Below are 144179 nucleotides of genomic sequence, written 5' to 3'. Positions count from 1 at the left end.
GCAATCCTCTCTCCCTACCCTACTCTCCCATCTACCACCTGACAGCCCTAGGCAAACACTAGTCTAATTTCTTTCTCTATACATTCACCTATTCTGGACCTTTCATATAAATGAATTCATATAACATGTAGTCTTTTGTGACTGCCTTCTTGTACCTATAGTAATGTTTTCCAAGTTCATCTAGTTTGTAGTGTATATGAATACTTTATTCCTTTATATTGAAAAAAAAATACTCCATTGTATGCATGTACACTTCATCTACCAATTCATCAGTTTACTGAAATTTATTTCCAGTTTGCAGTTACTCTAATGCTTTTCTGAATATTTACTACATGCTCACCAACATTTTTTGATTCTTGCCATCTTAGTGGGAATGAAGGGTTATCTCATTGTGGTTTTGATTTGCATTTCCATGATAGATACTGAGGTAGAGCATTTTCATTTTCTTATTAGCCACCTATGTATCTTCTTCAGGGAAATATCTATTTGGATCTTTCACCCTTTTTTTTACTTGGGTTGTCTTTTACTATTGAGTTGTAAGAGTCCTTTATATAGTCTAGATATCAAACCAGATGCACAAAAGCAACAAAAGAAAGCCAACAGCTCTTATGAATATAGAGGCCAAAATTCTTAATAAAAGTCTAGCAAACCATACCTAGGAATAAACAATTACACATCAAGACAAAGTGGGATTTATCTTATGAAAGATGGGCTTAACATCTGAAGGTCAAATATATATAACATGTTACATCAATCAAATAAAGGACAAATCACATGATCCTACACAAAAAGAATTTGACAAGATCCAATATTCCTTTGTGATGAAAACACTCAAAGTAGGAATCTAAGGAAACTTCCTCAACCTGATAAAGAACATCTACAAACAAAACAAAAGCCAACAATGCAATACAACAACAAAAACCCTCCACAACTAATCTAATACTTAATGGTGAAAGACTGAACGATTTATTCCTAATATTAGGAACAAGACAAAGATATCCATTTTTGCTACTTCTATTCAACCTTGTACTAGAAGTTCTGGCAAGGGTCATAAGATCAGAAAATGAAATAAAAGACATCTAGTTTGGAAAGAAAGAAGTAAAACTCTCTGCCTTTGCAGATGATACAATCTTTTTTTTTAAAGATTTATTTTTATTTATTCATGATAGACATAGAGAGAGAGAGAGGCAGAGACACAGGCAGAGGGAGAAGCAGGCTCTATGCCGGGAGCCCGACGCGGGACTCGATCCCGGGACTCTAGGATCGCGCCCTGGGCCAAAGGCAGGTGTGAAACTGCTGAGCCACCCAGGGATCCCCCAGATGATACAATCTTAAACGTAGAAAAATCTTAAGGAATTCACTAAAAACCTACTGTATTGAATAAATGAGTTCAGCAAGATTGCAAAGTAAAAAAACACATACATACCACAAAATCAACTGTATTTGTATATACTAGCAATGTACAATTCAAAAATAAAATTAAGAAAATATTTACAGGGATCTTTGGGTGGCACAGTGGTTTGGCGCCTGCCTTTGGCCCAGGGCGTGATCCTGGAGACCCGGGATCAAATCCCACATTGGGCTCCCGGTGCATGGAGCCTGCTTCTCCCTCTGCCTGTGTCTCTGCCTCTATCTCTCTCTCTGTGACTATCATAAATAAATAAAAAAAAAATTTTTAAAAATTTTTAAAAAGAAAGAAAATATTTACAGTAGCATTGTAAAGAATAAAGCACATAGGAATAAATATAACAAAAAGAGACATAAAACATTCTGAAGACAGCAAAAAATTGTTGAAAGAAATTCAGAGACTTAAATAGAAAGACATCTCATGTTCATGATTTGGAAGACTTCATATTGTTAAGATGTCAATACTCCTCAAATTGGTGTGGAAAATCAACACAATCCATATCAAAATCCCAGTTGACTTCTCGGCAGAAATTGACAAGCTGATTCTAGGATTCATATGGAAATGCGACAGACCCAGAATAAACAAATACATCTTGGAAAAATTTCCAGATTTTAAAAACTACTATGAAGCTACAGGATCCCAAAGTAGTATGGTGCTGGTACAAGGACAAACATATAGATCGACGGAATAGAATGGAGGGTTCAGAAATACACTCTTAAATTGAGGGCCAATTGATCTTTTGACAAAAGTGCCCAAACAATTCAAAGGGGTAAAGAGTATTCTGTCCAACAAATTGTACTGAGACAACTGGTTATTTGCACACAAAGTGTGAAGTTGGAGCAAGTCACACATCATACACAAAAAATCATTTAAAAATTGACAACAGCCCAAAATGTAAGAACTACAGCTATAAAATTCTTAGACCCAAATGAGCTCTTCCAACTTTGTTCCACTCTCAGCTACTTTGCCCGTACCACTTGCTTTCTTCATCTTCTTCAGGTAAGTTTATCTTCTACTAACTTGATGCTAGGTGTCTTAAGGTCAGGGATCATGATATTCTTCATGGTGATTTACTCAGCCCTGGGCTTAGCACTCAGCAGACAGTCTGAATGACTGACTGAATGAATGTATATGCAGAATTTGAAATAAACTCTTTGTCATGGGAATACCAAATCCCATCTATTTCATTGATAGGCGGACTCACAAGGTTTATTCAGTTAGAGTTGAAAGATGGGCCCAAGCCCTGTTTTGCCACATTCAACACCACTTGTCCCCAATACAGCAGCCTGGTCCCAAAGTGAGAAGAGGGATTCTATTTCTAGTGCTGTCATTTCAGAGAATCATAAGCAATACACCACACAGCTTTTTTTTTTGGTTGAGAAATAGTTATTTGTGGTATGTTCACAAGTTACTTAGCTCATTTCAATGTTCATTTCAGTCATTTAGAGGCCATTTTTCCACTACTTTCCATAAGACTTCTATTAAAATCCCCAGATTAACCTGGCTTCTTGGGAGGACATTTTGAGAACTATTGATTTTTCTTTTCATGACAAACATTCTTCTGTTTATCTTTTCCCTGTCTTCCCTAAACAGTTTAATAACATCATTTGCTTAATGGAAGCCCATATTTACCTCATTAAAAAACAAGCTTCAGATCACTCCCAGAGATTTTATATCTCTGCCAAGACTTGGACCTTTCCGACATTCTCAGAAATCCACCAAAGCCTTACACATTCAAGCAGTCCTTGAAGGATGATACAGGTTGGGGCCCATTTCTCCCTCGGGAAATTAATTATAACTGAGAACACTATTAGCTTTTTGGCATATTTAAATTCTTACTCAAGCATGTGAACTGAATCACCAGGTCAGTGAGGCTCCCTAGCTTACACCTCTGAAGACATCAAATACTCCCCTACCTGTGAGTTCTTCCTCAGGACGATGCAAGTCACCTTGTGGTGGTGACAAGGTGAAGATTTATGACCCACACAGTGACACAGTCAATAGGCAGCCGGTTGGCCAGGCAGCTGACTCAATCCTGGCAAGCTTTCCTGTAGTTATTCCTTTGACAGTTTATGATTTGGCACATTTGCTTGCTTTTGGCAGCAGTGCCAAGGGCATATTGATCTCCAAAAGTTACTTGGGCTGTTGAAGAAGGAAAAAAGTCAGTCTCCCGTACCCTACTCTTCACGCATTACCTCTTCATCCTGGATGTATTCAGGGCTCATTTTTTTTTTCCTGCAATGAACTTTTAAAAAGAAAAATTCTCTTCAATTCACACTGAAGTGGTTTATTGAAGGGAAATACCTGAAGGGATGGTAGAGTAAGGCAGGTAACTTCTTTAGCAGGGTGGGCTGTTGTTAGCAGCCTGAGGTTGCCATCTGGTTTGGGCTGAGGCACGTGGGGCTTATTGATTACTTCAAAGGTGAAGGCATTTCTCTTTCAAAGAGTAATTTGTGCTCCTGGATTGATTCTCAGAGATTGTCAATCAACGTTAACTGGGCACACCAGCATGGAAAATATACAGGCCTCCATTCCAACGTGCATATAGAAAATTATTTCTAAATTATTAATTATTAATCTGGTGTCATTGACAAGCCAGCCTCCTCTACTGGACTGTGATTTCTTTGCAGTCAAGATCATTTCTGCAAGTTCAGGGCTTCTCCTGGTGCCTGGCACATAAGCAGAGGGCACTCGAATCGTTGCAGAATAAATAAACTTCTAAAAATTACTTAGAATTTAGCAACAAAGTATTCAAAAATTTGGGGGACCAGCAACCCTTCACAAGAGTAACTTCTAAAATAACCACAAATGAACTGATGGACATTACTGTAAATCTGATGCATCTGCCAGCATTTAAACATGAAACTCTTGTAAGAAGCCTGGACTCATTCTCCCCAGGGAGTATAAGCACCAGAAGAAAATTCTGGGATTTCTCCCTCCTGGACCCTAGTTTAAAAAAACAAAAAAGCAAAGCACTGTAAAGTCACCAACTAGCATATAAACTAAATTATGTGTCCATTTTACATATTTTTCAAGGATTTAATGGATTTTAACTTTATTTTAGAAAATGCAACAATTGAAGCAAGAGAAGAGAATCTAACAAAATGTACTGCTTAGGCCTAATTCTGAAATCATTCGTTTAAATAAGCTCCCCTGCATTTCTTAGTCCCTTAACAAAGCTTCTTGGTACAGTAGAAGGGGAGATGTGCATGATTACCTCCACCTGCCCGCCCCCAAGTGGAAAAGAGTAAATAAACACAGTAAGCAAGAAGCTGCCTTGCCCTAGCTATTATTAGAAATAATTTGTCGATAGATCATTTTCTTTGAAAGTTTATGTTTGCTGCACCTAGAAAAAGTAGAATGAATAGTAGCCAGGTGAAATAAGCTATTGCCTGTGCATGACATATGCTAAAATTCAACACCATTCTTTGTATTCATTGTCACCAGCTTAAACATATATTGCCAAAGAGCCATTCTTTGAGAATAAGCCAGCTGACAGCTATAAGGTGTGTTTGCAAGGGCTTTAATGACTTACTTGCAACATGTGCTGAATACACATCATTTTCCCCCCTTCCCCACATTTCCTGGAGTTTAATGCAAGAAAAAGGAACTCCACTAAAATGAAAAATCAATCATTTTAGAGGCAAAAAGTAACTTTCTTTGAGTATAAATAAGTGCTGCTCAGCACTCAAATGTGATGAAAAATCATTGTTCAGAATCAATGGCCATCTTTGTGGAGAATTATAGAAGCTTTGTAACTTGTTAATAGACCTGAAAGTCTACAGAAGTTTAAACTCCCCCTAATCACCATTCCCATAAGCCTATGGAAATTACTAGCATGCCATTGCTTTTCTCAGGTGTTCCTGGACTTCTTTAGGATCACGCATACACATTTTTTCAGCTTGTACAGATTTCAACCCTTCTGGAACATCAGAAATACTTATGAGATTTACTGAAAATGTAACATGTGCAGGTCCCACAGGAAGAAACGAATTCAGTAGGTCTGGTTTGAGGCCCTGTCTATAATCCGTATTTTTTAAAATAATTGTGTGTGCCCCAAAGGTTCAGAATCCTGATAAACAGTGTGATCAGAAGTTCAGCAACATTTACCCTGAAAGATTCCAACATTCAATAAAAAAATATAAGCACCATTCCTTGAACTATTAATGGTAACTATGATTTATCATGTCAGAAGTATAGTCAGTGAGTAAATCCAAGTTCACCCAGACAACACCACGTTGCAGGTCTTCTGAGTACAACCAGGCTCTTTCCCTTCCTTTAAAGCCATCTCAGTATGTTTCTCCATCCAAACAAATGCAACTCCCAAGCCTCTTTAATTAAGTTTTATTGAGAAAAAGGAGGTTACAGCAAACTTGATTTAAAAAAATTTTTTAATATTTTCTTTCTAAATGTACACTCCAAAACAATCGCCAAAATAATCTCAAACTCTTGATCTCTCTCTCTCTCCTTCTCTCTCCCTTTTGACAGTTTTTTGTTGGGATTGACTCACTAATCCTTTGAAACTGTGACTTCTGAAAGCATTCCCGCCATAGGAAACCTCAGACTATGGTGATGGTTATGGCAGCATGGTCACCGTCTAACCTGGACCCAGGCCTCTTTGGCATTTTGCATACCCTATATGGTATGTCTTCCACGAAAATACAAGTCAGGCCCATCAGAGGCAGGAAGTTTAAGAGAGCATGGATAACTAAGCAGTAGGCAGCTATGAGGTCCACAAGAGAACAATTAAGAAACATCAAAAGTACAAAAGGTACAAACTTGCATTTATAAGATAAACAGGACCTGGGGATGTAACATACAGTACGGTGACTGTCATTAACAATACTGCACTGTATATTTGAAAGCAAAGGGAGGAGATCTTAAAAGTTCTCATCACAAGTAAAAAGCAGATTATAGGCATGTGAGGAGATGGATGTTAACTAGATTTATTACAATCACTTCACAATATACACATATATTAAATCATTACATTGTACAACTAAAATTAATATAATGAGGGATGCCTGGGTGGCTCAGTGGTTGAGCATCTGCCTTTGGCTCATCATCCTGGATGTATTCAGGGCTCATTTAAATAAATAAAATCTTTATTTTTTTACTCATGAGAAACAGAGAGACAGAGAGGCAGAGACACAGGTGGAGGGAGAAGCAAGCTCCATGCAGGGAGCCTGACGTGAGACTCGATCCGGGTCTCCAGGATCAGGCCCTGGGCTGAAGGCAGCGCTAAATCGCTGAGCCACCTGGGCTGCCCTAAACAAAATCTTTAAAAAAATAAAACAAAACTAATATAATGTTACTTGTCAATTATATCTCATTTTTAACAAAGAAATGGTAGAGATAAATAACTGAATTAATGAATTAAAATAATAAGAAAAAAAGAGTAAAACTAAGAAGAGGCTTGATTACCTATAAGGAAATGTGTCTAGAGAAATTGGTAAGAAGTTATGACTTCAGGAAAGGAATATAAAACATTAAACAAAAAATTAGAGCTATGATAAAGCATTAAGTCAAAGGATCAAACTACATAATAATATAAAAATAAGCTAAGCCAAATGTCCTAAGGAAATATTTATTGCTGAACTGATTAAACAATATTTCTGTCTTGAATGTATACTTGTCAATAGCAAAGACTAAGTTTCATTTATAGAAAAAAAAAAAGAATCTTGTGTAGAGCCTAGTATAGAGCCTTATCCATAAGTTGGTGGATGGATAGATGTGCAAACAAATGAATGAATTACTGATAGAGGACTCAGTTGTACTGCTTTTTAATATACAGACTTCTTGCTGACATGACTTCAATGATTTGTTTTATTTTTTTTTAAAGATTTTATTTATTTATTCATGAGAAACACAGGAAGAGAGAGGCAGAGATATAGGCAGAGGGAGAAACAGGCTCCATGTAGGAAGCCTGACATGGGACTCGACCCCAGGTCTCTAGGATCACGCCCTGGGCTAAAGGCGGTATTAAACCGCTGAGCCACCAGGGCTGCCCAGTGATTTGTTTTAAAGGATATGGCATCACTCAAAATTACTTGCCATCTTGATTCCTACTCTGTCAACCCTTTCTTTGTATCTTTGAAACAGAAAAATTGTGTGTGTGTGTGTGTGTGTGTGTGTGTGTGCTTTACTGGGAAGCCATGTATTCCTTATCATCTACCAAAAAAAATCACATTTATGTTCACGAATACAACCTCAAAATTCTCAGCCCTTACGAATGTTTGTACAAAGGCTAGGAAAATAAGATATTAGCAATATCATAAATAAAATCCTAGCCATTCAAATATAGTCAAATCTATATCATTTTCACAAATGGATTCAAATTACTAATACATGTTTGCATGTGGTCTTTCAAGCACACAATAAAATGTTAGTGTAAATACCATGGTAATGCTAATAACTATTTGTTTAGATTCTGGATTATGTTATAAAATCAAGAAAAATTTGTTGAACTAATTAGAATTATAAAATAGAAATGCATGCACTAAAATTATCAATGCAAAAGTGTTAATATCTGCTTTTAACAGAAAGTGAAATCTGAAGATATATCATCAAATATAATTTGAGTAGAGATTCAATGCTTTGTGCATCATGTTGACTGACTATTCTAGGAGTCAAAGTACTAATTTTAGTTTTAATGTCCCTATGATTCAGGAACCATGTCCTCGAACAAATAAATAAATACATGAGAATATTATTGCTATAGTCCCCTATGAAGTTAGGGTTATCATTGACTTAAAAGATATTTTTGACTTTACTCTAAAATCATAATAAGCTCACCCCATTTGGAGCCTCTGTTTCTATTACTACCAATGTTCATGTTTGAAAATCTCCTTGTTCTGAACCTTTACCCACCAAGCACTCTTTGGATAAGATTTGGCTTTTCTTATACATCAATCTACTCTCTAACAAATTTTAACGCATAAGTTACAATAACAATTGTAACTGTCATACAGACCAGAATCTCTGCACAACTCTCACTGACACACACTTTAGTAGGTGTGACAGTTATAGTTCTAATTGTCCATTAGTGAATTGGCATTCTGCTTTTCAAAAAATAAATTACTTTCTCATTTGCCTTTGTTCATCTTGCCCTGAAACCACCTGGAGTGAGGATCATCTTGCAGCAAGTGATACTGACCTTGTTCCTTGTGGGCTGACACATATGGTGCCAGTGGCAGGAGCAATTAAGGACACGGATAAAAATTAGGTGGCTTGGGGAAAGCAAAATAGAAGCAATTAAGTTGTTGGAAGACACTCCCATCAGGAAACAATGAAAAACAGTATGGTGCTCCATTAATTCTCTCACCATTTTGAAGAACCCAGGAGAGCTGACTCCAAATCGAATTCCAAAATCAAACAATCCTCAAAAACAAAATAAAACTGATTCTCCAACACTTCTCAATGACTCCTTTTCACAGTAATTTCTCTATTTGGTTTGTCCATAGCAAATCTTGCTTTCAAGTTTATGATAGCAGTGCAGGGACGGACAAATTCTCCTCTACCCTCTCAGGGTCTCTAGTTGGGCCTAGGAATCAAACTGACAAATGACAGATTAACAGGAGGAAAGCATATAAATTTATTAAATTTTTACATGTTCATGAGAGCTTTCATAAGCGAATGAGGACCTGAAGAACTGACCAGAGCAGGAAGTATTTACCTTTTAGAGGAAGAAACAATACATTTGTGAAGAAATGACAAGACAAAGGGTTGGGGTGAGGACAGTAAGTGGCAGAGAAGTGACTAGAAGACCATGTGGGGATAGGGACTACTAGTGAGAACCGAGCTTATTTTAGTATACAGATCTATTTCAGAATCCATTCCCAGTCTCTGGTGATAAAGAAATTCTCTTCCTGAAATGCAGCGGTACCTTTTTCATGGGAAAATTTATGGTCTCTTTCTAGGTAGAGAAGGGTAGGTCAGAAAGTGCCTCCTGCATCTGCTGCTCCTAAACATCTGTGTTTCAGCTCAAAATAATCAACATGCCAAACTGGCATGTTTTGAGGTGGCATGTCCTGAACTTCAGTAGCTGCAGATATGTTATTTGGATTGATTGACAGTTCCTCTAGCTCTAGTTTACATACTCTCAAATCCCTACAGAAACATAATCACCACCCCTATTTAAAGAAAGACTAGAAAAAAGTTCTTTACATCAGTCAAATAGGGCCATCTCTTTTCAGGATGGAGGAAGATGGAGTGACTTTGCAGAAATACTGGCCAGCTTTTCCATTCACCAGAATCCATTTTTGATCATTTGAAATGAATTCTTAATATTTCAAACACTGTCCCACTCAAATTTAACTGCATTATCAAAACAATTGCCTGGGCCAAAAACACTTTAAATTGTTATTCATGCTTCTGATCTTCTCTCTTAAGAAAACAACCAATGATACTCTTCCCACATAGCCTCTTGTATAGTTTGCTAGACTGAGGCATGGCTAGGGAGCAGAAAGAATGGGCTATTGATCATAATCATAACTCTAGAAGCTAACATTTATTAAATATCTATGATTTACCAGAATTATTCTAATTACCATACGTGGATCCTTTTGTTCTTATGCCACCTAACAAGATGTGTTTTATTATTATTTCCTCCATTTTACAAAAGAAGAAACAGAGGAAAAAGAAAGGTTATACGACTTGTGCCAGGTAAGTCCTTCACAATAAGGTAAGTGGTGAAGGTAGGATCTGAACGTAGGCTGTTTACAAGTTTGCACTGTTTACAAGTTTGTGCTCTTAATTATTGTGCCACACGTACTGAAGATTTTTTTTTTTAAAGAAAGGGGAGTTGGGAGGGAAAGAAAGGGACAGAAATTCTAATCCTCATTCTTCCAGCTTCTGTGACTTTGGGCAAATACTTCAATTCTCTAGGCTCTTGCTATTCAATGTATGGTTCTGCCAACAGCAGTATGCATCACCTGAGAGCTTGTTAGAAGCACAGAATCATAATCTGCATGTTAACAAGATCTCAAGGTGATTTATATGCGTGCTAAATTTTGAGAAACATGTCTCTAGGCCTTATCAGTAAAATTTGAAAGCTGGCCTGGATGATATTAGCTGTCTCTTTCAACTTAAAACTCTATGTACATGTACATGTGACTTCAAATACATGGGTGTTTAACGTGTTTATACATGCTCAAAATCAAATGCTGGATGCTATCCATAGTCAGGAGAAACAATTTGCAAATCCATCAGAGTTTCTTGATTCATAGTTTATCAGGATTGGATTACATGGTCTGTACTGATTGAAACTATTAATTTTAAAACAAGCGAAAAGGTATCTGAAGTTGGAAGTTTAAATTTTATGTTGATGGTTTTTCACTGAGATTTAGGTTCAACCAACATTTCAAAGTTGACTACCGTAATTCACTCATAAGTAGAACTTAAATAATCATCTCCAAATGGAGTGTTAGCAAAATGTTGACTCATTTCTGAATTATTTTTTTCTAAAGAAGACCTTAATTGGTATTCCCGTCTTTCAGTAAAATATACAATCAATGCCCCATTTTTTCTTTCTTCAACCCATTAATCACATATGTTTTTCCATTTTGCACTAATGACAATTAACTTCTGGAAGTTATTGAATTTTAAAAATGACCATGAGGAAATAAACAAGTAGGCGATAACATCACTAACCATTCTGATATTTTAATAAGTAGATGTATTTTAATTATTTATGCTACTTTGTAACATGCCAGTAAATGCTTTCTAATGCTTTTTGTAAAGGCAGTGAAGTCTTGATAATTTTATATCCGACTATCATTCTTTACTATTAGATTGTTCACTGGAAATGTAAGGTGATACTGCTGATAGGATTATAAAAATTAGATTTGGGGATTAGGGAAGTTTGAGCCATTGCATGGCTACAATTTCTGTAATTAATTATCCCAGAAAGAACTTCCTTTTGTTATATGCTGATGTCACTGCTTTTGCATTGCTCCTTGGAAGGACTTTTGTGAACATGGTGATAATTAAAAAAAAAAAAAAACAAATGCCTATTTTTATATCTGTCCAATAACTGGTTCATTTGGAAGAAGGACTAACTCTTGATCTACCAGTATGACCACTCGTATGACTTTGGACAGATAATTTCAATTTCCTAGGCTCTTACTAATCAAAGTATTCTCCAGTTCTCAGTTCTTGCTGGTTGTCTGGGACTGAGTCCCCACCTTAGAACAGCTGGCCTTCCTAATTCCCAGTTTACCCTCAAAAGCCCTGTGATTAGGGAGTTCCTCTGCATTCATCCTGGTATCCCTGGCTTGTACTCCTGGATTCATCACTGGACTCTGTCTCTCTGGATTAATGTGCTTCCATGACCTACCTCTTGTTATATTCATTTTCTTCCCTGGACACTGCCTACCTAATCAGCCTTTTCCATCCCATAAACTCTCCTGGACTCCTGCTTTGTGTGAGGAAGAAGGACCAGATGAAAAATAATCTATGAATTATATTTTATTTTTCCTCTGCTGTTTTAGTCCCTTTGGCCTGCTATCGCAGAATACCATATACTGTATGGCTTATAAGCAACAGAAATCTATTTCTCACATTTCTGGAGGCTGCCAAGTCTAAGATCAAAGAACCATGACATTTGGTAGGCTCTTTCTCTAGAGAGAGCCCACTTCCTGGTTCATGACAGTAGTTTCCTCACTGTGTCCTCACTTGATGGAAAGGGTGAGGGATCTCTCTCTGGGGTCTCTAAGAACACCAATCTCATTCATGAAGGCCCCACTCTCATGACCTAATCACCACCCACCTGCGTCCTAAGACCTTGACATTGCAAATTAGATTTAACATACGAATTTGGAGGGGGAATGCCATAGACTTTCAGTCTATAGCATTTATATTCAAGTATAAGACTTCTAAAACTATGTACTAATAAATAAAAATAAGATACAAAAGGACCACAAAAATGAGACTTACAACTAATTTTTAAACAGCCAGTATTTTAAATTTAAATTAATTAAAATGAAATTTAAAATTCAGTTTCTTGGTTGCACTAGCAACATTTCAAGTGCTTAATAACCATATGTTGTCTGCCATTTTGGTCAGAACAAATAGAACGTTTGCATCATTTTTTGTTCAGGATTTTATTTATTTATTCATGAGAGACAGAGAGAGAGAGAGAGAGGCAAAGACACAGGCAGAGGGAGGAGAAAGCAGCCGGCTCCATGCAGGGAACACGATGTGGGACTCGATCCCAGGACCCCAGGATCACGATCCGAGCCGAAAGCAGCTGCTTAACCGCTGAGCCACCCAGGTGTCCCAGAACATTTGCATCATTGAATAGAGTTCTACACTAAACACTGAACAATAGTGCTCTAGATATTTTATGCAACTTTTTCATTTATTCCTAATAGCAACCTTGTGAGGTAGGACATTATCTGACATTTACCAATGAGGACTCAGAGATGCCGAGGGACTCAGGAGGCTTAACCACCTCTCAAGTGAAAGAGCCAAAGGAAGAAATCAGAATTTAAGTCATTCATACTCAAGATTTAAATACAGATCAGCTGGAGACCTGGGATCGAATCCCACGTCGGGCTCCCTGTGCATGGAGCCTGCTTCTCCCTCTGCCTGTGTCTCTGCCTCTCTCTTCTCTCACTGTGTGACTATCATAAATAAATAAATAAATAAATAAATAAATAAATAAATATTAAAAAAAAGATTTAAATACAGATCGGTTTGACTCTAGCATTCCACTATACTAGATTCTAGATTCCTGACTGCTAATTATATGAACATGCATCTTAGAATATAATTTGTAGTTAATTATTCTATGTTTCAATCTCCTGGGTTGATACATGAGACCAGAAAACTATTTCAAAGCCCAAATACTAGTAAATGAGAAAGTACTATATTGTTTCTCTTAGTGCTACATCTCCTCTTAGTTGGACCTAGTTTGATGATAAAGTGGTAGGGAAAATAAGGTAAAAAGAATTAATGTTTATAGAGTCATAACTTATGTTAAACCCTGTGTTGGTTTTGGAATGCCATAAAGTACGTATTACCCTCATTTTGTAAATAAGGAAACGAGCATAGGGATTATGTCATAGGTTGATTCCCTTGAGCCTCTCCTATATTTTGAACAGTTATTTGTCTTGTCATCAGAATCAGTTATTTTGGATTTGATTCTACTTCCTTTGTCATCATTTTCCTCTGTGTATTTGCTGAATCCCTTATATTCTGCCTTGATATCTCACATAGTGTGACAGTGGACTGGCTACTCCCTATGATGTCTACAGTCTTAACATTTTCATTGTTATCCAAAAGAATATGGCTTTTTATAAAGGTGACATTGACTTCTTGATTTAGCTGTAGTGATAACACGTGGCAATACCAGGATGCCATCTTGAGAGATGCAACATATACACACTCTATCTAGGCCTGCAGCCTAAACGTACTGCCATTTCTTTAATGGTTAGAATATAAGGAATCTGGAAAGTCATCCGGGCAAGTGGAGATGGTGCTTCTCTTGAATACATGTAATGAGTCATTTGCGAAGTCATTATTTTCTGGCTAAGATTTTAAACTCTATTGATTTAAGACTTTAGCGCCCAGAGAGGATTGCTTCTTTCTAGAAGACAAATAATGATCCCATTCCTTAGGGGAAGTGAGGAGAGGCAGATGATGGTTTTTGCTGGGTTATTTCTTATAGGATGGGAGAAATAAGGTTGCTGCTTTCCCATGCAATGTAGGAGGAATAGACGTAGGATATAGAAGCTGAGGAACCTTGATAGGACATCTCCATGTCCATGATGCCAATGGTAAAGATTCAGAAGGCCACAATTATATTACATATGCAGAATCACAAGGGCTTTTGGGGAATGGACTTTCCTGTGGTTCCAATCTCCTCTTCCATAAACTGAGGGGGCTGAAATGGGCCAGGGAGGGAGGAGAGAGGTTGCAGTAGACCAGTAGTTCTCAAATTTAGGCAATCATCAGAATCACCTGAAGACATCCTTAAAGCACAGATTGTTGACCCCTATCACAGTTCCTGATTCCTGAAATCTAGACTAGGTCTGATCATTTGCATTTCCAAGTTCCCAGGTGATACTGATTACTGCTGATCTTGGGACCATACTTCAAGAACCACTGCTTTAGGATCAAAAATCCCAAATATGGGGCAGCCCAGGTGGCTCAGCGGTTTAGCACCGCCTTCAGCCCAGAGCCTGATCCTGGAGACCCCGAATCCAGTCCCACGTCAGGCTCCCTGCATGGAGCCTGCTTCTGCCTCCGCCTCTCTCTCTCTCTCTCTCTCTCTCTGTGTGTGTGTTTCTCATGAATAAATAAAATCTTTTTTAAAAATCCAAAATATGAAGATAAAATCCATTCTTCCCTTATAATCCCTATCAACTGATATGATGTCTCCTTTTTCTCTAGATTTTGGTCCAAGAGAAGGAAAACCAGGCAGCTTATGTTTCACCCTTGCTTTCTTCAGATATGTTTGTCTCCTCATGACACCTATGGCCAGAAAGAGCATTTAAATCCCCCAGCTGTCTTAGGCTCCTCCTCTATATTATAGAAGAAATTCTACAGCTAAGAGGCTACTATGCTACTGATATGCTAATGATAGATAAAGGAATCTAAATTCTCTACTCTTTCTCTATAGTGCCTAGCCTCTAGATTAGTATCTAGATGGACAGGGCAATAACACCAGTTTTCTGATGCAAATCCAATCTCTGATTCTGGTCAGTATCCAATTATCCTCAACTATGAGTGATTAGGTTCTGCTTGGCCTTGGTTTAAGATTTAAGAGAGAAGGTAGAAAAGTCAGCTTAATTTTAACAAAGTATCATGCCATCTATCTTGAAGATAGGAAAATGCAGAGTGTGCTTGTCACAGGCAAGTGCAGATGTACCAGGAGCTAAGGGGTGGAGAGTAATGAAGAGTTCACTGCCTGGCATTTCCTCTGGGTATAAACCCCATATTATACATATAGTGGGGCTCTTGTAGCTATATCTTCGGTATGTATTTGACCTCCTAGGTCAAATCTTATTGACCTACATCTGACCCAAGATAAGCTCATGAGAGTCTTCCTCCCTTGGGAATTTAAACATAGCACACAGAGAATTGCTGAAGCTCAGGGCCATTAATTTAGCCTTTTAAAGAAAAGAGTCATGGAATCCTGCTGCTGAGAACCCCAACATTGCCTTGGTATGTTCTCAGGCCAACATTTAGTAACACTTTCAACTCTGAAGGAGACAGAGAAACCATAAAAAGCGGATTTTATCTAAAGCTAGTCAGATTTAGTTTATTTTCTTACAACCAAATATATATATATATATATATATATATATATATATATATATATATATATTAACCAATATGCAAGCCCAATGCGAAATTCTTTAGAAAAGTTATCACACTGGATCTTGACTTAACAACTCCCTGTGATGCAGGGAGTTTCCTCTTTTCATAATTGAGGAAATAAATGAAGTTCCTATATTTACACAGCTAGAGAGTAAGTGGCCAACCAGAGATTTGGTCTCAGGTCTGATTGACTTCAAAGTTCATATTTTTTCTACAGCCTTACTCCTGAAGGAAGTGGAGCTAGGACTATAATGCCAACTAGATTTCTAATGTGAAGACACCTGATTTCTAGGTAAAATCAGTGTACACACAGGTCAGTCAGAATATTAGAACAGATTCCAAAGGATCTTTAAGATTCAGTGCCTCTTCTTGGAGCTTAAAGTATGATGGCGAAATGATTTTTTTTTAAAGGAAAAAAAGCAAGAAAAAACTCCCACTGACACCAAAGTAGTATCTCACAGTGTATAAGAAGCTGATGAATTTATGTAATTTCTGAATTACAAATTTTTTAATGAAATGTGATATCACTTCTAAGTACATAACAGAATTTGAATGAGGCCAAGAAACAATGCCTAGAAAAGCTCACAGTCTACTACTGAGTAGAAAAAATTATAATTACCATATCAAAAGAGTATTTAAAAGGAAAGTCTCTGATTACATGTAATTATTCTATAAAAAAGTAAAGTACATGCTTCTAAAATTGTTTAAAATAGTTTGTTCTCTTACATAATTAAGGAACTTATAACTTCATTTACGAAGTCCTTTCTAAGTCCTTTCAAATACTTAACATACTGGTAACCATTCACCAAGAGCTTGATCAAATTTTTATAAATTCCAAGTTAATCGGATTTAAGGCAATTTTATTATAAATTCAGCTTCTCATTAGCTAGCTCTTCATAGACATCTCTGAACTCAAACACTTGAAGTCCTTGAGATTTATCAACACATTGCAACATTTGATTAGGCTACCTTCTGATCTTTAGCCAAGTTAATTCTGAAATGAACACAAAGAAACCAAGAAAACAAAATCATCCTCAAAATGTGTAAGAAATTGTGTGCCAGGACACAGAGATGTTCTCTAAGTGTGATCCAAATGCCCTGTGTTGTTGATAAATTGAAGAAATGAACAGACAAAATTTGGAACTACTAGATCAGAATAAACAAAACATTATTACTGCTATTTGGTTAAATATATGCCAGATGATTAAAATATTTCCCTCTTCTAATTACAATTCATTTTAAATTTAATTTTGAAGCCTTACGCTGCTCTCTAATTGTTTCATCTGTTTTTGGTTTTCCTTAAGTAGATTATAAATTCTTTAAAGAATTATGTTTTATACTCAAGTTTCTCTATAATACCTTGCGCAGTGCTGAGTAAATAACAGATTAGGAATGACAAATAAGTCTTATTTCCTACCTCCACATTAGTGGCTGTGTCTGCCTGGGGAAGTACACTGAGGAAGATTATGAAATCACAACTAGACTCCACCAAGAGAGACTGCAGATGATTGATTAGTAATGTCTTCTCTGAGCTTAAGAGGAGGAAGTAGCAGCACGCATGCCATCTATTTTTCCAACCCACTAGTAGACATTCATTTCATACTTGTTAAATGAATTAAAATGTGAACAGGAAGAAAAATATGATGCCAGTTAAATTTTCCCATTGAGTGTTCATTCACATTTAATAAAAATTATACCATATGTAAGTTCATTATGAAGCATGGGATCAAAAAACTTCAAAATTCAAAGGAAAAACAACTAGCATAAGAGATCATGAAACATACTTTGTGTTTTCTTTCAGATCTTTAAAGTTAACTCACTTAAAAGTTTAAAGTTAACTCACTTAAAATCTTCACACCTTTATCTAGAAAATGGCAAAACCAAGGATTCTCAGAGCCAAATATGTATGCAGAAGTGTACACACTGAGGTTGGATCAAGGGTAAACACTTGTGCATATGGGCATAGGGTAGCATCACCATAACCAAAGACTATCCCAATGGTACTGCTTCGAAAGGGCAGAGGTTATGATTAAATTAATGTTTACTAGCCCCAAATAACCTTTGGAGTCTTTCTTGCCTCAGTAGCTGGTAGCAGTTCTAGTAACTACTTATGCCCCCACATACACACATGCATACCATGCACACATTTACCCTGGCTTGTATACCTCTAAGCCACAGCTATGTGAGCTGCCTATCTCTGTAAAGAAGAGATGTATAGAAGTTTCTTTCTTTTTTTTTTTTTGTATAGAAGTTTCAAGGAAAGTCAAGTTTCCCATTTTTAGTAGCTCTTTGAAAGGCCTATTTAATGATAAGATAAAGGTGGCACGAGATTGTTGTATTATTGTTTATATTTTGCATTATGGAGGAGGAGAATACAGGACTTAGAACGTGAGGCAACTTTTCACTAAAGATAGCTTGGCAAAAATATTTATTCATCCAGTAGCATATTTCAAACAAAGGAAATTTTTAGATCATAATTCTACATTTCAGTCCACTTTAACATCTGGCATTTCAGTCCACTTCCATATCTCACAAAACTGTAATACTTATACAAGTGGTAAAGGATTCTATCTAGTAGGATGTATTTAAATTCAGATAGTAGGTAGAAGCAAGTAGGGGCTAATTATCCTAGTGATAGTGGTAAACTCTGTGAGAAGCTAAGAAATGGTGCAAGTTAAAGAAAAAAGCATGGATATGTCTTACAGAAAATGATTTAAAAACATGAGTTTGGTTCTAGCTGCCCATCCATAGCACCTGCTACCTGACACTGTGAAGTCGACCCTAAGCGAGGTGGGTGGCCAAAAGAATCCATGGGGCCATTGGGTTTGACCCCAATTATCTTTTATTGTAAATAGGCCATATGTCAAATTCCAAAATAAATTGGAAACATTTGATCTATCTCCTGCTTCTAGATTAATTTTAAAGATTCATTTTCTATTCTTACAGATCCTTTATTTGAGCTGCTTTGCTCTTATGTTTTAAAGAAAAGACACTTTATATTTGCTTTTGTAGACTCAAGAGGATTCTGTCTTTAAGAATATTTTTGGAAGAAGAGAATTCAACAGTCATAACATAACTGAGAGAAAAATGACAGGAAATGAGTATACTCAAAATTTAAGATGTGACCAATACCATCTACTGAATTTCTTCATAGGAATTTATGTTTACTAAGGAGAAAAAGACAACTAAGAAAACATTCATTACCATGCTTAACAGAGATGAATGCTTTAACAAATCTCCTCATTTCCCCATGCAAATCATTGCTATATCCATGCAAACCAACACAAATAAATAAATCACACATGAAAAATAATAGTCCTATGAGCCTTTGAGGTATATATGAAACAATGCTTCCTTAAGACAGACTATTAAACCACTGAAAAGATCTTGATTTATTCAAAAATGAAAATAATATCAATGTAAACCAACATGACCTACAACCAAATAGATTCTGCATGAGTGAGTCAAGACAATGTGATTTTCATAAAACAATTTGGCATTAAAACTAAACAGCATAGCAAAATAGAATCCATATTGCCCACTCCCCCTCCCAAATACTCACAGTCCTGAACAACCTAATATATATTTCTGAATTTTCCAAACAAATAATCTGTTGGAGAAAGAAGTACTGTAGAAATGAGTTAAAGTTATTTCCTCAAATTGATTAGAACAAAATGAGAATTTTTTTAAAGTCTAATTTTTACCAGCTTTTGTCTGCTTAGTAAAACACCCCTGAAGTTAGAGAATTTATTAGTACAAAATTCTTTATTCTGCTTTTCCCCCCCTTTTCTTTCTATTTTCTTCTTTTGAAAGACTATTCCATGGTGTTTGCCTGCCAGATTAATTGCCCTCGAAACCAGGAATATAGCCACTTCTGTGCTCACTCGTATATGACCAGGACTCCGGTTCTAAAATCAGAGTCATTGTTTCCACCCCACAGACAACACAAACAATAGCTTCAAGCAAATGGAAAGATGAAACAGAGCTGAAAAGGGGAAGAGCAAGAAAAGCAATAAAGGGCTGAGTGAAGGAAAGAAGATCTTCCTGTAATGGAAAGAAAACAGCATCCTGCTCTAGTCCTGTTTGACCTTGCTTGCTACTTAATTTTGAATTTTTTGTAATGATACTGAAGAAGTGATGAGAGGTAACTGGTGAGGTAATGACCTCAAATGTCCCTTGGGTTGCTCTCCGGTCTCACCCTCATATCCAATGAGTTTCCCTTCTCACTGTCCCCTGCCCCTTTCCCTCGCACGACCCCAAGGCTCCCTTCCTGCAACCCAGTTCCTCCCTCCAACACCATCCTTTATTCTTTCTAAATCTATAAAAGAACACATTGTGCGTTGAGGAAACAACTAAGAAAGGAAATGTAGAAACATTTAGCTTTTCCTAAAAACAAATACACACACATACACACATACATATACATATGGTCTAATGAACTTTCCACCTTTCCACAATAAAGCATTAATAAGAACAGAGTGAGATCCTCACAGTATCAATGATCATGAATGATGTATTCATTACCAATAAGTGTTAGTATCACATCGATGATGCATCTATCCATACACCTAATTACAATATTAAATAGTCAGTGTGTATGATTAATTTATTTTCCTAAGAAGTACACATTTTTATTAAGAACTTGTTTCAATTTTTATTAAGAGTCTCCGGTTACATTAATAGACAGACTTTAGCTAGATGAGTTCATCACACTCCTTTGACTAATCCTTAAAAAAGAAAAAAACATTCAAAATATTTACTGTTCCTAGGATAATGAACTGACCATCCTCAGGAGATAGAAAAAGACAAAAGATCTCTAGACTTCTATTTATTTCTTCAGCCAAACTTCAGTTTTTAAATAATCTGAATTATATATTGTATGAAAAGTGGTCCTCTGGAACTTCAGAGGGATCACCAGCTCTGGTGACAAAGTCACTACAGTCTCTGCCTCCATCATCAATGCATGAACTCAGAGAAGAGAATAAAAATGTGGGCATTCAGGGTGATCTAAAATGGGCAGCAGTATGATGCATATCATGATCGTTGATGAGCTCCCTCCACATCCAGGGCCCAAACCAGACTATTCAGGGGAACTTCATGTGAAGGCTGACTCTAAATTAGAAATTACTACTCACCCAGGTACCTCGTCTGTGACACTCCAGCAATGCCACCAGATAAATATGGGATAAAGTCACTCTACTTTCTGGGTCATTTTTTATGCAGCCATGAAATGGAGATCCCTAATATTCCCAAATTCTAAAGAAATATTCCTCAATGGAAATGAGGAAAATTAGTCAAAACATTTTCCTAAATGGAAACTAGTATTTATAATCAACTTGATCAATATCTGAATACCCAATTTTTATAATAGTTATGATCTTTGTTTCTGACATTATTTTTAATTTTCTTTTCTAATTGTATATTTACTTCACCATAAGGGGAAAAGAGGTTAAAATATGAAACATGTTTATAGTAGAACTCTTTCAATGTTTAGTGTGGAAGAAAAGTTGAAGCTAAATATCCCAAAATGAGGTCTGGAGATTTAGTATTCCCCTTATCTGTATTTTTACCTCATCTATCTGAGGATACTTAAAATTCTATTTGTACATATTGCATTTCTTAAGTAATCAAAGCACATATAGGGCATGATCTAATTAATAATTTTTACTTCTTAAAAAAAGAAAGAGTAGATTTCTATATATTTACAGTTTAAAAAAGAAGAAAAGAATATTGTATGATTAGAATAACAAATAATAGATTCCAGAGTAATACATTCCTTTAGCTGCCCATGTTTCCTACAAACAAGTGTGTTCAAATCTATAAAACTATTAATAAACAAAGAAAATGACTAGTACTTGAGGGTTCTACTCTATTTTAATTCAAGCTTCAAGGTGAAACCTTTCCTTCACTCTGATGAGGGACATATATCCTCATAGTAGCTTTCAAAACCTATTTTTAAATGCTAACGAGACTGTAAAAAGAAATTCTAAATCTTTTCTCTTTTTCATTGCTGTTTTTTTTTCACCTCTAAAAACAAAAAAAGACTAAGTCAACCATCCACTATGACACAGCTATTTTTACCTTTGTTCAAAACACAAATGCACTTTCTGAGTGCCTGTGGCGCTCTGAGCAATGATCCAGGTATCACATCGGTTCCAGAGGTAAACCATTTAATCAGAGAGAAAAACAGCCAGGAGTTCATTCGGAGTGGAGCATTGGGACAGAAAATATCATGGCAGAAGAAGAGAGGGAAAAGTAGGCTGGAGCCAAAGAGTGAAAGAATACAGAGGCTGTGAAAATAAGTCAGAAAATTTATGAGACAAAAGAGAATTATCAAAGGGTGTGTGTGTGTGTGTGTGTGTGTGTGTGTTTCCATTATGAATGTTTGCCTAGAAGAAGCATGATTAGATTTGAAAGTTGGAAAAATGTGTTGGGCATCCACATGTAGGTGGAAATTAAAGTAGGAGAGCATAGTGGTAGCGAGGACAGTTGAGACATAGTGAAGGCACAGACTAAGACAATAGTGGCATAAATGGGGAAGAAGGGAACCAGAGGGAAACCAGTCATGGAAATATAGTTATCTGAACTTGGCTATAGTTTGGATATGAAGGTGATGGAGGAAGTACTGAAACTAACTAACACCTTGGCTTTGAATCCTAGGGAGCAGGTAAAGGAGGATACCTTAGCCGACATAGGGGTTTTGGGTGGGGCAATGGATTTAGGAACAATCGCAGGTTTTCAATTTAATATATCGAACTTCAGGTCTCCCGGGGCATTCTGGTGTAGATGTGCAGCAGGAACCTGGAATTGCAAATCTAGAGCTCAGAAGAGAGATTGAAACTAGAAATTCCAGCCAAAGTTCTACAAATGACTGTAGTGAGTTAATGCTGAAATATTAGAGAAATGGGCATTGGGAAGTTAAAGATAGCCTGGATTTCCTGTTAATCGGATGCTTTGAAATCAATCTATGCCAAAGCCCACTGATCCATCTTTCTTCTTCCTCACCAATTTAATTATCCTCTTCACCCCCAAATGTATCCTTCCTTTCACCATCTCTTATGTTGGCCTCATTATTTATACTCTCAGCCAAGAAAGAACTCTTTTAAGTTACCCTTGGGTTTCCTTGTTCCTCAAATCCAATAGATCCTACTCCTTGGAAGTTTCTTCCATCTAGCACCCTTTTTTGCCAATCAGTTCATGAGTTTGAGTTAGGAGAGGTCCTTATGCCTGACCTAACTCCTTCCCTGTTCTTGTCCATTCTCCAAATTACCTCTGAAAAGTTTCTCTCTAAGAGATTTAATTGATCATATCATTAACATTAACCCTATGTTAAAACCTCTGATGGCCAACTTCACACAGAATGACATAAGTATCTGGTTATGGCTTAAAATGCCCATGTCTACCTATGGAAATGCTGATGGACAGGGGTGTTTGGGTGACTCAGTGGGTTAAGCATCCAACTCTTGGCTCAGGTCATGATCTCATGGTCGTAAGATTGAGCCTCAGTTCCACCCAACACAGAACCTGCTAGAGGTTCTCTTCTTCTCCCTCTGCCCCCCTCCCTCCTCAAATAAAATAAACAAATAAAATCTTAAAAAAAAAAAAAAGATGTTGATGGACAAATGTCAGCTCTTCTGTGAAGCTTTTCCTATTTCCTTCCTTAGCACCCTCCTCAGGATTCTGTATGAAACAGATGAACGATTTTTGTGCTCTCTGCTATATTCCTAGCAGCTGTGAAGGAGGAATGTGAGGCTAAGGAATCATAAGGCCAATGCTCAAAAACAATCAACAAAAGGGATGTTGGGCCCTTGAGAATAATGGTGAGAGATGAAAGAGACTAGACCATGGTAACTCAAGATGATAAAGGCCAAAGTCCTCAATGTGGCTCCAAAACCTTGATGACCCACCCTCAGCCCACCTCTTCAGACTCATCTCAAACCATGCCTTTTGCTCTCTGCAGTCAGGTTTTGTGGGCCTTCTTGCATGATAGCCAGTGTCCCTTTTTATGTGCCGCTGTCTTTGGCAGAATCACTTTTGCTTGCCTCTAACCTGCTGACCTAGAGCCAGTCTCTAGCTGCGTCACTCACACAGAGACCAGGGCCTGACTCCCAGACTAGGTCATCTCCCCTGCATTTGTTCTTTTGGAGCTCTGGAATCTTCCTTCACATACACATACACACACCATTCTGGCAGGTCTTAATAGTTAATAAAGTATTATCACATCTAGTCTGTTTCTGTATGTTATTAAAAACATAACTAACAATTTTATTCTGAAATGCAACCCTTAAAAAGCCCAAAGATGGACAGAATAATGTTACCTATGACCAAGTACAACTTTCAGAAGGTAAAAGCAGATTCTCAAATGTGTGCTCCTTTCTAGACTCAAAAATCTGTGAAATTCTGTTATAAACAGAATAGAAACAGAATAGAAATTCTGTTTATAAACAGTCAAGACTTGTCACTCAATGTCAACATTTAGAAATTACGTATGTTTTTTATGACCATGTAACACTTGTATGCACATAAGTTGGGTGATCATGTGAAAATCATGACCAGTGAATCCAAGAGGACACAAATAATGAGTGAACAATCTCGACTGTCAAATCACTATAGCAGGGGGCATAACCACCATCTTTTCTCTGGCCTTATCACAGCAGACTTGCTACAAATATTTGTTAAATGGAAGAAGGGGCTCCTTGAAAATGAGCACTATTTAGTCTTTAGTAGAAGAGAAGCATGGGGAAAATTGTGATATGACTGAGTAGTGTAGACTTCTCACTATTGTGGCCGAAAAATAGTCTAGAAACAAGAGTGGAGAGGAGGGTTTCGATAGTAGGGAGCAACACTGCTGAGCCAGTTAAGAATAAGACAGGAAAAAACTCGAACTTTGTTTAAGTGAGAAACTGAGGTTAAATTTGGAGTGTGGGTTTATGCGTCTCCTTGCCCCCTTTGCTAACCCAGATGCAGACAGAGGCTTCCAGTTTTCCGCAGTGAAATGAGTAGGCTGTACACATGCCCCTAACATTGGGAGATCTTCAAGATACTCTACGCAGCAGTTAATTCATTTTCACCCCAGAGAATAGCTAATGAAATGAAGGATTGCCAAGATTACTTGGCAGACCTATTACCACCAAAATCTTCCAATGTAACCAGTTGAGCATGGCTTATTTTCTGAAAAGTGCCATTGAGTTGGTGTCTAGCAGGAGCTTAACATCTATTAGGTCTTTAGACATGCCTGAGTGAAAGGTGCTATATACTAAAATTATTGAGTTTCACCATATGCTCCCAGTTGATCACAGAGGTGAGAAACAGCTGGTTCATCATTGAAAGGCAAAAACTCAAGTCCCTTGAACTAACAGCTTTCAAAAATTATATTCACCAGTTGTAGAATTCATTTCTGATTCTTATTCATAGCAGCCATTCATTCTAAGATATTTATTTATCCACACATACCTATTTCATTCTCTAATTGCATTTAAATTCTTCTGGGGGGAAACTGTTATAAAACACGTCCTTGTTACATAAGGGAGCCATATACATACAGTTTGATGGCATACTAATTTATCAATATCCAGAATTATTATAAAGAAGCTGTTTGAAAGTACCAGAAGAGTACCAAAGTTTCATTCATTCATGAAATGATTGATTGCATATACTCCGTAGAAATGGATTCATATTTCTGAATACATGTTACTTTATATCCCTCAAAGAGAAAAATACATTTGCACTCAATATGCATTTATAGGATAATATGACACAGGTGTGGTGATATTAGAAAAGAGAAAGCCAACTATAAAGAAGAAAAATAAAAGCTTTACTAGGGAAGAAACTCAGATTTCAGAATGGAGCTGTGGATTTGGAAGTAGGAAAATCGCCAAACGCAAAAGATGTTTTTCATATTACGGGGAAGCTCAGTCAACCAAAAATCTCACCAGCAAAGGTCTTGGTAGGGCACGTTATAAGACAAAATCAAGTTTAGGACAACTGAGATGTTGATTTAAGCAAGCGAGGCCCCCAAGACAGGCTGCACAGGACCTGCTACCCAGCATGGAGCTAACATGAAAAAGACGTGCAGAGGAGGCCACGCAAAGTATTCCGACATCCACCTCCCGCAGAGCTCTGTGTTGCTGCTGTGTTAGGGGACATGCTGCTGTTGTTGGAGAAGCATTCAGCACTGACACACCATTTTAAATGTGTCAATCTTGACGGCAGGCCCTTCTTTTGTGTACCATCACATTTATGCACATTCTTATTCCTGATACTACTCCACATAAACTTTTAAAACTGATTTCATAAGTCCTTAAGATCTCTTCATTCCCAATCCACTTCAGGAATTTATGAGATGAAAAACTAAGTTGTGCTAGACATTAAATCTTAAAAATTGACCAGAGTAGATTTTTCGGGACACAGCTTAGAAATGATACATAGCAAACTACCTGTTACTGAAAAGCATCGCGGTTGGGAATGCCAGGAAGAAATTTTTTTATTAGAAACCACTGCCTACTTTGGAATGGACCTTCTGAGGATTTAAAGCAAGAGACAATCGGGAATCTGCAAATTTTAAATATACCCCAACAGCCACGTTAAAAGCTAAATAAGGATAACAGTGATGATAATAATAATTCAACTAGTATTTATTGAACACTTGCATGCCAGGCTCAAGGGACAGTCTCATTTGCATGGATTTTCTATTTAATCATCATCACAAACCCACCAGGTAGATGCCCTACAATATTTGTTTGGAGAGTTTAGTGAGTGGTAAGACAGGAAAGAGAGTGAACACAGGAGACAGCCTCTGCTGGTATCGGGTTCAGCCCTAACTAACTGCACAACCTCAAGCAAGTTACTAATTCTCTGTGATTTTGTGATTCTCATCACTAAAAATAGGAATATTCATGAAAATTAATTGCAATAATGTATGTGAAACATTTTACAGAGTCCTGATACATATTAAATGCCCCCAAAGGGTAACTGCTATGATTATCTCCCATTTTTTAAAAGATTTTATTTATTTATTTGAGAGAGAGAGAGAGAGAGAGCAAGCAGAAGGCAGGGAGAGGAGAGGCAGTCTTCCCACTGATCAGGGAGCCTGGTGCTGGGCCTGATCCCAGGACCCTGGCATCATGACCTGAGCTGAAGGCAGATGCTTAACCTACTGAGCTACCCAGGTGCCCCTGATTATTCCCATTTTAAAGATGAGTAAGCTGAGGCCAAGAAGCTTGGAAACTTGCAAAAGCCACACAGCTAATAAGTGGCAGATCTAGGATTTGAATTCCAGCAGTATGACTTCAGAGCCCAAACTCTTAGCCATATGCCATCATGGACACACAATTTTGAATATCATTTACAAAGAAAGAATTTGCCATTTGGGTTTTATAGAAGGTACATGTGTTATAATTATTTCTAAATTCCTACCCATATTTACATATGGATATATAATTATGATCCATATTTAGGATGGAGTCATTGCTTTGATTCGATTAGTCATAGAGCCTACTTAGAATTTTAACCCATTCTTAGTACACACTGCAACTTTCCATCATCTCATAGTTAAGTCCTTTAGTTTAAAAACACATTGCTTTTGGGGCACCAAAATGCTCCAAACTGGTGGCTTAGTCGGTTAAGCATCTGCTTTAGGCTCGGGTCATGATCCCAGTGTCCTGAGATCTAGCCACCTGCTCAGTGGAGACTCTGCTTCTCCCTTTCCCTCTGTCCCTTTTCCTCCCCTCCCCCTGCTCTCTCTAATAAATAAATAAAATTTTCTTTTAAAAAATCACATTTTTTCCCTAAGACAAAATTAATAACATACCGTGCAAAATAATATGAATTTTGGAAATCATGAAAAACAGATTTCTAAGTGTTTTAAAGATAAAACTTTAAAAGCATAAATCTAATTCAAATCTGCATCCTTTTAAAATTTTAAATCTTACCAATTATTGAAAATTTCATGAAAACTAATATAAAAGATATTTAAGGAATTTAGTAAGGATAGCATGAATTTTCAAACACTTTCTTTGTTTTTTTGACCTATTTTTTTTTAAATCACCATATGCGACAGAGTCACAAAATGAACTCAAAATCATTACAATTTACTTGGTATCTTTTTAACATATCCAAAGACCACTGGCCTTTAGATATTTGGATGTTTTTCAATATACCACGAGGCAAAAACATTATGGCTTCCCTACCATTTGAGAACTTTAATTGTAAGAAAATAACTTACAAATAAAATGAAGAGCCACTACTCAGGGCTAACTAGATACCTGATAGAAGTACAAGTCATCCCAAGTAGGCACAAGCTGGCTAATGAATGATTTCTAGACTGGCCAACCACAGATTTGCTCCCTCTTGGGGCAACTGCTTGTTCCCCTCTAGACCACTGATTCCTACGTCATCCACGTAGTCAAAAATAGGTTCGACCTAGGTGAATCTCCAGGGAATTATGCTGGGTGGGGGGAGTGGGGGGGGAATCTGGAAAGGTTAAATATTGAATCATTCCATTTATGTAACATTTTGAAATGACAAAATTTTATTAACAGGGAACAGATTAGTGATTAAAGGTGTTCCTCCTCTTAGGGAAGTGGTGTGGATATAAAAGAATGACAGTGGGGATCCTTGATGATGGAAATGTTCAGTATCTTGCTGGTGATGTTGAATATGCAAACCTACATATGTGATAAATTACAGGGAACAAAACACACACACACCACCACCACCACCACCAGCACCACAAACACATGAGTATAAGTAAATGGGACATCTGAATAAGATTGGTAGAGCATTTCAGTGTTAATAGCCTGGGTGGGATACTACATTATGGTTTTGCAAAATGTTACCACTGGGGGAAACAGGGTAAAGTATTCATGAGATCTCTGTTTTATTTCTTACAACTGCAGGTAAATCTGCACTAACTCATAACAAATTCATTGAATTTTTTTAAAAAAACCAAGTCTGCTATGGCAGAAAATTAAAGTGAGGGGTGCCTGTGTAGCACAGTTGGTTAAGTGTCTGACTCTTGATTTCGGTTCAGGTCATGATCTCAGGGTCATGAGTTCGAACCCCACATTGGGCTCTGTGCTGGGCAAGGGGCCTGCTCAAGATTCTCTCTCCCTCTCCCTCTGCCCCTTCTCACCTTGCTTGTTCATTCTCTCTCTCTCTCTCTCTCCTTCAAATAAATACATAAATCTTAAAAGAGAAAATTGAAGTAAAAATGAAGGGAAAAAGCATGAAGAAAAGGAAAGCCCAAGGCCATCTGTCTCTTTCATGCCCCCTCCCCAACAGCTCCTATCCCCCACCACCCCACTGAGCCCAGTTTGCTCAGCATGGAGACATTTTACTCTCTGTTCTGCCTTCCAATCCCCACAAGTCCCCCCTGTTTTTAATCCACAGATTCCTTTCCTCCCTGCCCTACCTCAGGTGAGGGGCAACCACAAGTCCTCCAGTCCTTGGCACCCGAGCAAGGAGTAGAACTTCCTTCTTGGTCCTTCTCCAAACATCTGGTCCTGAACTAGGGATTGAATCCCCAGCAGCCTAAGAGAAGCCTTCCTCATCTCTAAGATGTGGATACTCATTACCTTCAGGGCTTGGTGGGGATTAACAATAGGTCTAAAGCACCTAAAAGCAGCAGTTCTATGGTTCCTCAGCAATAAGCACACATGTCCACATCCATGTACAAAGACTCTACTTCTCCTGTGGGTCTTCATGGAAAAGAACAACATTCAGGCAGCACAGAGGCTTTATTGGGCCCTGGGTTGGTAACTCAAGAAGAAACCCTAAGAAGGTCTGCAAGTCTGTTCCAGGATGAGGCAGTAGTAGAGGCATGGGATGCATGCTATAGAAGGTGGGCCAAAGTGGAGGGAGAACAGAAAAAAGGCAGGGCTCATAAATGGAGAATGGAGTCATTATTCAGACAGTGTGCTGGTGTATGAAGTAACAGTGAGGACTGAGGATATGAAATCAGGTAAGAAACTCCCTGCTGTTTTCAGAAGAGCTTGGAGTTTAAGGTTTGGGCGTGGGACGGAGTAAGGGTAGAAAATCTACAAATGCTACTGTCGGTTTGAAAGGGCTGAGATGGAGGCATATGGCACATGTAAAAGGAGCATATAAACACAGCTGAATCAGACCAGAGAGAGGTTGGAAGACTTCCTGGAAGAGGTGGTATTTGAACTGAGTTCTAAAGGACTAAGAGGGTGGCGAAGTTGAGGGTGGGAGGAAGCAGGAAGAGGTAATAGCACAACATGTAGAGGTGTGAAATGTCCTGCCGTGTGGGACCTGCAGTTGTTTCACATGGTGGAGGCGACCTTGTAGAGTGGTGGGAAGGTGAGAGATGCTAGAGGTGAGGTCACAGTGGATCCTAAGGCACTCTGGGGGCGTGCTGAACCTCATCCCAAAGGACAAAAGGAGCCATCAGAGGATAAGTAGGGGGATTCATCATCCAATCCGTGTTTTAGAAAGATCAGCAGACTGCTGAGAAATGAGAACAAACTGATGGTCAATATAATCTTTTTAGTTGAGTTTGCTCCATTTTTTAAATTCTGCAGTTTTGAAAACCTGTGTGCTTTGAGAAATGCAATCACAGAAGAGGGGAGGGGGCCTGAGACAGTTTTAGGAAAGTCTGCGTGGGGATGCCACAGAATCCCAGTCTTCCAGGCGCTTCCTGAACTGCATCTGAGCCTCTTTCCCATGGCCCCTTGGCAGAGCTCAGTGCCCACAAGCTCTGCTGATGGCACGTCCCTCAGGGACCATGTCTGACATGTCCCAAACACATTCCTCATACTCCATCCCCTTCTAGTGGCTTGGGGGACTCTCTCAGCTGGGCCTAGAGCCTGAGGGGGGAGGCTCTAGGGGAGCATGCCTGCGGGGACGTGGCTTCCTATGGCTCCCCAAGGGGAGGGACTGAGGGAACTAGCTGGCTTGCTGGCCAGGGGATAGCGAACAAGGAGCTACAGGGTGGACAGTGCCACTTTCAGCATTCCCTGCCTGGGCTAGTGCTGGGTTCTGGGCTGTTCAGGGTTAGGTCACCCCTTGTCCAAGCCTTTGCAATTAGCTCATCTGTTTACTCTTCTATCCTCTCCCGATCTCCAAGGTCACAGAGTGGGACACAGTGGCCAAATTTGGCCCACAGCAGACCTCTGTTGTTTGGCAAGCAGAGATTCTAATATAAAAGAACTGATTGCCAATATTTAACCTTCAGGGGACTTGACAAAATATTTCAAGATCCTTTTGCAGGGGGACGAGAATGGGAGATCTGGCAACACTTGACTCCCAGTGAGGCAATAATTTTGACTCTTGCCCAGTAACTTGTAAGGATACTGACATTGGAGACATAGATTTAGAATATCTATTTTCTAAAACACAGGGTTTTGGTGGAAAACAGAGTGGTTGGTCATTCTCAGCAGGGACTTGAAGGCTCTCTTTGTGTGGGAGGCTCTATCTCTCATGCACTGTCTCTAGCTGCACATATTGCCAATAGCAGCTCCCACGGGCAGGACAGTTGGCTCCCTCCAAAGCACTCTGGGTTGCCACCAACACACTGACCTCCCATTATAGAAAATCAGAAGTGCATGTGAAGATGGCTCTCCCACTAGACGGAGCTTGCTGAGCATAAATACCATTTTCTATTCATTATTGTATCTAGAGCATCTTACATGGTGCTTGGTAGAGAGTAGATACAAAAGATGATGATGATGACAATGATGTAATATAAAGAAAAGAGCAGCATATAGGTTTTGAAGTTAGACTCTCTTTCAAATTTCAGCTCTTTGGGGCACCTGGAGATGCCTTTGGCTCAGGTTGTGATCTCAGGGTCCTGGGATCAAGTCCTGCATCAGGCTCCCTGCAGAGAGCCTGATTTCCCCTCTGCCTGTGTCTCTGTCTCTCTCTCTGTCTCTCATGAATAAATAAATAAAATCTTTAAAATAATTTTTCAGCTCTTCTTCACTATTGCAGGCTAATTAATCTCTCTGATTCTTGCTCTCTTCTTCCTATAAAATGGGCATAGCTGGTTACTGTGAGAATTAAATCACGCAGTGAAATCATTCTAATGTAATATCTAGATTAAATGAGGCCAATAAATGTGAGTTACTTCACCTTTTGCATGCTCGTGGGATAAATATCTATGTCCATAGACAGTGATCCATTGTATTTATTGCCAGCAGATTTTTATGAAGACTCGACCCAGGAGCATTTTTCTGAGGAGTATGGATATCTGGGGAAGAGCATTTCAAGTAGAGATTACAGTGAATCCAAGGCCCAGAGGCTGGATGGTCCCTGGCATGTCTGAGGAAATACAAGGGAAGAAGGGAAGAAGTAATATGAGATGGGGAGAAAAATAAGTGTATGAACAGGCAGGTCATGGGACCTGTGGGTGAGACCTTTGCCTCTTTATCTCTGAAAACCTAAAAATGAGGGAGAAAATCACTGAAGAGTTTTGAGCAGAGGATCGAGAAGATCTGACACTGTATAGCAGGATGCTGAGCTGAAGAACAGACTGGAAGCGGGATCTGGGCTGAAGCAGATGAACAGGGGACCTCCAGGGAAGGAGGGAGGTAGCTTGGACCTGGTAGTAACAGAGGAGGTGGGGAAAAGTGGTCAGATTCTGGATTATCGAGAAAGCAGAGCCAACATAATTTGCTAATGGATCAGATTTATGGCATGGGGAAAAGAGGAGTCGACAATGTCTACAAAGTTTGTAACTTCAGTGATTGGAAGAAGGAAATTGCCATATCCTAAGAGTATCAGCACGGGGTTGGCAAACTCTCTCCAGGCCCCCTGGAAACCACTAGCAAGCTGCATAAGTGGAGAAAAATTCAAATTGTCCAATGCAAAAATAAGGCCTCTCTCCCGTTTGTCCTGCTATGTCCATTACAATATGTTGCAGAGGTCAGAGTGGACAGTTCAGTCTGGAGTATTAAGACAGGCTTCAGGAGAGGTGTGGTGTCTGAGCAGGGGACAGAGCAGGGAGATGACAGGGACCTTTTGACATGAACAATAGAAAGAGTGAAGATCGGGGGAACTGCAGATGCTCACTGTGTATTCTGGTGTGTGCTCAACTGCACATAAGGCACATATAGGCTATAATGTGGGAGAGAAACCTAGAAGGATCTATCACATACTGCAAGCTACTGAATGCCGTGTGAGAGCTAAAATTTAATCACTGGGACAATGAGAAGCTGTTGAAAGCAAGCAGTAAGAAGTGATGTGGCTTGGATTGTATTTTAAGAAGATAGTTTTAGAATCAGTAAAAATGATGACTTGGGGAAGCAAGAGATTAGAAGCCAGGAGACTAATGGAATCATCCAAACCCTCATTATAGTAATGCTGTCAAAACAGAAAAGGTACAATTTAAGAAACACTGGTAGTGACATAGGCAGTACTTTGGATTAAATGAGAGTAAGAGTGGGGAGTATGTCAAAGGAATCCAGTTTATCTCATTTTAAGATCAATGGAATTAACAAAGATGAGGAATGCAGGGAAAGAAGCAAGTTTAGATGGGAAAATAAATTGGAAGGATAAATTGGATGGAGGTGCCGCTGAGTTTAAGGAGCCTGAATGCATAACTACATGCAGATTTTTTCAACAGCCTAAATCAATAATCAGTAGAGAAATTAGGGCTACAAATCCAGCTTTGGGAGTCATTAGCATAGACGTGATAACAGAAAACTTAAATGAGATGACCCAGGAGACAATGTTGTCTAACAGTAAGATCAGGGTTGGAACCTTGAGACACACTTGCCTTTGAGGGAAATAGGAGAGGAGGAGCCAGGAGAATCTTGAAAGGACAGGAGGACCAGGGGTAGGAGGAGGGTGCCAACAGTGTCAGGCTTTATATAAAGTCAATTAGCATGAGAGAGACGAAATCCCAACAGCATTTGATCATAGGAAGCCCCTGGTAGCCTTTGAGAGAGCGGTTTTCCTAGAGTGCTTGGAGAAGAAAGCAGAATTTCATTGGAAGAGGTAACAACTTAGAAATACAGCCTTGTCTCATAAGGAGTCTGGATATCCAAGAAATCAGAAATGACTGTAGCATGCCCAGGAAAGTGTTTCTTATTTGCTCTTTGTTTGTTGTGTTTGTTTTGAATCTCTGTTTTTATTAAAACTTAAAGAAACAAGATGTTTATAAACAAAAGGAAAGCATAAGGCAGGGGGAGAGGGAAGGACTGCTGATACAAAAGAGAAAAGGGAAATGTGATGGGGCTGGGGACTAGAGGACATCTGGAAAAGTCAAGGTGAAGAGTAGGGTCACCAGCCCCCTAGGCAGCAAGTCGGGTTTCAGGGAGAATGGGGAGCAGAAGGAGTGGAGGAAAGGCATCATGGGAGAAACGCAGAGGGGAGGAAGGATGGAGGTGGGTCCATTCAGTGTTAACCCCAAAAGACTATTTAAGTGCTAATCCTCTGGGGGAGGTCCCTGGCGGATGATGAGTAATTGGGGTAACATGGGAAGCCATTGGAGGGAACAGTCACAAAATCACTTTGTATCTAGATCCACTCCCACAGATCAAGAACAGGAGCAGCTGAGATTGCTTCCCACGGTGAGGTTCCTGGCAAAACAGGACCTGCACATCTGCTTTGACTCCCTTCAAACGCAGCATGATTTAAAATGAAAAGTTACACAGTATTTACTGGAAGGGCCAAAGTCAGATGGAAATCTTTCCAATTATCAAATTCCAGCCAAGCCAGAAGAAATCAAAGCCCTGAGGAGAATCAGAAAGGCCAGTCCAGGCCCACGATGAAACTGGGATACAATGGGGATGTGGTTCCTAGTGTAATTTGAATGCCCATGTTTCTGCAACAAATAATTTGAGAAGGAAAAAGTAGGTCTTGTCTTAAAAGAAAGTATAAAAGGTGTTCCTTTTCAGCTGGTCAAGACCAGGTCCAGGTGTCTATAAAACCAGATTTGCTTTATTTTAGTGTTGAACGCGTTACAAGCTAAACACGGAATGGTAGCTTTTGGATTTATCGACACTAGTAACATGTCCAGGAAAATATCCATTTTTCCTTCCAGAGAGACACACTGGTCTTCAGAAACCTGTGCACTCACATGTGTGGGGTTTTGTTTTGTTTTGTTTATTGAAGTACAGTTGACACATTACATTAGTTTCAAGCATACAACATAATCTCTACCTTATGCTGTGCTCAAGTGTAGCTACCATCTGTGACCATACAACACCATTACAGTACCATTGACGGTAGGCCCTGTGCCATGGCTTTTGTCCTCATGACCTCCTCGTTCCATAACTGGAAGCCTGTATCTCCCACTCCTCTTCAGTCATTTTGCCCACCCCCACTCCCCTTCCCTCTGGCAACCATCCACTTGTTCTCTGTTTCTGCTTCTTATTTGTTCATTTGATTGTTCACTGGGTTTGGCTTTTAGATTCCATGCGTTCAGTAAATAAGCTGTGAACTTCATGCCTTCGAAATCCCATTTTGCCTCCTGGAACAAAGGCTGTGGTGGTTTTCCTGGGGAATCCTAGTTCACTGTTTTCTGTTCAGTTACATCTAAAGTGATTGAGAGGTAGGTGAGTCCCGGATTGTTTTTGCAATGGCAGAATATGGTTTTATTTAAGACCTACTTGCCTCTGACCCGTTTTACTGATACCTAACACTTTATCTTCTAACCACAAGGAAGGCATTGTTCCTCATGAAACTTTCTCAACTCACCATCCCTGGATTTAGCATTGCCTTCTTTAAAAAATCCGTGGCACTTGGCTGTTCTGTCTCTTAAGCCATTTCTCTCCCAATGCTTTGTACAGTAGTTATTTGTACCCTTGGGGTGTGCCCCTCAGCCTGCAAGTATGGCTTGCGGGCAATTGGATGTGCCTTTATTCTGGAACTGGAGTCATCTCATCCACGAAACGACATCCAGGGATAGACAGGCAGTGTGCTAATAATTTCATACTTACTGCCAATCATACCTCCAAGGATTTTTCTGCCTGCTTTTCTAAATATGAAATAGAAGGTCCTGGACAAAACAGGTCTAGAATGCCAGTCTATATAGCCCAAATGTGTACAGTAATGAGATCCTGTAAAACCCTGCTTCATCTGGTGCCAAGACATCTGACCAGCTCGCACCATTATTAAAAGGCCTCTCGCCATCCTCAGTCACAATTCAGAGACTTAAATTTCACAAGTAGAACTGCAGCCGGGAGAAGGCATTCTTTACTGCTAAGGCAACCAATTGCAGCTCCACTTGGGAGAGTCTTAGATGGCATGGGAGGTTGTTGTGTGTTGAGCTTCTTTTTTTTTTTTAATGGGCGTTTATAGTAGTTTTTTGGGGTTTGTTTGTTTGTTTTTAGCCTATATCACAGCAATGAAAAGAGTAGCTTCTGAAATATATTCTCTCCATGACCCAGGTAGAGTGGACTCACCCGGAGGATCATAGAAATAAGGGAAAGGTATTCTTTGACACATCTGTAACTCAGTTTGGACAGCTGAACTATAGAGGATTATACCAAAGCCCTGCCAGCAGATCAAGGAAATTAATAGATATAATAATTTCTCCAGTGCCTGCTCTTGGTTAGACATTGTGTTAGATGCCTCATAAACGCTATTGTTAATCTTCACTGTATCCCTACAAGGTAAGCATTAAGTAGGGATGCTTAACCCAAACGAAGAAGAAGCAAAGGCTTAATGAGGTTCAGTAACTTGCCCCAAATTTACAGCCGTCACTGGGATTTGAAGAAAAATTTTGAAATCCACTTGACTCCAAAGCCTCTACTCTTTACATTTCATCAAATCTCCCTTATGAAACACAGATTCTAAAACAGGAAGAGTCATCTTGAGAAAATATGACATTCGTTCATTAAAACAAAGTTCAGAAAATGTAAGCATACACAATTACGTGACGTTGGGTGATCATAACTATTCATGGAGCAGAGAAGACCCAAAATGCCCTCCAGCCATATAATACAATACGTAGGAATTGGAATTCCAAGTCAGGCTGAACTCAAATCACAGTACCACCATTTATTTATTAGCTATGCAATGTAAGCAGGTAAGTTAAGTCTATTCCTCAACTCACATCACTCTAAGAACTGAATGATGTAATCCATATAAAGCAGTGGCCTGGTTTTTGGTGCAAAATAAGTTCTTAATTATTTTATTATTCCTATCCACCCACCAAATGACTGCTACTTCTTTTATCCCCAGGAAAATCACGTTCCCTGCCTGGTGAGCAAAATCCTTCAGGATTAAGTCTCTGGGCCTTCAGCAGCCACATTTATTAACTCTTTAAATGTACCTAAAACTACCTGAAACAACCTCCTATCTTTTTCCACCTCAACATCCTAAATCCATGCAACTCCTTGGTGAAAGGACCTCAAATTTCACTTCTTTCCAGAGGTGGCTCTGTTTAGGCATCTGCACTTGTATGCTATGGATAGCCTCCTGTGGATACATTTATCAAGGGTTATCCTTCAGCCAAAAAAAAGATTTGGACATTTTTATGAGTATTGGTTCAGGCTGCTCTGTCTCACTCTCCATAGCAAGTCACTCTAAATTCTCATGTCACCAATGTGCCATGGTATAATCCTCCATAGGTAAACTTAATGTTAGTTGCCTCAAGTGGCAGCACAGGACAGCCTATTTGAGACTTCCGTTCCTGCCCTACTCCACCTACCATTTCCTGGTACAAAAGGAACATATCTGTTTATAAGTAAATTAGTGCAATAGCTAACTGGATCCAAATGGTTCTTCAGAGAATAACTGGGGGGGGGGGGGGGGGAATTCTGTTGCTTTTCTTTTTTTTTTTAATAATAAATTTATTTTTTATTGCTGTTCAATTTGCCAACATACAGAATAACACCCAGTGCTCATCCCATCAAGTGCCCCCCTCAGTGCCCATCACCATTCACCCCCACCAACCGACCTCCTCCCCTTCCACCACCCCTAGTTCGTTTCCCAGAGTTAGGAGTCTTTATGTTCTGTCTGTTGCTTTTCTTAATAGTCAGAAGTTCTGCTTCTCAGAAGGCAAAGTTCCTTCTTTCTAGCCTCATCAGCTGTGGGAAGATAGAGGGTATGGTGTGAGACAGACATAGGACTGTCTCACAGACTTTTATGTGAGAAGGTCAGCAAGGCGGCCATACCAGAGAGTCAACAATCGCATTGAATGTTAAAACATGAGTAGTAGCACGAGAAAATAATTTGCAGAGAGATTTTACTCAGTTCCAAACTGCTTTGCTATATTAAATATGGACAGTTAGGAAAGATATAAGATGAGTTCACGATCTTTGGTTATCATCTCTTCAAGGCTGGTGTCATTGTGTTATTCACTCCTTTGGAATGAGCCACATGAGAAAAGCAAGAGTAGACTAACCTATCTTGATGTTGGTCAACCTGCATTGTAACTTAAATCCCACAAAGATCCCAGGTTAGTGAATATTGAGGATTCATTTTTGTTGTTGTTGTTGTTACCTCTCAGCATCTAGCACAGGGTCCCTGGAACGGATCAGGTGTTTACGAAGTTTGAGCTGAATTGATCTGGACCATTGCTGAGTCACCTCAGGAATCCTAAGGCACCTTGAGGCCACTCTCCAAAATACCAAACAGATATTATCAGATTTCGATTAATGCAAACCACTGCTTCTTAACATTTTACCCTATGGTGCCAGAAGGCATCAATTTCTCACAAACACTCTAACTTTTATACATACCCAAACTTGAGTTTTACTAATTCTAAATGGGATTAGCTCAGAGAAGTTTACCTTAGCAATTCCATAACCACTTCTAAGCTCATAGCCTTACAGTGGTAGCAGTAATAAGCATATTATAAGCCTCTTCCCTGAGGATAAGAGAGTGTTCTTAATTAGGTCACTGTGCCAGCAGCACTGGAATACTTTAATGGGTATTAATAACTACACATTTGCATAGTAAGAGCAAAGAAAAAGAGAGTATCCAGGTTACATGTGCAGACTGATCAAATCACAAATTAATTTATTTCATGGGATCCCCAACAGCAGATGTCCCTAAATATGGTGATGAAGAGATAGCCACAAAAGCAACCACATAAGGATGTTCAAGCTGTTCATAAGCTATTCGTCCATTGAATCATCTGTAAAGCACCCTGCTCAGAGAAATAGGATCATCATTTCAGACAGTAGTTATGCTTCCCAGAGCACATTCAGGAGGTAGCTACATGAACACTCTGGCTGGAAGCCATGTCTGGGACCTAAATTAGCTCTGATATTGGAAAGGGAAATTAGCAATGCCTGGATATTGGGCAAACAGAAGCAAAATCACCTAAGAGAATGAACCAAGAAGCTGTGGTTAAGAAGCCCTATATATTATAGAACTACTCTAGAAGGTAAACCTGTCAATCCTGGGAAGCTCTTCTTGAAAACAACTTAACTTACAATACACTGAAATAGATGATCACATTGACCAAAAAGATTCATCACTTTTTTTGTTTGTTTCTTTTAGGTTTTATATGCTCTCAAAGAATATTTTTTCTAAGTCTGACCTCCCAGTTAGAGTATCCATGCCCACCAAAGCTCATACGTTCTCTTTGCAGCACTTAAAGAACTTTAGGGGAAAAAAATAAAATAAAATAAAGAACTTTAGGGATGCCTGGGTGGCTCAGCAGTTGAGCGTCTGCCTTTGGCTCAGGGCATGATCTCAGGCCCAGGGATCAAGTCCTGCATCAGGCTCCATGTGAGGAGCCTACTTCTCCCTCTGTCTATGTCTCTGCCTCTCTCTATGTGTCTCTCATGAATAAATAAATAAAATTTTCATTTAAAAAAGAACTTTTAGCTTGTAGTGAACTTTATAATTAGAATGTCAACCCCATAAGGGCAAGGACCAGGTCTATTTTGTTCATCATATCCCTAGGACCCAAATGCCTGCCCAGAGTCAGATTCTCAGTAGAAATTTGTTGAAGGGAAAAAAAAGAGAAATTTGTTGAAGGAGTGTGTGCATGTATGAACACTCAAAAAGCATTCATTGACTACATGGCATGCACTGAGAGCTGTGCTAAGGGCGGATTAGGCAAATGAATCGAATCAGACACTATCAGAGCCATGCTTGCTAAATCAATTAATAGCAATATCTATAAACTTGATTAAAGAGCTGAAAAACTGTACAACACACAAGAGCTAATTCTGGATTCCTCTTTTCCCTCCTCCCCCACCAAGCCACAATCCATATCACGGTTATGGTCTTGCCTTGATAGAGTTATGCCAATGTAGTTATTGTCACAGAGGCCCAAGTGGTATGAAGTGAAGAGGGTAGTTGGTAAGGCATGTGATGTTGTCATGCCAAGGAACTTCAGTAGAGTTGCCTCTACTGAATGAGCACCAGCTCAATAAAATACATTCTTTACTACCACCAGGCATTGGCTCTTTAGCTGCAACTCCTGAAGATCATCATAATCCCAAAGCCAAGAGTATATGGTAACTACGGAAGTCCAGCGGGGAATCCATTATTTTTCACAGTGCTCTGATTTTTAATACATTCAATTTGAGTATTAAGGTCTCTAATGGTTTTGAATGGGACTAGCCTAGAGAAATTTCTCTAGCAATAAGAGCATGTGTTATAGAGGGTCTGCTCATTCCTTGTTCATGCTACTTTGGCCTAAGAAGCATGACTACAAAAGTTTGAAAAACAAATAAGAAGCTGGGGAGTGTGGGTTAGAGAAAAAAGGAGGGTATCTTCATCTAGCAATCAAACAGTAAAAAGAAGTGCAGATCTATAGAAAAAAACAGGTCACATTATTTAAAAAAATAGAGCACCTCATAAATTCAGCCTCTGAATTCAGCACTTTTAAGTTTAAAACTTGTACTATTTACCATAATTATTAATTTTTAAAATATTTTAAATTCAATTTGCCAACATATAGTATAACACCCAGTGCTCATCTCATCGTGTGTCCTCCTTAATGTATTAATTTAATTCTTTATAGATGATCTTACTTCTTATAGTAGCCCCCAAATTAAAATTCTTAAAACATCCAGATCTAATTAGGACATGGAGAATTGGGTGCTCACATACACTTTTAGGGGGTAACAAAAATTGGAGTAGCCTTTTTGAAGAAGAACTTGCTAATAATCACCAAATAAAAAATTCACTCTCCTTTTGACTCTGTAATTTCACTACTAAGCATTAACCCTGAAGATATACTACACCTGCCAATATATGTCAATAGTATGGGTACCACTAAAATACTGTCTACTAAGAAACTTTGTTGCTCTTATCTAACTTACTTGCTGTTAGATCTTTATAAATTTAGTGTACTAATTATTTAATATAATACTAATACTGTAATACATGTAATAATATAATATCAACAGCATGGAAAAGGCAATTAACACTTAATGAGTCCCTACTGTGCCAAGCATTTTGCTGGGTCTTTGACACAACCTCTTCAGCCAGCCTGCAACTTAGATATGATTTTCCCCAATTTTTTCCGAAAACTAAAGCTCAAAGAGGGTATGCAACTGGTAAAAGGTCATGGATGATAAACACAGAATCAAACTTCAAGACTTTTCCCCAAAACCAGTCCCTTTTAAACTTCACCACCAGGATAAAGAACATTCAAGAGGGTTAACACTTGCAGAAACATCAGCACCAGAGAGTTTCTGAATAAACTTCCCTTCCTTCAATATCACACTTTCAAAAGTCAAGAAAAAACAGGAACCATTATGTTGACAGGTTATGTAGGAGGAGCCATTTGAACAACAACAACAAAAAATCACTTTCAGTATTTGAGGTCAATTTTAATGACCTAAAAGGGTGGAAAAACACTCAGGATGCTTTTTCGAGCTCTTTTCAGCTGCTTTCCTCTTGGCTCACAAAACTTTCATCACTGTCTCATAGCAGTGGAAGAATTATTTTTATCCCACAGAGGACTTGGAGATTTCTTCCTAATAGCTCTGTTCAGTTCTTGGGTAAATAGGAATAATTCCACTACCTCTTTAAAACTTTGTCGCTTGTATGCATTATACGTGATGCTGGGGAATGTGTGGAAATGTGCGGCTGAGCTCAGATTCACAGCCTGAGGTTACAAGGCTCCACGCCAAGTTTTCACCTACATGGAATCATTCGGCAGGCTTAACCACTCTGCCTCTACCCCAAGGAAAATACTAACATGATTTAACTGCAGTTAAGAATTCCAGTAGGTACTTACTAAATGTGGCATAATCTTTTCCATGCGTAGAGAAAAGGAAATCATTTTGCTAATCTTTGCCTCACTCAAAACAATCACGTTTCAGAGCTCAGTTCTCCATCAAAGCTGGAACAATTTAATAAACTTTAAATGTATTTGGTATAAAAGATGTAATTATGGGAACTATAACAAATTTGTGGATACAAGAGCTGGATCTTTTTTTTAAAGTTTTACATGTTTAAAGTACATCAAAAACATTAAATGGTTTTCTTCAATAAAATCATTTTCACACTTTGCTCATAACTACTCTTAGTATTATTTTCTTCATTATTTAAAATAATTTCAGTAACATGCTGTGGGTGAAGGGGAACAAGCTAATCACGTGGAGGGAAGGGAGAAATTCACAATGCAAATGATAGAAGAGTGAAACCTCCCAGAGAAGAGAACTACATGAAAGGGGATAGCGTCTGGAAGAGAAAGTATTTCTGGCCAAACCTGTGGGACCGCAGGCAATGTGGTTATACCCGTGTTTGTAGTTTCCCTGTGATCTCTTGCCAAGGGCAGATAATTTAGCAACGGTAAGAATGAAGGAATGATTTACCTTATAGCTGATGTGGCAGGAAAAACACTTTATAGCATTTTTTAAAAATTTTTTTGCAGGCAGTGAGATAGTAAAGACAACAGCCCAGGGTTTACAATGAAAAGGTAGCACCGTTTATCATGAAAAACTAGTTCAGAGAATATCTAAGGAGCTAAGACCACAATTTTGTTGTTGTTGTTGTTGTTGTTGTTGTTGTTGTTGTTGTTAAGACCACAAATTTGAATTGAGGAAAATCAAGGTCCCAAACCAGGTCAGTGTTAAAATACATTAATGTAGAAATCCACAGGCAAATATTCCAGTTAAAAGGACAAACGTGGCTGTTGATGCTTCTACCAGGATGGCTTAGCAATGTATGACTTTCAAGTGGGCACAGCAGTGGTTGAGAGGCTGATGGTGCGTGTTTCTTCCTAAGGGTGGGATGGGGGGGGGGGTGAGGGAACAGGTGGCTATGATCAATTTGATTGCCTCTTGGGGAGGGCGGTGTAAACCATGTTGCAAGCTAAAGAGTAAATTATATGAGTAATTTTAAGGAGGTGCTGAATGCCCAAGATTGTTAGATATTTCGCCAGTAGGAAAGAGTTTAAATATGAATGGCTCCAGTGATGAGAAATGCCTCAGAAATAGCTGGGGATAAATAAAACTGGAGTTTACTGTAAGACTTCCCAACCCCATAAAAACATGTTCTGCACTGCAGAGAGACAGAAGAAACAGCAAATGGAAAAGTCCTTACTGAATTTTAGGAGCTGATTTGATTCTATAAGGTATTTTGCTAATTGGGATATTTATATACTTGTTATGATAGATAAAGACAGTACCAGCTGCTCATATCCCTACAACAGGCAATTTATTCTCCCCTTCTTCCCTTCCAGTAGAACCCCATTTTTTTCAGGGTTGCAATGTGCTCTTTGACAAAGAACTAAAGAATCTACTGCATTTTCTAGCCTCCTAGAGTTCGAGGTGCTCACAAGCTATAGTTCAGGAAGTGATGTAGAAGCAAAAGAGACTGGACAGGCTTCAAAAAAAATCTTTAAAGGCAATTGATGCAATTTGGACATGTTCCTTTTGCCATTTTCCTCCTTCTACCTGATACGGGCACAGGTTGGCTTGGGCTCAGATACCATCTTAGGAGCATGAGGATAAGAGACACATGCAGAAGATGGCAAAGTAGAACTCCAAATTCTTGATTTGTCATGAAGTTGCCATGCTAGCCTGGAACTACCTGACTCCATTCTCCCTTTGGATGAGATAAAAATGACCCCTGGTTTATTTAAGCCATTGGGATTTTTGAGGGGGAGAGGGTGAGGGGTGGGGGTCCCTTTTACAAGAATGTCACTCCTCATTTGTGTAGAGACTGAGGTGCCTATAAGACATTTCCTGTCCCAGCCTACTGCTAGAGATCCATTCCTTTGGCTTATCAAGCTCAAATGTTTAAAATGTAAAATTTCCTGGCAGGAAATTTATTTGAAGTTCCTAGAAGTAAATATTATCTGATCCCTTTACTTCCAACACTAACCATTTATCCAAAGGAAGGAATGAAAATACTAATTTTAAGAGCACTGTGGAGGGCATCCCCCAGTTGAGACCAGATAGGGGTGAGGTGGCATGCTGGAGCATGCACTACTCAGAAATTTCTACTAACTGTTATGATTACTGCTCAAAAATTCATCCAATGTTTTGGAAAAATCAACTAAATAAGATTTGAAATCTTTCCAATAATTCTACCTTTCATATTATTAGATCTAGAAAAAATCATTTAAAAACAGCTATGGGTAGACATAACTGAAGAGTTTACTCCCAACCCCCCAGAACCATGTTCTGTAATGGGAATACATAGAAGGAGAGACAAAGGGACAAAATTTTTGTTGGGATTTTACGAGTGTTTGTAAGCTTTAAGGTTTATTTTAAAGGAATATTTAAAGCATGAATTTCCATGCAGACTTTATATAAAATAAGAGAAATTAAAAAGACAAATGATTGTAAAGTGGTTAAACGATTTTTTTTCTTATTCTCCAAGTTTCCATTAGGATAATCATTTATCTCTAGAAATAAGGAAGATGATGGAGGCAGCTCCAATTCACTGTTCCAGGTATCTCATAGCCTTCGTGGACTCAAAATGTAAATAATGAACTGAATGGATTTGGTTGACTCTGCTCTATGGCAGTTACTATGCCACTGACAGGTATAGGAAGACCTTCTAGTTCAAGGAAGGCCAAAATGTAGAGGAAGAGATGTGTTGGGTGGAAGAGAGCCACATTTAGGGCCTTGCTTCTCCTCTTCCTACCCCATTCATTCTGTGAAGTCCTTTATCATTCTTAACAAGAAGCCAATTCAGCTCTTTAGTTGTGACCATGATGGTGAGATGCAGTGCCTTCCTCTTTGTCCAGTTTGGATTGTGTATGAACTACGTTAGTCCCCACACCAAGGTAACATAATCCTTCTCCCTCTAAGACCTTCAGATTAAGTGGATAGTTAGAGTGGGAAGTAGTTAGAGTGGAAGGTAGAGATTTTTAAAGCAGTGAGTTGGTTTCCAGAGGCCAAGCTCCATGTGCTTCATCCTACAAACTACAGCCCTTTCACTCCCATGGAATCTCCTATGGATGAGCATTCTATTTCAAATTGTGGAAGAAAAGAAGGAAAGGAAAGTGAAAAGCAGCTCGATTTTATTCCCCAAATGGAGAGCAGTGACATATGCACTGGTAGAAGGTAGAAGGTGACTTTGGAAGCAAATGTAGCACCGACTCTGGGGTGACAGACCTGGGTTAAAATTCCAGACTTATGATTAAATGAAAGTGGAGGTAATAGGAGGCACTCTTATGGTCCAGTGACCCACCTCCCAAGAAATCAGTCACAACTTCCCTTAAAGAGTGGCTTGCAAGAATTTCAAAGCACAGACTGAACACCAGCCAGAACATTACCAGAAACATGCCCTAGATTTTCCAGAAAAGCCTCCTGATTGGAGTAGAGAGTTTGCATTCTACACATAACTTTTGCTTTAGGCTTCATTCCTTTGATAAAAACAGCTAAATTTTCTAAAGATGAGCCCATGTACAAATTTTAATCATATTAAGAGGAACAGTATCTTCTTATAAATCTATTAATCTTATAAGATAGGGGAAACAGTAATTATATCCAAAAAAGTTTTTACTGCTACTATTACTACTGTATAACTTGGGAACAGCAGGAGAGTTTTGAGAGGCTTCATGGTGCTTCCATTGGGAGGGAGCAAGGCCATCCTGCTTCAGAAGACATAAGGACGTCTACTGTTGTGGTAAAAGAGGGGCCCTGCCTAAACATTAGCAAAATCGGAAGCTCAAGCAAGAAGAGGGCCAGTACATAAGCTGTCAAGGCAGAGATGGGCCTCAGGCTGCCTCGGGAGAGTATCCAAGGTGGGCAAAGAGAGAGGGGGACCCCCACAGACCCTGGCAAGGAGGTCACAAGAGGCCAGCAATTGCTCAGTGGGGAATCACATCAGAAAGTGGTGGTGGTGGTGGTGGTGGTGGTGGTTGGTGTCATCAGTTTCACCCACACCCCTGAATGTACGGGGGCAGGCTGCTGTGAAAGTTAGGGAAGCAAGTGTCGGTTGCACAATATATTTTTTTGAATCATTTCCTGATTTCTGTGCCAGAGGCTTTTTTTCCCTTCACATGACTTTTTCATACTTCTGGCCAAGTTTTCCATTAGGTTCCATCCTAGGAACCACAAATGAGACTTACATTTTGGGGTTTGGAGTTGCTCGTGTGGGCAAAACCCAGCACTTGCACAAGCAAAAGTATACGTAAGGAATGAGTTCTCAGTTCCGCTTAACTGTGGAAAAACTCAGTCCAGGCCACCAACATCCGCCTGGTGGTGGACAGGCATGCTCTGAAGGGGCAGCGCCATGTTGCCTCAGGCCACAGGCCAAGAGCAGGTGTCGTGTCCCTCAAAAGCATGCTACTGCATTCTGTAGCCAGAATTGGCCTCTAAGGAACTGTTTCAGGCAACAGAGGTATTTCTCAACTGCGTGTATTTGAGGGGCAGCTCCAAGTGGGGCCACAGTCTCAGGTGACTGCCCTGCCCCCACCGCAAGCTGATTGCTAATACCAAAAATGAGAATCAGCAGAAAAAAGAATTCTCTAGCTGTGAAACTATATTTTTCTCTCAAAAGGGAAATAACCTTGTGCAAGAAAACCTTTTAGTGGCTTGTTGACCTGATGTCCTCCTTTTCTTTATGTCTATGCTAATCACCTTTCTGCCAATTAAAATCTAGAGTACTCATAACATCTGCAGACTATCTTTGAAACCCTTGTGATTTCTGACCCTTAATTTCAAAACTCAGTCTCCAAAAGATACTCCCTACGATTTTTCTTGCCTTGTGGGACCACAGAAATTTCTCCACAAAAATCCTTGATTTGTTTCCAGAACTTACCTCATGATTCCCGTCGTCTCTGCGAAGTGGTGTCATTCCAATGGGATCTCAACGAACTGTTAGATCAGCCAGTTCAGCCCAATTCCCGAGCGAGGAAACAGCCCTTAGTAACTTTCATTCTGTCTGCCTCCTTTGAAATGTATATTTTCAAGGTAAAGACAAATATTTCTCTGATCTAAAGAAGACTTTAGATATTGTCAAAGGAAACTTTTTTCCTGCATGTGAATATTTTTCTAGAAGTAGAAGCCAAGCTTACCACAAGTGTATCTTTAGAAAGCCCCATTCACTGTAATTATACATGACTTCTAAAGCACATTAGGCAACCGTGTGTAAGTAAATAAAGGATTCTCAGCTGTGTGACTCACAGAAGTGCATGGTAAAAATCACAAAGTTCTGAATAGGTAATAAGCACTTCAGGGAACAAAATAACAGAATTCTGTTTTCCTATTAGCTGGGTGAAAACTTTTTGAAAACTATAGCAACACTATTGTTTCTGCTCGGTCCACTTATACAAGGTGACTCGTAGCCCTTTCTGACCGAGCTTTCTCAAAGGCCTTTAATCTACTTCATCATCATTAGAAATGGTTAATTATACTCTGAGACTTCAGAATTCCCAAGCAAGATAACACAGTATATTAAACTCTTGTAGCCCTCTGTGTTAATAAGCTTTTAATATATGCATGCCTACACATGTATAGGTGTATATACCTATATCTGTACAGGCATATGTGTATAAACATACAAATATATGTGTATATACAAGTACATGTATATACATATCATTTTGCACTCTGAGAAAATATCTCTCTTCTATCACAAGATGATCCTCAGACAATAATGATCAGGGATGGTGATAATCTTAGATATGGCAGGTCTTTTCTCATAGAAATCCACTTTTATTTTTAAAGAGTCATTTATTACTACCAGGAAAATGGCCCTTCTTAGAATAGCCTATGGATTTTAATATTCTGTTGAGTATTTTCCACGGTACTTTTTTCATTCTTATCACAGAGCCTACACTTTTGTCATCTCTTAAGCTAATACTGCTCCGATAGGGGTGATTTTTTTCCTCCAGAGAACATTTAACAATGTGTAGAGATATTTTTAGTTGTCACGATTGCTGGGTTGGAGGAGTGCTACTGGCATCCAGTGAGTGGAAGCCAGAGATACGGCTAAACATCCCACCATGCACAGAACAGCCCCCACAACATATACACAATAAAGACTTACCAAGTCCAAAATATCAATAGAGCTGAGACTGAAAAATTCTGTTTACACGAAAACCCACTCCCTCACTCAACATTTATGCCACCTTCCAACTTTCAAAATTGAGTTAACTCTGATTACCAAGGAGATTCTTCTCAATAATCAACCAAAAGCATATTGATATTCTGATAATTCACCATTCAACACCAGAATCATCCATAGTTTAGGTATTTAACTCTAGAAAAACACCTGTCTTCTGTAAGATGCAAAAACTGTTTAAATCTAGGGGTGCCTGGGTGGTTCAGTAGGTTAAGCATCTGCCTTCTGCTCAGGGACTTGATCCTGAGGGATCTAGGATCAAGCCCTGTGTAGGGCTCCCTGATCAGCAGGGAGTCTGCTTCTCCTTTTCCCTCATCCTCCAGCTTGTGCACTCTCTCTCTCAAATAAATAAATAAAATATTTTTAAATGTTTAAGTGTAGTTAATGTATCCACTGGGAAATGGTTTATAATGAAAGTTAGAGGTAATAAAGAGTATGTTTAGGAGCTTCCTAGGGCTACCACAAATGAAGTGGCTTTAAAACAACAGAAATTTATTTGCTCACAGCTCTCCAGACCAGAAGTATGAAATCAAGTCATCAGTAGGGCCATGCTCCCTCAGATGGCTCCAGGGGAAAATGCTCTCTTGGCTTCTGATGGCTCCAGGTGTTCTTTGGCTTGTGGCCACATCATTCTAGTCTCTGCCTTTATTGTCACATGGCCTCCTGGCCTTCTGTGTCTTCTGTATCTTATACAATACTTGGCATTGGATGTAGGGCCCATCTGAGTGATCTAGGATCCTAACATCTCAAGATCCTTAATTAATTACATCTGCAAAGGCTATTTTCCTAAATAAGTCCATATTCACAGGTTTCAGGTGGATAGATCTTTTGAGGGTCCAGCACTTCAACCCATGACAGTAATGTGTGTGTGTTCACAATAACTGTGACAAAGCTAGGTTCAAAATAAGCAAAACATTTTCTCAAAGTGTTAAATGAGGCTTAGCACACTTTTACTTGGACCAATAGTCTCAGGGTAACTTCCATCTTTTGAATTTAGAAATCCATCATATCTATAAACTCTGTCTATTATTTACAATAAAAAGCAGGTATCAAAAAACCTGGTGGCTGGAGAGAACTCCAGAGAGAAATTAGCAGGTTTACTTCCAGGTATGTAGCATATATGATCCAAAGTGGGGGAAGTTCAGTGTAATTTAGAAGATACACACTTCTACCATCCTTCCAAATAGCTCTGAAGTGTTTCATTATTGTATCAGGGGAAAGCAAAAAAGATCATGGAGCTCAAACAAACCTCTAAGAGAAAAAAGAAAGACCTTGAAAGACATTTTGTTAAAATCTCTTTATTTTAGAATTTAGGAAACTAAGATCCCAAAGGCTTTCATCTTTAATTGCTTGTCCTCACATATCTTGACTGAGGCAAGATTAGAAGCTCATCATTCTCGACCAGTGTTCTTTTTCTACATGCTACATTATGTCTAATCTAATTTCCTCCTACTAAAAAGTAAACCCATTCTCCTGATTTTCTTTTAGTTGAAAGAAAGAGGAGGCTACCATCCATAAGATGCATTCTTTTCTTACACCTATGTTGTCAGCTCAGGCTAAGATAACAGAATACCTTAGACTTTATGTCTTTTTTTTTAATAATAAATTTATTTTTTATTTGTGTTCAATTTGCCAACATACAGAATAACACCCAGTGCTCATCCCGTCAAGTGCCCCCCTCAGTGCCCATCACCAATTCACCCCCACCCCCCCGCCCTCCTCCCCTTCTACCACCCCTAGTTCATTTCCCAGAGTTAGGAGTCTTCATGTTCTGTCTCCCTTTCTGATATTTCCTACCCATTTCTTCTCCCTTCCCTTCTGTTCCCTTTCACTATTATTTATATTCCCCAAATGAATGAGAACATACAATGTTTGTCCTTCTCCGATTGACTTATTTCACTCAGCATAATACCCTCCAGTTCCATCCACGTTGAAGCAAATGGTGGGTATTTGTCATTTCTAATGGCTGAGGAATATTCCATTGTATACATAAACCACATCTACTTTATCCATTCATCTTTCGATGGACACCGAGAAAATGCTCTGCATCACTTGCCATCAGGGAAATACATATCAAAACCACAATGAGGGCAGCTCTGGTGGCTCAGTGGTTTAGTGCTGCTTCAGCCCAGGGCCTGATCCTGGAGACGCAGGATCGAGTCCCATGTCAGGCTTCCTGCATGGAACCTGCTTCTCCCTCTGCCTGTGTCTCTGCCTCTCTCTCTCTGTGTCTCTCATGAATAAATAAAATCTTTAAAAAAAAAAAAAAACACAATGAGATACCACCTCACACCAGTGAGAATGGGGAAAATTAACAAGGCAGGAAACCACAAATGTTGGAGAGGATGCGGAGAAAAGGGAACCCTCTTGCACTGTTGGTGGGAATGTGAACTGGTGCAGCCACTCTGGAAAACTGTGTGGAGGTTCCTCAAAGAGTTAAAAATAGACCTGCCCTACGACCCAGCAATTGTACTGCTGGGGATTTACACCAAAGATGCAGATGCAATGAAACGCCGGGACACCTGCATCCCGATGTATATAGCAGCAATGTCCACAATAGCCAAACTGTGGAAGAAGCCTTGGTGTCCATCGAAAGACTTTATGTCTTAAACAACAGCAATTTGTTTTCTCACTTTTCTGGAAGCTGGAAGTCGGAGATCAGGATATTAGCATGGTTGGGTTTGATGAGAGTGATCTTCTTGGCTCACAGGTTACCACCATCTCACTATAGCATCATATGCCTTCCCCCGGTATTTGTGCACAGAAAAAGAAAGATAAGGACACAAATACCATCAGATTAGGACCCCACTTTATGTTATTTGCCCTTAATTACTTCCTAAAAGCACTACCACCAAATACAGTCACCTTGGGGGTTAGGGCTTCAAAATATGAATTTTGAGAGGGCATAATTCAGCCCATAGCACACTCTCTATCACCTTATGTCAACAGTCTTATACTTGCAAAAAAATTTATATCTCCTATAATCCCCATAACTTTGTTCCATTGTGATTTGCTCCATTTTACAAATTGAGAAACTGAGGCCCAGAGAAGTCAATCCATTGGCCTAAGTTCATACAGTAAGATGCAGTCCAGAATTGAGCACATCTTCTATTTGGATTCTAGAGCTTTTTCCCAGTGTCCAAATGACCAAAGGTCCAATGACCCTTTGTATTGTTTATCTGGTAGTAATTGTCCTTATAAAGCATCTACAGACATTGTGAAAACAAATGACTTCTAACAAGGTCCTTAGAGAGACCTGTGAAAGTCTGACATCATAATTCTTATACTTGACCATCTAACACATTAGTGACTTAAACCCCATAGAATGGAAACAGTTTAATATGTCATCTGTTCTCATGTGCACCAGGACTACGGCTTGAGAGAGGATTCAGCTGTTCCCACAGTAAGCCATCAATTTCTACCAAAAAAAAGAATCATAAAGAAAGGAATAAATGATTATTCACGGTGCCAAGAGCACATGTATTTTGAACAAGAAAACATTATGTTACAGAATGTGAGAGAAAAAACCTAATGCAGATTCATTCAATGAGCTTTTCAATGAAATTTCTACAATGAAACACAAGAAATGCCATAACATGATATCAAGGATATAAAAAACAAAACTATTGTCTGTTGACAATGATATGCAATTCTAGATGATTCTGGGTATAAACGTAAAAACTTAACATGTAAAATATTTTTATAATTACATAAAGTCAAAAAAACTTTCATCACTTATGTTTGCTAGTAAGAATTGTTCATTTTTATAGGTGTGATGCCACCAGTGTTATTGTGGAAGAAGAATTATTTTAGAGATTCAAATGGAAGTAAATATTGAGAAATGTACTGTGATGGGTTATGGGCCTATAATGAACTTTCAAATCAAAAAATGGAGCAAGTAATGTATTAAGTCTCATTTATGTGTATGGTAGTTCATTACACTATTCTTTGTACTTTTATCTCTAAAGATTTTATGTTTTGAGATATGTTGAAAAATTTACAATAAGAGTAAGAAGACATTTAGTGACCAAAATCTTAGAACCAAAATATTAATAGTGCATTATTTAATAGAATATGACTACTCAGTATTTCATGAATGGCCCACATAAGAGGAACACAAGAGAAAAGATGTTCAGAGAAACACAACACATTTTTCTAATTTCAGCTCCTAGGAGTACTCATTGATCAGTATATCTGAAGCAAACCATAACTATTTTTAGAATAAAAAAAATAAGAATTTCATTTTGAGTTGGGCAGTTTGATTTCAATAGCCAGCATTATTATCCATTCTGATCCACAATAAATACAAAGATGTGCCTTCAGGAGAACTTCATCCACATGTAACTAACACTAAAAGCAAAATTTGTAAGGAAAGCACACAAGAGCACAGACACATTCTCTTTAAGCTTCAGTTTGAAAGACTTCTTGAAAGGTTAGAAATGTTCCCCCCTGAGGGTATTCCAAAAGCCAGAAGTAGCTTTTTGTCACTTGCTCTGAGATTTTTTCCCCCTAAGATGAAATACAGGAAGCTAATTCAGAGTAGCTAGTAAATTCAGTCATTTTAAGGGCCTCATGCTTCCCCCTTCTCTCTCTCTCTTTCAATTCTCACTCCTCCTCAGAAGTATAGCAGCCACATAGCAAAGAGGACCTTAGGGGGTAAGTGGAGCCTCCAGCCTACCTGAAGAGCTTTTATTCAAATAAAAGCTTCCCATTTTACCTCTCCTGTGAATGGTGTGAGTGTGTTTGAGAGCAGGAGGTGAGTATGCCAGGAAAACAAATCTGGTCACACACCCGGATTCTCCTTACCCCTGTCCCGTCTCTGGAGAATACCATCTTGCCTCTGGAAGTTATTAGTCACCATCACCTCCCACTTTGCAGATACCACAATTAATTCATTATTTTATTTGACAAGTAATTCTGCAATTGACCTCACAAGATTAGAGAATTTGGAAACACACTGAGTTAGAAAAGAGGCTAAACCTCACCTCATCGGAGGAAGACAAATGAGGTGTGCATAAGTGCAAAGGCACATCTGTGAGCTCTCTCACAAATTATCCCTGGGAGTTTAGAGGAGTAAATGCTACCCCCCAAATACTGAGTGGCTGGAGACAAATAAGCAGTGTGATCAGTTGACTGTCTCCCAGTTTTAGGAAAAATTGAAATTGTATATATAATATTTTCCTATTAACAAAGAAATAATTGTTTCTTTAAAAAAAATATTCACCGCTAACCCCATCCCTAGGAAATTGTACACAATTAGCACCTTGATCCATGATGCTTAGAGAGGTTCTCCCTGACAAACCTAGCTTGAAAAATGACCCAATCCATCACTATCAACCCCACTGTGAAAACTTTAGGTGGCAAAGGTCAGAAAATCCAAATCAGCTGGTTTAGGTAGGAAGGGATGTTAATCCAGAAGCTCGAATGATGTCTCTCTGAAATCTGCCATCCGTCACAATGGCTTCATTTGCCGATGCCCTGTGATAGAAAGATGGCTACCAGCAGCAAGAGGCAATCTCTTCCCAGATGTAGATCCCTGAAGTCATAAGCTCTCCTGTCTACCGGTTGCTTTCACCAAAGACCAAGTACTGGTTCCAGTTGGATTGTGTGGTCATCCATGAACAGACTACTTTGGTCAGGGCAACACTAAATACTGAGAAGTGGAGAAATGAGGAAGAATGCCTTTTTTGTCTCTATGAAGACAACACTAATCAAGTAGTGTTGCTTATGCTACAGTGTTGCAGACCACGCAGAGTATTTTTTAAATTTTTACTCACAACCTCCTAAATATACCAGGCCAGGGAAGAGGAGAGTGGTCATCTCCTCTTCCCAACCAATGATCAAATTTTGTTACTGATGAACATCTTGACTGGTTCCTTCTTCCCTCAGGGCAATGGTTTCCCTGTGTGGCTTCTTGGTCGCGTGGGATATAGACACTTGGCATCTATATTCAGCGGACTTTCAAGTTAGAATCCCCCACTCTGTCACCAATCTGTCTATCTCACTTCCTGGCTCTTTCTGCTTCAAACATCTCAACTCTTCCTCTTTAGCACCATCCAATATTGTGTCTATTCAGAGGGCCTTTTGAAAGACAGCATTTGGTTGACTTTCAGATCACTGTTTTACATATATATAGTGGAGGACAAGAAACTAAAGAGAGAGATTTGACTCTACCTGGAAATATGTAATTACACAAGAGAACACAGAGATGATGGGTCAGATAGTACTGAGAACTGATGGGTAAGACTGGAACCTCACTCTGTCATCTTGTTGCCTCCTATGGGTGCTATGTCTTCAACAGGCAAAGGAGTTTTGTGGTAAATTATAAGTGGACCAGTTTCTAAAGCAATATCTGAAGGCCTACATGTCATAATGGCCACTGGGATGGCAGAGTCACCTTTGTCTCTATGGAGATAAAGACAGAATCATCAACGAAGGCAGGGAAGAGCATAGACTCTAGAGTCAGTTTGCTTGGGTCTAAATCCACCACTCTGCAACTGGCTAACTATATAACCTAGAATACACTCTTAAATTTGAAAACCTTAAATGAACATAACCTTTACCTCTCTGTGCTCCATTTCCTCATATATACAAAGGAGATACATTAAAGCCACCTACCTCATGGGATAATTCCGAGGATAAAACAGAATAACACACACATGAAGGGCTTACCACAGTGGCTGGTACGTAAGCCCTCCAGCAATGTTTGCTACTATAATTAGCATCACTACCATTACCACTACCAAAAATTACATGGTGATTTGGAGTCAGACAATGTACGTTCAAAACCAAAATTCCATCTCTGACTGTATTATCTGAGGCAAGTTACTTAGACTCTGTAAGACTTAGTTTGCTTACCCATAAAATACGAACTGTTAATACCTAACAGGCAGAAGTAAAGATTCAGTTAAATAAACATATCACTTGGCTCTCCGATGTTGTCTACCATTTTGTGAATATGGCATGACATTTGAAGGTTTCTGATAAGCCCTCTCCTCCATTCCTCCACAGAGAAAAAAAATACCCATAACTGCCATTTCTAACCCAGGCATCTGGAATCTTGGAATTGGAAAAGTATTCCCCCAGCTGAAAGGCAGTATTTGCTATTAAATGTAAATGCCCTGAGGTGGCTAGGGAGGAGGGGGTATTCAGGCAACAGCTCAGCAGTTCAGGCAGCTCAGCAATTACTCCCCAAGGTGACAATTTTAGTCAGAATGAGTGAAGGTAAGAACACTGGACAGAGGGGCCGTAGAGCAATGTCAACAACACCTGGGGGAGCCTGGAAGGGGAAGAATGGCCTCAGAAGTGGAGATGAGTGCTCTCAAAAATGTTATTGACCTTTTCAGTTTGGTCAAGGATTCATGTCAGACAGCCCATTAGGCTCAGGGCCCAATGCAGGCTAGAGAGGCCAGATTATTCTATAGGTTCTGGGCCACAGCATCTCCACAACAGAACAAGCCAACTTCCAGTTTTGCAAATGTTTTCTCTAGATTTTGGGAAAAGTGGAACTTTCTGAAGAAATGTTGAAGCTATGTGTAAACACTCTCTTACGGTCCCAGCCTTCTAGTCTTTCCAAACAGTATTTTGATGATGATACAATTCTCCTCCTCAGATGTGGAGAAAGTGGAGAACTGAATCATTTCATAAGACCACAAAAGCACAGAGGAGGCAACAACTGTCTCAAAATAATGGGATGAGCCTAACTCAAAGAAATCCTCAACTTATTAGCCAAGTTTTCCTCTGTGGAGAGAGCCTCCCAAAGGAAATCTGGGGCACTCTCTTCCTGAAGCATGTTTTAAAATTCAACCAGACTCAATGATAGAGACCACAGGAAACTATTCTGTCCTTGCCAGGTGGAAGAGCAGAGAGCCGGACTGGTCTTGTCCAGCTCTCATTTCTCTGATAAGTGATCCCAGCTAGCTGGGTTGCTGCACCAGGAGTGGAGGCAGAGAGAGCTGGTTGTTCACATGGACTTTCACTTTTAATAGGAGCAAGTTTAATCGGTTCCTCAGCTCAGCCCTCCTTTCAAGTCTCTGGAAACATCTCAAGGGAGAAAATAACACTAAGCAACACAGAAATCTTTTCTCTTCTCTGCAGGCATTTGTCACAGTGCCAATTCCTAAGTGCACAAACTTTTGGCAGAGCGGATCACTTTGATATACTTTTCCCAGGGTTCACAAAGAAAAGATAAACAAAGAACTTGTGACTTCAGGGGGAGCAAAGGTAACCAGGAGTTTATGAGGTAGCTCATCTTCTTTACATTTCTGGCAAAGGGGAAGGGACTGTCAATGAAAAGAAATCACCTTGTTAGTGGTTTCTGAGACTGCAGGTTTGGTGCCTGAGGGCATTTTCTGGGCTGGCTCCCTGGGTTTGCTATTTTCCACAGGTAAAGCAGAGGGCAGCTTCTGTCAACAAAGGTTGATGCTCCAAGGTTGTGTTTTGGTTGGCCCCTTTTTTTAAGGAAGGAAAAGTATTACTCATTTAAAACTGGTTCTCCAAAGGTATATGGACTTCCTTTCATGGTATTTCTCAATGAATTCAGCCAAATAGGAAAGTCAAAAATAGTTGATATTTTCTTTAGATTTTTGAAAACAAACAGGATATCAAAAAAACAGGAAGTCTCTAATTAGGACTTCTTCTTATCTAGGCCCCAACAGCTTTGGCAGTTGGGTTTATTTCTTCTAGTGTAAGAATTTTTATAGCCACGTTAAGACTCAAAATGTTAAGTACCAAATGGCATGGAGAGGAGGATGAGTTGAAATTTTAGCCATATTTTTTATTATACGCTTTCACTTTCTATAGTTATCAGACATATTTCCTTAGCAGTCAGCCTTGTATCACCGCACTGAATAAGACAGACTTTAAACAAATATAGTGACTATGTTTTGATAGTGTTCGTCTCTGGATATTTGCCAAGAATTTGAGACGTGAGAAATAAAAATTCATCTTCAGCTTTTAATGGAATTGAATTAGAGCCAAGAAAATATAGCACAAATCAAGTGTCTTCTCCAATGACGTTGTCCAATGATGACATAATTGGACCTGAGACTAGGAAGCCTCACAGGATCTCAGTTGTTATACTCACTAATTCCTTAGTCCATAGAACTACTTTCTTCCCACTCTGCCAATTTATGAAGAATCAGAACATTGCCTAGCCCAGAGAGAGTGGGGTAAGATATATCTCTATAGATAGAGGGTGCAGGAAAGGGAGGCTTAATTTCCCTGATCTAGTCTCTAGTGGCAAGGGGAGCAAGGTTGAAGAGGTATGCAGCCTGTCCCAGGCTGACCTTGTTTGACTGCATCCTGAAAAGGTCCAGTGTAGACCATGCTAGGTCCAGCTCTGCCAAGTTATGTAGTTTGTGTGTGTGTGTGTGTGTGTGTGTGTGTGTGTGTGTGTGTGTGTGTTTTCCTATTGACTCCAAGTGATGACTTCTAAAAACTGACATTAGCCAAATACCTATTAGACTGATTCAAAACATCAAAGTATTCATTCACAGTAATAAATGTAACTCCCAAAGGCTCAAAGTGGTTCTTGAGTGTGATCAGATCATTCTCGCCTCCAGAGGAAAAGTTGCATGGGAATCTAAATTACATTTAAGAGATGGTTTAGTGAGTGCAGTGTTAATGTAATGCTAACAGGTACTATCAAGGAGTGATGACCTGTGCCACCCAACTTCATTTCCAGGAATACTTCTCAAAAAGGACAAGAGGGACAATCTTTTGGTCAGTGTTGGCACACGATAAAGTAGTCTCCCAATCTCTTTTCAATTCAGGTAAATCACCATCATCCCTAAATGATAGAGCAATATTCAGATTACGGCAACATTGCCTGGTAACAACAATAACAAAACACCCTGATGACTTTGCCGGGACTCAGAAAGGAAGTCCGGGGCCCTTGACTGAGTTTGTGAGATACCCTGTATCTTCTGGATGGCAATTTGGAAGCACATTAACTTCACTGGCAATGCACAATTAGACTCCAGTCAGAGGGTTTACTTTTGCAGATGAGCAAACAACACGTTCACTCATGATGTTTTCTCTTCTAATATTTGCCTTGAGAAGTGATATTTTCGGACTTTGCTGCCAAATTTTGGATTGCATCCTGCTGTACCTGACTGCTGTATTCCATGCTTCCATGATACCAGCTAAGTGGCAGAGGCAAGATACTCTGTAGTCACAAATGCTTTTGGTGCTCACAGAACATCTTTCTCATCAAAATAATTTTTCTTCAATAATAAAAGGAAAAGGATGTTAGGGAACCTTCCATGTCTGACAAAGTAAAAGAGGTATTCTAGCCCAGTATTTATTCAAAGGATGGTATAAAAGGAGTTACACCATTAGCCAACACATTAAGGATTATAAGTAAGATTTTCATTTCGGGAATAATTCATTAAAGTCACAAGCATCATTTTTTTAAAGATTTTATTTATTTATTCATGAGAGACACACAGAAAGAGGCAGAGACATAGGAAGTGGGAGAAGCAGGCTCCCTGCTGGGAGCCTGATGCAGGACTTGATCCCAGGACGCCAGGATCACAATCTGAGCCAAAGGTGGATGCTCAACCACTGAGCCACCCAGGTGCCCAAAGGCACAAGCATAATAATAGAAATTCCCCCAATTTCCTGATCCTCTTTTTTTAGTGCCTAAAAGAGACTAGGGAATGTGAACAAAGAAAGAATTATTTTTCTTTTACTCTTTGAATGCATAAATTTGATCATAGGTACTTTTTTCTACTCAATAATTATGATAGTAACAACTAATATTTATGGAGCACTTACTATTTTGCCCAAGCTATTAGACCAAGAACTAAAATAAATCTTCACAACTATATCACGAGTTAAGTATTATTATTAACCTAGCAGGCATTAGGGAGAGAAAATTGGACAAGTTGCTTCACTTCTCCATGTCTCAGGTTCACAAAACCTTGGAAGTGGCCGGGTATTGCTAAGCCCAGGGAATCTGACCATAAAGCCTACCTCCTTAACTACTAAGCAATGTGCCTTCTTAAAATTTCAAACTATAAATACTTGTGTAATTTGGCCTAACCCATTATATCCATTAGTATTGACTCTATAAACTTGATTACTATGCAGAAGCTGTTTCTTATTCCTTTTTCCTTCATGAGAAATAAGGCAAATGTAAAATTAGAACAACCTCCTGTTCTGTTTCTCAGTGAATGACTTTATTATCATCTCAGCCAATATTGAAATCCACATTTTAAAAAAAAATCTCCACCACCCACATTACCTTCATTGTTAATATTTATAACATGTGGGGAAAGGGTTTAGAACTCGACTTCATTGTTCCAACAAAAATTCAAAATCTTCCAAATTGGCTAAGGGGTCCTACATCTAAAAGGTCTACTCCTCAAGTGTGGGCCTCTTGCCAATGTGTCTGACAAACTGAGTCTCAAAATTTGAGAGCTATCAGAGCATCTTTGGCAGGTTAAAGAGAGTTCCAATGTCAAATGGACTCCTAGAATGGTATCTCCAAAAAATATAATTCTTTCACATTTGTATATAAGAATTTAACCAGATGTTCATTATGAGGAAAAACAGCCAAGTTAACTAAGCAAGGACCTATTTATACTCTACTATGAAAATTACCAAGTTTAACATAACTCAGAGGAACTCCGTTTACTTTCCGAAATATTTAGCAATAATCCTCCAACATTAGTGTTTAACTTTCTGAACATGGACCCGAAAACTTGATTTTTTGCTTATAAAAGTATGGAAGTCAGTCCTTTCTGACTCTCTAACTTTTCTGGGATGTTTCATGACACTGAAAATGCATCGATGACAGAGGGGATTAATCATTGTCCAATCATCACATTACCATAGGAAGTATCCTAATCAGTCAGTAAAATCCTTTTCTGATCTGGTTTCTCTTAGTATCTCAAAGGAGAACATCAAAAGAGGGTCCAATTTCAGGCATAAAGGTCCTCCTTTACTTCCCCATTAATCTCTCAAGGCCTAGATGCCCAGGAAACATGGACTTCCTCCTTTCCTTCAATTTTCCAAAGCCACACACAAGAGTATCAAGCTGTCCTACAACATAACCTTAGAAGACAATTCTACCTTGATATCTTCTTGCTCAGTGTTTATTCATTCCCTTCAGTTCCCCCATTTTCCTATCTCATTAAATTTGTATTTATCCTCTTATTTTCAAGTAATGATCCTATACTTCAGATATCTTCCATCTGTTTCAACCTCAGTCCTAGAGGGAGACACAGCCCCTTTAGAACAGACAAAAAAAAAAAAAAAAAAAAAAAAAGTACATTAAAACCATTTCCCAGAAATAATCCCAAGATATTGGTTGATAAGTGTGACATCAATGTTTACTTAATTACTAGAGATTAAAATCTATTCTCCTCTGGGTTTCCACTTGATGTTTCTTAAACATTTCCTATTTGTGAGACTAGGATGTTGTTATGGGTATCAGTGGAATCCAAAGAGGAAAATTCTTCTAGTCATATTATTGGAAATAAAAAGCAACTCAAATACTTCAGCTCACCCACATAAAGCATGAACTATTGCTGAGGAAAACCTGATTGAGAAGTATCCTCATCCGATTACAGCAATTTGTCTAGTCAATCTCTCTGAAGGCTAAATGTTTCAACATTAGCAACACTGTTAAAGTGTTCTTAATTTAGATTATTTGAATCCTCCCCACCAAAAAGTAACTAAAAAAAAATCTAAGCAGAATGACTCAACTCTTTATTTTAATTGAACAATTATTAAGTATAAGGATATGGCCACTTACGTCACCAATTACCATATGAACTAATTCCTGAAATCCTCATGGGACCTTACAAAACCAAAGTATCAGCCACACTGGTACCAGTGGTCACATTACTGATGGAGATGGCGCCTTGATACGAATCCCAGGGCCTTCACCCCTGGGCATCTACAGGCCCATAGTCATCTCCAGTCATCACAGCCATCAACAGCAATGCTGCTTTCAGAGATCCTACTCAGTGTCACCAGAGAAAAGAGATGTCACCCGAGAGCAGACATGTCATCAGAGGAAGAATTAAAAAATAACCAGTGCCACACAGTGGCCAAACAGTCTGGTTCACAGATCATATGTTCCAGCCATCCCTTAGAGAAATTACATGGGAAGAAGATAAGGGGGGTGGAGCTACCACATGGTAGGTGAAAGGACAGCCAGTAATGCTGTGTTGAAATTGTGACTTTGATCAAATTTTTTACCTTCAGACAGGCATGGACTGGAAAATGCACTGACCCTCTGTTCAGTTACCTATTGCTGAATAACAATTTGCCCCAATACTTTATGGCATAATACACTAACTGCCTTGCTAATTCTTATGATCCTGGGAATTGACAGGGCTCACCTGTGTGGTACTTCTGCTCCATGTGGTGTTGACTGGGCTGCAGCTACCTGGGGCTCAGCTGGACTGGGATGCCCAAGGTGCTTCTCAGGATGGACAACTGATACAGGTTCTAGACCAGGAGCTTGGCTAAGAGTGTGGAACAAAATGCTGTGGATGCAGCCTCTCCATGTGACTTGGGCTTCTTGTCAGTGTGGTAATTGGGTTTTGAGAGGGAAAAACCCATAGTTAGTGTTGGAAGAAAGGAGAAGCATAAGGAACCAGTCTTTTCAAAGGTGTAGAGCAAGAACTAACACAGTATCACTTCTTTTTTTAAAAAAATTTTTATTTATTTATTCATGAGAGACACAGAGAGAGAGAAGCAGAGACAGGCAGAGGGAGAAGCAGGCTCCATGCAGGAAGCCTGACGTGGGACTCAATCCCAGTTTCCAAGATCATGCCCTGGGCTGAAGGCGACGCTAAACCACTGAGCCACCCGGGCTGCTCCATCACTTCTGACATATCCTCTTTGTTAAAGCAGTAACAGGTTTAGTCTGGCTCTAGAGAGGACAGAAATAGGCTTCTCCTCCTGATTTTGTGGCCATCTTGCTTCTGCAGAAGCTCTGCCCTTTAATTTGATTTCAAGAGAGGGTAAAGCAGCTGACAGAGAACTGGGTTGTCAGCACAAACACCTGGGATGGTGGTGGGATGAGGGAATGAAACAAACATCCTACCCATGGCTGCTCCCAGGATTCCTTCACATGTCTGAAACTCCGCTTTCCAGATTGGGCCTCAACCGCTGCATTTATACCATCCTCTCCACTGCTTGACATTATACTGCTGAATAAGAAACACCTCTGTCTGGTCAGGAAACCACAAATCTTTTTTATCTGTTCCACTTTACATTTGATGTTTTATACTCCCAAGTGGCAAGGCCAGAGGAACTAGGGCATGTGCAAGCCTCAGAAGTATCATCAGTCTTCACATCAGATTCACCTGGAGAAGGGATTTCTTTGCTTTTTTTGTTTCTTAATCCCAGGATAGACTCCAGATCCAGAGAATTAGTGTCATGTACACACATACACACACACACATACACACACACACACATACAGATACACGCTCTTCAAGTGACTCAGTTCCTATTTTGGGGACAGCCACTCTTAAAAATGGTCATGTTTATTTTTATTTTATTTTTATTTTTTTAAATGGTCATGTTTAAAAGTTAAGTTAGTGTTTTAAAATTCTTTGCAGAGGGAAGGCTCTTCCATGGAAAACTAATAAATGCACAATTTTCCTTATAACAGACTCATTCACACATTGGTCCTACCTATGCCCTTGTGATTAAAGCTAACTAAGTCCCATTCTAAGTGCCTTATCTTTGCCACAATCTACTTCAAATACCATTGGACTAATGGTGGTGGAAAACCAAGGCACAAAGCCGCTGTGCACAACTGAGACAGGACTGCAGATTCCCCTGTGTGTGGTGGCACTGTGTGCTCTGCAGAGTCCCAGGCTGGTTAGTGCAGTTACCCAGGACGTAATTGCCGTACATTAGGGTCCATATCTAAGCATGAAAACTCTCGCAATGGCATCCCATTGTGTGACCTGAGGAATCCCCACTCACGTGGCTGCTGAACCTAGCACAGCAGCCACCAAGTGAACACCTGGCCAGTGCTGTGTGTGCCAGAAGAAAGGAGGCCGAGGCCCAGAAGAGAAGGACAAATCCTCTTTCCCATAAAGAGTATCTGCCATGTCTGATCGACCGCCTGGCATACCGAATGTTGAGTTGCCTCCAGAATCATGGCTCCTAAGAGCTAATGTGACCATAACTTTTCTGTGCCTCAGTTGGCCAAGGAGCAAAATAATATCTGAGTCCTTGATTCCTCCTGGCGATGCTGTGAGGCAATTAGTGATACAATGCCTATAAAATCCTGGGAGGACAGTTGCTCAGAGAGCCATATGAAAATAAGGCGTATCCTTAAGACTCGGGCAGAGCAGACCAACTGATGAGTTTCAAAGCCGTGTTCCAACTCATTGGAAGGATATGAAGGAACACACCTAAGACAGCCTCTCCAACAGGACACGCCAAGTCTAAAGAGTAAGCTCACTCTAGATGTGGACAATTTAGTTAAAAAAAAAAAAAAAACACAATCATTTCTGCTAATAGGACTCTGTACTTACTGGGCAGACTATATTTTCTTGGACAGAAAGGCAGCAGCCAGCAAGGCTTCTTCCCCAGGCTGACAGCCGTTTCTATAAAGCCATGTGTTTTTTCAGAGCAGCCTATGGTGACATAGCAACCCAGACATATGGTGTCATTATTCAGCCGACACAAATTTGACACTTAAGTGAATTTATTATATTTTGCTTTGCTCCTGGTGCCTGAAAGGCTTTGCCACTGTCTCTTCATAGAGCTTGTCACAGATGTTGATGTATTTTCCTCCTCCATGGCCAGGTTTTACTGTGGAAACTGATACAACTTCACGATAGAATTTCTAGATGAATTATTCACGCATTGCATGCTTTCTGCACACAGGAGCTTGGAAGAAATCCATACTATTCAGTAAATGGGCTCTCTAGTCCTCTTTAACAGAGCATTCTCTTCTGTTTTAAACTGTTTCTATTATCATCTTTGTAATCATAATGTTTTGGATAAAGTATTTCATAGTTGATAGTTTGGTTAAAACATTCACAATATTTCACATTAATGTACAACAAAATTGCCCAGGCACTGAGATAAGACTGATCCATTCTAGCAACAATAAAGCATATGAGCCAAATTCTCATCTATGCAACTTTTACTTTAAACACACACACACACACACACACACACACACACACAACTGAAACTCTTTAGTCAACTCTATTTCCAATGATTTATAGAGCAATTCTTGAAATATCTCAATATTTGTTATTTTAGACAGAATAGGCCTCTTCTAATGCTAATACCATCTGTAGAGATGAGTTTTTAATTGAAAAGAATTTTCAACTTGATGGAAAAGAGTCAGATGAACTCATCACTGGCCTCTGAGAAAAGATTAATGAAACAAAAACATATCAAGCTTCTTTAATACCTGGAGAAGCCATAAGGATACCTCGAGTGACATTATGGGCCATAGTATATGGGAGTGAATAACTTTAACATGACACAGTAAGCCTGTGGAAGAATTAAGAGCTATAATTACAGTTTTTAAAGTATAGTGACCTATTGACCTTTCAGATTTAAGACTTTGCCTTAGGGTCATGTCTTGGCCTAGTTTTTGTTTTGTTTTATTTTGTTTCTTTGGGTTTTTTTATTCCCAACTGAAACAATTTCTCAATTTTTTTTCTGCAAAATTCCAAGTGGTTGAAAAGTTAAATTCTTCCTATCTTTGCTTTATTTTTAATTTAGTTAAATGCTTGGGAAACACATATTTTTAAATAAGAAACGTCTCCTTTTAGAATTTGCTTTCCATTCTAAGAGCAAGGACATCCTGAATTTTTCCTAGAACAGATGGCAAAAGAATTGCACCAAAGCACAAAGGAAGATGAAATCCTAGCTAATGATTATTATTATTTGAGAAAATTTAGACTAAGCACAGTAGATTTCATTTACTAAGCTTTGAGGCCCATCCATGCATAACTTCCCCCATTTGTTGTCTATGGCACAACACTTTTCCCAGTCTCTCAAAACCTCAACACTGGAGTCATCTTTGGCTGTAACAATGTACATCCCCATTACCAACCCCCCAAGTTCTTTTTTTTTAAGATTTTATTTATTTATTCATGAGAGATACAGAGAAAGGTAGAGACATAGGTAAAGGGAGAAGCAGGCCCCCCTCCCTCCACCTCCCTGGGGAGCCTGATGCAGGACTTGATCCCAGGACCCCAGGATCATGCCCTGAACCAAAGGCAGACACTCAACCACTGAGCCACCCAGTGCCCCACCCCCCAAGTTCTAATAGCTCTTTCTTTCTTTGAAAAGTGTCCTCTGTTCAGATCTTAGTTTTTCTCCACTCTGCCCCAAGTGCTCACTGTCTTTGTCCAGATATTCATGAAACCTGTTCCCATCTCATCTCCAGCCTCCAGAAATTTCCCTCACTGGAGTCTGTCCTGTATATCATTAACAAGATGAACTTCCTCATACATTATCTCATTATATCATCCTCTGCTTAAGAACCCATAATAGTTTCTATTACCTACTGAATATTTTTTAATTTAATATATATACTAACGTGCCAGGCTTGTTTTAAGCACTTAAAGAGATCAACTCATTTAATTTCCCTAATAACCCTGTGAGGTAGGAACTATAACTTACTCCCTTTTTATAGATGCAGACACTGAGGTGGAGAGAAGATCAACAATTTGCGAAAGGTCACATAGCCAGAGAGTGATAGAGTCGTGACTTGAGCCCAGTCTATACATTTAACCAATATACTATGCCGCCTCCCCTGAGAATAATTAGTGTATACATAATGTTTTATATTTTTTAAACAGCTTTCATTTCTCATTTGACCCAACCTTCAGGCAGATGCTATTTATTCTTAAATCCATCTAATTTGATCTCTTTCTAGTAAAAGGACCTGTATGTAAGTGGACCACTCTTATGTGTACATATTTGCACTTCTTATACCTTTGCCGCTGAGGATTTTCTTGCCTGGGTTCCCTTGCCATTTTTTTTCTCTTTTTCATGCATATATTAAATAATAGAGATTTATATATCATTGTGATATATAAATTTCTTGAAGATGTAGCTCAGTCCTCAGAGGAGGCTTTCCGACCCCACAGGAATCTCTTCTTCATTGCCCTCTGTCAGTGTGTGTTCATACCCAACTTGGCTATACTTTTCTTTTGAGAACCTTCTCAAACTCCCATTCTTCTCTGAAATCTCCTTTTAGTTTTCACAGTGAGATTGTGTAGCTGTGGCAACAGCGTTCTCACGACAACTCAGATGGTTGGCTCATCCCTCAATTATCACCTCTCCTGCGAACCTCCCCCACACATATACTATCAGATTATGAGCTCCTCAGAGGCATGTGCTACAAAACCTCTGCCTAGATCAGAACACAGTAGGGAGTCAATGTGAATTTTTTAATATATTAACATGTAGTACCCTTTTGCTATTTGCTGTATGTGCATGGTGTATGTACACACACACAAACATGTATAAGTTTTATTTTGCAGCAATATTGTAAATCCAATGAAAAGAGATCCTGCTTCTACCTTCCTTGCATTTCTCATCAAATCAAGTATGGGACATTACCATCAATCCCCACTAAATGCTTGCTGTATGAATGGGTAAGTTATTAAAATTACCCCAGGAAATGAAGATCTTTGGCTTGAATTGCCAAGTGTTAAAAATGGCACCACTCAAGAATATACAGTCAACCACACATTAAAAAGTACTAAGAATAACTCAATATTTCTTATACGGAACAGTTGCATTTTCTTCTGAGAATCCATATGTTAAAATCTCTCTCTGTATTTCCCACAAGAGCACTTAAATCCAAAACTCACAGTGTACCTGGCTTCAAACCAAGTACATTAGTTATTTTGGAATTGCAGAATTAATAGTCATTCTCCCACTTGCAGATCTACCTCAAATAAAATTGTATTTCATTTGGATTAAGAGTTGTAACTCATAAATTTAGCTACAGCAAGCTGCACCAACACAACTCTTTAGTGCTTATCCTATTGCTATGCTTAAAAAATAATACTAGCAATTATAATTATTAGCTATTATAAATGAAGAAGAAAATTATCTCCTCTTGATGCATAGAATGTGGATATGGAACTACATATTTGATTTATACTAAGAACCAATATCATATGGTTACATTATGCTTTATAGGTCAAAGGTCAGAACCACATACAAATTGAGGAAACCATTCTGGCAATTCAAAAGTAACACCCAGATACTTGAGAACATAGTCATGATAATGTAGTTATCAAATATCTCATAACTGTTAAAAACAGAATCAAACAATAGACTCATTCGAGGTCACTTTTATAAATCAGTAAATATGCTGTATAGGAAATATTATCTAAATATTTTGTTTAATAATGTACTATTTATATATAATACTAATAGATCTCCATTATATCAGAAATGAAAAAGGGGAGGAAGGAATCAATATTTCAAGGATTCAAGGAAGCTCAACCTCAAACAGTATGTCATGACAATGAATAGAAAATCACAGATGCTGAGGATGCTGGAAGGGAGGGAGAAAGAGAAGAAAGAAATATATCCTCAAGCAGTCTTATCACTTCAGTTAGGTATAAAAAGAAAAGTCAAATAGCAGCATTCCTTTAAATAACAGGTCTAGATGAGATTCAAATAAATAATGTCACATTTATACATCACAGAACAGTTGATTTCTCACTTGTTTTCAGCCACTCCTATGGCACACAAAATGTGAGAGCCTCCCATTGCTGTTTAGAATGGAAGATGCCAATGGAGATAGGAATACATAATATCCGAGCAATCTGGTCAATACTGAAGACTTGGGTTTAATTGCTATGGTTCCTCTTTAAGAGTTGTTTCACATTTTATTGAAATCAGAACCAATGGACTTTATTTTTTATGTTTTAATATTTTGTTTAAATTCAATTTGCCAACATATAGTATAACACCCAGTAGAGCTAATGGATTTTAGTGACTCCATATTAGTGCAGAACTGGTTCAGCCATTTAAAAAAAAATGTTTCCTCTTGGAAATGAGTATATGTCCACATATAAATGAATTGTCATTTATAAAAGAATTGTGAGGACCAGGCATGCGCACATGTTTACTGAGCACCTCTTATGTAATGAGTAGTAGTAAGATGTGGGAAAAGCACTATGGGTGCAGAGAAAATTATTGTCCTCAGTCTCTCAAGCCCATAGAGAAAACAGGCAAATCAGATCAATTTTAAAATGATAGATAAATGCCTCAAATTCAGTATGTATAGAACACAGAGAGAATGCATCCAGCCCAAAGTGAGGAGCCTGGAAAGATTTCCTGAAAAAGCTGACATTTGGTCCATACTTGTAGGACAAGGGGACAACTTCATTTCCTGCATATGATCACTTTCAAGGTCAAATAAAAGGATGTAGAGGGTGTAGTTTTAGAACATATGCCTTATCAGGAATTAAGACTCAGATTCATTGTAAGCAAGTATTTCAATACAAAAACAATGTTACAGTTGTCCACTCTGCTTGCCCTGTACTAAGCCCTGCAAAGCGTACATAGAATAAGTGACAATGTTTACCTTCAGGGAGTCTATAATTTAATTAGACAGTGAAAATCATACTTGTGATAGCTAAATAACAAGATAGAGCAGTATTGGGTTATGTGCTAGGATCTCTAGCTTTCCCAAAGCAGAGTATGAATCATGTTGTATTCTTACTCAATCTTCTTTCCCATAATTTTTCCTGTTAATGATGTGTTTGCACAAGAGACAATACCCATGTACAATTCTTATAAAGTTTTTCCATTTGTTTGTATATAGATAAACATAACAACAAGAACAAGGTAATTATCCTAATAGATGGACATAGCAAGAAACCAAACTTGGGTTCACATTTCTCCATGTTTGTGGTAAATCCCATGTAGTCTTGCTTCATAAAGAAACAGACCTCAATTAGAGGCCAAGTTCTTTCTCAGGACTGAAGTCATCTTCGTGCATTTATACAAAGTTAGATATGAGGATGAGTCAAGAGAATCAACCACTATTTGAAGATTTGCCAAATCAGAGAACTAGATGGATGATTCAGTCATGCGGCTGTTTCTCCACTGATTCACAGTTGCGATTTGCTTGACTCCCCCGAACCTCAACTTTGCTGTCTATCAGATGGGTAAAATGACACCTACCAATCATTCCAGGTGGTTACAGATTAGAGAGAGGGGACAACACACATCCATTCTGAGAATGGGTTAAATCCCTGATTTGAAAAGTAATCGTAAAATATAAATGAATAAATAAATAAATAGATAGATAAATAAATAAATAATCTTAAAATAAATAAATAAATAAATAAATAAATAAATAAATAAATAAATAAATAAATAAAAAGAAAAGTAATTGTAGTAGAAATGAGGTGACCACACAGAACAGACATGTATGCATGGAATGGACACAGCTGCCTGAAATACTATCCATACAGCAGCCTGGAGACTCTCAACCATCCCTGCACCACACCACCCTTTTGGATTTGGGCTCATCTTAGCCCTCAGGAAGAACACTAGTAGTCCACCCACTGGCATGGAAGAAATGTTGATGTTCTCTGACACTTAATGGCCAGTCAATAAATAGTGATAATTGTATTCTCTTGCGAGATTATAAGTTCTTGGTTTTTATTTCTGAAATATAAAATGATTATAATATAAAACATCTACTCTTCTAAAACCCATATGGGCTGGAAGGGTACAAGTAGTGGTAGGAGTCACAAAACACTTTCTTCTTTAGTTTTCATACTCTCTCCCTCAGTTCGATTTCCCAGCTACCAGTCTGGAGTCCCTGCTGGATATCTTCAGGGAATGCACACTCGACCCCTCCTAGATCCCACATGGCACCCTTCCTGCTACTGTTTTTCCTACTACTGGCATAAGCATCAGACTGTGCTTGAGGCAATTAACTCTCCAAAACCACTCCAACTTCTCAAGTTCTCCATGCCCCAAGGAACATATACTACATCAAAGCTGCATCCTGCCAAAATTGTGGCTTTCTCAAGAGCTCATGATGATGCACCTATACCAGTGGTCTCCCTTCTGAAGTGGAAAGAATACCTCCTCTGATGGCTCTTGCCTCTGAGTCAACATGTGATCTACCTCCATCCCAGAGCTATGCACCCTACACAACCTGCTCAGGTCATACAGAGGCCTGCCTTCCTCATACACTTTGCTACTGAATCACAAAATGGTGCCACGTTATACTCACTAGAATCTCAGACATTAGAGTGAAAAATCTCTTACTGGCTTCACTTCGAATCTTACACGTGGGATTTAGCCCAATCCCCAAGAAAAACAAGGATGCATGGAAAACAAAGATGAGCAACACACACACAAAACTACTCCCTCGTTCTTATAGATCTTTGTTCTTCAACCTTTTCCCTGTTTTAGGATGACTCTTCCTTAGGATGACTCACTCATTCTCAGGAGGCCACTTGGACTTTTTTCAAATAATCCCAGCACATGACAAGCCTACTAGATATGCTGGAATCTCAGAGAGTATATAGTTGGGGTTTTAGCTGAGGCCCTTGCTGCAGCCATAAGCTAAAGATTTATAACTTACAATTTCTTGATAAATTACTTTCATATGAAACACAGTATTTGGAAGTAGAAGAGTATCTATTTTCCTAAAACTCTGTATTCCTTCTCCTCACATCTAGAAAGTATATACACACCAATTTATACACTTAAATTTAGTCACCTTCTGATATCTTCACCCTAACCAAAATTAAAGTGTATATTGATATAAGACCTTTGTCTCAGAAATTCCAATATTCTATAAATATGCTTAAGTTAAATATTTCTAGCCTACAGAATTTTTGCTTACATTTTCCCATGAATAAAACTTTGTTAATCAGTTAATAAAATATTTTCATTGTATTTGTGAGAATAATATAGCCCATGAAGAAAAGTTAATTAATGCATGCTAATGTATGTTAATTATTAACTTTGAGGATAATTCTTGACAATACACTAAATTAATCTTCAGATTATCATGTAACTTTCACACTCCAGAAAGCTGTTGGCAAGACATATGGAATAAAGTCAGAATCTTGCAATGGTGAGAGAGTGTATATCAATATCTTTTAAGTCTAATAAGAAATGTATTTCTAAGTTAAAGTATAAGTAGTATTACAATATCATTTCCTGCATACATAAATTGCTTAAAGCAGCACTCCTAAAAGTGTTTAAAAATGGTCTTTAACAATTTTAACTGGTTCCTAGGAGTGGCTTCATTAATCATTACTTTACTGAGGCAATTTATTTTTCATGCTGCTCCAGCAAATTCTCCAGTTGTCTTTAATCTTTCCCGGCATCTTCCATGATTGCTCCAACTAGACCTTATCTCTGAGGCTGTTTTGTTACTCCTCCTGTCAGACACAAAGCAGCACACCAACTGAGTGATTTCAACAGCTGAAAGAACTACCTGGCGAGAGCACATGTGAGAAGAAAAGTAGAAATAATCCTTGAGAACAATGGAGAAATTCTCTTTTGAGGAGATTTAACATACTTTCTATGAGCTCAAATATACTTGGAACAGATAAAAATCTATGTATATGGCATGTGTGTGTGAGAAAGATTTCAAGTAAATGACCCCTAGAGGCATAACACACATTCTGCTATGGCTTCAACAATATTTTCCAATTTGACTCACTCCTGGTGAGCTTTGCCATGAATTTTAATTGAATCTTCTCAACTCACATTTTGCAGTTTTTCTTTTCACACATAGCTAATAGCACTGGAATCAGACAGTTAAATTTTTGCTTAACCTTCAGTCATTTTGAAAGTAATTATATCTTTCAGGTCTACAAGAGTCTATTTCACTGTCAAAACATAATTCAAGTAAAAACCAACATGGTTTATAAATTTGCTTTTTTTATACATCAGTCTATATTAAGGAAAAACAAAATGTCAATGATACTTTTGGCATCTCATAATTCAATGCTTTATTGTGAGACACTGATACTGAAAAACAAGGAAAAGTGATTATCTGAGTGGAGAGGAAGCTATGAAGAGAGCTTACATAATAGTTAAATTGAATTGTCAAGAGAAGGGGCTTGAGTTTACTAGTCATATACAAGTGACCTAGAGTCAACAGCAATTCTCTGTTGCAATTCTAGGTGTTCATGTTTCAGAGATGAAATAACACACCCTTTCTTGGTATCTGGTCACTGGAATATCAAAAATGCCCAGAGTTCCTTGGGCCCTGTTTCCAGGCACCTCTCTTCTCAATGCACAAGGATTTTTGCACATCTGACCAAGACTTGAGGTCAGTCTTTAACATCTGGTCTTTGTAAAGACCTTGTAAACAAGTATGAAGTTTTATTCTTTTGAATATCTAATTCCAAAGAGGGACCTCTAATATCTACTACTTTTAACCCAGAAGTGGAAATTTTCAAGCACAGCTACTCCAGATTCCCTTCCAAAGCTTGGGCTGCCTGGTATTAAGTCTTGGATTCTTCAATTTCCTCTGACCAGAATAGAAAAAAAAGAAAGTCTTTGTCTTCTTCTTTTGTATTGTTCCCTATAACTAGTGTCTAGTCTTCCACTCAGTCACACAATGTCAGGGCACCAGAAGAATCATGAATTTTCCACGAAGGATCCCAATTTGACTGCTTTTCACCCGAGTTCTGAACTCAATGCTCTACACCACTTGGTCATCCAGATCTCAAGAGTGCTAATGTGTGGAGCCTCAACAATACATCTTCTGCTCTAAATGGCTACTTTGAAATAGCTGGAAAAGTTGGGGAGGCAGAGTCACTCTACCAAATTTGCTCCCTAGTCCAATAAATAGGGTGCAGTTGAGTAAAGCACTCTCAATATCAGCTACTCTTAAAAAAGACACCTATTTAATCAGTATAGTCCTCAAGGAAGAAAGCAATAACATAAATCCCAGGGCTTTGCACCAGGAGACCCATTTGTCATATCTCACATCACAGACGACCTTGGGTTTAGACTTGGACTTGATCCCCAAGTGAAGATGTCCATATAAACACTGTACTGTATGTATAAAATGTGAATTTATTAAATGTACCCATTTAAAACCTACTAGAAGCTTCCTGTAACCCTATTTGGGTGTTTCAAAATGTAAAGGGAAGAAAAAGTAAACCGCACCTACTACATGCCAAGCACCATTGTAAGCACTCAGTGCGTATTCAATCCCTTCATCTTCACAGCCATCCTGAGGCAAAGACCATATTATCCCCATCTTACAGATGAGTAAACTAAAGCATAGACCCATCCAAGTTCACACAATCAGAAAGAGGTGGCCTCCAGGTTCTAATCTAAACTATCTAGGTCTGGACTCCATGCTCCAAACCAGTATATTTCCTCCTACAGAAGTAGTTCTGAGAGGTCTTGACAGCCACCTGTCTTCTGATGCTTCACCCTGGCCCCAAGGCAGGGTATTCTCATGGCTCAGGCATTTCCCCTTGATGGATGTGGCTGTGAACGATGGGATGTTAATGACCTTCCTCCAAGCATGGTTTGATTATTGCTGGGCCCTGTTTCTGGATTTTAGGGTAAGCTATCTCAAATAATCATCTGGACAAGCAGTGGCCAACACACACAGCAGCTGCTCCTCGATTTTGTGGCTCCATGGTGTCTCCTCAAGCTCCCTACTGCTTGGCTGCCCCAATGCCATGACATCAGATGTAGACACTTTTTATCACTGGCTTATTTTCTCTCAGACCTAAAGAAGTTAGAGCCTAATTAGCATTAGTTGCCTTGCTTTATCTTATTTAGGGAGATATATTATCGTAAATATATGGGAATTTAAAAATATGCTTGAGAGATATCTTTGACCAGTACTAAATTATCTCTGATTTATATTTTCAGCCAAAACACACTATCTAAACCTAAACATATTCTGTCTTCTACTTCTTCTTTCCCAAGGTGCGAAAGTTGTAACTTGTTCTTTGAAAAATTACCTAAACATAGGCTGACACTTGGTCTCCTTTTCCCTCTTTCCTCAAGGCAAAATAATTACAAACAGAACTTTAAGCAATCTTGTATGCACTGGGAACTTGGTCTTGCTTTTTGGTATCAGCTTATTCAGAGGTTATTCCCTTTGAGAATAGCTAGTGGTTCTCTTGATACCAGCAACTCCAAACCTTTTCCTTTATCCAGAGTATGACACTGTCATTGAGTATAGTTTTGGACCACCATGTCTGCAGGTCATTTTAAACTGTTTTTAACATATCCTGTGACTGATGAGGAGTCAAACTTCATATATCAAGCAGTATTAAAAATACAGCTATTTCCAGTTGACATGTATCAAGAGATTTTTCTATGTTCATACCCTTTGACCAAGTAATTCTGCTTTGGGGACTCTATCCTAGGGAAAGAACCTGAAATAACAGAAAAAAAAAACTTTATGCACAAAGACAGTCACCCAATTACCTAAACATCCTCCAAATATGGGAATGGCTAATAAACTATTCACTTAAAGGAAGAATTTATAGCCCTTGAAATATAGTTATGAAAATTTTACGACATGGAATATTTTTCTCAGGTTAAATGGAAAAGTAAGACAAAAGTTATATATACAAGTTAATCACCCTTATGTAAAAATCAGGAACCCCACTGAGCAAAAAAATAAGGACATAAAACATTAACTCCCAAAGAAAGTGATTTGGAGACCAGCTTTAAAGACTAGCAGGACTCCACTAAAAGGCAAGAAATAAATGCACTAGTCCCAGGCCAAGGGGCTATGGAAGAGCCTTTGGTCTTTCACACTCTCTTATATAAATTGGGACTCAATAAATAATCAATAAATAATGAGGGCATACATGTTCACTATTACCTAATACAATGCAGTATATGAAACTGCCGATATCTAAGCCTTGTGGCCAATAAAAACAGCAATTTCTTGTGGTTCAATTAAATATAGCCAATGAGCCTCTACCACTACATGTTGCTCAAGATCAGGATGAAATAATCTGTACCTCCCAACAGTCCGTCCGTCCCTCCCTCCCTCCCTCCTTCCCTCTCTCCCTCCTTCTATCTCTCTCACTTTCCCTCCCTCCCTTCCAGCCTTTAGTGGTCAAACAACTAGCCTGAAGAAAAATCCAACTGGATATTTGACACAATATTGCCAAAAAATAAAAATACCTGTAGCCAAATTTTTCCCATGTTGCTGTCATCATGGAAACATATTTTAGGGCTTAAACAGGAGAAGCTCATGATTCTTAAGCTTTCTTTGTATATCATTACATGAGACCTAGCAATAATGGTCACTAGATATAAGTCACTTCTAACACCTAGCCACCTAAAGAGAAGACTACCATATGTTTTAAAATTATAGTGGCTTTTCTATCATAAATAACCTTCCTTTTCAATATCCTGAGATCATACATCATAATCTTCCATTTTATTTGCTTCCATATACATAGTGTGGGAAATGTTGAGTGGAAGCTCCCTATTTTGCAAATAAATCCTTATTATTTCTATCCCTTTTTCTCATCACAATCCCCTTCTTTGCTCCCAGGCAATTAACAAACAGCAAACACTATGGGTCACCTGGCCAGGGATGGGACAATTGATGTCAGGAGGCTTGGAACAGATTCAAAGCAGTTGAGGTGTATTTTCAATATTACAGGCAGTTCTTTGTCAACAGTCTACTGACAAATATTTTTTGGCAGGTAATCCACTTTTTATTTCTTTTTTCCTTCTTTAGTCCCTTTACTACAAAGAATAAATAACTGTATTTAACACCTTCATAAAATCCTCACTTACACCTTGGCCCTCTACACAGTCACAGTTGCTAAAACTAGAATCCAGAAAGGGGGTCCTTGCCTCACTCACTTTTTTAGATAGGAACCAAACTAGGAAAATTATTCATGAGAACTGCAAAAATGTAAGTTTCCCTCTGTTTATGATAAGGTCCTATAACCGAAAAAGAATAACAAACAGAAAAAAATGATTAATCAGTTGATCTTAACCCAGGGTGAGGTCTCAGCACAACGGTCACAGTATATTCTATCCTATTTGCTATTAAGTTGACAAAGGTTAACTGGTAGGTTGTTCTGGTCTGATAGCATTCTGTTGAGGGAGCTCAGGAAAAAAAAAATCCTTAAAAACAATCCACTTCCAGGAGCACCTGTGTAGCTCAGTCAGTTAGGAGTCGGACTCTTGATTTCAGCTCAGGTTATGATCTCAGGGTCCTGGGATCAAGCCCATTGCCAGGCTGTAGGCTCAGTGGGGAGTCTGCTTGTCTGCCTCTGCCTCTACCCCTTCCCTGACACATATGCACTCTCTTTCTCTCTCTCTCATAAATAAATCCTTTCAAAAACATAATAATTCACTTCCAAAAAAAGGAGAAAAGGTATAAACCCTTCACATGTAAATACATGCTTGCTTTCAGTGTCTATGAAAGCAACAGTATCAAATCTTTTTTGTGAAAATAAATAAATCTAATTTTTATCGACTTTAATGCACATTTATATGCCCCTGTTGTCCACAGATAGTTGTGAGCATTACTATGCTTTGTCCATATAAGGAGTCAAATTGAGCTTCACATCTATCCAGGAACTGAGTTCATTCTGTTGTTATTCCAGTGATTGTGTTGGGATTTAAAACTCAAGACAAATGAAAAAGTATACAAAGGGCATTAAGATTATTGCAATCACCTGAAGACTTGTCACTGTAAAGTCACCTTATGTTCCAACTCAAAATGTCTTACTTTATAATTCATTTTATAGCAAGAGGACTCACTAAATCTTGCCCAATGCTTTCCTAGGGACCTTATTCAAACCTATTAAGAGACATTTTCTCAATTAGCAATTAGGTATCTATATTTTATCATTAATTTGATGATATCAAATCATCATCAAATCAAATCAAAAGTTGTTGAAAAATGTACTGGAACAGAAAACGTGATTCCCAAGAGCTAGTCCCTGTGATTCACCACAATGAATCTTTAGCCCTTCAAATAAAATGAAAGCATATTGTTACATGATTACTGTTTGCTTCTGCTTCACCCTGTAGTCATCTGACCTATTTAGACATCAGTTTTTTTTTCTTATTAAAACCACAAAGAAAGAACAATTCTTTATTTATGAATTTCATAAAGGACTGGATGTGCAACTGACATCTGCTAGTGATGATCTGGTAATATACAATTTGTCCAGGAGCCGAACAGTTTGTTTTATTGTGTTTTCTAACTGTAAGAGATCATTAAAGGCAAAGCCTATATGACGCTATACACACACTCACACACACACACACAAAAAAGTCACCGTGGGCCATACTACCAATGAAATGGTAGGTAAACAAATCTTTTTCTGGTCAAGAGAAAAAAAAATAGCACTCTGCATTTCATAAGATGAAAATTATGACAAAACCAAACGAGTTATAAGTTGACTTCCAATGGTATTTTTGTAACTACATTTTCATGTAGGGGCATTATTGATGCATAGCAATCTATAAGTTCTGAAAGATATGACATGACATCAGAGGTTAAGAATAGAATCAGGGGGTGCTTGGGTGGCTCAGTCAATTAAGCAACCGACTCTTGATTCATCTCAGTTCATGATCTCAGGGTCATGAGATTGAGCCCCAAGTCAGGCTCCACACTGGACATGGAGTCTGCTTAAGATTCTCTCTCTCCCGGGATCCCTGGGTGGCGCAGCAGGTTGGCGCCTGCCTTTGGCCCAGGGCGCGATCCTGGAGACCCGGGATCGAATCTCACATCGGGCTCCCGGTGCATGGAGCCTGCTTCTCCCTCTGCCTGTGTCTCTGCCTCTCTCTCTCTCTGTAACTATCATAAATAAATAAAAATTAAAAAAAAAAAAGATTCTCTCTCTCCCTCTCCCTCTGCCCTTCCCTCCTCCACAGTCTCTAAAAAAAATAAAAGAATAGATTCAGAAAAAGTCTTTTGGAATTGACACTAAAATAAGACAAAACAGATACAATTCATCATCTATCTAGTAACTCATGCTGTGAGATAGTTTTCAAATGTGGTGTTCTGTTCCCTGGGTTATCAGTAACACAATGAGTATAAAGAATGTACTTTCATCTGACAGTCTGACAAAATTGTAGATCATCATAAGGTTGAACTATCTAGTGGCTAGAAAATAGTCAGAATTATTACGTTTACAGTACTTTCCAAGGAAGAGGATGCTCCAATTGTGAAAGCCAGTGACAGATATATAGAAAAATAAATTTAGATTCTACTAACATTCATTGAACACCAGCATGCCATCCATTATGACTGGATCTTTCATATGATAACTCATTTAGCCCCCACAAAACTCCATGAGATAATATTATCCCAATATTACAGCTAAGATTCATAGAAGTCCAGGGGCTGTTCCAGGTCACCCACCTGGAGTCTGACCTCTCTGACCTCAAATCCCAATTTTTTTTATTCTATTATGTTTACTCTTCAATGAATAGAATAAAACAAGTTTTGTCTAACTACTTTGGACATGAAAAAAAATAAGTCCCCCTGGTTATAAGTTCATGCTTATAAACAACTTAATATATTCCTCAGTGTTGGAGTAATTGCAAATGATAATCCCCATGCACATATATGTATTTTTCAAATATCTGTCCCTATGGTTTTATATTATTTTGTCCATATAGATTATATGATTTGAAAGGTTATTCAAAAAAATAAAAAATAAAAAATAAAAAATAAAAAAATCCAAAAAATCAAAATAAATTCAAAAAAATTAAAAAAGAAAAAAGAAATAAAGAAATAATTTTTTTAAAAAATGAAAGGTTATTCAAACAAATTACATTAAGTATTGAGTACTCTGTTACAAAATCTGAGTTTTACCTGAAGATGCAAATACAGCAAGTGCTCCTAGTAATATTATGAAATCATATAAATGACTAATATAGCTAATGATGCTATATTAATTGCTAATAAATAATTAATTTAAATAAGGAGTTAGACATTTAAGTACTGTTCACTGCTATCAGGCCCTTAATTTTGGCTACCACACTGTATCTTGTCAAAGTTGGTCAAATAATGGTATGTTTAAATCAGAAAGCAATATGTGGCTCTGCTAATAGTATTTACTATAGCAACTCTGCCTCAAAATTCCTAGAATTTCAGTATTAGAATGCTTCACTACTTACAAGTTTGACCAAAAGAAATGAAACTCATTATGCTTGTTAGCATCTTGCCTTTATTCTAGAACATATAAAATAAGTCAGACTTTTAGAAATACTTGACACAGCATATGGACCCTTTCTAACTTTTTAACTTTTTTTTTTTTTTTTTGGACATCTAGACATCAAGTACAAAACCACTAAGCTAGTTATTTTAAAGTTAATACATTGGTATTCTGTCCAAAATTCACTATTCTGGTTTATAAGTCAGTCATGTGTATTTAATTAGCACCTGCTAGTTCTTTAAGGTACACATTGATGGTTTAACATTGACAGGCTCTCCTTAGACAATTCTTTGTGGGTAATAATAGTATTTCAATGTTTTAATATCTCCATATAAAAATGATTTGCAAGATTCTATGACTCAGCAATTCCATTTCCAGTATTTATTCTGAAAACTAGAATCACTAGAATGGAAAACTATCCAGTTGCCCAACGTGAGGAATTGTTTAAAATACAGTATATTTTTCAATAGTTGAGGGCTACTATGTGCTAGGTGATGAAGACTGAGCAGTGAACAAGACATATGGGCATTATATTTATGGAGTTGGAAAGATGTATGTTTCAGCCACTCTTGCTGCAAAACAAACTACTCCAATACTTTGTAGCTTAAAATAGCAACTATTTTATTATGCTTACAGATTCTATGGGTGAGAAATTTGGACAGGACATGAAGAAATGATGTATCTTTTCCTCATAATGTCTGGACCTCAGCTGGAAAGACCTGAAAGCTAAAGGTGACTCCACAACAGAAGGTTGGAATTACCTAGAGCCTCCCTCATTCATATGCCTGGGCTGGGATGAATCAAAGACTAAGATGGTCAGTCAGAGTGCCTACATGTAGCTTCTCCACCTGATTTGGCTTCCCCCAGCATGGTGGCCTCAGAGTAATCAGAGCTCTCATATGTCATCTCAGGGCTCCAAACATGAGTATTCTAGTAAGTGGCATCACTTTTTTATGACCATGCCTTGGAAGTCCCACTGTAATCTGTAAACCAAAGCAGTTAGTCTACCCATATTCAAGGAAAGAAGAACTAGACTCTCCTCTTGATGTGAGGAATAGCAAGATCACACTGTGGAAGAACAGGTGAGATGGGAAGTATTGTTATCTTTAGAAAATACCATGTACTGCGATGTGGTAGCATGCTACCATTAATAGTCTGAAATTATTTTTAACGGTGGCTAATAATGTTTGTTGAGTACTTATTATCAGTTCCAGGGACTATTCCAAGACTTTCACATAGGGACTCATTCAACCTTCAAAGTAGCCCTAGGAGGTAATATTATCATTGCTTTCTTACAAATAAAGAGTCACCACACAAAGAAATTATATAACTTGCCCACGTTTGCACTTGCAGTGGAAGAGTCTGGATTTGAACCCAGACAATCTGATTACCTCATTCATAATGGTTATGAACAGCCACAAAATCCTAAGAAATAATATTATAGGTTATTTTTCTTGCTTTGGTTATTGATATTTCTAAAATGGTGGGGGGGAAATAAAGGAAAGTTTCCTTGAGGCTTTCTTATATGCTCATAGGTTTCTATATGAAGTTTTTCCCAGTGGCCAGATAAGAAGAACTGTCTGACACTCTTGTTAAAAAGACAGACTTGGCAATCGGAAAAGGACAAACATTATATGGTCTCATTCATTTGGGGAATATAAAAATTAGTGAAAGGGAATAAAGGGAAAGGAGAGAAAATGAGTGAAAATATCAATGAGGGTGACAAAACATGAGACACCTAACTCTGGGAAATGAACAAGGGGTAGTGGAAAGGGAGGTGGGTGGGGGGTTGGGGTGACTGGGTGATGGGCACTGCGGGGGCCACTTGGCGGGATGAGCACTGGGTGTTATGCTATATGTTGGCAAATTGAACCCCAATAAAAAAATTTTTTAAAGACAGACTTGGGGACGTCTGGGTGCCTCAGTGGTTGAGCGTCTGTCTGTCTGCCTTTGGCTCAGGTCGTGATCCCAGGGTTCTGAGATCGAGTCCTACATCAAGCTCCCTGCAAGGTCCCTGCTTCTCTCTGCCTATGTCTCTACCTGTCTCTGTGTGTCTCTTATGAAAACATAAATAAAATCCTTAAAAAAAAATAATAAATAGATTTGGATCCCACCACTCAGACCTGCTGATTTAGAATCTTCAGGGAAGGGGCCTAGGTAATTGTATTTTTAGTAAACACTTACAGAAGCAAAGTTAGGAATCAATATTGTATGGTATATTAATAGTTTGAGTTCTCTCAACTCCGTTTGGCTTTTCTTTTTCCTTCTCTTTGCTGCAGCTGTCAGGAACTACTCAAAAGAAACCACTCAACCGTATAACTAGTGATTTTATGTAATAAGGAAGTACTTGCTTCTTAAAGGCTGGTAAACATTTGATAGCTAAAGGATTCCTGGCAGCCCTAAAACATAATTCACCATCTTAGGGTCGTAGTAACTTCAGCAGTGTTTTCAGATAGGGTAGAACATGTGGGATGAGAGATGTTGTCATCTTTGGAAAAGACGATGTAGCAGTGATAACAGGCTGCAAGAGGCAAATATTCTCAACTGTATGGGTCAAAGGAAACAAATAATGACTAGGTATTTACTACTTAAAAAATACCTTTAAACAGGACCTAATGTCCAGAGTTGTGATGAAAAAAAATCAACTGGAAATGTCAATAGTTGTGTGATTTCATTTTCCAAACATTTTATAACATCTATTTTTATCTCGAAAGATAAAATCTATAACATTTTTACTGAGATTGGAAAAAATTGTGAAGGCCAGTCAACTGCCACTCGAGGATGTCATTTATCTCAAAATTGTCTTATTTAGAACAAGCATTTATATGTCCAATTGAATGTGTTCAATTCAATATTATCTAAATAACGTGTAGGACAATTTACTATATGCCAAGTACTATGCATCGCCTCATTCAGTTCTTATAACATTCTTAGGAGCTCTCTTCATCGTCTTACAGATGAGGGCACTGAGGCATGCAACAGCCATTTGCCCAGAGTTTCTAAGGCATTTCAGAGCTTGAATGTGAAACAGGTACAGCATTAAAAACTAAATGATACAACAGTGATCTTCATACTAGTAAAGGTCATGTATTCATTATGTTCTGCACATTCATATACATAGTATTTAATAGCCATGGAATTTGAGGTCAAAATGTATCTTTTTTAAGTAGGTGGATACTTTGTGTATGCTTAAGGGATATAGAACCATTATAAAAAAGACATTACTAAAAATTGTACAACATCATCAAAAAGACAAGAGATAAATGCTCGTGAGACTGTAAAGAAAAGGGAACCCTTATGCGCTGTTGGTGGGGTTGTAAGTTGGTGCAGCCACTATGGAAAACAGTATGGAATTTCCTCAGAAAATTAGAAATAGAAATACCATATGCTGCAGCAATTCCACTTCTGGGAATATATCCAAAGGAAATGAAAACATTAACTCAAAAAGGTATCTGCACCCCCATGTTCATAGCAGCCTTATTTACAACAACCAAGACATGGAAACGACCTAAGTGTCCATTGATGGATGAATAAAGAAGTTGTGATATGTGTGTGTGTGTGTGTGTGTGTGTGTATCAGTGTAATACGAATATTCCTCAGCCATAAAAAAACCAAGGAAATACTGACATTTATGACAAAATGGATCAACTCTGAAGGTATTATGCTAACTGAAATAAGTAAAACAGAGAAAGACAAATACTGCCCAATCTCACTTATTTTTTAAAAGATTTATTTGTTTATTTCAGAGAGAGAAAGAGAGAGAGCATGAAGGGAGGGCACAGAGGGAGAGGTAGAAGCAGACAGCCTGCTGATCAGGGAGCCCAGCATGGGACTCCATCTCATGACTCTGAGATCATGACATGAGTTGAAGTTGGGTGCTTAACGTATGGCCACCATGCACCCCCTGTATGATCTCACTTATATGTGAAATCTAAAAAAAAAAAAAAAGAGAGAGAGAGAGAGAGAAGGAGAGAGACTTGTGATTACCAGAGCCAGAAGGTGGGAGAAGAGGGAACTGGAGGAAGTGGTAAAACAACACAAACTTCCAGATATAAGAGAAATAAGCACTACAGGTGTAATGTACATGATGACTATAGCTAATACTGCTGTACCATATATAGGGAAGTTGTTAAGAGAGTAAATCCTAAAAGTTATTGTATCTATACAAGAAGATTGATGTTAGCTAAACCTATGTGATAATTTCACAATATATGTAAACCAAATCATGTTCTATGCCTTAAACTTACACAGTGATGTATGTATGTCAATTATTTCTCAATAATAATGGTGAAAGATCATTTGCATAGAGACATGGAATATATAATAAGTATTTGTCAGAAAGGCACTCAGCAGTTTTGATACAAGTAATTTAATTCAATTAATTTTTATCATACAATTAGTATATACAGTATTTAGTCCCCATTTTTTAGAATTTATGATTTACCTTAGAAGGGCCAGACACATACAAATATCCAAATAATAAGAAGAGAAATAATTTATTACTCTTTATTTAGCTAACACGATCAAAGAGAAGAAATTGCTATTTTATCAAGAAAATAGGCATAGGGGATCCCTGGGTGGCTCAGCGGTTTAGCGCCTGCCTTCAGCCCAGGACCTGATCCTGAAGACCCGGGATAGAGTCCCACATCCGGCTCCCTGCATGGAGCCTGCTTCTCCCTCTGCCTGTGTCTCTGCCTCTCTCTCTCTCTCTCTCTGTCTGTCTCTCATGAATAAATAAATAAAATCTTTGAAAAGAGAAAAGAAAAGAAAAAAAAAAGAAAAGAAAGAAAGAAAAAAAAAGAAAAGAAAAGAAAAGAAAAAATAGGCATAGCTTTAATATCAGGCTATGATTGTAACATTTTTCTATTAAATTAGGAAGGTTGGGACTTTATCCAAAGGGGGTCAAGATTTCACCTATAAAGTCATTCTAAAGCATGAACTTCAAAAACTGTGTTATAACAAGGATTCTATGTATTTAGAACCCAAACTCTTTAAAAAATTACTTGGGGATCATTAAAATATTTGTTGAGTTCTCTTTCCTTTTCATCTCCACCTATTCGCACAAGAGTCAGATGCCGAAATTGCCTCTTTGCCTTTACTGTGCATTCCCATGCTAATCTTTTTTTTTTTTTTAATTTTTTTTTTTTTTTTTTTGATAGTCACAGAGAGAGAGAGAGGCAGAGACACAGGCAGAGGGAGAAGCAGGCTCCATGCACCGGGAGCCCAATGTGGGATTCGATCCCGGGTCTCCAGGATCGCGCCCTGGGCCAAAGGCAGGCGCCAAACCGCTGCGCCACCCAGGGATCCCTCCCATGCTAATCTTAAACTACATTTTCAAGTAGATTGATAATTCTATCATTGAATTCCCAATTTTGGAAAAATGAACCACCAGCTTAGTCAAAGGCCTAAACAGCCTAATGCTTCAGGTTAAAGATTTCCAAATCTTCACCTGTTCAAACTTCCTGAGACCACACCATGAGGCTCCTGTGGTGAAAGTACTGGAATGGACATTGAACTGTAAGACCACTCTCACTACATTTTCAAGCAAATTCTCTTGGATGCTGGTTTCCTCAACTTTGAATTGAGGGTATTACCAGCCCTCCTCAGCAGTCAGGGTAGCTGTGAGGATCATGCAACACAATGGATGTGAGAATACACACTCTGACCTGGAGAGTGCTCTGTGGAAGTTAGAGATTATTGCTGTACTTGAAACAAAATCCTCTCCTTCCCCAGAAAAATCTAGGAAATCCAAGATGGTTTACCCATTTTTCTTCATCAGTCTATCAAGAATGCACCACTACTCAAGATGCTGTGTATGCAGCCTGTCCTGCCAACATTTTTAAGTCTGCAGAACAAATATAAATGGATACATGGAGGGATTCCTGGCCTCCATCCTATATAAATACAAATGCATTCTATTCATGATGATTTATATATAACCAAAACATCCTACACATTTCCTTATAAAAAGGGTTAATTGTAGACTATTAAAGATACACAAATGATCAACTAGTCTGCATCAGTCTACTACTATGGGGTTGAAGAGAGCTCCACAAAGTCACATTTGGCAATGTTGATTTAACACCTCATAAAAAAATCCAGCTGAAAGAAGAGCACTCTGGTCCTCAGACTCAGGACACAGTGAGAAGAGTTTAAAATAGGTCATTTAGCCAACTTTTTTAAAATCTAAAAGCTTGTCCAGAGCATGATACAACAGACTTTTAAATGTTCAAAGAGAATTATGAGTACTTTGTCAGTGCACCAAAATGATGAGTGACTTTTTTCAACAAAATATGTTTTAGTTCCATAATCTTTTATTTATATGTTTTATACAGAAGAATGGGGTCATGTTTTCAATTGCTGGGTTTCCTTAACTAAAACTTTTTAAATATGCTTGCCATGAAAGTAGAATAATGCTTTTATAATGTCTTTACTCTATTGGCAATCTTATATTTTCAAAATAGTTTTCTATTATTAAGACAAATCCAAAATACCATTTATGTCTAAAGAGACTCTAGAACATGGTATTACATTAAAAAATTATACCCTCCACTTTGGATTACACATTTTGGCAAGCCAGAAAACTGAGTTTCATTTATTGACAAGTAAATAGAACTCACACTGAATGCAATTGGTATTCTGCAAATTTCTTCAAAATTAATTTCCTTAAAAAAATTAATTTCCTTGAGTACACTTACAAAGATCACATGAACCAAAAAGTAGCTGAAATGTTTGCCCCATTAAATCTTATCCCTGGCTATTTAAGAATAATAAGTATGTAGCAATAGTAAATATGTCAAAGTAACTGAATATTTCACATTAGAAACCTGATTTTCTTTAAAGAAATCTTTTTGTATTTCCCAATCATTAGAAGAAAGACCAAATTTTATCTGAGCCCCTGGAACCATAAGAACCTGTTCCTCCTGCCACTAAATAGTTCATCTGGTGATCTGAAGACCAATGGGAAGGCAACGGCCTTGGTGGGGAGAATTATGTAAGGAGGTACCCTACAGGATTATGCATTAATGGATATCTTGAAAGTCATGGTTGCCTAGATACAAGGATGATGCTCTAATACTGTCATAAGTCTTTCTAATTCCTCTCTCTCTATTTCTCTCTCCCAACTCTTGAATATATCCTTATTCTCTGCAAACAGAGCTCTAACACCAGTTCTATCAATTGTTAGTTGCATAGGGTTAGATATATTAACTCCCTTGATTCTTAAATGCTTTGTCTTTAAAAAGAGACCTAATTCTTCCCACCTCTGACATCCATAGCTATAGCTATCTCAGGGAGCTCCAAATCCAAGAACATAGTACCTATGTGAGATTTTCTAAATAGTGCTTTAAGACCATCCCACCCCAAATATACTCATGTCATAGAAAGTATTAAACATTCAAGAATCTCCAGTGGAATAAGAAAATCAGAGGATCAAATAAAGAATGTTGATGGTTGAGCCATAAAGATGGCCTCTCCTTGATTACCTTAAGAACCATGAAAAAAAAAAAAAAAAAAAAAGAACCATGATACACACTCTCAATTCTACTGATCCCAATAACAACAACAACAAAAAATCCAGCTATAGATTTCTTAGGTTGACTCATATAAAACCATATTTAACCATTTTGATATACAATAATAATTTTAAACAATATAAAACCCCAAACATAAGAATATTCAGGTTTAATACAAGATTTTGAGCTAATAAACTATTCCTTTACCACTAAGTAAATTTTCTAAATTTTTTAAATGAAAAATAGTATTAAAAAGACATTTTCAATGTTGTTATACATTTCTTTCATTTCTTGTTCTTATAGTAAGAGCGACAGTGACAATTTTGAGTGGCTCTTTTTGATAGAATTTCCTGTATCTTACTGTCAGTGTTACAAAATCACAGGGAAATTCTTAAATTTCACATAAGTCACATACCACAGAACAGGCAGATTTTCATAACACTCAAACTATCACTACCAAAGGGAGAGGCAGATCACACTTAGAACAACAAATATCATAAAAGGAAAATAAAAGCCTCTTTGCTAGTGGTAAAACAGGTTAAGGAAACATCACTTATGTAATTGTTTATTTGGTGCTCAGAAAGAGGTAGTTTGCTGCATGCAGCCAAACACCTCCAACATGTTTGTCCAATTCTATTTCCTGTGCCAGTAGCACATTGTTCTCCCACTTCTGCTGCATTCCCAGAACACACTGTTACATGCTTCCTTCCACTATGACACTTGTCACACTAGTGATTTATTTCCTTCTGTTTTTTTTTAAGATTTTATTTATTTATTCATGAAAGACACAGAGAGAGAGGCAGAGACATAGGCAGAGGGAGAAGTAGGCTCCCCAGGGGGAGCCTGATGTAGGACTCAATCCCGAGACTCTGGAATCATGCCCTGAGCCAAAAGCAGACTCTCAACCACTAAGCCACCCATGTGTCCCCTTTCTATCCCTTCTCTTAAGTTGGAGGGCAGCCTTATCTACTTTGTGTCCTTTGCCCAGTGCCTGACACATAGTAGATACTAATTTTGGATGAAAGGTCTCAATGATTACCATAGGAATAGACTTAGAAAATACTGATTTCAAAAAGCTTTTAGAAATCAGAATCAATGGGACATCTGGGTGGCTCAGCGGTTGAGCATCTGCCTTCAGCTCAGAGTGTAATCCCAGAGTCCCAGGATCATGTCCCACATTGGGCTCCCTGCATGGAGCCTGCTTCTCCCTCTCCCTCTGCCTGTGTCTCTGCCTCTCTCTCTCTCCCTCTCTCTCTGTGTCTCTCATGAATAAATAAGTAAAATCTTAAAAAAAAAAAAAAAAGTAAAATCAACAAGACTTGGCAGACCCTTGGAAGCAGGGAATAAGGTACAAAGAAAAGCCAAAGATAACTCAGATTTCTAGTTTGGTAAGGCATAAATGTGAGAAGAGTTTGAAGGCAGGGACATAGTTTGGACACATTATGTTTGAAACATTGGTAGGCCAACCAGAAGAAAAATAACTAACTGGGAGATGGAAAAATAGGTCTGGTGCTTGAAGAGGAGTCAAGACTACACGGATCAGACTTCTGGCATCTGCTATGCAGAAGTGACTGTTGAGGGCATGAATGAAAAGATCACCAAGGGTGAGAACAGAGGATAAGAGGAGAGGCCTAAGAACAAGAACCTAAGGCAATGCATGTGTTTGAGCCAGGCTGAGTCAGTGAACCAGACAGGAGAGGTAGGAGAAACTGAAGGTAAGGAATGACACAGCATAATGAATATGAAGGCTGGCTTGGGGAGCAAGATCAAACATGATGAAGAAGGCAGGAGACATAAAAGGACCAAGAAAAGACAGAGTTAACTTAAGAGAGAGGACTGGTGATGTTTAAAGGACTTATTGCAGTAAAAAGAGCAAAAAGGCACATTGCAACAGATTAAAGAATGGGAATGATTTTTCAGAAGTCCAGCTTAAAAGTAAGGCCTTTTCGATGTGAGCACCCTGCGGGGAAGCTGGGGCCAACAGGAGGCTCTCTTTCATGAAGGAGACTTGCATTTGCTTGTGAGGCTGATGAGAAGACAACAGAGGAAGACCAAGTCTTTAATTTTGATTTTGAATGTCTAGTTTGTTTTTTTTGCAGTAACACACATGGTGCGTCATTGAATGGATAATAAAAACAGCTTTTAACTTAGAAAACTTTTTAAAAAACACTTAAGAACACTTGCAAAGGAACATTCAAGTACACATTTTCTTAGTTTTAAGGTGTCATGAGTGTTGAGAGGATGAAAATTTCCCAATTTTAGCTAGTTGATGTTGTTGGTCTAGCAATAGAGCAAATAGAGCAAAATAATCAAACAGTTATGCAGTTACCATTCACCAGTGAACTGGGAGCCAGCCCTTTGATAGCTCTTGTCTATTTTAGAGCTGACTGACAAGCTGGTGCATTTCCTCCCTAGACAGTATCTGCGTTGAGTGTAGTGGTTAATACAAGAGCTCTGGAATCAGTCTGCCTGCATAACTTGGGGGAAAATTGATTAAGGTCTCTTTGTCTCAATTTCCTTATAAATAAAATAGGGCTACTGAAGGTACCTACTTCATAGGACTCTTATGAAGCTTAAAAAAGTTAATACATATAAAAAGTTTGGAACTGGGGATCCCTGGGTGGCTCAGCAGTTTAGCGCCTGCCTTCAGCCCAGGGCATGGCCCTGGAGTCCAGGATCAAGTCCCATATGGGGCTCCCTGTGTGGAGCCTGCTTCTCCTTCTGCCTGTGTCTCTGCCTCTCTCTCTCTCTCTCTCTGTGTCTCTCATGAATAAATGAATAAAATCTTTAAAAAAAAAAAAAGTTTGGAACATTAGCAGATAGGTAGAAAATGCTCAAGAAAACCAGCTCTTGTTTTCCATACATTTCATTACACACATAGAAATTTGATTTTTAAATAACCATCTTGGGTTCCACTCTCTCCCATTTGTATAAGCCACCTTAACTAAAATGATGTTTGTTGACAGAGGCGATACTACTGAATTAATTCATCACAGCTCATGAGCTTTAAATTATTTTTCCAGGAACAGTAAAAACTTGTCCCTGAGCCCCATCCTCTCTCGAGTGGTTCTCCTTTGAACATAGCTATTGTTGGGAAATCAAGAAGCTAGGCAGTGTTAGCCTTCAAAACAACCTGGGCATATGGGAATTGAACCTTGGCCTCATTAGTGCCATGTTTCCAACCAGCTCAGCTAACTAAGCCATGCAGGCAGCACCTTGCAGATTTTGAACTCTCTGAAAAATGTCAACTTGTCAAATCACTGTGAAAGGGTGTTAAGAAATACTGAACGTCACCATTCTTTCCATTAGTCCACGAATTAGACAAAGGCAGGTACTGAGAAACCTAGTCCTAACTTAAAACTTTATCTTAGGTTTATACTGGCACATGGTTGGTATTCAATAAATGCCCTCTGAGTTGGCTGATCGCTGAAGCTAAATTCCTAAGCATGTATAATAAAAATAGTAACCTGCCTAAAGATCAAAATAACAGTAAGTAGAAGGTATGTCAGTATTTTATACGACTTTGCCTGGCCAGTTAAGAACCAGGTGCTCAAAGCTTTAACTATTACTCTATATACAGTTCAGGACAGATTTTTATATATGCTTCCCTGAAGGTAAAGCACTTAGCCTTCTGAGTCAACTTTATAGCCCCTTTCTGCTTTCACCTTAATGGATAACATCCGTCCACAAATTTGTAACGTCAGTGAGCTCTAATAATGACTGGTGAGAATTCCACTCCTATCCGAAGGTTAAGACATTTTAAACTTCATTTCAGAGTGTGGCTTAATTTAAAAGTTAATCAACCTCAACCTTAGAGATTTAACAAAAACATAAAAAAAAAATAAAATAGCTCTGAGACCAACCTGTGTTCTTCTAAAGACTCTAAGGGAAAGTGAAGAGGTTGATCTCTTTATTGGATCCAGCACCGAGAGTCAGCGCCTCAGCCAGCCTGCAGGTGTGAACCTCCGCCAGCCGCACCAGGGAGGAAAAGTTTCTCAGGCGTCCTCCTCTATAGCTTGTGAAGGAATAAGGACAGAAATCCTGAACGTTCTGGTCTTCCTGACAGCTCTAGATCAGTCCTTTCAGTAAACCTTAGATTTCCTTACTGGTCTGGTTCAAGCTCTTTTTCCTGCTTTGACTCTTGAACAAAGACAATGGTGAATTATTTCCAAATATTTCACTAAAATTCTACAGATCTCAGGTCTCATAATCAATCAGATTCTTATGTGTGCCATCTATAGAATTCTTTATTGATAGCACCTCAAGGTATAGATAGTAATTTAATGAGGATAGAAGGCATTTCTCACTTGTATCTCAGGTAGAAAAAAAATTTATGTATATATTTACATTATATATATTTTCATTTTTAGAAAGTAGGTGCAAAGGGATAGCATTGGGTAGCTTTGCCAAAATAATTTAACTATTCAACAAACTTGAAGTCCTCCAATTACCACCGAACACTGAGACAACAGGTATGATGAACCCCTTCCTCTTTGGTGGTAGCATTGCTATGTGGAATATAGCTGTGAATCACATATTTGAATGGCATTCAGCTTTTTCACTGCCTTTTTGTTCCTGAACCATTTGACAGGGCCATTTAATTTTATCTTGTGTTTACGTGGGTATGTTTTTTTTGGAAAACATGATCTGAAACTTAGATATTTTTCCAAGAAAGTTTTTTTTTTTAAGATTTTATTTATTTATTCATGAAAGACACAGAGAGAGAGACAGCCAGAGACACAGGCAGAGGGAGAAGCCGGCTCCATGCAGGGAGCCCAACATGGGACTTGATCCCAGGTCTCCAGGATCACGTCCTAGTCTGAAGGCAGCTCTAAACCGCTGAGCCACCCGGGCTGCCCCCAAGAAAGTTTTTTAGGATTAACATCTCCTACCTAAATTTCATTCATAAAAAGGCTAATTTGCATCATCTTTTTCATCTCTTTTCTCCTGTTCTTATTGCCTAACAAATGCTTTTTCATCCTTGTTCATTTGAGCTGATTTTTATACCTTTACTGCCTTGCTCATTTTCAAACACTGATTACATATTCTGTGCCAAGCATTGTGCCAGAGCTGGGAAATCAAGTCTTTTCTGCCATGATTTCTGCCTCCATAAAACTCATTTCTACTACTCGGACAATGTGTTGTCCTCATTATTTATAACCTGGCTTACTCCACGTACTTATTTTACACCTCTAGAAGCTCCCACAGAATCTCCACTAGATATCCATTTCAGAATTTGCTCCTCCCTGTCAAAAATTCTTTGACTCTCAAACAATTTTAGGACAGGTATCTGATGTCTGTAATACATCACATCTTCCTGTTGGAGAGCCATTTCTCCCCAAAATGGGCATCATTTGGGCATCAGCTTCTTTTTTCCAACCTTTACATTGCTTAGGAATTTTATAAAGACCATCCTTATGCCAATATTCTAATATACTTCAGCTTTCATACGTGAGTACTTATGCTGATTTTTTCCTTTATAAAAACCTTTGCTCTTCTCCCCTACTTCCCATGCTATACTTCTTTCTGTTCCTAATTGTCCTTCCCTTCTAGATAAAAGAAATTGCCACAAGAAAACTTAAACTTTGATGGGGTTTTTATCCATTCCCATCACAAAATATGATGATCAGAGTGGGGAAAAATGTATTACGATTTCAATTACGTTGAAAGCAAAATGGATTTAAAAAAATAATAACCTGTGACTTCTCAAAACTGAATGCATATTTAGTTCACACAGTCAATACCATAACCATGCATCCACCCAACCAAAATCAAACCATGCTGAAGAGAACTTTTGGAAAACAAAATCAAAGCTCCCATTATCTGAATGACAAGGCCTCATCAGCAAAAGACACTTCAGTTCATTGTCAAATCACATCGCTACCAAGTCAAGGCAGATATACCTGCTCACTCAGGAGGCCTTCCCACTACCTCTTCTTTGGGAGCATCTGGTCCAGACCCAAGTTACCCTGAAATCCAAGGGATATGCTGGGGAGTCTCTCCATTCTGATCCTTCAGGAATCAAAGGTATCACGTGGTGTTTCTGAGCTACCTACTAAACTAGCACTACCCCTTCAGAGCTGAGTTTACTTTCTGAACATTCCAGAGCCTGCATTCTGGCTTATTACCTGTTGGTGTGAGAGGTGTTCTTCATGCTCCTCTCCCCATCCCACCTTGCTCTCAATCCCCAAGTTCCCTCAGACTTGATGAGCTTGACTAATATCAAGAGAATCCAAAGAATTCAAACAAAAAAACAGAACAGCATTGCAAGTGGAATAAATGTTCTATTGTAAACTGGTTAGCAATTCAAAATATGAGCACCAGAAGATATATTTAGATGTGTTTACCTGAAAGGGACACATATATTATTGATCGCCATGCAATCCCCATTATTTCTGCATATTTTATGGGAGCCATAAAAGGCACACCTACTCCATACCATTCATTCTTCAGGCTGACCATTCCTATTCCCAAGCATCCACCTAAACTGAAATGCCAAAATTCCACATAAAACACTTACTAAAAGGCCATATGTAAGGCCACACAAATTATGCTGATAGTCTCCTGATAGTTTGTTGGATCACTCATAAACTGAGTTATTCCAGCATAATGCTGAGCCCAGCAGCACAAACCTATAACACAAAGTTATTCATTAGTCACAAAGCTCTCCCAGAATTGTATGTCTAAAAATTAAGAGGTCTCATTAAGTAAAAGTTAGACATTTAGGAGTTGAACAGATATATGCTTTTTCCTAAGGAAACTGAGACTGCTGGCATTAATTTTATCTATACCCATCTTTAGTTTTCAAGACTTTCCCAGCCAATGGTTGTATGACAAGAAAACAAAGAACATATGACCAATGAATGCTAGGGCATGTAATAGATGTTGGACCTCAACCTTCCCCCTAAATTCCCTGTTTAATTGTTAGTGCCATTATGAAATTTATTACTACTGGTGGAAATGACCTCCATAACTTACTTGAGGCTCGACTAATTGAAATATATGACTGGGGTATCATACCTGTAATGTATTTGATTCAAGAAGGGTAACTGTGTTTTGTATCAAACTGAATTTGGCAGTGCACCTAGGGCTTACAAATCTCTGGTGTCAGAGTTGTGCTAAAGCGCCATTTGTTTAGGGAAGATTTGAAGAACACAAGTGAGTAGGAAAGAGTAGGTCCAGATGTTCTGCCTAAACCCAGGTGTGGCTCAGTTGGTCTGTTTTGTGATGAGGGATTTTCCAGAGCACAGGAAGCAGCACCTGTATGAGATTACACACAGATTTAAACCCTTTACCAAGTTGACTGCCCTTCTGTCTGATGTCTTCCTAATTGTAGTGACTTAGACAGATCTCAGGTGGAATTGTCCAAACGTACGGACTTTGTTTGCTACTACATACATTGAAAATATATAAAAAGAGCTCAGCTGCAGTTGGCTTTCCTGAAATAAAGACGATCTACTGCCAGCACGATGGAATCAAAGTTGAGGGCACTGAAAAGATTGAAGCTCAACACATCAATAATTAAGCCAGGGCTTTTTATTGTTATTGTATCCTTTTCCTCAAAAAAAAAAAAAAAAAAGAAAAGAAAAGAAAGAAAGAAAGAAAAGAAAAGAAAAGAAAAGAAAAGAAAAGAAAAGAAAAGAAAAGAAAAGAAAAGAAAAGAAAAAAAAGAAAAGAAAAGAGAAAAGAAAGAAAGAAAATGATCCTATACAAATCCAATCCCAAACCAGGGAAATACTTGGGTGGGGGTGGGGGAAGCAATGGATTGCTAAGCATCCATGATGCCATGTTGCTATTCAACAGGTTCGGGCTGTAAATTGGTTTGGTATGTGTAGATGACTTTTGGCTGCCTTATTAAAGGAAAATTCTTCTAGTAAAAATACACAGCACTCTTTTTTATATAGTAAACAGATGTCAGCCTTTCATTGTAAAGTATTTTTGATTCCCTAGATGTCAAATATTACTTTAACAGACAGTTCCTGTCTACAAAGAATACTTAACATTTGTAAGAGAAAATAGTGACTCCAAAGACTTTTTTTAACAGCTGATGAGGCACCATTAAAACAAACGCCTTTGAAAATCTGCTCTTACACTTTAATTGGAAGATGACCTCTGTGAATTAAAGTTTCTCTTGTGGGTGACTTTGCAGTGATAAAAACCTTGCATTTAAAGGTGTTTACCCAACAAAGCCTCCCGCCCTGAAGTCTGCGTGCCTTCATTACCTGCTGATTAGTTTTCTCTATGTAGAGTGATTTTCTGAGGTTAAGAGTATGTGCCAAAGACTGAAAAAAGAAATAGGCTTGGCCTTATCTAACATCTTATCATTAGATGTTCTTTGATAGATTGCCTGTCTATATACATTACAAAGAAATCCTCCTAATTCAAAGTTATTTGCTTCATACCAAAAGTGTTTAATTTGAGTGGTATAATACAAACCTGGATGGTTTCATGGACTTAAAAGGCTCCTGAAAAAAAAAAAAAAAGGCTCCTGGATGGCTCAATTGATTAAGTGGCTGCCTTAGGCTCAGGTCATGATCTCAGGCTCCCTGCTCAGCAGGGAGTCTGCTTCTCCCTCTTCCCCTCTCCCTGCTCATACTCTCTCAAATAAATAAAATCTTAACTTTAAAAAAAGGCATCTTGGTAGTGTGTCCCTCCAAAAAGTGAACTATGCAAGTTTTCACATCTCTCTACCAGCATCAAACTCCTTTGCGTATGTTTGCAAACCCACTCCTCAGTTTGCACAGTGAGTCACATGGCATTTTAACCTCCTACCATCCAAAGTGATACGCTCCTATGACAGAGGAAGGAGCTGAGCCTGGGCCAGAGGACAGACCAGCCTGCAACTGGTAAATAGTGGACCAGGTCTCAAACCCAGGGTTTTTTTAATGTAGGGAAATGCCAACATCTTTCCTAGTCTCTGACCAGAAATATCCTGAAGCCATTCTACATCTTAAAAATTACTAGTGTATTTAAACATTTGCTGTATCTTACTGTTGTCAAGCATAATCTTTCTTCAAAGTAGCCTACTTAGACAGAATTATTGTAATGGATTGAATGGTGGCCCCCCCAAAGGATATATTCATGTCCTAACCCCTGGAAACTGTGAATGTGACCTTACTTGGAAAAACGGTCTTTGCACACATAATTCAATTAAGGTCCTTGAGAGGAGATCATCCTGGATTATCCAAGTGGGCCTAAAATCCAATGACAAAGGTCCTTATGAGAGATAGAAATACACACACACACATACACACATATACAGAAAGGCCATAGGAAAACAAGGCAGAGATTGGAGTCCCATAGCCACAAGCCAGGAATGCCTAGAGCCACCAGAAGCTAGAAGAGGCGAGGAAAGATTCTTCCTGGAGCCTTTGGGGGGAGCATGGTCCTGGTAACTTTTTTTTTTAAGATTTTATTTACTTGTTCATGAGAGACACATAGAGATAGAGAGGCAGAGACATGGGCAGAGAGAGAAGCAAGTTCCACGCAGGAAGCCCGACGTGGGACTTGATCCCAGAACTCCAGGATCGTGCCTTGGCTTCCAGAATGGTGAGAAAATAAATTTCCATTGTTACCAGCCCCCTAGTTTGTGACTATTTCATATTACAGTATGTTCACATTTAAAAATGTGAACTAAAATGCTTTGTGAGTTAGTTCACCCAAGAAGATAGTTAGGCTTCTTTTTGGATAAGGTTCTAGATGAACCTCCAGGGGAAAAGATGTTTTTCTCATTATGCCTAGGAGATTGACATAGATTGTGCTGCTAATGGACTTGTGAAAACTCCAGAGTCATGGAATCACCCAGAGCTTAAATTCACAGCAAAGCTTGACAGGCAGGAGAGAGAACGGATGCAAGGGGTGCAGCAAGGACAGAGAAGAGCCAAGCTTCAGCCCTAGAAAACAATGCAAAGCTCAGTCTGGCTCATGGTGGGGTAATCACGTCATACTGACCACACAGGCGGGCAGCACATTCTAATAAAGTATAAAACACTAAGAAATTCAGATCTTCCTCTTAATCATGAGGTAGCTGAGTTTAGAGAGTACATCAAAATCACTGCATACATGTAGTTGGCTCAAGAGAGTCTTGATCTAGTCCGTCCAAACACAACAGGGGCTCTGACCCCCGCCATAGCAGTGACATTTAGTGGCCATTCCCGTCACTGCACCAGGAGGAGCAAGCGCATTTTTTAGGAAATAAAAGTGGCTGGTATTTTTTAACACATTGATGCAGCTGTGGTGATCCAGACATTCCACTAGCTCCTGCCAACTATTTTTTGCTGGATGTCTTTTTTTAAGGCTCCCTTATGATCCACTTCTGCCCAGCAGCAATCCTGAAGCCTTCTTGGGAAACCAGGACAAGCTTGGGAAGAACCTGTAGGAATTCTGGAGACTCTCTACTGTCCACAGGGCAATCCTGGTTTCTGTCCCACTATGGGGTCATCTGAGAGCTCCATGCCACACCATTATGATACCCAGTCTCCTCCAAATACTATCAGATCACCGCAGGGGGAAAGGTGACATGCAGCCTGGAAAATTAAAGGAACCTGATTCAAAATCTTCAACAATGTTCCTAAACCTCATCTACACAAGCCATCCACCTGCACTGGGATACACTTGCATTTGCCCTGTGGAGACCCCACACTGGCCCGGAACCTTCAGTTTCATTCATGCCACCTCCTCTATTCTTCTAGATGCCTACCTCCACAAATTAACTGTGTCCTCCTTTTCCTTACTACCTATTTAGCTTCTCCTCATTCTTCAAAGACCAGCTTAAGATTTGCTCCAGCTATTCGAACTTCAACCTCTCATCCTGTCCTCACAGTATACACTTTGCAACAAAGGGCATCTCACACCCCCACCTCTACCCTTCTCCTAAAGAGGAGAGTGAGATTGGATGCAAGCAAACACTAGAATAAAATTGGTTCACTGTATTTTTTTTAAGTAAGTGCAACACCCGATGTGGGGCTTCAACTCATGACCCCAAGGTCAAGAGTCTTACGCTTTACTGACGGAGCCAGCCAGGTGCCTTGGTTCATTGGAGTAAGGCCTGGAGTTTCAGTGGCAGGAATATGGTATGACTGTATTGTAAATGTCATCTTTTTCTCCTATGAAATTTTTCCATCTCTCCTCAGGTTTTTTCTCCCCATCAGTCTACACTTTGATAATTCAGTATAGCAGTTAAACACTCCAGTTCGGAATATTGACTCCTTGAGCCCTAAATCATGGGTAAATCACTTGGTTTCTCTGTGTCTCATTTACTTCACCTGAACCACTGGGGGTTTGGGGGGATAGTATTGACCTCAAAGAGGAGTTTTGTGAGAGCTAAATGAGAAAACTCATTAAGGGATTCCTACAATCCCTGGCACACCACAAGAACTCAATAAAAGTTAGTTGTTGATATAGGACCTAAAGGGCGGAACTAAGGTAAGAGCTCAATAGGTCATTCAGCCTGTTTTTAGGGTAAACAGATACAAAAGCAGTGTTTGTGATTCAGCCAGGGTGCGCCTCAGCAAATCATGGCTGGAATTTCAACAAAACAGTTTGGAGCAAGGCCTTATGGTAGTAAACAGTATGCCCTTCCATTAAATGTCCCTCCCCTCCCCTTCCTTGGGAACCTTTATTAGTAGGACACAGCTGATAAAGGATTAGAAGACTCTAGCCATTTCACTTTCTACCTACCCTCCTGCTCAAGCTTTTTTCTCACTCTATCTCCAGCTTCCAATCTCGCTTTCTATCCATCCCTTTATCTTTGCTTCTTATATGTGACTCACTGCAGAACTTGCATGAAGCTATAAAGTCCTTGAGGGCAGGATTTAAGCCTTGACACATCAGCTGAAGCCCCCACACAGCCCCCAGCAGAGTGCTGAGTGCAGGACAGCAACACAATACTAATTATACTTAATAATAATTCAATTTCTTATCGCTAATTAAGAATATTTTTGTTTTCTTTATACAACTATCACCAATGTAAAAGGAGAACAAGGTAGGGCAGGACACCTTCAAAGGATAGAAGCAAGTATATGTGAAACCACAACCCAAATTTTGTATGAAGTCCTCACCAAAAAGCTTTGAGATGTAAAAACTATACTGCTACCCAGCTGTGAAATGTGTAAGAGAATTTTATCTGATAAAATTTAATCCAAATTAGATTTTTGCATCATGTTAGCAAACTTAGTTCTCCCCATAATGCTGGTTACGTGGTTACCCATGATGAGGCATGCCAAACAAGTTGAGTCTTAGCTTTATTTCTGCCTTCCAGAGTTCCAGCTAAAGGATAAAACATAAACAATACACATTCATTCTTATAAGGGACACAACAGCAATTTTTGATGTCACTTCTACAAGCTGACATAATGAAATTCCATCTTTATATCAACCAAGCAGTAAAACTTCATATCATTTTGTGAAAAAAAATCACTTCTGTTTCCCTCTAAACTCTCCAAAAGACAAACTGGATGTATGAATAGAATGAAATAATCAAGAGTCTCTCTGAGCTTTTAAGATTTTTTTTTTTTTGGTCTTTTTCTGATTATACCAATAATAAAATTCAACAGTGTTGGAACACAGAGTAAATTAAACCTGAAGCATGAGAGAGGCCTTGTAGACATCCATGGAGTAGGGGCTGTTACTGTGCATTTATAAGCAATTGTCAAGCTCCCATCGTGTCTAGGGGAAATGGTGGTGCAAAAATTATGCCCCTGCTCTCGGGGAATGAAAATCACATAGTCTCCTATAAATCATATTTTGCTCGTCTAAGTGGATCAGACGAGGCAGAAGGAGAGGGGGCTCTCCATGGCAAGGAGCTTTGATCATTTTGATCAAACACAGACCACCTCTCAGCCTTCCAAGTACCACCATGCGTCATACACATTTTCAATATTGTGTCATAATAGCTACCAGTCATTGTCGTTGAGATAAAAAAGGGATTGTAATTAAACATATGATTGGATCCAGACATTTTAATCATGCCCTCCCTCTATTTTGCAAAGCAGGCCTGCTGTCTTTTCAGCAGTCCCCTGGAACGGCGCTAGGATGACAATTTGCATGCTAACTGAAGTCATGTACCGTGCAGATTACACGAGGACATCTGTTGCTGATTGTTTGGGTCCTCTGCTTTTCAAACTCCAATATGAAAATACAGAAAGTAAAAGGCAAATTATGGAGCCTGGGGCAAGAGAGCAGACTGAGTGTTTGATTTTTCCTTCTCTCTCACGATGCCTCTAGAGGAGACAATTACAGAAACTAAAATTGTCTCCCACTTGCAGACCCCCGGCCTTTCAATAAAATCAGTGCCCATGAAATGATGCAGTCACCCAGCTGCTTCTTGTCTTAATCTTGCTCATGTTGGCCAGACAGGGACCCCATTCGCAGCTCGAAGGTCTCCGGATGCAAGAGAGGAATACAAGGGGAAGGGCACCCGCACTTCAGAACAGAGGAGAAAGAGACAGTGCCCAAAACATCTTATATCGCATAGAGAAGCTGATCAGTCGGCATGGCAAATATCCTTCCCAACCCAGTAAAGACTGGAGAATATGAAGTACCTAAGGGCAAAGGAATTTTATCACATAAACACATAAAGAGTCATTGCAGACAAGGCTTTCTCAAAAGGGCCCACATTAGCAAAGCCTGCAGAGGTGGGATAACTTCCCGGGCTTTCTTCAGGGCAAGGGATAGGTATAGAATTGAGATGCAGAAAACATTTCTTATTGGCTGGCATGTGCTTGGCACCATTAGGGACATTTCTACTACATTTTTCCCCAATTTTCACAATACCAAGAGGTGGAGAATTAACCCCCTTTGGAAATGAAGAACATACAATTCAGAAAGATTCAGTCACTTGCTAAGGTTACTCAGCTGGGTTAGAGACCAGTGCTGACTCAACTCCAGGTCTTTTCCCTCCGAGCGCCTGATGCTTTTCATAATGCCACACTACTTCCCTTCTTGCTCAAGCTGTATTATCTATTTTTCTATCCTCTGCCCTGCACAAAATTTATAACTTGGAGAAAACCTATCCCTTTTGTCTTTTGAGGGATATACTTAGCTTTTGCTTCCATAGAAGATAGGCAAAATATTTGCTTCATTGTTCAAATAAGTCCAAATTGAGAATTTACCTTTCCAGGTAACTTCAGGCTGTCTGGATGCCAGAGGGGAATGTTCCAACCACAAGAGCTGCCTGAGCAGGCCAGGGTCACTTCAAGAGGGAAGGGGGCTGCTGCCGTCTTTCCCTATCTACTCAGCTCCCCATTTAAATCCAAATTCAAGGACAGTGTTTTGAGCACTGACTTTATGTCAGGCATACACACTTCTATTAATTTGCTTTGCAGCCTGCCAGCTACTCCATGGGATGGGTGGCTACAGCCCTACCAACACCATCACCTATGCCTGAAGTGAAGCTTAGAGCCAGGAGAGAGATTGCTGCTGGTGACCCAGATGAGGTCAAATGTGGTATTGACTATAGGTCATTCCCCATCCCACACCTGGCCCCATCACCCTCGCACCTGTTTCTTATTCTGCCTATCAGAAGCCTATCTTTCATACCATTGATGAGCTCAAAGTCTCATCTACCTACCATCCTCTCCCCCAGCATCAAAGCTCCTTTACTCTGCCCCCAAGCCTCTCATTTAACTTCTTGATACCCCTACAGCAAGGGTTCACAATCTTGTGCTTGAAAATCACCTGAAGGGTTTGTTTAGTCTCCTCTGACCACCTCCAGATACTCCAATTCAGTAGGTCAGGATGGGACTTGAGACTCTGCTTTTCTGACAGGCTCACAGATGATGCCAATGCTGCTGGTCTGGAGGCCATCCTTTGAGAACCACCATCAACCTGACTTCCAGCTCTCTGCTACTCTCCTACTACCAGAGGCCCCCCACCGCACTGGTAGGCAAAGGGCTGGGTCACTGGGGCCCTATCAGCCTAACCCTCGTGCTCACCAGGACTGCCAGGCAGATGTGTTCCGATCCCCTATATCCTGGCTTGGTGTCACTCCATCATCACGGGCTTCCTCTCTACTTTAGAAAGGAACATGGCACAGCCCCGCTTACAAGCATTTCCTCAGGAAGCGTGGCATGGAAGAAGTTTTACAGATCTTAGAGTCACACTTCTATTACTGGATGTAGCCCTGAGCAAATTCTATACCTCTCTCTGCCTCTGATCCCTCAGTCTCAAAACTGGCATTAAAATGTTTACCTTCTAAGACCTGGTCAAGACCAAAAGAAAGAGCCTAGTAATACCCCTCATGCAGAATAGATGATTCCTGATCCAGAATAGAGGCCCAATACAAATGCATTTTATTATCCCTCCTTTCTTCTCTTGGGTTGTGCACAGTTCAGTGTCTGAGTCCACATGCTGCAGCGGCAGTTGAGCGCAGACACAAACCTGCCAAGACAATGAATAAGATAGACAGCAAACTCCTAACGGCCCTGTTCAAGGCATTTTTCAGAAACTCGGAGTCTGCCCTCCCTCCTGATTGCTTTATCACTTGGGTACGGAGTGAGGGGAATTTGATTCTGCCACACAATTTGCTGGATATTTTTAGAGGAGCGCAGGAGGCAGGACCCTTAGTGTGAGGTGAGCTGGAGAAGCCAGAGATTTGCTCTTTGTCCTTGGACCTCCTTCCTGGAGACATGCGGGGACCTCAAGCTGAGGGGGGTGCCCCAGCTTAGCCCCTAAAAAGAGCATTGAATGCAAGAATTCCTTAGGCCTTTTAATTTTTTTCCTTTTTAAAAATCCCTTAGTCTCTGAAATTTTGTAAATATTTATATATGTTAGTATATTTTTTAATCCTTTAATTTCTGCTTTGTACTGTTTTGTGGAATATTTATTTTCTCTGCTTATTTACTCTGTCTTATTTTTTACCATGTAGACTAATATAACTACTCTTTCCTTCTTTACTGCCTGCTCATTTTAATTTCATGTATCCCATGGGCAGTTTTTATAATTTTTAATTAGATACACAATATAAGATAATATCAGAGAGGAGCGACTGGGTGGTTCAGTCAGTTAAGAGTTTGCCTTTGACCCAGGTCATGATCTCAGGATCCTGGGATTGATCCCTGCATTAGGCTCCCTGCTCAGCAGGGAGTCTGCTTCTCCTTCTTCCTCTACCCCTCCCCCCACTTGTGTGCGCTCGTGCTTTCTCTCTCTTTCTCCCTTCCTCTCTCTTGCTCTCACTCTCTCTCTTAAATAAATAATTAAAATAATTTTAAAAAATAAGATAGTATAGAAATCACATATTACAAACAAGCAAAATGAATACTTTTAAAAAATCATACTCCCACACACCTAAAGATGTGTGTGTGTGTGTGTATATATATATATATATATATATATATTTATATATATATTTCCAGACTATTTTCCTGGTAAAATATTCTAAATTTCCTCTTAGTTTGTCTACTTTTATCCTTTTTTAACTGTGTATATTTTTATTTTGTCATTTTTCTAATTCTCTGGCTTAGCTTTCTCACCTTTGACTTCTTAGTTTCATTGCTACACTGTATTTTGGTTTTCCTTAGCCTGATACTTGGTTAGCTTTCTAATAGTTTCTCATATTATTTATGTTCATAACAGCTTTTAAGCATAGTCCTTGTTATTATTTTAAGTAAGCTTTTCATTTACTTTGCTTATTTTTATTTAGAGGATTTTATTTTCAATTTTTTTCATTTTGCATCTATGAGTAACCCACAGAAAGATCACTCACACAGGGTTCACACCACAGCAGTCCCTCAAGCTCTTCACAATAGAGGTCGTATCCCCCCTCAATGCTGAATCACTATAAATCATTAAAATTTATTTGAATCAAGTAAGGAAACCCAGGATTATAATAATTTTACCCAGATAGGCAGCACACTTGGGCCACTGGAGCTATGTAACTTCGTCCACATCTTCTCCAACCCCACATAATGGGAGTGATATGACCCAACATATATTAAATACATATGGCATATATAATCACAGACATCCAGAAAGAATTGGTTGCATCACAACATGATGCAGAGAGCAGGAGGCTCCATTCAGGGTAGACTCAGGGTAAAGCCTCTCTGATTTGAACAAGGACTCTGTTGATATAAAACTTTCCAATAAAACTCCATGAACAGATTCATTTTTACTGGCTCCTCAACCAAGATTTTGGAATCCTATATCCACTTGTCTCTAAACTATTATCAACAATATGACCCATCATTTATTTAAGCAGAGTTCCCAGAGAACCCTCTTAGTATCTGAGTTTCCCTAATTCTACCCCTTTATTAAAAAAATCAAAGATACGTTAATGTGAGCATGAATGCCCCTTGCATGGTTTAGAGGTTACAACAATGACTGCTTCAGGGTTTGTTATTTTGTTTAATTTTGTTTTCAAGTAGGCTCCACACTAGGACTTGAACTCACAACCCTGAGATTAAGACATGGGCCAAGACTGAGAGTTGTATACCCAAACAATTGAGTCACCCAGGCACCCTTGTTTCATATATATATATATATATATACACATACATATGAATGAATTCATCCATTCATATAATCATTTATATATACATATGAATGAATTCATCCATTCATATAATCATATATATATATATATATATATATATATATATATATATATATACATGATTTCCACCCCAAAAGCCTTCAAGATACAGAGAATTGGATCAAACATTTTCTTACCATAGAGCTAGATGCCATTTTCAACTGGCTTGGATCCCTGAAAAATAGCCTCATTAGTCTGATTCCCTTGATTTAATATTTCTTTCACTTTTTATACTTCATATGTAGGCCAGTTGGAGGCCTATTCAAGAGAGGAATTCACTCTTTTAGGTGTAATTGTCTCAATGACATCCGCATCTACCAACCAGTACTCTACCACCATAGTGCCTACCCCACCCTTTGTCCTGCTAAGGATTTGAGTTCCTAAGACATACCTCTTTTTGCATTAATTGTCCTTAGACATTTCATGTTTTACTTAGTCATTATTTCTTCCTCCCCGTTAGGTTAATTATTTGGTCTGAAAAGCCTAAAAACTCTCAAATCAAAAAGAACATAGCCATTCCATGCCTTTATCTGAGTAAATTAGACTATTCATTTCAAATGATGTCATGCATCTAACAAAACCTAAGATGTGTTATTCCAAACTCACTAGAGTCTCTGAAAAGTCCCTTCATATAAACAACATTTTTCTTGTGGAATGTGGCTAAATAAAATCCTAAATGTAAAGATCCAAAACTGACACCTTTTCATATGGTGGTTAGGAAGGACACCATCTGGATAGTTCTTTAAAAAAAAAAAAAAAAAAAGATTTTATTTATTTATTCATGAAAGACACAGAGAGAGAAAGGCAGAGACATAGGCAGAGGGAGAAGCAGGCTCCAGGGAGGGAGCCTGATGTGGGACTCAATCCTGAGACCGCGGATCATGCCCTGAGCCAGGGGCAGGTGCTCAACCGCTGAGCCTCCGAGGCATCCCATCATTTGGATAGTCCTAAAGAGAAATTATCCTCACAACAATGAGGATGGACTGGTCTACCAATCTCAGGCCCTGGTAGACCTCAGAAAGCTAAACGCTTTGATTTGTGGAATGAGGGCCACTTCCTTCCCATCTTGATTTTCTAATAAGGCATATAATAAGGCATATACATGGCATTTTCCCATCTATGCCTTGATGTTCATATTCAGTTGGAAGCCAGAATTCCCCCACCTGTTTATTTGAAAACTCCCCATATTTTCCACACCTAGATATAGATGAGAATTTTTTTGAAGTTCATGAAATCATAAATAATACCACTTACTTTAGAAATCATCTAGGTCAATCCTTCTGTTTTACAGATAAGGAAACTGAGGCCAGAAAAATGAAACGAATCTTTCAAAACCACAGGTTTACTCTTTCTTTTCTTTTTTTTTTTATTTTTTTATTTATTTATGATAGTCATACAGAGAGAGAGAGAAAGAGGCAGACACAGGCAGAGGGAGAAGCAGGCTCCATGCACCGGGAGCCCGACGTGGGATTCGATCCCGGGTCTCCAGGATCGTGCCCTGGGCCAAAGGCAGGCGCCAAACCGCTGCGCCACCCAGGGATCCCAAAACCACAGGTTTAAAAGCAAAGTCAAGAATCCAGGCCTTGGTCTTTTGAGGTCAGAGATTTTCCCCACTGAAGACACAATCCTTCCCACATGAAGTGAGCATTGACCACCTGCCTACCCTGGCCAGAGTGCCAGGTACTGCCTGTAGCTTACTAAATGCAGCTGCCCATTCGCTACCAACTTACTTGGATCAAGGTTCACAACAGCTTCTGTGGCAGATTTAGAAATAGCCACCTACATCCTATTAAAGAAAGGAGACAACACAGAGATAAGGTTCTCCCATACTGTTGTACTTATTTCTCCCCCCAGCATCTGGTAAGGAGCTGCTTACAAGTGTATCTCCCGACTAAGCCAGAAGCCTCTCAAAGATAGCACCTCTGTCTTCATTTATAATTGTCTTTCCACTTTAGTCATCTTTATATCCCCAACACCCAACATTGTCTCACACATTATTAAAAGAATGTCCTTTACATCACCTACTTTCTCTCTGTGGAGGCAAGTGACCTGCTAATAAGTTCCCTGTGTGTGGCCATGTTATTTATTCTCATTAACCGGCATACTGAAGTCCACTGGCCATCTGCCTCTCAGAGAGGCAGCACATTCCCAGTTCTCTTAGGGATTACACAGAAATACCAATATCCGATTCTATCCCCTTGCTGCCAACAACTTTTCTACAACTTCCTTCCTAGTACCTTAAGGAAGTTCACAGTGGATAGCATGGTCCTTCACAGGCCAACACTACTGGCCTGATTCCCTGTTCACCCTTTCCTGCCTCTCCCCCTCCCCCAAGAGCCAAGTTCATTTGTGCCAGGTCTCCTTTGCAATGCATTGTTTTCTCTACCCATGATGCCCTTCCTCGTTGTCATCCAGTAAACTCACTAGACTTCAACATGATGTTAAATAACTTCTCCTCCATACACACTTCATGCTTCCTTCTCTCAGTTCCCATAAGGTTTGGTAATATTATTATTTGTTCACAAATTTTGTCTCTGAAGAACCACCTCTGAGGGTACTAAATTTTTTTTAAAGATTTTACTTATTTATTCATGAGAGAGACAGAGAGAGAGAGAGAGGCAGAGACACAGGCAGAGGGAGAAGCAGGCTCCATGCAGGGAGCCCGACGTGGGATTCGATCTCGGGTCTCCAGGATCAGGTCCTGCCCCAAAGACGGCACTAAACTGCTGAGCCACCCGGGCTGCCCTAATTTTTTTTTTTTTAATGAGGGTATTAATTCTTGAAAGGCCAGAGGCTTAATAAGCTAGTTATTGTACCAAATCTGTGGGTCTTCAGAAATGCGAATCACCAACTTTAGGTGAAGTTGATACCTTTGTTCTCCCTGGCTATATCTTCAATGTAGACAGAAGACACATATGTATTCATTTACTCAACCAGTATGTATCAAGTGCCTCACATGTGCCAGCCACTGCTCCAGGTGCTGGGGATATAGCCATGAGCCAGGGGCCCGTGGCCTCAAAGAGGAAATAACAAACAGCCTTTATAGGAGAGTCCCCTCAGCAAAACATTGGCGGGGATTGGTTAGGTCTCAGCCCCATTACTGTACCAGAGAATTTGCAGAAAAGTGACCCACAAATAAGCTTTGGGTTGAAAAAAAAGAACCTAAGCCAATCTTAACCAGGAAAATACTGTACTCTCATTCTCTAGCTCTGCCCCACTTGGTTAAATGACATGTGTCATGGTTAGAGTTAAAGGAGGAACTGTTGAAGAATTGTTCACTCTTTCATGGGACTTTTTTCTTTGTAAGCATTTGCCTTTGAAGCTTCCTGCTGTGAGACCTTTATGTTATACAGGAGAATATCAGACCAATGACTTCTAAAGCTGGGATGAAAACGCCCACCATTTTATAGAGTTTCTGAGCATTGACTCCCTTAATGACTGAAAATAAGCCTTGAGTGAAAGAGATCTCATTCAAAACACAGCAATGCTTTTCGAAGCACCAGACAAGACTTGAGTGTGATGTGCTCACTAACTTGGAAATTGCTGAACAGATTTGCTTTGAAGTATGTTGCTGAGCACGGCACATGGATGCCAAATGTCATCCCCTCACAGCTGACAGAACTGGTGCCAAAGGGAGACCCTCGCCCCATGAGACCCTCTGCTTTGGACAGCCTAACACAGTCCTAAATGCAGAATTCATCTCCTGCCGCCCAGGGAGGAAGAGCTTCATTGGACCAAATGCAAAGATGTTTCCATGCACCTGAGTAATGTAGCAGTCCAATCAGACACCTCACTCAGGGCTTTCTTCTAGTTTCTACTTCCATGCCTGCATGCCTTCCAGTTCAGGACCTGGAGCTGTACATCATTATCAATCTCTCAAAGTGTGAGCTTCAGCATTCTCACTTATGTGTGAGAATGCTAAGGTAGTGATGTTTAGGGGTGATAAAGCTCCATCCCCCTGCTCATGTAAAGGCCAGTATGTTTTTCTTTTTTTACTGCAGTTACACTCATATCAAGAAGAAATAATAAAAAGGGAGACCATATAAAATAGAAGTTGCCTATTCAGTGCAGATGCTTTGCCTTTTATTTTAGTCCATTTCACATAAATTTACTCGAAGATACGACAAACAGAATTAGAAAGCTAATTTTGTACAGTGTTAGTAGAGGGATGGAACATACTGAAAACAAAAATAAATACAATTCAAAATATTTTTAAAAGGCCAAAACCTTACCAGAACTTTAGCCCTTTAGACATCAAATTAAAATCATCTATAACGAACTTGTACTGAGTCTAATCACCCCATTCCTCATGAAACTATCGTCAACCACAATCTCCCTGGCATTGGCATGGCAGTGTGACCACTGACACAGCCCATCAGGGCATGACTAGAACTTACTGAAATGACAGGGAATTCCTTATGTGGTATCCCAATGACCAGAAGAGTCTAGGAATTTTAGGACCTCACGGTATCCAGTATTCAACTAAAGAATGTGATTGGTGTTGTCATATCGATATTTTCTTAAGCATTTGAAATGCTCTGCTAAATATTTTTACATTTGATAGTTAAACATGGAAACCCAAACTAACCCAGCTTTTTAAAACTGATCTCATGTATTTCTGAACACCAATTCAAAAACTGCTGAGTGGGGTACCTGGGTGGTTCAGTGGTTGAGCGTCTGCCTTTGGCTCAGGTCATGATCCTGGGTTCTGGGATCGAGTCCCATATTGGGCTCCCTGTAGGGATACTGCTTCTGCCTCTATGTCTCTGCCTCTCACTCTGTGTCTCTCATGAATAAATAAATCTTTTTTTAAAAAAGTGCTGAGAGTTTGCTTGTTATCTGGAACATTCAGAACCACAGATAAGATATGTGGTTAATTCTTTAAGTTTTTCTGGAATGCCCTTCTTTTGTGACATTAAGACATAGAGGCAGAAATGAGTGAGCTGCCATAATAGAGATGCCTCTGTGGCTCAGCAGTTGAGTGTCTGCCTTTGGCTCAGGGCATATCCTAGGGTCTGGGATCGGGTCCCACATCAGACTCCCTGTGGGGAGCCTGCTTTTCCCTCTGCGTCTCTCTCTGTCTCTCATGAATAAATAAATAAAATCTTAAAAAAAAAAACAATAACCATAATACCACACATTTGCTTACCACTTTACAAATTACAAAGTAAAAAAAAAAATTACAAAGTAGTTTTATATACATCATATTTTTTCCACTAGGCTATATATTCCACCAAGGCAGGACCAAGTTGTCTTATTTGAGGCTGTATCTCTTATTGCTAGTGTAGTTAAAAGCTAACTAACTTTATTTTTATATAATGATTAATATCATTCAAGTAGGCACACCAGGGGTAAATATTCTTATTCTAAAGGGCAGAAGAGTTAAATGATAAGTACACAGAAGTAAAATCAAGCTGGTATCAGAGCCAGGCTTTCTGGTCCCAGGCCCATTTCTCTTGCCATTGACAACACTATGTTATCATGCATAATATATTTTTAAGTAGTGGTTAATCCACAAACTGTGAGGTTTTTTATGGTATCACTTGATCCATGTAAAGAGAGTGCATGGTATATAGATGTTCCATTTTGTTGATGTGCATGAGATTCAGTAGGGTTCCAGACACCCCACTACTAAGCAGCAGAGGTGGCAATGAAGCTGAGATCTTCAGAGTCTGTCTCCAGGGCCCTTCTCTCTCTGATTTCACATTACTCTTACTAACCCTCCAAGAGGCAGCTCACTCATTTCTGCATTTAATGGTACTGCCTCTAGCTTCCAAGGGCTCATCTTCCAGTGACAGGTTCAGACATGTGTACCGCTGACCATATGATAACCCCGATCTCAACAAACACAAAAATGGGACACAAAGAGGCCAGAAAGTTCTGTCACAACAAAAAACTAAGGCATTTAGGGACACAAAGTACAATTTTGACTGATTCCAATTTACTTTCTAATCATGAATAAAACATCTACTTTTAATTTCTTAGCCTATAAAAAAAGAAAAAAATGTACAGGAGGGTGAATTGTATTTAATCCAGTCTTTTTTTCTTCTTTAGAATCTATCCTTTCCAGCTTAAATTTAAATAAGTTAAAAGTTATTTAGTTTCTAAATAGATGCTGCTTAGATTTAATGTGGTGATCATTTTGCCATATATACATACCAAATCATTATGTGCTACACCTGAAACTAATATAATGGTGCATGTCAATTATGCCTCAATTAAAAAAAATATATTTTCCAACTTTTAGTCAGACCTGTGTCTTTGTAACACAGGCCCACTTCATCTAACCCCCATTAACAGAATCCTCAACTTGTCCAGAGGCAATGCGCTCATTTACTTGCAGCCTCCTATTTGTCTAAGTGGTAGTCTCTGTGTGGTTATGCATTAGAATCACCTTGGTGCTTTTAAAAAATACTTAACACCTTGTCCCTGCCCAGACCAGTTATATTAAAACTCTAACTATTTTTTTTCTCAACAGAATGAGACAGCTGTGTTTATTTCATTTAATAATGATAAATAATTTTATCTCTATAACTTTCTTACAGTGAATTAAGTCATTTCAATTTTCCCTATCTAGAGTCAATCAACAACTATTTATAGAGAATTTTTTTTCTATAGAGAATTTTTAATTGAATGTGAAATAACCTGAAATTTCCTCCCTACTTTTTAGGTGAATAAACTGAACATAAAATTCCATGAATACTAAAAATAAAATTAATGTCACCTTTTTTCTTGGAAAAGAGTTAGTGAAAAAGAATTAGATAAATTGGTTTACTTTAATAGATGATTATTTTTAATAGAAAAAAATGCCATGTTCTAGGAAAACTGAAATGCTTCTTAGCAGCTACCAATATAACTACTGCAGTGAAATGTATATTTTGTAAAATATATAATAGGAAATGAATGTAGTGGCTATTTTTAAAACATGTTTTTTTGGAGTTGTGGTGCTACTTCCTAAAAAGAAGGAGCACTGGAGTTTGAAACTGACCACTTTGTCTCTAAATTACTTTGACAGTTTCAATGGACTGAATTTGTAAATGACATGAAACAGCTACTACAAGAACAAAATTGTCTGATTCCTGTTACTTTGTGGTTGCTCCGTCTTTCAGTGACAAAGGCATTTTCTAGAAATCACTGAGAATCATGTATGAACACATTAAGTTGTTTTCCACAATGAAAAACAGATCAAAAGGACTCCCTGAAGCCATGTCTGTCCTTTATTTCTGCTAGTATAATTACTAATCTACTTGGTGGAATACTGGCATTTTACTTTTTTCTAGGTTCATGATTATCTTACTTTTTTTTAATCCTCCTGTCTAAAATGCCAGCAGTAGGCTAGAAGAGCTCAGTGACTTTGGTCATAATAAAAATTTAAAATTAAGAATGACATACAGATCTCATGGTATGGTAGAAACAAGAAAAGGACTGGGAGTTGGCTCATTTATGTATGAGCTACAGAAAGTTGCAAACAACTTTACTGGGCTGTGGTATCTGTGAATAAGGAAATAAAAGAAAAGGTGATCTTATGGAAGAGAACATGTAATAGAAGGAAATAAAATCATGTAGACCTTGCTCTGAAAAAAAGAAAAAGTGATCTTTGGGGGAAACCCTTAAAATTAAAAAAAAAAAAAAAAAGTTTCTCATTCTGACACAATTGAATGTAGTCTATTTTATCAAGATGATATTGTTGTATCAATATCTACCATTTTTGTGCGTACTCACTAACCATTATGCATTCCCAACACAGAAATGCAGAGCAGTGGGGAGAAAGTTTCACCAACAGCTATATTCGTGGTATTACACATGGGAATGGCCATGGATCTTTTCAAATGCCATCCAAGTGACGCTTGTCCCACAAGTAAGCTGTCCTTTTGCTCAAAACACCTGCATGTGAATTCCTTGGGGGTGCTTGTTAAACACACAAATTACTGAGCTCCTCTCCACACTGAAGGAATCACAATCATTGTAGGCAGGGTCCAGAAATCTGTACTTAACACACTCTTCAGACAATTCTTATTCACAGGAAAATCTGAGAATAAGTGGACTCAAAACGGACCCAAAGTCGTTCATATTGTTTCTAGTCCTTTAAAAAAAAAAAAAATAAGGTGCTTACATCTGACTCTGACCCAGGAACTAAATGTTGATATACATCTTAAGCTCCATAGGAAAGTATCCATTTTCCATTTCAGATAGAAAACATTATGAAGTGGGGACAGGGTGGCAAACCATCAGTACAATTGGAGAACTTAAAAGCAGAGTCCCTGTACTCCCTGAGACAGTTGGAGTCATTACTGCTAATCACTGAGAGGAAGCACATTCACCAAAGAGCATGCTAAATGCCTGCAGGTCTGTAGAAGTCCCTCAATTGAGACATGCTTCATGTAGAAATGGATAATTACAGAGTGCATGTTCAATTAAATTTGAGGATCTATGAGGTACTAAGAAATATACAGAGTGCTAAAAGGCTGTGCACAGAAACATTTGTTATTGCTAAGTATGAAAAAAAGAACCCTTTTGAAGTCTAAAGCCTAGAGTGCATCTTTAATGCTATTTCAATAGAGGTAGCATCTTGGATTTGGTAACTGTTTTTTAATCTAGCATTTTTTTAAATAAAAATAACTCACAAATAATATAGGTTCTTAACATGAATTTAATAGTGGTGGGAGAGGTGAGATTACTGCTCACTAAATGAATTAAAATATATTTCCTAAATTCCATTTTTGGTTTGACAATCTCAACCAACCATCCATCCACAATGCACACATTCAAAGGTACCAACTCTGGAAAGCTGTGACATTGTATTGTATTTGTTTCTGATGGGGGAGGCATATAGAAGCAGTGTACAATATTGAGTGATAAACTCTCAGGCAATTAAAATTTGCTCAACTAATCTAAAAATAAATATCAAACTTTCATGTCCTAATTATTTTTCTTAAACTTCCAACAAAGATAGCCCATATACTTCATATCTTAATTTCACATCTGAAAGGAAGGAATCTACCCTATTGCTACAACTTGTGCAAATATTCTTTAATGTCTTCTCAGGAGAATGAATACATAAAGAGACATTCTACTATGACATAATTTTTATAACACTGCCAATAGTTTTAGGATGAACTATAGAATATACTAAAGAAGGAAAAATAATTCAATGATTTTTTTACATGACTACTATGTTTCTAGATGATGTTTTCTACATACTTGACATACTTCAATGGATGGCAAAGAGAGACAAAAATTGTCCACACTACTTGGGAAAAAACAATAAAAAACAATTTTAACAGTAAATTATACAGTATATAATATTGTGATTAGTGCTGTGGGGAAAATAGCAGAATAAGAGGGTTTGGGGGTGAGAGGGTGGGAGGCAAGCTACAATGTAAATAAGATTATCAGTATAGTCCGGAATAAGAACATGAAGATTTGAGCACAGACTTGAAGGAGGTGAGGTTGTTATAAAACAGATATTTATGGGAAAGAGTGCTCCATGCAGAAGGAAAGGCTAGTTGGCATAAGAACACAAAAGAGGCCAATGCAGAAGTGGCAGGAGCTGAGGGCAAATGGTAAGATATTAGATCAAAGAGTCATAGGGAGGGAGTAGATCCTTACAGTCCATTTCAAAGACTAGGCTTATCCTTCAAGAAAGATGAGAAGCCACCGAAGAGGTTTTTGGTTTTTGTTTGTTTGTTTTCGAGTGGGGGGGGGGAATGCACATGTGGGCGCATCTGCTCACATACATGTGTTGGGGGAGGGGGAGCAGAGGAAGAGGGAGAGAGAATCACAAGCAGGCTCCACACTCAGCAAGGAGCCTCAAGCAGGGCTCAGTCTCACAACCCTGAGATCATGACCTGAGCTAAAATCAAGAGTTTGGTCACTTAACCGACTGAACCATCCAGGTACCTCACCACTGAAGAGTTTTGAACAGAAATTATAGAACTATGCATATAGCTAGTCCTATGACCCTAAAGCAGTACAGCCTAGAGTTTAGGGACATGAGCTTTAGAGTCAAATGGATGTGAATTTGGATTTTTGCTCCACCTCTAACCAGCTGCATAACTCTTACTCAATTTTCTCATCTACAGAAAGGGGTAATCCTTGCTTCAAAGGGTGGTTGTAAATATTTATTTAGGTAATATTTAAACTGCCTGTCTCAGAGATTGTGTTTTTCAAGATGGTAGCAAAAAGGGTTTTCTGTCCTTTCTTCTTTTAAAACTTATAGCCAGGTAACATAACAAATAAGGGAAATCTCTTCCACATTATGAAGATCAAAGGCAGACAGAGGGAAAAAATGTAGATGGAAAAATGATAAATAACTAAGAGAAAGGACACAGTTCAGACATAAGAATCTATAAAGGGAGATTGTTCCCATTATCATGCTAGCCGACACCACACTATTGTACCCCTACCTGTGTCTGCTCCTAGATACTAAGAAATGAATATTAATGCAAAACCCCCTGATCATTCTTACCACAACCATCACTGTGGTTTAATAGTGGATTTCCCTTATATTTATTTTTTAATTGACCATTATCTATACCCCAAAATAAACCTGGACTAACTCTCACTTTTGCTTATTCTTTTGGGGAAATCCAGCCAAATATACCATCCTCATCTTCATCTTCCAAAACCCAGCCTTGAACAGTACATCTCTTGGTCAAACATGTTAAAGGACTTTATTTTGCCTGCAGGAAGAAACCTACACTCCTTAAGTAGGCCCACTGGTGACCTCCAGGGATATGTCCTTATGAGAGTTTTGTGACAGCCAAACTATTTGTTCTTCAAACATGCTTATTCCTATGCCTAAATCTATATTGGTCCTTTTGTCCAGAATTCCATCACTGACCATTGCCACTTATCAAACCCCTACTATTCCTTCTAGAACCAAGTCACATTTTATATCCTCCACCAATACTTTCTCACCAGCCCTCTGCAGTCACTCCATCTTCAGAACTATATAACACTCTTGCGTGTGCCATTCATTTATATTGAGTACTGCTACCTTCTACTTTTATCTTTGTATACACATTTCCTTACTCCCCGGTTTCACTATAAATCCCACAGGTTTAAAAATCTGGGAATGTCCAGAACTACTCCTGCAGTAACCAGTTTTGCCAAGAGCCCAAGAAATCAAGCAGAGTTCAAAAGCACCAAGATTCAGAAACCTCAGAAAAGAGCAATAAAAAAATTAAGGATTCAGAAAGTAGTGCCATTAAAAGTTTAGAAAACTTGTCATTATTTAGCTTAGAGAAGAAAAAGCTGGGAAAGACCTAAAAGTCTCTGTCAACTGTGAAAGGATATTTGGTTTATGGCTATTCTCAATGTCAACTAAGAAAAAGACAATCTAAAGCAATGTGATTTAAAGACTTAGCAAGATATTAAGAACTTTCTGTGAAGATTCTGAAACTGAAATGTACATTATCATGGTAAAAAGTTTTTCTTGAATTTCTTCAGTTTTTAAAAATAATGATTCTGCTACAGATCTGATATGTAAGGACCTTGGAAGTTGTCACATTTGTCCTTACTACAAGAAAAAAATAAACAAACTGAAAATCAACTTTTTTTTTTACCCACCAAAGAACTGAGGTCACAGGATAAAGAACCACCTTAAAATATGGAGGGACAGGTAAGTTCAGAGCACTAAAGCCTAGATCTGTTTACCTGAAGCAATAGTAATTTTGACAAACTAGGGAGAGCAGAGTATATACTACAATAAAAATGAGAAATTCCTTGGGAGCAGCAATCTTGTCCCCCACCAACTTTTGTGGGATTTACCTCCAGAATGCCATCAAGTTCCCAGTCAGAAGTTTATAAAGATTACCTGTGGCTCTGGCACAGGTTGGGGAAGTGTAATCACTGAAATACTCACAGAAGGTTCTCTACAACAAATGGCTACTCTCCAGGGGAAAGACTTTATCAGAGCTTTACTCCACCTAGGAGAAAGGCTTTTTTCCTACCCCAGCCCCTTCTATCCTTCTCATCTAACCTAAGAGGATGAGGGAAGGCTAAGAAACACTTGTGAAGGTCACAGATTCACTAAAGACATTTAATCGTAAGATTATAGAATGCTTTTCCTCTCTTACACCTTAACCACCACACCAACAGGGTCCCCATATAATAACAGTGGATTATAGCTGAAAAATATCCAAGATGCAGACTTTATCTGACAAGGAGCACCCAGGGAAACCCAGAGTCAAAGAGGCCACAAAGATAAGAGCACTAAAAGAACATGAAGCCTCTGTCACCTACAGCTACAACAAAAATTAACTACATAGCCCAATTCCTAACTAGACTAACATACAGCCTCACCCCACAGGTCTATCTACTTCAGTTCCTATTACAAAATCAAATGTTATAAATTACAAACACTGTAAATGAAAAACGACTTTGATGGGCTCATTGGTAAAATAAATACAGAAGAGAATAAATGAGATTCTTTAAGAAAATAGCAAAAATAGCTCATCGGAAGCACTATTCAAAATAGCCAAAATGTGGAAACAATCCCTCTCTCTATCAGCAGATAAATAGGTAAAAAAAATGTGGTCTATACTTAAAATGAAATATTGCTCAGCCACAAAAAGGAGTAGAGTACTGACACTTGCTATAAGTGGAATGAATCTCAAAAGTATGTTAAGTGAAAGAAGCCAGATACAAAAGGTCACACATTTTATGATTCTACTTACATGAATTATCCAGAACAGATAAGTGCAAATAGACAGAATGTAAACTAGTAGTTACCCACAGCTTATAGCAGAGGTATGTGGGGAATAACTGCTTACTAAATAAGTAGTCTTCTTTTGAGGTGATAGAAATAGTTTGGAACTAGCTACAGATGGTGTTTGCGTAATACTGTAAATGAACTAAATGTCACTAAATTGTGCCCTTTATTTTTTTTAAAGATTTTATTTATTTATTCATGAGAGATACAGAAAGAGAGGCAGAGACATAGGCAGAGGGAGAAGCAGACTTCTCTAGGGAATCCCGACGTGGGACTTGACCCCAGAACTCCGGAACCATGCCTAAGCCAAAGGCAGATGCTCAACCACTGAGCCATCCAGGCATCCCCGAATTGTGCCCTTTAAAATGGTTAATTTTATGCTTTTGAACTTTACCTAAATTTAAAAAAAAAGGCTACATCACTAGAAAATTCCCAAATTAAAATGCAAAGAGAAAAACAAAATGAAAAAAGAAAAGTACAGAATATCATCTAAGAACTGTGAGATAACTTCAAAAGGTCTAGCATATATATATATATATATATATATATATACACACATATATATTTATATAAAGATGGCAATGAAGCAACTGAATTTTAAATACATTTTAACATATTTAGGGTTTGGACTCCTTGGCTGCGGGCATCTAAATATGACTCTGGCTAATCAGGGAATTTGGGGAAGAATATCAAAGAAATCACGGGCTTGATGAAGGCTAGAAAGCCAACCTTGGCAACAGGATTCCTCAAGGGAGCTCCAGACAGCAAGGAAATAGGAACAGCCTCACAACAAAAAGAGTAAAGTCAATTTTTCCCTGCTGTGATGAACATACTCCCAACTATTATTTATTTTCAGCCTTCTCAAAATCCAAAACCTCCAATAAAAAGTGTCTGCCTCTGCTTAGTTCATGGACACTCACTGGCTGTGAGGGGAAGAAGTAGGACAGTCTGGACTTCTAAGGTTTCTGACCTTTATGGGGAGGCAGGCACTGGTCCTCTCTGCCCAGCTGCTGGTGGTCTCAAGAGCTCAAATGAAAGGCTTGCAAATGTAGACTCAGAATTCTGAGGAGGGAGCATTCCTGCCAGGGCCCCCTGGTATGCCTAAGCCCAGCTCAAGAAGTGCTGCAAGAAGCTGCACAGCAGAACAAACAGCAGCTGCAGGGGTGAAACGCCATTCCTGGGGCGCTGAAGACAAGAAGAGCAAATAAGCCTCCTGTCTCCACCTAGTGCCCTCTATAAACGGGAAGTCAGCTAGCAAGGGAGACACGAGAATCGGCATAATCCCAGCCCCAATGTCACGAGCCAGGTATAGCAGTGTGAATGAGAGCTGACAGACAATTGCTTCATCACTGGTACGTCATTCCACCAAGACCAACACATGGAATGAAGGAACTGTCCAGACGAAATTGGGTTGCCTGGAAAAAAGCAAGATGTTTTGGTTGCCCAGCAACCAAACATGGGAACATGAGAACTCCAGAAGACTAGGAAGAGCCACCTTCTAAGTATCTAATAAAAGATAGCTACTTCTCACAGTTTCTAAAAAGGTGGCAAAAATACTCTGATTTTTGAATTTAAGAGGTTGGCTCAGTAATGGCTTTTGGGAGAAAATCTAAAAATGATATAATGCTTTACCCACTCAATGTATGGCTCCAGGTATATGGAACACAGAGATCAAAGAGCAAGCATAAATTTGAGAATTAAATGCTAATAGAGTTCATTCCAAAGTAACTGGTGATGGGCATTTTCGGAGCACATGATAGTAAAGGAAAATCTCCTTAGAAATAGTCACTGAAGGGGGCACATGGGTGGCTCAGTCAGTTAAAGCATCTGACTCTTGATTTCAGCTCAGGTCATGTTGTAAGATCAAAGAAAGAAAAGAGAAAGAAAGAAAGGGTTATTGGAATTCTGTATTTTTAAAGTGGCTTTGGAGCAATTATAGACTGAAGTACCAAGACTCCTCTGTAATCAATGTTAAAGTTCTGAAAAAGGACACAGCAAATGCAGGTCAGACAGGGACATGAGAACTGTGACACATGGAAAAGTTGACAAGTGACAGAGACAACCAAATCTAACAAGGACAGAAGTAGCTCCTCTACATCAAGCTAAGCATTCTACCCATCACTAGGAGAAGAATCCAAAGTTAATATCAAACTCAAAAAAATAAAATACACATATTAAACTAAAAAAACTTAGTATCAAAACCTCGTAGTATATTAGTGGCAGTTGTTAATATTTGCTTAAATTAAATATATTGCCATGGCTCCCAAGCTAGTGTCGGACAAATGTGGTTTGGAGAGGCGCATATGGCTGTAAGATGTACTCCATGAAAGGTAAAGTATTCTGTGGTCTGCTGGGAGCTTTAGGATTCACACTGGCAAATTAAAGAGCCTGAGAGTCTTGCCATAAAGAGAAATGCTTACCTTTAACTCAGTGCATCCTCCATTTATTTCAACTGAAAAGCCTGGTTTCAATAAACATCTCCCTGAATGTTTTTTTTTTTTCCAGAACATTTTCCCCAAATTCCAAAATTGGTGACCATTCAGGGAAAAAAAAATAGGGAAAAATAAGGATTTACTAAATCAGAATTTTTATTCTGATAACCTAAACCAACCTAAATATAATTTGGCTAAAATAAAAAAATGGACTTCTTCTAAGAAGATGAAATACCTACTGATGTATTACGTAATTAGATAAGCACATCTCTCATTGATTAAAATCTACAATTTTAACATATTCCAAGGTAATTTTATTCTACCTGATTGTTTGAGGAAAAGAAGGGCCTCTCTATATACCTATTTTGAAAGCAAAGCATAAAATGACCCCAAGTTTCTGAAAGTTCTCAGATGGTGCTTTGTAAATGCATAAAATATACATGCTTGTTCTCTCTGCCTCCCTCCTTCCCTCTTTTCTTCCTTCTCTCTCTCTCTCTCTCTCCCCCCGCCAAAAAAAAACTTACTCTTGGCTATTATCACCTTCTGTTAAAGGGTTGGAAAGCAAACTCACAATTTGGGTTAAAATGGAATGTAGTTTCATAGATCTGAACTAAAGTGGCAAACTTTTAGGAAATACTAAATGGCAGAATAACATTTCAAAAATTTTGAAAGCCCAGATTAGTTAAGAATGACAAATAAAACTCTGCTTTTATGGAATGCAGGCAAGTTAAACTTCATTTCAAAAAGGTACAAATTCTTTCTTTTTTGAAAAGCTGTATTAAAATAAATGAATTCCAGTTTCATATTTTAGTTTCCAGATGCTGCCTCCAGCTCCAGACATCATTGGAAGGCTGATCACCCTGTTTTCGTGTCATGGGAGAAGCACTACGTGATGTGAGAATTTAAGTCCAAGAGAACAAGATCTCTGCTTAAGAAATGTGTAAAGGAGGGCACCTGGGTGGCTCAGCTGGTTGAGTGACTCTCGACTTCAGCTCAAGTCATGATCTCAGGTTCATGATCTCAGGGTTCTGAGATCAAGACATCATCTGGCTCTGCACTGAGTGCAGAGTCTGCTAGTCCCCTCTCTTTCACCTCTCCTCACAATGCACACCTGTGTGTGTGTGTGCACGCGCGCACGTGCGCACCCAAGCATGCACTCTCTCAAATAAATAAATAAATAAAATCTTCTAAAGAGAGAAATATGTAAAGGAGAGTTGTTAATATTAGAGTAACTGGCAATTAATATATTCATATAGCAATTTATAGTTTATAAAATATTTTAAGTGGTATTATTTCACTTGGTTATCCAAAGAGCCCATGAAAGAAGTTAAGCAGGTGCTATTACTATCTTCTCTGTTTTGCACTGAAGAGACTGAGTGAGGTTACATGGCTTATCCTGGAATGCACAGGGATAAGAGGCAAGAATGACCTAAATCTAACTCCAGATCCTGTGTTCTTTTCTCATTCATCCACTGTCCCACCTGGGGGACATCTGAGCTATGGCTCAGATTCACAGCCAACTATTCACAGCCATCAACTCAGTAAGTAAAGTCTTAACTACACACTTAGAAAAAGAAATCATGTCACTTTTAAGACTAAAGAATCATAAAATTGCATTTATATGCTGAAGAAATTTTTTAAAGATTTTATTTATTTATTCATGAGAGACACAGAGAGAAGCAGAGACATAGGCAAAGGGAGAAGCAGGCTCCCTGCGGGGAGCCGGATACAGGACTGGATTCCAGGACTCCAGGATCACGACTTGAACTACTCAGGTGCTCTTATGCTGAAAATTTTTGGTAAAGAATTTTATTATATTAAAAAATCTTAAAAACATTAAAGACTCCTTGAATAACAAACTTAAATACATTCATAAAATTAATTTATCTTTTAAAAAGAGCAAACAATATAAATGATATCTCAATTAGTTGGCTTTTTAAAATAGTAAACATTAATGTTGGATTCCTTTATATGTATAAATTTATCATATAATTTATGTAAATAATTTGAGGAGTTCCATGCTTTCTTCTTATACTCTTCTACTACTATCAACAGAATGCTAGTTTCTATATAAAATCTTCTAAATTCTGACTGTTAGCTATCGTCCAAAAGTGTGTATCAATCGTTTGCCACTTTCAACACAGATTTGAGGTTTTAACAATATTCAGTGGCAGAAAGTCACCAAGCATGCAACAAAATAGTTTCAACAGTCATAATCTATAAATTCACTAAAGTGTCTAGATACTAGCTAATTTCTGTCAGCTACAAAACCCCATGAAACACTGAGACAAGCTTGTATCATTAGGAGAGAGAAAGAATAGATGGTTCTTTAATTATCTCTGCCTATTTAGGAACACACAATTCATTTATTCCTTTACTTGATAAATATCTATTATGTTGACTGTTAAAGATGCTAGTGAAAACACAAGGTTTAAATAATAGAAACAATGCAAAGGCATGTTTACTAGGCAGATTTTATATATGACACTAAAAATATGTGAGTAAAACCATTCCTTTCTTTATGGAGATGGCAGTCTGGCAAAAGACAGAATAATTGTCACAGAAACTTAGATATAGAAGCTACTTAAGGTAAGTTTAAAACCCAGTTCAGGTGTCAAGATTTAGAGATCATTACCTGTAAACTAGAAAGAACATGTAAGTCATGGCTAGAGAAGGTGTTGAAATCCAGCTCAAGACAGGCACATTCAAGATTTGTACTTGTACAAATAGTCAGTGCCCAATACAGTCTGTAATCCATCAAGCAAGATCAAGTACATCAAGGCTGTCTGTGGGCAACAAACTAGGAATAGAAGGAAACCACCTCAACATAATAAGAGCCATAAATAAAAAGGCCACAGCTGGGGCGCCTGGGTGGCTCAGTCAGTTGAGGGTCCAGCTCTTGGTTTCCACTTAGGTCACAATCTCAGGGTCTTGAGATCAAGCCCCAAGTTGGGCTCCCTCTCAGCAGAGATTCTGCTTGGAGATTTTCTCCCTCTGCCCCTCTCCCCACTTTCATGTGCTCATGTTCTCTCTCTCTCTCTCTCTCTTTCAAATAAATAAATCAATCTTTAAGAAAAATAAAAATAAAAAGACCACAGCTAACATGATATTCAATGATGAAAGACTGAAAGCTATGTCCTCTAAGATCAGAATAAGACAAGGATACTGGATTGTAACAGCACAGCACCCTGAAATAAGTGCTGGAATTCCTATTCAGAACAATTAAACAAGAAAAATCAATAAGAGGCAACCAAATTGGAAAAGAAGTAAAATTATCTGTTCACAGATGACATGACTTTATAAGTGGAAAACCCTTTAAACTCTACCAAAAAATGTTAGAAATAGTAAATGATTTTAGCAAAGTTTCAGAATACAAAAATTAACACAGAAAAATCAGTTGTGTTTCTATACACTAAAAACAATTAATCCAAAAAGGAAATTAAGATAGCCTCAGCTACCATAGCATAAAAAAAGGAACACTTAAGAATAAACCTAACCAATGAGGTAAGTTTTGTACACTTAAGACTACAAAACATTTGCAAACAATAGTATTTCTTGCTACTTTAGAGAAATCAAAGATACAAATTAAATGCAAGACAATCTGTGCTCATAGATTAGAAGACTTAATATTGTTAAAATATTCTTACTACCCAAAGTGATCTACAGATTCTATGCAATCCCTATCAAAATTCCAAAGGCATTTCTTTTCAGAAATAACATAAAACTGTAAAATTCACATAGAATTTCGAGAGATATCAAGTAGCCAGAACCATCTTGAAGAACAAAACTAAAGGCCTTATACTTCTTGATTTCAAAACAAGTCAGACATGAAGGGAGCCAGCATCTTTCTTGTCCTCATTACATACAACAGGCTGTGTGCCCATGCAATAACTCCAGCACCGATAGTTAAGATGCTCTTCAATATTGAGCAACTCAAGGGCAATTAACATGCTTGCTTTTAGAGGACATTATCGTTTCTTGTTGTTTGTTTTGTTTCTTACCATGAATGGTGGAATTTTAGAATTTTTCTGGCTGTTGTAGTCAGGGATGATTTTCTTAAAAAATAGAGATCTTCTCAAGAAAATGGAAGTTTGCTGAAAGAATACAGTAAATACTACAGAAGTCCATGATAGGGGGGCTCATTGCCCAACAGAATTTCACAGAAGGTGGATGAGAATTAAGGCTCCTTTCTCTATGCCTCCTTTGCATGCTATAGGTTGATGGTTTAGAATTTAGACTAACTGAAACTGCCTGAAATTAGATCTATCTTTTATTCAGTTTCTTCAATTTCATCATCTATAAAAAGGCTAATGAAGTGAAGTGTTTAAAACAATATCCAGAATGGAGTAATCTCAGTATTTTGCAGAGTTCCTTTATCTATAGTCTATTTTTCTCTATTTATTAATTAGCTTCCACTTGATCCAACAAGATGGCTGATCTGCCCATTTTCTGTTCAAAAGCTTGCTGTCTGTAAATCTATGTCTTTCAGTTTTAATTCTTGAGAGAAGTTGATTTACTGCCAGAAATTCTACAATATGCAAAGATGCCCCTTATTCTGGACAGGTTAAGGAAGAACGCATGTCTAATACACAGAAATTATGTTTTTCTCCATATATATACATATACCACTCCATTAGAGAGAGTGAAAAAATTTTCACCATATCTCCCATACTATAATGTACAGTGGGGAAACAATTTATAATGTATTTTTTTAGTGCTCTCAAAGTTGGTGTTTGTTGCAGTTCTATGGATGGGGAAACTAAGACAAAAGATTGACTTGTTCATGCTTCAATGAGAGTAAATGGCAGTACAAGGACTTCATTTTAATTCTGTTAACTTCAAAATCATTATTTTTTCCATATTGTCTCCCTATTAATTACTTAACATGAGTTCACTTTTCCATAAACTTTGCAAAACAGAAGAATTCTATTGGGCCTTTCTTTTTTTTTTTTAAGAATTTATATATTTATTTATTTGAAAGGGGGGTGGAGAAAGGGACAGAGCCCAATGCAGGGCTCAACCCCACAGCCCTGAGATCATGACCTGAGCTGAAATCAAGAGTCGGAGACTTAACTATGTGAGCTCCCCAAACACCCCATATGAATTCTATTGTGACCTGAATTATTACTTGCTCTGTAATGAATTTTGATTGCTCCTTGATTTAAGGAATTTCTCCCATATTAACTACTTGCCCTCTCTAATCTTTTGATTGCCTACCTTCACTATTAATGTGACTATAAAATTAGCATCACCTTAACAAAAGAATATTTAGCTGCAAATAAAATAAATAAAAATACATTTTCTCTTTAAAAATGTCTATTTGGGAAGAAGAATTATAGATTATTTTCATTATTTTATTTCCTTTTTTACATGATATTTGTGCACACTGCCTACAGTGTTCTCAGCAAAGGCATAAAATGACTGCCTTTAAAAAAAAAGGCATTCTTCCCAGATTCCTCCTTGGTGTTATATTTTTCAATTCTCTATAGAAAATCAATTTAGAAAGAAAAAATAGGGAAAGAGGTGTGAGAGAGAAAGGAAAAGAGGCATGTATTTCCTTCACACAGCTCATTCTTAGAGGTTATGAGAATTCCTTGAAAATAGAGTAGTTCTCAGAAATGTTAGAATTATCGTTCAAATACAATGTACAAGGATTGTCCACTTCAGCCTTGTTTGTGATAATAGGAAATTAGATGCAATCTAAAGCCCATCGTTGGGACACCACTCAAGTATTAACTGCTTAATCAGATCCCTGCAAAAGCCATCCAATCTGAGCACAATCAGCTCCCCCTCTTATCAATCTTAGGATTTTAAATTGACAGGGACATTCAAGAGCACCTAAATAACACTCTTCATTTTATAGCTGAGGAAACATAGCCCCAGTAAAATTATGAGACCTGTTCAACATCATACCTTCAGTTGGCACCTAGTTAATAATCAAATAAAATAGAAGTCCTCTTATTCACTGAAAACAGAACCAGTAGTTGGTTGATAAACAGAACAAGCTAATTAAAATATACAATCATTAAAAAGTATTACAATTACATTTTTTCTTAATATATCTAAATCTATGCAAATTCACCTTTTTTTTTGTCACTGTTGGACCAAGGGTTTCTCTGAGAATGGGCCCACTGATTGGAGTTCCAAATCTTCCTTCCCACATAACCACATGTATAATGCATTTATGCATTGCTTATGATTTTCCACTATCATTTCTTTAAGTGAATAAGGAATTTTGCAAAGCAATCTAAGGGCAGAATCCTTTTAGAATTTTATCACCCATTTTCCATGTTTTATAATTGTCTCATGGCTACTTCAACAGCAATTTCTTTTAGCAAACACTTTTGAGCCTAGTGAAAGCATTCAACTTGGTCTTAGCACTTCCATTTCATTATTCCACATAATATTTAATTAAATAACACAATAACAATAACAATATGACTGGCAAGCAGAGATTTCAGATAAACTAAACTAACTCCAGGTAAACACGCAACTCACCTAATGAAAATAGATGTACCCAGGCATACTAGGAAGAAGGATGCTACCAGCAGTTATCTTTCAGTGTATCAGAGGCAACAGTGAGTGTTATTTATTCGTGGAGGGAATGGCAAGCTTCCATTAAACTACACAGTCAGGTAAGTAGAGACTGGCCAAGAGAGCTTCTACTGTAGTTGAACTTAAAAGTAAGTTTTCTCAACTCAAGATTCTCTCTACCATATTTGGATTAATCTCTAGCCAAGTATGTGATAACAAATTTAGTGATATCGGAGTACCTTGGTGGCTCAGTGATTGAGCATCTGCCCTTGGCTCAGGTGTGATCCCAGGGTCCAGGAATAAAGTCCCACATCAGCCTCCCTTCAGGGAGCCTGCTTCTCCTTCTGCCTCTGCCTCTTTCTTTGTGTCTTTCATGAATAAATAAGTAAAATCTTTTAAATAAATAAGGAAATTCAGTGATATCTTAAAAACAGACTAAATGTCTTAAAGGCAGATGCCTATGTTTTCTTATCCAATGACATCTGCAGAAGGAGGTTGAAGCAACTGGGACATGCCATTAACAGCCCTGCTTATTCAGCAATTACCGTTTTCTTTCTAAACTTTCTATATGAGAATCGAATGCTAATGAAAGTAAATCAAAATGTTACATCTGTATCAGTTAGGGTTCTCCAGAGTAGATAGAGAGATGATAGATAGGTGATGGTAAATTCTAAGGAATTGGCTCATGTGATTGTGGGGGCTCGCATATCCAAAATCTGTACACTTGTAAGGGAGGCTACCAAGCTGGAAACTTCAGGCAGGCCTTCTATGTTACAGTCTTGAGCAGAAGGCAGAATTCCTCCTTCTTCTTTTGGGGCGGGGTCGGGGGGGCTGTACTTCTAAATCCTTCAACTGATTAGATGAGACCCACCCATGTTATTGAGGGTAATGTCCTTAAAGTCAACTGAGTGCAAATGTTAATCACATCTACAAAATACATTTACAGTAACATCTAATATTTGGCCAAACAACTAGGCACCTTAACCTAGCAAGCTGACACATAAAATTAAATATCACTATATCCTATATGGCAGAGTACATAGGGTGATTTTAAAGCAAAATTGGAATTATTGATTAAAATATTTCAGTCATATCCACTTTCTGTATCACCAAAAACAAATAAACAGGTTTTCAGTCAAATTAGAGGCAAACATTTTCTAAACAATCTCTTTTATTCTATCCTAGGTCCCTGTGCTTTGTATCCAGTTGGCTTATCGATAGAAGCAATTCATGCTTTAATAATGCAAATGCTATACATTGATTAAAACAAAAAGATGCCCTTGGAAACATGTGCCTCATTTGTGTTATATCAGAGGAAGGTGGGATGCTTTCTCTATAATCATCTTAGAAGTTCTAGCAAACTAGCAAAAGTCTACCAAGAATCTAGTTTTCAAGATTTGTTGGACTTCCAATCAGATATGGGAAAGAAAATTTAGGAGCTTGGTAACTAGAAGAAACAGCTCTCTCTAAGGAAGAAGAGGAGCTAATGCTATGCATAGAAAAGTTCTCCAACCAAGCCTTGAAAGAAATCAGCTCAAGTTCCTTAAGAGAGAAGATTTTAATAAAATTTTAAAAGTTAGCTTATGCTTTGGGGAATCTAAGAAAATAATTGTGACAGAAGTGGGGATAGAGCCCTCATCTCAGTGAGTGTGACATCATAGCTCTCTGAAGTATAATAAAGAATTTGGCTGGCCTTTAGCTTTCTTGTTCTTGGGAGGTAAGTTCTGAATCCTTGAGATTTCCCAAGTGATGGGAATGTCTTTGTTATTTATGGTTTATGGTGAGCCCCAAGGGCCATATCTGAGTTTGGGAGGGGCGCTGGCCATGCCAGAAAAACCAATCATGTATATACAATGAAACCCCAGTGGAAAGTCTGGACACCTGAAGCTCAGATGAACTTCCTATTTGTTGATAATACTGATATGACAGAAGGAATCATAATTATCACACTTTCCTGAATTCTAGGAGTCATGCTAATTACCAAACCCGAGATGGGTAGTGGGAACTTCCATATTCGTAGCCAGTTGCTCAGATGTACAGGTGACTTGGGGCACCTGGGTGGCTCAGTGGTTGAGTATCTGCCTTTGGCTCAGGTCGTGATCCCAGGGTCCTGGGATCGAGTCCCGCATCGGGCTTTCCACAAGGAACCTGCTTCTCCCTCTGCCCGCGTCTCTGCCTCTCTGTGTCTTTCATGAATAAATAAATAAAATCTTCAAAAAAAAAAAAAAAGTGCAAATGACCTGGAAATCCCCAAACTTGTGGCTGGTGTCAGAAATGAGGGCAATCTTGCTGGAGAGTGCCTGTGAAGACTGAGCTAACTCTGGGTTACAAATACAATTGTATTACTCAAAGCAGGGTCACAAGGACAGTAGGAGGGAAGTGAGGGAGCTAGACGCATAGGCAACTTTTAGGAATTTTAGAATTCAGCGATTTCATTTTACATGAAATATAACATAAAAAATATATTAAAAAATAATTAAAATGTTCTCACATCCCCAGATTAAATATTAAATATCATTTTTCTTTGAGAAATCGAAAGGCTTTTTTTTATAATTTTGTTTTTGAAAGAATTATCTAAGTTTTGAAAAATTAAAAATAACCCATTTATTACTAATAATACCTTTTTTGGTAATCATTGTGATACTTGGGAAATCTTGAGAAGAAAAATCCAACCTAAAAATTATTTTCACATGTAATAAAGTTTTTATGGATTCTAAATTTAGCATTTAATGAAGTTGACATGATGCCTCAGGTGTCTCAAGTACCTAATATACAGATCAGTTCTGCTTGGCAACCCAGTGATTCTGTGGGATGGGAACAGAAAGTCAACATTAAGTACCCGTCTTAGTCAGCTCAGGCTGTATAATGAAGTACCACCAATTAAGTGATTTAAACAAAAGAAATTTATTTTCTCACAGTTCTGGAGGCAGGAAAACCAATATCAGGGTTTCACAGGTTCTGTTCCTGATGAGAGTCATCTTCTTGGTCTGCAGACAGTTGCCCTCTCACTATATCCTTTCATGGCAGAGAGAAAGAGAGAGAGCTCTGGTCTCTCTTCTTTTAATAAGGGCATTAATCTATTGGATTAGGGCCCCACCCTTATGACTTTATTTCCTAAAGACCCTATTTCCACATACAATTATGTTGAAGGTTAAGGCTTCAACATATGAATTTTGGTGACAGGCAATTCAGTCCATCGTAGTACAGGGTGATTTTTTTTTATTATTAATTTATATTTTGTTCTTTTCCGTTTCACACTGTAAACAAATGGCTAAGCCTTTGGGTACCTTCTCCTCTTAGGTACTTGTATTGTGGCACAGACAGCAGAAACTGCTGAGAGCTCACCATCTTCCCGGCTAGTGTTTTATAGTCTTTATTACAAGAACTATTTAAGATGATAGGGTCAGGAAGTAGGTTGTGGGGTGGGGGAAGGAAGTGGCTTCAGAGGGTTAAGAGAAAGAGAGCCCTCCCATTTCCCCAGGCACCAACCATAGAAGCCTTCCAGACTCTTGGCACATCAAGGAAAGAGAAGGGAGCCCCCAAAATGACTGAGTTTTAATGTCCTACAACTAGCAGGGCAGGACAGCAACTTAGAAAATAGAGATACTTTTCTGGAGATAAAGGCATCACCATTTTATTCCCAAAGTGATTATTTTTCAGGCCCTGGTTGGCCCTGGATGACCTTCACCCTAGCTGCATGACCCAGTGAATCAGGGATTACATTCACTTCAGTTTAAGAACCAAGTATTCAATACATTCGTGTGTATGTATGTGTGTGCACAGATATATATATATGTGCACACACATACACACCTATATATCACTTACTACATGCAGAGAACTATGTGCTTGTGCTGGGGATAATGAGCATAATGTCAGCCTGCATGGCATCTGCCAAGAAAAACAACCATTAAATAAGAAATTAACAATAAAATGTGAAACATTAAGTGATGGCACAGGAAGTCAGTGTCATGAGTACACAAGGAGACCTTGGAAGGCAGTCACAGGAAGTGGTCAAAGATCAAAGAATGGACAAGAAGTAGCCAAGCAACAAGGAAGAAGGAAGACTAGTCTAGAAAAGAGGAAGGAATCTACTTACCAAGTCTTGAAGAACCAGTCACCAAAGCCCTGTAGGGTCAACATCAATTTCAACTATGCACTCAGCATAGCAATCTTCTCCAAAGTACACCGACACGTTGTGCTCTAAACTTTGCTGAAAAAATATGCCCCCTTCTGACTCACAAGTAGGATATTCACTACTTCATATATGAGACGTTAAACTAGATGCGCTGATGGTGGCTGTTGGATATAGCAACAATATAACAAATAAGTAAAAGCTGATAGCCTGCCCTGAGGGCTATAATGCAGACACAGAGTTCTACTGGCACAAAGAACAGTAAGTCATAATAATGATACCAAGGTTGTAGAAATACCCCTTAGAAAATGTTCTCTTAAAAATAATCAAAACAGGGGTGCCTGGGTGGCTCAGTGGTTAAGCATCTGCCTTTGGCTCAGGTCGTGATCCTAGGATCCTGGGATCAAGTCCTACATCAGGTTCCCTGAAGAGAGCCTGCTTCTTCCTCTGCCTATGTCTCTGCCTCTCTATGTCTTTCATGAATAAATAAATAAAAATCTTTTTAAAAATAATTAAAACAGGGACTCCTGGGTGGCTCAGTTGGTAAAGCCACCAACTCTTGATTTCAGCTCAAGTCATGATCTCAGGGTCATGAGACTGAGCCCTTCATCAGACTCAACAAAGAGTCCACCTGAGATTCTCTCCCCTTCTGCTCTTCACCCTACTCATGCCTTCTCTCTCTGAAATGAATAAATGAGTCCCTATTAAAAACAATTAGGGGATCCCTGGGTAGCTCGGTGGTTTGGCGCCTGCCTTCAGCCCAGTGCATGATCCTGGGGTCCCGGGATCAAGTCCCATGTCAGGCTCCCTGAATGGACCCTGCTTCTCCCTCTGCCTCTGTCTCTGCGTCTCTCTCTCTCTGTGGCTCTCATGAATAAATAAACAAAATCTTTTAAAAAATAATTAAAACATAAAAGTTTGGATGCCACAATTACCTAGAAAATTCACACATATTTTAAATATCTCACTCCTAATAATGCTAGACTATAATATAGCCATATTCGACATAACTGTAAAGAAAATAGGGAAAGGGAGAAAGAATTTGGGGAAATAGCTTTCATCACAAGAAATGAACATAAAAGCCAGTGGATATGCGGCCCTTGTGGTTTCCAGTCTCACATCTCACAGTCAAATCGCAAAGATGTCAAAGGGAGGGGAAAGCACTGTAGCTCTTCCCCTCTCAATTCAGTCTGTGGCTCAGTGGTCAAAATGTAGCCCCTGCAGTTCCAGTCCAACTTTTCTAATGAGTTCACCCTGAAGAGAGAAAATAATTTCAATCTACATTTTGCAAACTATGTCAGCAGTATGGCTGGTTTTGTTACATGGTTTGAATTTTGCGGAGGATCTGTCATTCCTGCTCCTATCACACTATTAAAAAAAATGAAAACATTTTTAAGTGAACATAAATTACTAGCTTTATTCACTATGAGCTGAGCTGAGTTTATGCTTTTTTCACTTAGCTAATTCTTATTTTAGAAGCTTAATTTTATGAGTTTATCTTACACATTTTCACCACTTAACTCTGCTTATTGGAAGTTAAAGTCTGGCTTGCCAAAAGGAATATGGTCATAAACTCGTACTCAATGCCAAAAGTAAGCAGCATTATGAAATTGTACTCCTAAGTCCTAGCTTTACGTGTTTTTCATCTTGAACTCTGGCTACTAAAATATGTGTGATGTGGTATATGGGGAAGCACAAATCCCTGATTCCCAATTAATACAGAAAGGGAGGGAAAGAGAATGAGAGTCACAAAAACAAGAGACATCCTTCATTTACATGCTTCTGCAACTATCAATGTGTGTGATCTTACCAAAATGAGACTCAAGCACATTAAATCACATATATATAGGAAGTATGTCCCTCAGACTATAGGGTGTCTCCTGACTCATATTTATTAAGCCAGTCTCTCATTAAGACTTAGCCATTTTACAATGTAGAGGTCATAGTGCAATGACTCAAACGAGCCTCAATTTCCCCTTCTTGAATAAACTGTTGCCTGGCATTCATGGCTCTGCCAGGATTATCTTGAATTTCAAGTTATCCTAATAACATTTCTCCCACCTGCCCTTCCATATTTTCAGTGCATCCTTTGATATCAAATTTCCAAGTCAAGCCAACATCAAGGCCCATGGTATTAGAGAGGACAATATTGATTATGTGCTTGCCTCCTCCTACTTCCTGACTTGAGGTTCTGTTGTACTGTATTTTCCAGAGCATCCTGTCTGTCCTTCTCAGCTACTGCAGCAGAATAAAAAAGAGCCCTTCTTGTCAAACAAGTGTAGCAGAGTCACAGGAAAGGGTCCTATTGATCAGGTGTGGGTCTCTGCCTCTCTACCGTGGCCAGGGGGCTGCAAGACTCTGGTGGGCAAGTCATGTGGCTACACCTAGAGAAACCCAAAATCCATGGAGCAAAAATTCACTGTATCCAAAAGGAAAATCTGGATAATATTTGTGGAAGGGAGAATATGTGCTAGACCAACAAACACAAATTTTGTCTACTGTAGCTCCCAAGCCAATGTATTTTATCCCAAAATATACATAAAATTATATATGATTTAACATATCTCTTGAAACCACTTATTTTTTTTAAAAGGTCATATAAATAAATAAGAAAAACAAACAACCTAATAGAAAAAAATGGGCAAAGTATACCAACATAGAGCCTATGGTGTAAAAAGACAAATATAGGAAAAGTCCATCAACTGCACTCATAAGGAAATCACAATAAGAAAGATAATGTTCGGGGATCCCTGGGTGGCGCAGCGGTTTGGCGCCTGCCTTTGGCCCAGGGCGCGATCCTGGAGACCCGGGATCGAATCCCACATCGGGCTCCTGGTGCATGGAGCCTGCTTCTCCCTCTGCCTGTGTCTCTGCCTCTCTCTCTCTCTGTGACTATCATAAATTAAAAAAAAAAATTTTTTTAAAAAAAAGAAAGATAATGTTCTTCACTGATCAACAACATAAATCACAAATGCCATTTTTTAATCTTGAAAACGCTTATTGTTGGGAGATATCTAGTACATGCAAGGGTATAAGAAACAGCCTTTAGCAGAAGTGCTACGTTGGTATAAATTGATAGAGAAGGATCTATCAAATAACTATCAAAACTAAAATTCATGGCTCAGTGACCTTAAGCTAGGGATTTACCTTACTGGTATACCTGCAGAAATTCTCCAAGACACAAGTACAGAGATATTAAGTAAAGCATAATTAAATTGCAAACAAACCAACTAAAACTGAAAACCCAGTGCCCATCAACAAGTAACAGGACAAATGAATTATGATGCATATATATATAACAGAACGCTGGGAAAACATTAAAGAGATTTAAGTAGATCTGTATGTGGAAAAGATTCCAGATATAGAAGAAGAAAAAAACAAGTACAGGACTGTATGCTTTGCATGAAATCTTATGTGTGAAAAGGAAAAAGGTCAAAGCATATATGTGGAAATATACATATTTTCCTGAAAATAACTGAACAGTTCATAGGGATTACCTTGCCAAAAGAAAAAAGAAGTTCCTCATTTTTCCAAGGTATACACTTCTCTACATATTGATGTTTCTAACCTTATAAATGTGTTATTTTGTTCTTTAAAATGTCAACAGGTATTTAGTGGGAAAAACACAAATCATTTCTATATTCTCTTCTTTGTGTTTTTCTGATTTATAAAAAGACTAACATGTTTTAAACATTTTAAGGTTTATACTTAAAATAAGAATAACTTGATGGCATATTACTATAACTTGATGGTACATAAGAAAATAAAAATAAACACAACATGGTAATTGGGAGTTTACTATATAATAGGTAACATACTAAGCACTTTATATATATATGTATGTATAGTATTTCATGTAACCCTCATTATGAGGATTGAGATTATAATATCCCTATTTTATTTTATTTTTAAATATTTATTTATTTTAGAGAGAGTGCATAAGAGAGAGGGTGGGAGGACCGGCAAAAGGAGAGGGAGAGAAGCTCAAGCAGACTCCCCACTGAGTGCAGAGCCCAACGCAGGGCTCAATCCCATGACCCTGAGATCATGACCTGAGCTGAAATCAAGAGTCAGAGGCTTAACCCACTGAGCCATCCAGGTGTCCCTTATTCTTACTTTATATTGAGAAGAATGAAGCTAAGAGAAGCTAAGTAAATTGCCTAAGGCTTTTCACTGATAGAGATTTAAACACAGCCACTCTGTGGATCTAGTGTACTACCAAGGAGTAATTTACATTACAAACGTAAATATTGCCACAGACTGTCTTTCCGTGGGGCTAGATTGTGGAAGAATATGCATTGCCCTATAAATTACTAAGTCTTTAAATTAACCTGGAACATCCCTTCTAAGTTCCCTGCTCTAACCAAAGCTCTAGAATTCAGGTAATGAATCCTGCCTTCCTCAGGATGGAGAAAATCAAATTAGAAGACCAAATACATAATAGTCTTTTAAAAATCATGATATGCTCCTCAAATAAAATGTATTATTAGTATAATAAGCCTTCCAAAGGACTGCAGGCTGACAGAGTTACTAATTGTGCTCCTGAACTGGTGAACGGGGGGAGGGGGGGGGGGACTTCACACTGGAGCACCAGCCCAGCTTTAGCAGCCATCACCTGGGGAGCTCATTGGGCTTCAGCTCCTTATTGAGTCTTGAGCCCAGACTATGAGGTAATAGTCTGATTCTCATTTTGAAACACATAAAACCTAAGGAGGTTAACTAATTTCCCTAAGGTCGCACAGAAGTCACTGGTACAGTTGGAATTGAAACAGAAGTTTCTTAATTCCCAGCCACTGCAATGCTCCCAAGGCAAGGCTCTTGTTGAATGATTACACAATGACACAAGGGCACTTTACAATTCCATGGAGAGGAGTCCCCAGAAGCAAAATATTCCATTTTAAAAATTGAAAAATCTCAGACTTACAAAAGACTGACGTCGTCTCCAGCCACCAAGTTATGCATCTCAAAGAATCTCTTAGAGAAAGTCTCCAAAATATTCTGCGTAGTACATCTTGGCTCTGGCAATTTACGTGAAAGGCTTGTAAAGAACAATACTGCTCTCTGGCCTGCAAACGTGAAAGGGTTTGTGTATAAGGTGTTCCTTGAAAGCATCCATGTGGCGGGTGAACATAAATGACCAAGATGCATTTGCCGAGAGCTGTAGGAGGGGCCTCATGACTCCCTGAATTGAAATGAACTTGAGGGGAAAGTCTACAAAAGTCCGCTCAAAGTTAGCAGTGCTTCCTAAAGGGTCACTCACCTCAGATCCCCAAATAATAAGAAAACTTTACAAATCCTTAAAATAAGTGTTTTGATGGAACACAATGCAAAGGAGTTTAGCACAAGTCCACCATAGAAAATCTGCATCAAGCAAAGATAATGCTGGCTAAAAGACACACCTCAGCAGGGTAACCTTCGGCCAACATGCAGATGGAGCGAGGAAGCAAGGAACTGTCACAAACCTGTGTGGCTACTTGGTGGGCAGACTGACCGTCTCCATCCCTAACCTGGGCTCTCCAAAAGACCAGAGAGAACTACAAGTCTCCTCTCCCTCTGGTGTGTAAATACATGTCCCAGGCTACATTAGCTAGAACTTGAGGGAGGTTAAGGGCTCTGAGCTGTCCAAATATAATCCAAATGTGGCCAGGCAGCCTGCCCGGCTCTCATCTCAGGACCCTGTCTACCATAAGAAAATACCCACCCCACTCCAAAAGCACAAAAAGTTCTATGGATTTTTCCCAAGGTCATGCATAAACAGGGGAAGTGATTACCTCACACTTAGTTCTTTAAGCTTCTACTTCTTCCTCCTAGATTTCCACTTTCCACAACAGTGGCTATAACTCTTCCCTCAGAGAAGGGCCTCTAGTCAAGCTCTCTTTCATGCCTCTGGGCTCTCCCTCAGCTTCCTTTCCTGCCTTGATTCTTCCTATTTGTATTCCCACCCCACCACCTCACTTCCCCACATCACTGTGATCCACTAAATCAGCTAGCAAAGGGAAGCAGGCTGAGCCAGCACCTGGCGTGAGGAGCGGGGGCCAGGATCCAAATCAGTGAGAAGAGTAAACCCTCATAAACTGGAAGGGCTTGAGGCTGAGGCAGGACTCATCCTGATCACCCAACAAGATGTAAACCTACCCACAGAGCTAGTACTTATGCCCCCTGTCACCAGTTTGCTGGAATGGAAATAATAATAGTATAATGAAATGGGGGCACCGGGGTGGCTCAGTGGCTGAGCATCTACCTTTGGCTCAGGGCGTGATCCTAGGGTCCTGGGATCGAGTTCCACATCAGGCTCCCCGCAGGGAGTCTGCTTCTCCCTCTGCCTATTTCTCTGTGTCTCTCACAAATAATATAAATAAAACCTTTAAAAACAATAATAATAATAATAATAGTGTAATAGAATGGAAACAGCAATAGTACAGATTACATCAGTTGATATGAATAAAGTGTTTAGTGCAGAGCCTAACATTTAGTGAGTGCTCAGTTAGTGCCTGCAATCGCCATCATTCTCCCACACCCTGAACTTCCACCATTCCTCAAAGTCGAATGTAGGTAAAGGGAGGAAAATGTTGAAAAGCATGAGTTGGCTGCTGCAGTGGTTCTCACACCGTGGCCAAGGGCTAATCTAATTTTCGATTTCCAATGTGTCCTGGTCCCACTGCATATGTTGCATATGTCTAGAATGCAGCTCCTGCCACATGCAACTTGCTCTGTGAATTTGACGAGTGAACAAGTTAAACCCCATTTAATGAGATGAGTTCACCAATCATGAGTTTATCACACTTGGATGTCACAGCAATGTCATATTGTCAAAAATGTTTCTAAACACCTGTTCTCAATTTCCGTCATGGACCAGTAACAAGAGTTCTCAGACCACACTTTGAGTAGAGGGTAGTGACTAGCCAGAGCCTGGAAATAGAGTTCCACCAGACTGGGTAACTCTGAGTTCCAGCAATCTGAAAGTGTACTTAGCCTTAGAGACAGGTGATACACCTCAATCCATTTCTTCAAGGAACCAGAGGTCTGCTTACCAACCCAAACTCCATGACCCTGTCTCTAACCCAGCCCTGTGGTCAAACAGTCTGTGAGGTGGTCAGGGTCCCCCTGAGCCCCATAATCCCTCTAGTGCCTATTCCCTCTATTTCCTCACACTTTCTCCCCAACCCAACCTGGCACAGAAGGGCACTAAGGCAAAACCTTTCACAAGAAAACCATTTGATAAACTAATTCATGCTACCATGTTAAGGACTTGATAAGGGAAGATAAGGGGAGCAGATAAGGAAGGGATTTAAATTGCAAAATAGCAGTAAAGGAAGAATAATGCTTCATGTAAAGAAACATTAGACAGTTGTAAGTTTTGGTGAGAATGTGAGAAGCTGAAACCCTCATGCACTGCTAGTGGGAACCTAAAATGGCACGGCCCTTGGAATACAGTCTTGCATTTTTCAAAATGTTAAGCATAGAGTTCCCATAGGACTAAGAAATTCTATTTTGAAGTAGCTGCCCAAGAGAAATAAAAACATCTGTCTACACACACATACAAAAAGAAAACTATACACTAATCTTTAAAGCAGCATTATTCATAACAGCTGAAAACTGGAAACAACACAAATGTCCATTCACTGGTGAATGGAAAAACAAACTGTAGCATAATCATAAAATGGAATACTATTCAGCCATAAAAAGAAATGAAGTGCTGATACATACTACAACCCAAATAGACTTGAAAAATGAAAACTACAGGCAGAAAAGTCCGTATATTATTTGATCCTCTTTATATAAAATGTCCAGGGTAGGCAAGTCTATAGAGATAGACAGTAGATTAGTGGTTGCCTGTACCTGGGGGTAAAGTGTGCTGAGGGAAATGAGGAGGGACTACTAACTGGCATGGGCTTCTTGTTTTTGGAGAGACAAAAATGATCAAAAATTAAATTGTGATAAAAAAAATTAAACCATGATGAGGATTGTGCAACCCTGCGTATCCAATAGAAAACACTGAACTGTATACTTTAAGTGGATAAATTATGTTTGCTAATTATCTCTCAAGAAAGCTTTTCAAACAAGAAAGAATATTAGCATTTCATTATATATAGTATTATAAATGATGAGATACTTCAGTTCAGCAATGGTTTTGGGAGAATAGTGTGTGGGACCCAAGGAATTTAACAAAAATCCCCTACCCCTGGACAAGCAGAGCAGGACTAACTCCATTTTGTGCTACACCTGTCATCCATGTATAACCCCCACACGACCTGCTTATTGCTTAAGGCACTCCCCCCACCCTAGTCAAGCTGCTGAGCACACCCTTACCGGAAACCGGCTCATATAAGAATTCAGAACCCCTAGCTGCCAAAGAATGTAAACCCCGCCTTTTGCCCACCAAACCTGTGCGCCAGTTCTGACCAGAGTGATAGGCCAGTTCAAACGGTCACTATAGGGTAAATTGTAATTCAATTGGCCATCTGCGTGTGGACCAACATGACTGTGCAACTTTCTGTGTGCGTTACAATCTCATTGGCCACTGGCCCCTATAAAACTGCTACACCTCTTAACCTCGGGGTCCAAGTCCCTGCTCTGCTGTGTCGGGTATACTTGGACCCAAGCTCGAGCTTGTTAATAGACCCTCATGTATTTACTTGGATCGGTGTCGGCTCCTTGGTGGTTTCTCGGATTCTCAATCTTGGGCACAACCGGTGGAGTATACTTACAGAAGCATCACATTGTGTAGGGAGAATCCTTATGCAGAATATACATAAACAAAAACTTTAAGCTGCATACACAAAAAGACCAGAGTAATTTCCCTTACAGTATGAAAAGCACTGCCTGAGGCAGCCCGGGTGGCTCAGCGGTTTAGCACCGCCTTCAGCCCAGGACATGATCATGGAGTCTCGGGATGGATGGAGTCCCACGTCGGGCTCCCTGCATGGAGCCTGCTTCTCCCTCTGCCTGTGTCTCTGCCTCTCTCTCTCTCTCTCTCTGTCTTTCTCTCTCTGTGTCTCTCATGAATAAATAAATAAAATCTTAAAAAAAAGAAAGCACTGCCTTTGTTTTGTGGAAGTAATTTTTTTTCTCAAATCAACACTTCTTTATGTAAAATGTGTTCCTGTGTTTTTGGGTTTTCATCTTACAATGGAAAAGCATGATCCCAAAACTTATAGGAAAGTGCCCTTTATGTATGACCCAAATCTATTCATGTGTGTTGACCTGTGTTGATGTGAAAATTAACCCCTGAAAGTGTTGAAGACACATTGTCTTCAGCAGGCAGGGATCGTATTATCTTCTCTTCCAGAGATGCTCATGAGTTGTAGGCCACAGAAAAGTCCTAAAGGGAGAAACAAAACCCTGCAATGCTCCAGAGACCCCTGTGCTGGAGCCAGGGCATGGTTGCCATTTACTCTTCTGAGATAGGTTGTACTGACAGTTGGGTTTCTAATTCTAGATCTACTTAACCTGCCAAGGGAAAGACTTGGAGGGAGCATTTACTTGGGATTCATTTTAGGGTGGCCTTTTAAGTATAAGCCTTGGCACAGAGAGATTCTGCTGATGGTTTGGGTTTGTTTGCTTTTTCATGGCACTCCTCTCCCTTCCAAACCTACTTTTCTCATCTTCTATGAATATAGTGTCCTCCAACAAATAACAAATTTCAGGTACACATAACAGCTTTGCTATTTACAGAGCATTTGCAATGTAAATACGATGAGCTCAAAAATATTCTTGTGTAAAGTGGTAACAAATATTTGTTCTGCTGAGGAGAAGCCTAGCCCTCCAAGGCTGGGATGGCTCTGGGGCCAGCCAAGAACAGCCTCCTTGAGGGCCCCAGGCCGCTAGCTCTGTGTTCCCCTCACACTTTGGCAGCCAAGGCAGCTGACCTCCTAACTCAGTGAAATTAAAAAAAACACTTAGTCACCAATGGATATTTAAACAGTTTCATTCCTTGGCTTATCTCAGAGGCTGTGTTTCTAAAACAGAGCTTAGTTTATGAATAAAATTATACTGTGCTTGCCAGGTCAGATCAGCCCATACCTGAAGCTGTCCTAGGGTATCGGTGACCGCTGTCTGCTGAGCCCTCCAACTCCTCTTCTGAACTCCTGGTGGTGAAGGCATGCCGGAGGGTGCAGTGCAAGGGTGCCACAAAAGCTACAACGAAATCCTGTGATGCAAAGAAATGACAGAGTTGCTTCCCTGAATGACATCAGTCTGGGTGCTGAGAGAAGAGAAGGGAAGGGACAGGGGGGAGGAAAGGTAAGGAACAGAAGGGAAGAGCTTTTCCACAAGGTTTTCTCCACTTTCCACAAAGTATCACAACCCTTCAATGGCCTCCTAGTGCTCTAAAGATAGAGCTCATGCTTGTCCTCTAAGGCTGTGGAACCAGTCCCCCGTACTGTTGCATCTTGCTCACCTTCCCCTTACTCTCTGTAATACAGCCACACTCACCGTGCCCCCTCCCAAAACCAGGTCTTCACCATCTTCTGCCTACCTGCCTACACCTCGCTTTCCTTCCCCTCTCCACCAGATAATGCCACATCATCCCTTAGCGCTCAGCCCAGGAGTTAGTTCCTCCAGGAACCACTTCCCTAAAAAAAAAAAAAAGAACCACTTCCCTGATTCCCTGTCCAGTTCAAATCTCTGAGTATAGGCTATCAGGGTATCCTGCACATCTTCTATCTATACTTATCATGGTTACGGTTTGTGCAGCTGTCTTGGTATTTGACTGTTTCTCTCCTTGACAAAACAGCAAGAGCTGGAAATATGTTAGCTCTTGTGCCTTTGACAGTGTCTGGGGCATAATAGGCATTTAATAAGCATCAATTGAAGGGGTAAATGAATGAATGAATGAATGAAGCTAGGTCTTAACTCAGGTCTGTCCCCTCCAAAGCATGTTTAAAAAAAAAAAGATTTTATTTATTTATTCATTAGAGGCAGAGAGAGAGACAGAGACATAGGCAGAGGGAGAAGCAGGCTCCTCATAGGGAGCCCGATGCAGAACCCGATCCCAAAACCCCAGGATCATGCTCTGAGCCAAAGACAGACTCTCAACTGCTGACCCACCTAGGCATCCCCAAAGCATGTTTTCTTAGAAGAACATTTACTGGAAAAGGGAAAGCCCAATCATATAAAAAGGTAGGGAAAGAGCTCTCAAGGCAAAGACTACCAAGTACAAAAGACTGCATTCCATTCCAGGAAGAGAAAGACAGCTAGCCGAGCAAGGCAGGTGTGTTCACAGGCTGAAGAACCTGCCCTCTCCCCCTCGACCTGAGCTGCCAACCCACTGCAGGATAAGTACAGATACAATGGTGTGACCCTCATGTGGCCCCCATCCCAACTCCCCCACATGTGCCAACACACACACACTCCTATACACAGGGATATACCCTGTGGCAATGAAATTCCTATAAATTCTCGGTTCCTATACTGTTTAGCTGGCCACTGCCTTAAAACAAATCTAAAAGAGAGAAAAACATCCTCATTTAACTTTGCAGAGGTGTTTTTAACTTTAATCCTCAAAACACCTAGAACTTCAAAGTTTCTCTGTGCAAGCAGTAAAAAGAGAAAAAAGAGGCAGACTCATAGAAAAAGCATCCATAAGAAAACAGCTTATTTGGCAATGGTGCAAAAATATGCTGCCTAAGGCTACTACTCATGAAAATACAGTAGAAAGAAATCCCAGAAAAGCTTCCAACCACCAGGTAAAAGGATAAAAGTTCTATTCTTTCAAATTTGTAAATATTTAAGGGAAAAAAATTTTTAATTTAAATATGATGGAGACATCCCAGCCTATGCATGCTTATGGGGCACACTAGCAGCATGCTCATCAATTCTGAAGATAGACTGTCAATATTCCATATTCTTTTTCTCAATTTAAATAGCCAGTGGCAGCAAAAAACTTCAGTTTAAAGCTCATGGATTTTCCCATTTGCTGCCCTAAGAGCCCATAAACATATGTATCTTTGGAAAACTATCATGTGTTTTCAACTTCCTGAAGAATTCTTGTAAAATATAACTGAACCACATTACCCTTTGTCCTGAGCTTTTATTCCACTAATGGACAAATTGGGAGGAGGCTGAGAACAAATGTGCTATTAATTACCCAGATGGCTTTTTAATAGAACCTTGGATTATTCTTCAGCCACTAAACATTGTCCAGAAATTTCTTAATAACACTGGTGTGCAAGGCATTCCTTCCAGAAGAATAAAGATCTCATTGACTGGCAGGCTCAGTTATGTCAGGTTAGTCTAGGAGACGGTAGACAAAGAGTGGGTATTGTGTAGACCAGAGAGAATGACATGCCATATCTGAGCTGCCCAGTCTCCTCAGCAATGACAGATTTTCTAATTCACTGCAGATTCTCACAAAACTGGGTGGTCAACTTTGGAGAGAACCAACAGTGGGCCTATTGATTCTGGGTGGGAGCAACATAATTCTGAATTAACCTGAATTGATTCAATACAACAGAGAGTCTTGGTATCGGATTAAAATTAGGATTAATACATTAAATGTTAGGTCAGAATGTTAAGTCCCGGTGCTGAAAGACCTACATGAGGTAAGTCAAAGCTAATGCAGGTAGGTATTTTAGCCACAAGATAATTTGGACTTTTAAACTCTAGAAATACATCGCTCAAAATTCACTCTCTCAGATGAAGCCTTTTATGAAACTATCTGTTGTGCTATGGTTTTTTGCTGCTTAGATCATAAACAGTCATTCTGAATGTGTGCCTCTTAAGTTTATCGTGCGTGTGTGTGTGTGTGTATGTGTGTGTGTGGAAAGAGAGAGAGAGAGAAGCTTTCATCTGACATAGTAATGGCTGAGAGACAGGCTGGCTCATTATTTGTTCCCGCTTTTGTAAAATTATCTTGCCAGGGGCAAACTCTGCTGCTTCGAGCTTTCCAAGTAGACAGCAATTAACTTTCACTGTGCTCTTGAGCAGACATATGCTCCTATTAAATCATGAAGGATGCAAACTATCATTTTGAATATGTTTTCCCAACTACTAGATGAATGTATTTATATTTAGGAAAATAAGAAAAGAACGAAAACTTACAGTTTCCTGGAGGAATTATTTTAATACAAATTTGTAAACCCTCTGATTTTCAAACCATATAAAAATATCCAAATAGCTATGTCTAAAGAAAAGAATATGAGGGGGCACCTGGCCAGCTCAGTCAAAAGACCATGTGACTCTTGATTTTGGGGGTCATGAGTGTGAGTCCCATATTGGTGTAGAGATCACTTAAATGAATAAATAAACAAAAACTTTTTTAAAAAGAATATGAGCATCTGTGGCAAAAGAGTCCCGGTACAACCAAACAAAATAGTTCACAAATGAGCTGAGGTAAAAATAAAATATTGGAATGCCATGAAACTGAATGTGACATTTTGTTGGAGAATGTATTTTCTTAAAGATTTAACATCACTTGGATATTTTACTGCATGCTTTGTCTTGCCCAAAAGAATGAAATGATAAAAGACTGAAGTGGCCTTTAACAATTATCTAACCCATTACAGAGTACTTTTTCATTTAAAAAAAAATGAGATGCTCGTACTTACATCTTGATAATTTTCAAAATACACCTTTCTGTCTTCCTCTTTCTTTTGACCTTTCCTAGTCTCCTCGTCATGTGATTACCCTAAAGTGTAATCAGTAAGGGAATTTTTTAACAAATTTGAAAAGATTGTTGTATCTCCCTGTGTACTATAACCCAGTCACATTATCATTTAAGCTTCACTTATTAGCAACAATAATGGTAGGTATATTTTGCCTTCACCTGGTTAGGATATACTCTCAGGTTTTCAGACACACCCAACCATAAGTAACTTCTTATTTATAGCTTCGGTTGGAGTTTTAACCTGACAGGGGCTTTTTGTCAAGCCTTACTAACTGAAGTACAGTTTTCATTTCCATTTACCATTTCGATGCAAGCGTGTTTTCCCAAAGCTGCCTCGTGCCTAGATTTCTAGCACCTGCACATTGACCCCTGGTGGCGGAAACTGGACCCTGCAAAGCCTCTTTGACGGCAATTAAGCCCCTTTCA

At 38.8% G+C, this 144179-nt stretch overlaps 2 long non-coding RNA genes across 2 annotated transcripts; one reads left to right on the top strand and one right to left on the bottom strand.

The window, feature by feature from the left end:
• Nucleotides 1-63809: 63809 nt before the first annotated feature.
• Nucleotides 63810-118451, bottom strand: LOC112678402 (uncharacterized). The gene is made up of 3 exons (XR_003147543.2): nucleotides 118017-118451; nucleotides 90665-90816; nucleotides 63810-64012 (listed from the first exon to the last, which is right to left on the bottom strand). It is a non-coding gene; the product is annotated as an uncharacterized LOC112678402 (long non-coding RNA).
• On the top strand, nucleotides 118128-127599 carry LOC118352805 (uncharacterized). Its single transcript, XR_007407015.1, has 3 exons — nucleotides 118128-118352; nucleotides 120290-120372; nucleotides 127198-127599. It is a non-coding gene; the product is annotated as an uncharacterized LOC118352805 (long non-coding RNA).
• The last annotated feature ends 16580 nt before the right edge of the window (nucleotides 127600-144179 follow it).

Source organism: Canis lupus, chromosome 29 (assembly GCF_003254725.2).
Source record: "Canis lupus dingo isolate Sandy chromosome 29, ASM325472v2, whole genome shotgun sequence".
Taxonomy (NCBI): domain Eukaryota; kingdom Metazoa; phylum Chordata; class Mammalia; order Carnivora; family Canidae; genus Canis; species Canis lupus.
Note: the sequence above shows the minus strand (reverse complement) of the source record. Positions and strands in the feature narration are given on the sequence as shown.